The 141,227-nt window shown below is 43.5% G+C and overlaps 6 protein-coding genes and 1 long non-coding RNA gene across 36 annotated transcripts; all 7 read right to left on the reverse strand.

The window, feature by feature from the left end:
• Positions 1-1,319: 1,319 nt before the first annotated feature.
• On the reverse strand, positions 1,320-3,062 carry LOC130595961 (uncharacterized). Of its 2 annotated transcripts, none has more exons than XR_008971435.1 (3): positions 2,892-3,062; positions 2,672-2,751; positions 1,320-1,413 (listed from the first exon to the last, which is right to left on the reverse strand). It is a non-coding gene; the product is annotated as an uncharacterized LOC130595961 (long non-coding RNA). The 2 variants fall into 2 exon arrangements; XR_008971434.1 differs by having other exon boundaries at positions 2,672-2,759.
• A 1,856-nt stretch (positions 3,063-4,918) lies between these two features.
• GCNA (germ cell nuclear acidic peptidase) lies at positions 4,919-20,073 on the reverse strand. 4 transcript variants are annotated; one of them, XM_057403129.1, is made up of 7 exons: positions 18,888-20,073; positions 17,882-18,053; positions 16,936-17,162; positions 15,524-15,668; positions 13,571-13,709; positions 7,569-7,773; positions 4,919-5,199 (listed from the first exon to the last, which is right to left on the reverse strand). In XM_057403129.1, exons 3-7 carry the CDS (start codon positions 17,031-17,033, stop codon positions 4,947-4,949), a joined length of 840 nt encoding a protein of 279 aa, XP_057259112.1. In that variant the 5' UTR covers positions 17,034-17,162; positions 17,882-18,053; positions 18,888-20,073; the 3' UTR covers positions 4,919-4,946. The 4 variants fall into 4 exon arrangements, with proteins under 4 accessions (XP_057259112.1, XP_057259110.1, XP_057259109.1 ...); XM_057403127.1 differs by lacking the exon at positions 16,936-17,162 and adding an exon at positions 18,486-18,594 and having other exon boundaries at positions 18,888-19,516; XM_057403126.1 differs by lacking the exon at positions 16,936-17,162 and having other exon boundaries at positions 18,888-19,503.
• Positions 20,074-26,142: 6,069 nt separating this feature from the next.
• OGT (O-linked N-acetylglucosamine (GlcNAc) transferase) lies at positions 26,143-53,571 on the reverse strand. Of its 3 annotated transcripts, none has more exons than XM_057403144.1 (22): positions 53,413-53,571; positions 49,423-49,573; positions 48,124-48,367; positions 45,455-45,523; positions 42,337-42,453; positions 40,886-40,965; positions 39,788-39,983; positions 39,417-39,557; positions 39,113-39,213; positions 38,767-38,920; positions 38,563-38,664; positions 38,115-38,294; positions 36,731-36,889; positions 34,519-34,608; positions 32,576-32,701; positions 31,675-31,845; positions 31,436-31,552; positions 31,189-31,356; positions 29,872-30,024; positions 28,653-28,905; positions 27,718-27,841; positions 26,143-27,161 (listed from the first exon to the last, which is right to left on the reverse strand). In XM_057403144.1, exons 1-22 carry the CDS (start codon positions 53,447-53,449, stop codon positions 26,987-26,989), a joined length of 3,108 nt encoding a protein of 1,035 aa, XP_057259127.1. In that variant the 5' UTR covers positions 53,450-53,571; the 3' UTR covers positions 26,143-26,986. The 3 variants fall into 3 exon arrangements, with proteins under 3 accessions (XP_057259127.1, XP_057259126.1, XP_057259128.1); XM_057403143.1 differs by having other exon boundaries at positions 49,423-49,603; positions 53,413-53,570; XM_057403145.1 differs by lacking the exons at positions 48,124-48,367; positions 49,423-49,573; positions 53,413-53,571 and adding an exon at positions 43,689-43,833.
• A 909-nt stretch (positions 53,572-54,480) lies between these two features.
• On the reverse strand, positions 54,481-93,081 carry TAF1 (TATA-box binding protein associated factor 1). Of its 10 annotated transcripts, none has more exons than XM_057403138.1 (39): positions 92,925-93,081; positions 92,601-92,718; positions 91,909-92,025; positions 90,321-90,440; positions 89,628-89,701; positions 87,363-87,581; positions 86,710-86,931; positions 86,342-86,543; positions 84,843-84,959; positions 84,256-84,423; positions 82,497-82,624; positions 82,289-82,396; positions 81,273-81,446; positions 80,994-81,167; positions 80,805-80,909; positions 78,015-78,215; positions 77,001-77,142; positions 75,715-75,845; positions 75,056-75,136; positions 74,508-74,657; positions 74,233-74,352; positions 73,882-74,057; positions 72,982-73,223; positions 71,515-71,722; positions 71,085-71,250; positions 70,724-70,935; positions 70,391-70,499; positions 70,105-70,203; positions 69,223-69,400; positions 67,481-67,548; positions 67,004-67,126; positions 65,866-65,958; positions 65,706-65,790; positions 63,312-63,379; positions 63,109-63,225; positions 57,261-57,359; positions 56,859-57,006; positions 55,890-56,067; positions 54,481-54,845 (listed from the first exon to the last, which is right to left on the reverse strand). In XM_057403138.1, the coding sequence occupies exons 1-39, from the start codon at positions 93,048-93,050 to the stop codon at positions 54,629-54,631; spliced, it is 5,583 nt and encodes a 1,860-aa protein (XP_057259121.1). In that variant the 5' UTR covers positions 93,051-93,081; the 3' UTR covers positions 54,481-54,628. The 10 variants fall into 10 exon arrangements, with proteins under 10 accessions (XP_057259121.1, XP_057259120.1, XP_057259117.1 ...); XM_057403137.1 differs by having other exon boundaries at positions 71,515-71,728; XM_057403134.1 differs by having other exon boundaries at positions 89,628-89,869.
• Positions 93,082-94,665: 1,584 nt separating this feature from the next.
• LOC130595974 (rho-related GTP-binding protein RhoG-like) lies at positions 94,666-107,533 on the reverse strand. 12 transcript variants are annotated; one of them, XM_057403165.1, is made up of 4 exons: positions 107,432-107,533; positions 104,067-104,224; positions 97,686-97,880; positions 94,666-97,593 (listed from the first exon to the last, which is right to left on the reverse strand). In XM_057403165.1, exon 4 carries the CDS (start codon positions 97,570-97,572, stop codon positions 96,997-96,999), a length of 576 nt encoding a protein of 191 aa, XP_057259148.1. In that variant the 5' UTR covers positions 97,573-97,593; positions 97,686-97,880; positions 104,067-104,224; positions 107,432-107,533; the 3' UTR covers positions 94,666-96,996. The 12 variants fall into 12 exon arrangements, with proteins under 12 accessions (XP_057259148.1, XP_057259147.1, XP_057259153.1 ...); XM_057403164.1 differs by lacking the exon at positions 97,686-97,880 and adding an exon at positions 99,420-99,490; XM_057403170.1 differs by having other exon boundaries at positions 104,168-104,224; positions 107,432-107,517.
• A 451-nt stretch (positions 107,534-107,984) lies between these two features.
• ITGB1BP2 (integrin subunit beta 1 binding protein 2) lies at positions 107,985-114,143 on the reverse strand. The gene is made up of 11 exons (XM_057403174.1): positions 114,001-114,143; positions 113,736-113,785; positions 113,588-113,644; positions 112,866-113,014; positions 112,584-112,702; positions 112,279-112,337; positions 111,172-111,242; positions 110,849-110,951; positions 109,507-109,626; positions 108,978-109,040; positions 107,985-108,394 (listed from the first exon to the last, which is right to left on the reverse strand). Exons 1-11 carry the CDS (start codon positions 114,062-114,064, stop codon positions 108,146-108,148), a joined length of 1,104 nt encoding a protein of 367 aa, XP_057259157.1. The 5' UTR covers positions 114,065-114,143; the 3' UTR covers positions 107,985-108,145.
• Positions 114,144-118,276: 4,133 nt separating this feature from the next.
• On the reverse strand, positions 118,277-135,134 carry NONO (non-POU domain containing octamer binding). Of its 4 annotated transcripts, none has more exons than XM_057403156.1 (11): positions 134,986-135,134; positions 134,649-134,772; positions 131,870-132,063; positions 130,522-130,823; positions 128,201-128,296; positions 126,672-126,868; positions 126,315-126,399; positions 123,674-123,776; positions 122,281-122,323; positions 121,538-121,647; positions 118,277-119,328 (listed from the first exon to the last, which is right to left on the reverse strand). In XM_057403156.1, exons 1-11 carry the CDS (start codon positions 135,109-135,111, stop codon positions 119,191-119,193), a joined length of 1,518 nt encoding a protein of 505 aa, XP_057259139.1. In that variant the 5' UTR covers positions 135,112-135,134; the 3' UTR covers positions 118,277-119,190. The 4 variants fall into 4 exon arrangements, with proteins under 4 accessions (XP_057259139.1, XP_057259138.1, XP_057259137.1 ...); XM_057403155.1 differs by having other exon boundaries at positions 131,870-132,090; XM_057403154.1 differs by having other exon boundaries at positions 134,604-134,772.
• Between the last annotated feature and the right edge of the window lie 6,093 nt (positions 135,135-141,227).

The raw sequence follows: 141,227 nt of genomic DNA on the forward strand, positions 1-141,227 counted from the left end.
GGGAAGAGAGGGAAACCGATGTGTTTGACTGCTGGAAAAGCTTTGGGGTGTGAGAAACATCCTGCAGACAGAAAAAAAAATCATCAAGTAGTTTTGGGAAGGCCTGGCAAACTGCTGTACCTCGAGAAGAGCTTCACAGAAACTGCACTTTGCTGTTACTGTCAGTCATTTGGGCTATACAGGCTGATATACCCGGAACACTGCAGTTACTGCAGATAAAGACTGTGAAGGTAGTATTTTATCCTGGCTGCTCTCCTCAGCCAAAACCAGTGCAGCAAGCTGGGTTAATGCGTGGATTCACATGCCGGCAGCCAGCAGTCACCACGTGGCTCAGGCACTTCCGGGAACAGCACTGGGACAAAGGGAGCGTTGCGGCTCGTGCGCGGAGCCCCGGCTGCGGTACCGAATTCTGGACACAGGATGGCAGCAGCGAGCGGCGCCACACAGCGCCCGCCCCCACCTGCTGTGCCGAGTTTTGGGGGGGGTATCCCTTCCCAGCATCCCTCCTCCGCCCCGAGCCTTGCAGACCCAGAATCAAGGGGTTTGGAGTATTTTGGGGCCACCACAGCGGTTCCGGCTCCACAAGCACAGCCCGTCATGAAAAGGTCTTTCTGAGGAAATCAGACAGATGAGGACAGTGGCACAGGACACGCAGACAGAAAAAGGAGAGAGAGAGAAGAGGACAAAGGGACCAAGAAATAAAGAAAGGGTTAGATCTGTAAGAAGTGACCAAGAAGTAAAAAAGCTAAAACCAGAAATGGGCCAGAGGACAGAGAGGAGGAAAAGGGGCCAGGGAGCAGGGCAGAGGAGAGAAAGGGGAAAAAGGGAGAGGCGCCTGGACAAGGAAGCACAGCGAGGAATGAGGGGACAGGCAGCAGGCACAGAAAGAGAGACAGAAGTAATGGGGACACAGGAAGCAGTGAAGAGGTGGAAAGCATCATCGGGAAAGAAGGACAAAAAAGACAGAGACAAGAAACAGGACAAGGTGGTACAGAGAGATCAAAAAACAGGGAGGCAAGACAAAGTGAAAGACAGGAAGCGGGACAGAAAGGGTATATAACCTGTCACAGGCATCAGGAGAGAAAGGTGGAAAAGGATGGGCTGCAGTACAGTAACTTCACCAGTTACTGCTCAAGCTGCTCATTCACAGCTGCAAGAACATGGTGTTTTATTCTGTGCAAAATGCACTGGGGAAGCAAGAGACTTGCAAAAACCAGATTAGAAAGGATCGAGGTGGATTGATCCTCAGTCAGCCTGTGTGGTTATTCCATGGTAGCGACAGTGCCTGGTATCCTGAATACATGCAGCAGTACCCTCCTCCATCCAAACAGAAGCCTCGCTAAGCTTTTTGGAAATGTCTTCTCTCTGCTCCCCTGATGAGAAAAACAGATGCTCCTCTTCGTAAAGCTTCTCCTGCAAAGAACAAAGGAAGCGCTCCCATCAAATACCACTGAGTGCAGAAGCATAAAACCACCCAGTCACCCCCTTGTAACAGGGCCGGAGAGTGGACTCCTGGGGCGCTGACTGCACTGGCCAGGAGATTATCACTCAACCCTCCCAAATCTGAGTTCCTGCTCCCAGTATTACCAGAAGCATGGTGGTAACACAGCAAGTGTATAGACACGTGCACATCAGGTACATGATGGTAAAGCTGCAACCACCGGAACTTCACATGCACTTAACCACACAGCAATGGTTCTTGAGGAGCTGTAGCTTCTTTACAGCCCAAGTGTTCCAAAACTCCTGGCTAGGTGCACAGAACAGATACTAGGAACCTAAAGCCTAATGTGTTAGACACACTTGGGGCAAGTCTTGCATTTCTATCAAGTCCCCATGTGCTTGGCAAGCCTAAAGGTAGTGGAAAAATGACTGAAAGACAAAAGGTGGGCTCTTCAAATCATCTCCCCTCAGACAATGGGGGGCACAAAATTCCAAAATGGAATAAACCTTTAGAAACAGTTTTAAGCAATGTTAAGTTTGATGGCTTTTTAACAGTAGCAATGGAAAATTACTGAGCTGCATGATACACAGAAAAAAAAAGTAGAGTACACCTAGAGAACATACTAAGAATTCTTGTACAAGATAAATTATAGCTGAAGTAATTTTAAGAAAAACAGTCTAGAAGAACAGGACACAGGGATAAGGAGTATCTGGGAATAGCAGGTGTCCAGGATGGGCTACAGTTAAACCAACTAATAAGTAGGAGGACAGGAGGATTATTACATTGCTGGTGCTAACAAACCAATTAAGCTGATACAACCATCTACTGCACATGCTTCAAAGGCTGCCAGAAGTGGTGAAGATTGTTGGAAGAAGTAAATGACCCTCAGAGACCACCACCACAATTCTGTATGCATGCAGGGAACTTTCTAGAAAATAATGTAATCCATATGTAGCCTCATGAATATGTATGTATGCCCAGGGACTATATAAGGGCGGCTTGTGTAGCAACACGGGGACACACATTAGGAGGAGCTGTCCCCAGTGTCTCCTGGCGCCGCAATAAATACCTGCTTGAAACTTGAAAACTTTGTTGGCAAGTTTGTTCCCGGAGTTTTCTCCAAATCACCCCCCAGCCCAGACAACTTCACTGCATTCAGATCAGCCAAGCTGCACAAGACACTTCTACCTGCTCTCCAGGTATTCTCATTTCTTTATATCCCTCTCTTACCTGGGTCTCAAGGATGAATGACTCCAAGCTGCTGGCCAATTTCTCTCTTTCCTGTTTCTCTAGATCTCTGATGGTCAAGTCTGGGAATCTAGCACACAAAGAGAACAGAAATCAAAGGTAGCAAGCGCCTTTAGCTGAGCAGTACATCATATGCATCAGCTTCTGTGACGGCAGCACTACATGAGCCACTACCAATTCCGAAGCAATTAACTCCCTTTACCTGGAGCTTTAACCCGGCAGAGCCATTCTAAACATCCTTTTTCATTGAGCTCTTCAGTTCGTCCTCCAACAGGTCAGGCACATCATTTACACTCAGTTCCATGGGGATCTCATGGACAAGCTTTGGCTGCTTGGGTGCTTTGTTCTTCTTCCCTTCCTCCGTTTCAGTAACGGTGCTCTCACCAGAACTTTTGGATGTTTCTTCCACTTTTCACAGTTTATTTCCTTTGAGATCCCATAACAGAAAAGTACATTCCCAGGCAAGGGAACAGATTTGCGGGTGTCGTGGTTTAAATCCAGCCTGTAACAGAACCATGCAGCTGCTCATTTGCTCCCCACTTCTTCCTTTCCCCACTCCCGGAGGGATGGGGAGGAGAACCAAAAGAATGTAACTCTCATGGGTTGAGAGAAGAGCAGTCCAGTAACTAAGGTATAACACAAACCACTACTGCTACCACCAGTAATAATAATGGTAAGGGAAATAACAAGGGAAGAGAGTACAATTGCTCAGCACGTGCCGACTGATACCCAGCCTGACCCAAGCAGTGATCTGGGCCATCCAGGTGACTGCCCCCAGTTTATATACTGGGCATGACGTGCTGTGGTATGGAATACCCCTTTGGTTAGTTTGGGTGAGGTGTCCTGTCTCTGCTTCCTGCTGGCTTCTTGTGCCCCTCCTCACTGGCAGAGCTATGAGACTGAAAAGTCCTTGACTGGACTGAGCCACAACTAAAACATTGGTGTGTTACAGCATTGTTCTCAGACTAAAGACAAACCATAGCACTGCACCTGCTACTAAGAAGGAGGAAAAAAAAAAACCAACCTGTTACAACTGCACCAGGACAGTATCCACCTCTTATTCCATATTTCTTATATATATATATATATATATACACACACACACACACACGCACACAGATAGATACCATTCCTTAGTCCATGGACCATTCCCATAAATTTGCTGTATTCATTCAGTCCATGACGTCAGGCTTCATCTGTTGTTAACAGCCTTTCAGGGCAGGAGAGACAGTGTGTAGTGTTGGATTCTTGCCTGCTGACAACACTGCAGAACTCATCTGGTCACTGCTGAGCTCATCTGGTTTCATCGAAGTTCACTCCTTGTTGAGGTGATGACCGGAGGGAAGTCTGGGTCAGTCAATGGTGACCTGAGGACAGTTCTGGGAGACTCCTGCTGCTGCTGCTGGCTTTCCCCATAACTTCACTCTCTGCTGATGATCATGACAGCACATATCTTCTTTTCAAAGCCCAGAGTGGTGGAGATGGGCGTCTACCTGATGAGCCATAGAAGTGTCATATAGCAGGCAACAGCATATAGTTGTGTTCACTGGCTTCTATGAAATCTCAGTGATAAAGGCAAATTAAAACTGAATCAAGAGCTTGATCTCACTATGGGCCAGAGAGCTTTGCAGAAACTCACACTTTCTCCAACACATTTGAGGCATCACTTACCTACCACTTTTAACAAAAACAGCCAAGAACCACTCAAACTCTTTGGAAGAATGCCTGAACCCATATTGAGGCCTTCCTCAGGCCTGGCACTGGAAGTCATCAAGACATACCATAGGATTTTGGCTTTTGGGCCTGGATTCATCTTGCATCTAAGCAAGAATGGACAGATGAACACCTAGCAGTTCTTCAGCACAGAGTCTACAGCATATCAGCTATCCAGATGAAAGAGTAAATCCATTGCTCACTGGAGACACTGCAGGCATGCTATGAAGCACTACATGTAATTACCATTCAGAAAATTCCAAACATAACAAGTCAGTCCCATGAAGGGCCTTGAACTGCATTTTCCCAGGCACAGTTGATGTTTCTCTGAAGTCTAAAACTGACTTGTGTATTGCCATGGACTTTCTATCATCATTACACTTCTTGTTCACTCCTGCCAATTTTAGAACAATCTATAAGGTTTCCTTTATTAGAAGTATTTAATGCCAAAATATTATCTGGAATATTCCAAAACACATTCTTAATGTTATATACTACTACACACAAAATTTAAACAGCATCAAAAAAGGAGTGTATTGAGATATTACGAGGAATCTTGAAGCCTAGTTTTTAAAGCAAAATCAGCACTGAGTTCCTGCATGACTTTTGCAGGACTCAGGCCAGGCTGCTCTCTCTTAGTAAGTCCGTAGTTTTCTTCCACATGCTTTGCAAAGGGCATTAGACGTGTCCTAGCAAGAGTACCACCCTTCCAAGTGGGCCGACTCAGGACCAGCTGCCCCCCACAGAATGCACACACAAAGCGCTCTGTGTCCACAGACTTGGAATGACGTCCAGTCCTGAAATGGAAAAATAAGCACTTTGATTTCACAATTGCAGTAGACAGTACTTGTAGGAAAGGGCTCCTTTCTCTTCTGCCAGGCTACTTAGGTCAGATTTCTAAACTAGCATTTTAGAACAAGGAACAAACTACATACTTCACACAGTGGAACAATCAAATCTGTATTACACATTTGTCTACCCTAGAACTTTTTCCACTGCTTTTTCAGCTTGGGTCCTTCCTGTGTCTCTTTTACTCTCAGTCTAGTAGTATAAAGTGCTGCAACAATTCAAAACACCTCCACAACCCACGTATCAACTACCCCTCCTTCAAGTTTCTCTCCAAAGCCATCACCATCAAATCTTATCACAGAATCATAGAATGGTTTGTGTTGGAAAGAACTTTAAAGCTCATTTAGTTCCAACCCCTGCCAGGTTGCTCCAAGCACCGTCCAACCTGGCTTCCTCACTCTCTTAGAAAATAATTTCTTCCTAATGTCTTATCTCCCCTCTGGCAGGTAAAAGCCATTCTCCCTTGGCCCATCCCTGTAGGCCCTTGTGAGAAGTCCCTCTCCAAACTTCTTGTCAGCTCCCTTTAGGTATTCAAATCTAAATGCTCTGTCGCATCTAAGTAACTAATGCATTGCATAACCATATTAACTACTTCAGGAAGATTCTTTTATATGTGAAATACTCTTTCCCTCTGGTGCTTCTGGAAGCAGCATGCATGACCCTGATGGAAAAAAAAAAAAAAAAAATTCCATGCATGCTTTGTAAGGATGCACTTAGCCCTTAAAGGGGACGGGGGGAAGGGGGAGATAATTTATTCTTTTTTAATATTAAAACCCCACACACCATTGTCAACCATTTTCCCAGGCTATGCAGAACTGAATTCACAAAACTTCATGCTCTCCCACTGAGACCAAGGTCACTGCATACAGAAGCCTGGGGTCAGCTATGATCTTCCAGAAAAAGTGACACTTTCCACACCCATGAAAGGTAAAAAACCTGGGAAATTACTATAGCAACTATTACTTATGCTTGATCTCAGCAACACATATAGTTCTCATTTAACAAATACAGTAAGCAAGACAGAAGTCTGATGACCAGTGTTGCAATCTATCAGCAGGTATGTCTCCAACTTCAGTTCTTCACATTACAGTGCTGCTGACACCTGTGTGGCTGCAGATATCTATTTTCCTTTAATAGATACACAAGCTGAAAGAGTCCATGAGGTAAAAGATCAGCTAGAAAACTGACTACCAGTTTTATAGTTTTAAACCAGTAGAAATCGTTATATTGTTTGTTTCTACATTTTACTTAATACTACTGTAACAAGATTAGGAAAAATGTTTAGTCTTAATTCAAGTCAAAGATACAAACCCCAGAAAGTTTCTTCTGGTGCTTTATTCTAGTATCTAAATACTGTGACACATTTTGTGCCTAGTTTTTATGGGGATTTGCTCTGCTTTTGAATTCCAGTTACTACTGACTGACTTCAGCATCAGATGGTCCTCAGTATCTTTACAAGGATAAGCATATAAAAAGCAATTCAATTGACCATGCCATGTCTAGCATTCCCTGTGGACTGCTTTTCCTTAGATCAAACCTAGACTGTTGTCATGGCACATTCAAAGTAACAGTCAAAGATGTTACTTTCTAAGATGTAAAATGTGAACAGATGTCAAACTTGGAATGGCTCATTTCTGCAACAAATGCTAGTACTTTACTTACATGCATTCTACAGCTTTGTGCCAGATCCATTCATTGTTCTATCAGTGTAGGCCTACAAGTATTACTCGATATTGTTTAGAGGTGGACCTGGTAGCCCTGGGGTAACAGTTAGAGTTGATCTTAAAGGTCATTTCCAACCTAGCTGATTCTCTGATGTAGTACTTAGATAAGAGTGGAAATACTCCTCCTACCAAAAAGCCTATAATGGGATCAATCGATCATGACATCAGAGTTAAGTGGTCAAAAGCTTTCACAAGTTCACTCAATATTAACTACAGTAGAAGGTGAATCCAAATTTACATCATTTGAGCAATGTTTGAAAGGTGAGAGCAGCCACGTGAGGTGACCTTTTCCTGCCATGTCATTAAAAGCCAAGGCACATATTCTTATCTCTTACTGCTTCCAAAAGACCTTCCATCATCACCAATGGTTCTCGGAAGACACTTCAGCCTGTCCTGACCTCTGAAATGGAACTGAGACTACCTGAAAACAAACATGTGGAATGGCATAACGAGGATCTGATGGCTTAGGAAGCGCGAAGTGACAACTCAAGAGTACCCCAGTTTAAGAGACCCATCATTTCTAGATATAGGAGACTGCCAAATTTGAGACAAAGTTAATACACAGTCATATGTAAGACCAAAACATTACTCACGTAGCTTTGCACAGAACACACTCATAGATGAATTTGTAATTAATCTCATAGCTGTGGCAACGTGCTACTACCGGTAGTTCTGGATGAATCACAGCTGATTTATTGGCATAGTATCTCCAGAATCGTCCATGTCCATCGCGAACACCATTGATCAGCCAGGTGGCCGCATGGCAAGCTTCATGAACTAGCGTGTCTCGAAGACGATCTTGGGGTAAAGCAAACAAAAGATATTGAGATCAGTCAGGTACGGGGAAGTACAGACTTTCATCCTTGGCCAATGCTTTAACACTTAGTATAGAGATGCAAGGCTTCATCAGGGTTTTGAGTGACAGGACAAGATGCAATGGGTTCAAACTTAAACAGGGCTAGTTCAGGTTAGATCTAACAAAGACATTCTTTACTGTGAGGGTGGTGAGGTGCTGGAACAAGTTGCCCAAAGAAGTGGAAAATGCTCTATCCCTGGCAGTGTTCAAAGCCAGTTTGGACAGTCTTGGGTGACATGGTCTAGCGTGAGGCACCCCTGCCCATGACAGGGGTTGAAACTAGATAATCTTAAGGTCCTTTCCAACCCAAACCATTCTACAATTCTATGACTTATTTTGGAGGTTGGAATTACCAATGTTTTGATCAGATAAAATGTCCAAAACCAAGATTTCACTCAGTGGATTTCCAGTTTTGTGATTAGCCTTAATTCTGCATCCTAGTTACTTGCCTACACACCTAATCTGTTTGGTTTTTTTCTGCTTGGTTGGTTTGGTTTTGGGGGCTTTTCTTTCCTGTTTGTTCTGTTGTTTTGTTTTCTGTTGGGTTTTTGCTTGTTTCTTTTTTTTTTATTTAGATGAGACCCTAAACACCTTTATATAGACCAAGATTCATTGATTTTTTTTTTTTTTGTAACATTGACATTTTTCCTCCAGAAACAACTAGAACAGAGCACGAAATTTTCTCCACAATTAGAATGGAATATTTCAGCTGGACAGGATGTGCAGTGATCACTTAGTCCAACTGCTTGACCAAAAGTTACAGCATGGTATTATGTGTGGATGGATTTTTTAGCAAAGAATGGCCATGTTCCCAAGTCAGCAAGTGCCTACATGGAGCTCGACATGAACAGAGGATGAAGGAGGACATGGGTAAAGAAGCAAAAGTAGCAGTAGCAAAAGTATCAGTGCAAGCAAGATAAGAAGAAACTGGACTGTGCTAAGATACAAAATAGTGGACTGTTAGCAAATTTTAAAGGTTAAGTTCTCGTACGCTTATTGTTACTAGTTGCTGTGTGCTGCAGGAATATGTACCAAAGCATAGTATACTGAGCTATTGTATATGCATTCAATCATCATACAAGCTATTGAACATGTATCTAATTATGCTACAGCGAGCTATTGATGATGTATCCAAATATGATACAGTGAGCTATTGTAAATGTAACTGCAGTTGTGGTGTATTACAAGAAAATGTATCCAATTATAATACAGAAAGCTATTGTAAGCCGAGGCAGAGAAACAGTATAAAAAGGATTGATACTCTATAATAAATGGCTTTGGTCTGATCATATTGATCTCTGACTGAGTCCATATATTTTCTGTGGCAATTAAGGGTACTGTCCAAATGCCTCTTAAAACACTGACAGGCATGGGGTGCATTGACCACCTCTCTAGAAAGCCTGTTCCAGTGTTTAATCACCCTCATGGTAAAGAAATGCTTCCTGATGTTCAGTCTAAAGGTCTCCTGGCACAGCTCTGAACCATTCCCATATGTCCTATCTCTGGATACCAGAGAGAGGAGCTCAGCAATTCCCCTCTTCAGGAAGCTGTACAGAGCAGTGAGGTCACCCCTCAGCCTCCTTTTCTCCAAACAAGACAAACCCAAAGCCCTTTGTCACTCCTCATATGCCATTTCTTCCAGACCTTTCACCAGCTTTGTTGCCCTCCTCTGGATGCATTTAAGTACCTTCACGTCCTTAATACATTATGGGGCCCAGAACCACACATAACACTTAAGATGAGGCCATACCAAAGCTGAATACAGCAGGATAGTGACTTCTTTTCACAAGCTAATTATACTGTGGTTGATGCACCCCAGGATGCAGTTTGCCCTCTTGGTTGCCAGGGCACACTGTTGGCTCCTACTGAGCCTGCTGTCAACCAGCACCCCAGATCCATTTCTGCAGAGCTGCTCTGCAGCCATTCCTCTCACAGTTTATCCTTGTGCCCAGCATTATTTCATCCCAGGTACAGAATCCAGCATTTGGACTTGCTAAATTTCATCCCATTAATCATCACCCAATGCTCCAATCTAGCTAGATCCGTCTGCAAGGCCACCTTCCCTCAAGAGTTAACAACATCTCCCAGTTTGGTATTATCAGCAAACTTGCTAAAGGTGCATTCAACTTCTGCATCCATATAATTGATAAATATATTGAAAAGGACTGGCCCTATAATGAAACCCTGAGGAACACCACCAGTGAGCCGCTGCCAGCCAGATGTAGCCCCACGCACTGCAACCCTTTGAGATCTGCCCTTCAGCCAGTTCTTCACTCAGAACACCATGAACCTATTCATCCCACAGTTGGACAATTTCTCCAGAGGGATGCTGCGAGGGACAGTATCAAAAGCCTTACTAAATACCAAAAAAAAAAATACATCCACTGCCTTCCTTCATCCACTAAGTGGGTGACCTTATCATAGCAGGATATCAAATCAGTTAAACAGGCCTTTCCCTTTGTGAACCCATGCTGTGTCTTATGTTGCATTATTCTTTAATTGTTGTTCAATAGTACTCAAAGCAATCATCTCCATAATTTTTGCAGAAAGTGAGGTTAGACTAACAGGTCTCTAGTTTTCTGCATATTCCCCCATGTCCTTCTTGCAAACCAGAATAACACTGGCTGTCTTCTAATCAGCAGGGACCTCCCCAGGCTCCCAAGACCTTTCATAGATGATCAAGAGGTGTCCTGCTATAACTCTGGCTAACTCTTTCAGTACTGTGCGGTGAATCCCATTAGGCCCCATGGACTTGTGACATGTATGTGGACATACAGCTGGTTTTTGACAACTTCAGTGTCCACACTTGTAGTCCTCCGACTCGGGAGACTGAGCAGCCCAAGGTCTGACAGTAAAGACTCAGGTAAAAAGTAGCATTGAATACCTCTTCTTTTTCATTCATCCCTATTTAGTCTGCTGATCATAAACATCAGTCCAATGTTTTCTTTAGACCTCCTCTTGCTAAACGTACTTAAAAAAAGCGTTCCTTGCTATCTGACAACACTGGCAAGTTTCAACTCCAAATGAGCTCTGGCCTTTCACGTCTTCACCCTGCATATAAAAACCATAGCTCTGTAATATTCCTGCAAAGCCAGACCTTACTTCCAGAGATCGTACAATTTCTTTTTCCCCTTGACCTCCACAAGGAGTTCCCTGTTCAGCCAAGCTAGTCTCCTGCCCTGCCTGCTTGACTTACGACACAGGATTGTTTGCTCCCCTGCTTCTAAAAGGTACTTCTTAAAAACTGATGAGCACTTGTGGACTACTAAGCCCTCAAAAGCAGATTCCCAGGGAACTCTGTTCTAATTCCAGAGCAGTTGTATGCTTGTTCTGGAGCACCTCTCCTGCGGCGACAGGCTGAGAGAGTTAGCCTTGTTCAGCCTGAAGAAGGGAAGGCTCCAAGGACACCTTATAAATCATCCAATAAATAAAAAGGCTGACAGGAAAGCTGGAGAGGGGCTTTGGACAAAGGCCTGTAGGGACACGACAAGGGGAATGGTTTTCACCTGCCCCAGAGGGGAGACTGAGGTGAGACATTAGGAAGAAGATCTTCCCTGTGAGGGTGATGAGGTGCTGGCACAGGGTGCTCAGAGAAGCTGTGGCTGCCTCATCCCTAGCAGTGTTCAAGGCAAGGCTAGACAGGGCTTAGAGCAATCTGCTCTAGTGGAAGGTGTCCCTGCCCGTGGCAACGGGTTGGAAATGGATAATCTTTAAGGTTCCTTCCAATCCAAACCAGTCTGGGATTCTATGATACTATGATCTCTCATGATCTGATCTATGATAAGATTTATTAAGCTTATTTAAAAATATTCTATCATTTCTAGAACTGGTTCTTCTATGGTAAGTGAAACATTAAGTTCCCCAAATTGAGAGGGGATGAGGGAGAAGTAACAGTTACAGTACCCACCACACAACAGAACTTAATTTGACACTGACCTATCTTTATTCCAGATTCAAATATGACCAATAAGGTGGCTAGTTATGATGGATGAGTCAGATTTTAGATTGTCATTATAGTACATATGAGTAACCTACAGTTCTTCAAATCAGTAATATAAGCGAAATATTGCAGTTAGCATTAATATATCTGTTCTCACATTTCTGTAAATTTGTCTAGCCTCTCAGAAGGGTTGTGAAGACAAGTACTACAATTAATGGAATTATTTATTCAAGATAATATGAAATATCAAAGCAGGGTCCTGTTCCATATCAATTAAGCCTCACATTCATGTTTTTATCTCTAGAACTTGCTATCTCACAGAAGAATCAACATATTTTGGGAAACGGGAGAGGTGCCTGAGGACTGGAGGAAAGCAAATGTCACTCCAGTCTTCAAAAAGGGCAAGAAGGAGGACCCAGGTAACTACAGACCGGTCAGCCTCACCTCCATCCCTGGGAAAGTGATGGAACACCTTATCCTTGGTGCCATCTTAAGGCATATCAAGGATAAGAGGGTTATGAGGGGCAGCCAACATGGCTTCACCAAGGGGAAATCATGCTTGACCAATCTCTTAGCCTTTTACGAGGAAATAACACAGTGGGTGGATGATGGCAGAGCGGTTGATGTGGTCTACTTTGACTTCAGCAAAGCATTTGACAGTCTCCCACAGCATCCTCACAGCTAAATTGAGGAAGTGTGGTCTGGATGATCAGGTAGTGAGGTGGACTGCGAACTGGCTGAAGGAGAGAAGCCAGAGAGTTGTAGTCTATGGGGCGGAGTCTAGTTGGAGGACTGTAACTAGTGGAGTGCCTCAAGGGTCAGTACTGGGACCAGCATTATTTAATATATTCACCAACCATTTAGATGAGGGAATCGAGTGTACTATCAGCAAGTTTGCCGATGACACTAAGCTGGGAGGAGTGGCTGACATGCCAGAAGGCTGTGCTGCCATCCAGCGAGACCTGGACAGGCTGGAGAGTTGGGCAGGGAATAACTTGATGAAATATAACAAGGGGAAGTGTAGAGTCCTGCATCTGGGCAGGAACAACCCCAGCTTCCAGTATAGGTTGGGGAACGACCCGTTAGAGAGCAGTGTAGGGGAGAGGGACCTGGGGGTCCTAGTGGATGACAGGATGACCATGAGCCAACACTGTGCCCTTGTGGCCAAGAAGGCCAATGGCATCCTGGGGTGTATTAGAAGGGGCGTGGTTAGTAGGTCGAGAGAGGTCCTCCTTCCCCTCTACTCTGCCCTGGTGAGACCGCATCTGGAATATTGTGTCCAGTTCTGGGCCCCTCAGTTCAAGAAGGACAGGGACCTGCTGGAGAGAGTCCAGCGCAGGGCAACTAAGATGATTAAGGGAGTGGAGCATCTCCCTTATGAGGAAAGACTGAGGGAGCTGGGTCTCTATAGTTTAGAGGAGAGGAGACTGATGGGTGACCTTATTAGTGTATATAAATATATAAAGGGGGAGTGTCATGAGGATGGAGCCAGGCTCTACTCAGTGGCAAACAATGATAGGACAAGGGGTAATGGGTACAAACTGGAACACAAGAGGTTCCACTTAAACTTGAGAAGAAACTTCTTCTCAGGGTGACGGAACACTGGAACAGGCTGCCCAGGGAGGTTGTGGAGTCTCCTTCCCTGGAGACATTCAAAACTCGCCTGGACATATTCCTGTGTAACATTATCTAGGTGTTCCAGCTCCAGCAGGGGGATTGGACTTGATGATCTTTTGAGGTCCCTTCCAATCTCTAGCATACTGTGTGTGTACTGTGTGTGTATTTTTTCTTTTACCTACCTGCAGAGTCACAGACTTTCTCAGAAAGTTCTATGCGAGCGTAACGCTTTGCTTCAGGACCTTCTGTCTGCCCAGTTACACAATATCCTGCTGTTTTTCTCATTTTCTTATTCCAGATTATTTCCATTTTGTCTGGTAACTGCAAAACAAAACAGTATGTGTAATCTGCCCTCTCCTACATCTCTCCTTTTGGACCTCTGGCTTCCCCTTATATTTACTGCAAAGCCAGCAAAGGAGGTGCCTGTTAGTGCCCTTAACACTGTTGTCATTCAAGATGCAAACCCACCCTCCTCCTTGTCATTCCTATCCTCAGTTTTTCTGTAACCAACACTGGGAGTTTCACAATGCAGGATGAGACAAAAAGTCCTTTGGCTCCTCTATTCTGCCTCGAACAGTGGCTAACACATGCTGCTTAAGAGGAAATACAAGGTCAGCAATGAAACAGAAAAATTTCCTCTTCAAAAAAGAGGACTCCTATTTTTGCTAGTCACTTTGCAAGACACCACCTCACTGAGCCACAGGTGGTTCCTCTTTATTAAACAGCCCTTAGAAGTGTTTTCTGGTGTTTTGGGGAGTACATGTATGTACGTTCTTAAACGCGTGCATGGTTAGCACACAGACCACAATTATAGTCTCCTATCAGAAGCTCTACTGCTTAATAATTTAGAAGTCAAGTACCACTTGCTTTGGTTGTTCTGAACCTGCAACTTGCCATTTTAATTTGATGCACCTTCACACTGTGAGAGGGAGAAAAATCATCCCTTGCTTATTCTCTGTGTTGCTTCTGATTTGATAACCCCTCATAATATCTCAGTTAACTCTGTTCTTTTACTATCAGTTTTTTGTCATCCAAATTAGTTAATAAGCTTAAATAAATGGTCCAGCAGTAGTTAAGTAGTTAAGTGCTAGTACAGGTACACAGCTGAAGCACTGGTGAGCAAAATATTTTGCTTTCAGCAGTAGTGAGCCTGATCAGCTCAGCTCCCATGACCTCAATGTGTCCTTGCTCAGCTCCACAACGTATTCTCAGCTGCACAGACACCTTTTGCCTCCTGAAGGAAATGCTATTGGAATTACTGAGAGCAGCATCCTTCCTTTCACAGATGTTTCTCACCAGAGGAGAGTCTCCAGTATCCCAGAAGATTTAAAGGTCAAGACAGCAGTTCTCTGAAACTGAACCTTCAATTTGAACACAACTTACAGCTTTAGGTTCACCCAGAACTGTTAGTCAAAGAATAAACAGCTCTTTTGTCCGTTCCAGAATGACAAACATGAACATGCAATAGGAACGAACTAAAACTGCATGTACCATGACAGGCCCTAACAACAAAGGGAAGAGCTTTTACTCATTAGCTAGCTCCCTTATCCCCAACATATGCTCCCACCACTTGCCTTTTGTCAGCTGGAGGCTAGAAAGTTGTGTTACAATTAGCTGTTAGGCTATGATAATGCTGAAGAGTTCACTAGTACATGTTACTTCTGTAAAAGCTTAATGAGCAACAGTGATATGCAACCTTCTTTCAGCAGCAAAGCCATAGCCGCCTTTGCTGGGGTCCACTACCACAGAGGAAGCAACAAAAACATTCTCAGGCTGCTTAGCTGATAACCATGCAGGTACTATAAAACCCATGAAGATAAGTATCGTTCAAAGATGAAACTGATCAAAGGCCCCTCATGTAGCAGTTTCTCTCATCAAGGACTCTTGGACAACATCCAGACTGCTCGCTTACAGATGGTACACCGCTACAGCTGGGAAAGCAAGCCAAGCTGTAAACCGCTGCACCACAGTGGTAATAAAACCCTTTCACAGAAATTGCTTGAACTAGTTCAAACATAAGCCATTGCTGTAAAGCTTAACTTCTACTAACTGAAGAGGATAAAGAGCAATCACATCAAAAGGCAAGGAGCCACATTTTAACATTTTAAAATTGTAGGTTTTGTTTTGAAGCCAACCTTCTGGTCAAAGATGGTGCTATTATACAGACAGTAGAGTTTCCATGCCAGCTCCTCTTTATTTTTCTTAAAATACCTCACATAGTGGGAACCTGGATTTGAGAGATCTTGCAAGAAACAGCCAGGCACTGAGCACACCCTGAGCCTGCAAGAAAAAACAAAGCAGTTTACTGAAGTAAATTGAAAAATAATAGCCATTTCATAGCCAATAAAGATCTCTGGGATGCTGCCACTGACATAAAGCTCTCCTGACTTTTCTCTGGCTTGCCCTCAAGAGGCAGTGGGAAACACCGGCTTATAGCATCTTCTTGCCCCTTCAGGGGCATGAAGGGGCAGAGCTGTTGCAACAGAATCATAGAATCATAGAACAGTTAGGGTTGGAAAGGACCTTAAGATCATCCAGTTCCAACCCCCCTGCCATGGCCAGGAACACCTCACACTAAACCATGTCACCCAAGACTCTATCCAAGCTGGCCTTGAACACTGCCAGGGATGGAGCATTCACAATTTCATTGGGCAACCCATTCCAGTGACTCACCACCCTCATAGTAAAGAACTTCTTCTTTATATCTAACCTAAACTTCCCCTGTTTAAGTTCTAATCCATTACCCTTTGTCTTACCACTTCAGTCCCTGATGAAGAGTCCCTCCCCAGCATCCTTGTAGTCCCCTTCAGATACTGGAAGGCTGCTCTGATGTCTCCACACAGCCTTCTCTTCTTCAGCCTGAACAGCCCCAACTTTCTCAGCCTGTCTTCACACAGGAGGTGCTCCAACCCCCTTACCATCCTCATGGCCCTCCTCTGGACTTGCTCCAACAGCTCCATATCCTTTTTATGTTGAAGACACCAGAACTGTACACAATATTCCAAGTGAGGTCTCATGAGAGCAGAGGACAGGGGCAGGATCACCTCCTTCGATCAACAGTTCTGAAATTACTTTATTAATTCACAAAACTAGATTATGAGGATTCCTAAATAGGAAAAGAGGGTAGCTCAGATCTTTGTGACACAGTGAGCCATTATTATACCAAAACTTGATCCATATCTGAACAGCCCTAACATGATCGCCCACAATAAAGAGTATTTTTAGAAACACAGAAATCATCAAACCAACCAGCTTGGGAAAGACCATCAAGATCATCAAGTTCAACTGCTCCTCAGCACTGCCAAGGCCACCACTAGCCCATGGCACTGAGGGCCTTGTCTACACAGTGTGTGAACACTTGCAGGGATGGTGACTCCACCGCTGCCCTGGGCAGCCTGTTCCAATGCCTGAGCACCTTCTGGGGAAGAAACAGTTCCTAATCTCCAGTCTAAACCTCCCCTGGCACAGTTTAAGGCTGTTTCCTCTTGTCCTGTCACTTGTTCCTTGGGAGAAGAGACCAGCCATCTCCTCGCTCCATCCTCCTCACCTTTTGGGAATCCTCAGGAATTCAGTCAGGGGAAGCAGGTATTTTACTAACTCCAATACTGCAACATTCTGACAAAGTATCAGCTTTGAAGACACCATTTAAAGATTTTGTATTGGTATACACAATCATAAAATGACTAAAGGAAACATCCCAGGGCTAAAAGGCAGAACAAAGGCAGCTACCACCATAAATGAAAAGGATGTTCTCCTGAAAAGCTTAAATTGCATCTGTAGAAAAAGAAAGATGAATGCTGCAAGTTCTGAGAATACTAGTCAAAAATATCAAAGCAAGCTTGTTAAAAAGACATGTATTATTAATAGCATCAGTCTGGATGGATAAATAGAGTCTATAATCTGGTGTGAGGGTCAGTCATTTTACCAATCTGTCCAGATGTGGAATGGGGATATAGGTAGCTATCTGATCAGAACTTGATTGTGAAACAAATAATGTGACTTATAGTACATGACAGAAGGTTAAAGTCATTTTTTAATTCAAATGGTGTCTCTGCATTACTGCTCTCAGTGTGCTGGTGGTGTATTTTGAATTGGTGAAGTGTCACAGAAATGTCTAAGTGACCTAAGTGAGGTCACAAATAGCAGATGGATAAATAGAATGCATGTGGCCAGCCATGTCAGAAGTACGCTGTGTCAAGACAAAGAATAGCAAGAGAGCTACCATTTACAAAAAAGATTTGGTATTTGCCACATTTTTTAGTCATTAATTCCTCTAAGAAGAGATTAGTTTATATTCTCCCCGTCACACCCGTGACTGAAAGCTTTGATTTACAGCTACTTAACAACTGCTGATTTGGTAGCAGAAGTTTCTAGGTACCAGAAAAATCAGAATGTCATCCTAAGCAAAATGCTTAGCATCTATCTGTCCATCTATATTTGGTCAAAGAACATAGTAGGGAAAAAAAATAACCTACAAAAAAAACCAAATTTACCTTTTCTCTGTCTTTGCTGACTGCGAGCAACCGACCAATTTGTTCCTAGGAGTTCCTGCAGAAGCCATTATCCTGGAAGGTGTTTCTTGAAGTGAAATAGAATTTGGTCTTGGTGTCTTGACTCCCTTCCCTTTCAAAGGCTGGCCATCTTCACAGGGTGACTTGTTATTTTCTAGTTCAACAGAAAGAGTCACAGGATTACAAAGAATCTGGAACACAGACATCAGCAACCAAGTAACAGACAAAGATGAAAAAGTTAAATACTCCACCTCAGCACACACACTCCTACTGTGCATACTTGAATACAAAGGCTTATACAACTGAGGGAAAGGTAATTTGCTGTTATATAGTACAAAAATTAACATTCAATGAAAGAGTGGCAGACTTCAAGCTTTCAAACATTCAGCTAGGAGGAACTAGAGGGAAAAACATTTATGACCTCACTTAGGTATTTCTGCAACACTTCACAATTCAAAATACACCACCAGCACACTGGGAGCAGTAATGCAGAGACATCATTGAAGAAAAAAGTTACTTTAACCTTCTGTCATGTACCATAAGTCACATTATTTGTTTCACAATCAAGTTGTGATCAGACAGCTACCTATATCCCCATTCCACATTTGGACAGACTAGTAAAATGAGTGACCCTCACACCAGAAATCAAGGACCACTTCAAGGTCTGTGGTTTCAGTAGGCCTTCTCTCTGTTGGCTGGGGAACATCATTCAAAACCACCCATTAGATTTTTTTTAAGAACAATTTTTAAAATGCCTACAGTTACAGGAATTATAAAAACAAGCAATGCTGGAAAACTTAAACTTTGATACCACAAGACTAATAGAATCATAATACTCAGAGGAATAATTTCTGATTGCATCAAATTCAAGTGCAAGATGCTGGGTTGCACTTCTAAAACATATGCCACACAAATTAAAATAATTAGGCAATCAGCACTACACCACTGCTGTCAGTAGCTTGCAAGTCAGGCAAGAACAATTGCTCACCTCTTGTACTTGGTTGGTGGACAGTTTTATTTGTGCTTAAGATAGGGTTTTGAGGTATACTTCCTTTCCTTATCTGTTCTATTAATGATTCAAATTCACCATCCGAGCTATCTGATTCTATCTCTGTACTTTGTTGTAATGCCACAGTTGGTACTTTATTTTCTGTACTTTTTTCACAGCTCCTTTCTCTCCTTCTGGGTTGCAAGTCCGGACTGCCTCTGGAGATTGACTTTCTCAGATTTTGTGGAGGTGGGAGTTTTAGGCACTTCTGACTCTCTTTCAGGTCTTTTACTCCCCCTTTTTGGTAGTCAGATTCTACAAAGACAGAATCATCAGTGTCACTTGAAGCCTCTGGATACTGCAGTTCTTGACAGCAACTGTTTTTCTTTCCAGAAGGCATCCACTTCTTGGTGGTCTGAGGATCCTTCTGTCCTGCAATTCAAAAGAAACAGCTTAAAGTTTTGATAATTTCTTTTAGGAAATTTACCTCTGTCTTAACAGAAAAAAAAAGGTCCTTGAAAAAGATAAGAAAATACAAAGAACAGAAACATATCTTCCCATTTGCTTTATTATACCTTGCACATTTATTGTCATACTAAATGGAAAGTCACCGAATGATGTATTTTTTTAATACTTTTTTTTTTTTTAAGTTACCTTTAACAACATGTATGTACACATAAGCCATCAAGCCTAACAATCCTGAACAGTAACTAATGCTGGCATAACTTTCATTCCCAGCAACGAAAGCTATGTGCATGTAGAAGCTGAACATTTCATACTAAAGCTTTACACAACCACCAAGTGAAGATCAGACCATAGCCTACAGCACAAAGTGCACATCTATCAATAAACAAGGCTTCTAACATCTCAAATTTGACCTATCAGGAACAAGGGATCATGTCAGACCTCTTGGTGACTGATTTTTTCTTTTAATGATGCTTCTGGTCCACTGTGCTTCCCCCATTTCCCCTCCAGAAACCATTCCAATAGCTTTTTACAGCCTGCAGTTGGTATACATGTTTCAAGGTTGACATTCTCACCAGCTGCAAATGATCCCATCCTTCTTGATCAGGGGTCAGAGCTTTCCCAGGTTCCCATGAGATCACTGTTATCATCCCTCATCTACCAAAATTCTATCATCTGATCACTGGCCTACTGGCTGTGTAAAGAATTCCAGAGCCCTGTTCACCCAATTCTACTGATGTCCAGCTTGCACTTATCAATTGGAAGTGCACAAGACAGGTGTAGTCAGGCTCTGAATGTTAGTAAACCAAGGCACTTTCCATCCTTGGGGGGAAAACAGAGATCCTCTGCTCAGACAAGCACTGAACCCCCACAAGTAATAGTTTGCTTGAGCATCTTGTAGCCAGTGTTAACAGGATTATGCACAGGACCTTGGCTAAAGAAGCTCCAAATTAAAGCATTATCTGTGGCTCTGCAACACCTTGGCCAAAACGTGCATTGAATTAAAGGTATCTAACTAAAGGTATCTATCTTTACTCAGTGTCTTTTGACCACAGAATGAGCTACTACAGCCACTGGAACACTAATTTGCATATCCTACGTTCTCTCTTCATAGTGATCATCCCACATTTGCTCAGTCTAATCAGCCATGAGTTGTACTCTTTTCATAGACCCAAATGCTAGCAGGTAGTCCACAGTCTGTATCTACAGATCTACAGCAATGCTTCAAAATATATACTTGTCAGAACAGTAAGAGCATACTTTCTTCTTTTACACCCATGGGAAACAGAAAAGCCTCAAGCAAGAGACAAAGTGAACTTATAATTAACAAGCTCTCCCAGAAATTTATGAGCTCAGAAATGAATGCTAACTTTCCACCCATTAAAATGCCTGCTCTGTATTTGCTGTTGACTTGCCATGCTTTGTTGGGCTTTTTCTCACTTTCAAGTCCAAGCAGAAACCATCCAAATCATCGACTGAGTCCTTCAAACTGCAAAATGAACAAATAACATGAAAAAGGGGAGGCATAAACAGGAAAATAGAAGAGTAAGTATGCCTTAGCAAAAAAAAGCAAACAAAAAAAAAAGCCACAAAATATAACATCATCAGTTGATCACAGCAAATGTTACCAACCACGTTCATTAATAGGAATAGCAACAGAGCATGTACACCTCCAAACATACCATTTTACATTTGACCTGAACATACAGACTGAACACCAACTTGTCTGTGCTCACTCCTATTACCATATCTGCCTATGAACCACTAAAACTTTTACTAATTTTTCTGTATTCTGAATAGCAGATGTGATACAGAAACCTACTATATAAAAAGCCATTAATTACAGCACCCACCTCACGTATGCCTTTTTTGAAACAGATTTTGGAGTTTTCATTCTAGCTAAAACTGAAAAAAGAAAAAATCATTAAGACCAAGGTTCCATTTCTTTTGTTATGCTTTTCTTTCTTAAGGAGAAAATTTTAGTAAAAATTTGGTCTAAAGTCTTAAAAACAAAACAAAAAACAAACACCACCCCCCCCCAAACTAAAACAGCTACCAAACATAAGAATCCTTTATATATAATTCCAACTGTCAATTCCCTAAAGCTGACAGCAGCTTTCCAGCATTTCCTTCATAATCAATCCTTGCCCAGCACAAAGCCAGAGAAGTGCTGTTATGTATCTTGCAGTATCCAGTAGAGCCTTCTCATATACGTGGACCACTGGGGATGGAATTGAATGGGTTTATCAATATTTTCTCCAAGCATTTCAGTACCTGCAGGTAATAGCTTTTCTGCTGCAAAGAGCTGTCCATACGGTTATTCCAGTAAGAGACTCGAAAACAACAACAAAAAAACCAACAAATAAACACACCACCACCCCCCAAAAAAAACCAACACCCTCCCCCCCGCCAACAGTCAAACAAAATGGTAACAGTACCCCACTACATTTTAATCACTCCAGGAATGCTGTGGTGACTGTTAACAAAAACACCATTCAAGCAGTGGTACTGCACATGCTTGAAGCAGTGAGTCTTAAAGAAATGCCATCAAAATTTCATACACAATTATTATGAGAGATTCAAGAAAGCTGAAGGGGAACAAACTTCATTAAAGCATAAATCAGGCTAGGGAGAAAGGAAACCATTGTCCCTTCATCAAAACGCAACTAGCCGCAAGAGTACTTAAGGAGTGTTTGCTCTCCCAGTCCAAAGCTGCATGCATGACTTCAATGGGATTATAAACTTTCGCACTGTGCCATAAGCAGAGCATGGGACTGAGTGGTATCATCTTTGAAGAAGAGCACAAGGGGAAGGCTAAAAAAGAATTCAAGAACTTGAAGCTCAAAAAGTGTTTGGAGTAGTGAGTTATCTTCAACTTTAGCACCTGGCAGTCTTCACCACTACCTTCATCACAAAAGAAGTAAACATGGCATCTGCTGCCTTCCAATTCAATTCATCAAGGTGGCTCACTGAAGAACAAATGCCAGCAGACAAAGGCTTACAGACAAATACAACTTGCTACTTAATAAATCAATTCCCTTTAGTTTCTCATCTCTTGGCACATATTTTTCCTTCACCCTTTCCTACAATTTTCAGTATAGTGACAGCATGGCAACAGAACAGCTTTTCAAATATTCTGCTCTAAGACCCAATTAGTCACTCTCAGCTACCTTCCATACTAGAGCTGACACCTGACTTCAGCCTCAAGAGCTTCCTGGATGGAGGCAAAAAAAAAGAGTAGAAAAAACAGACTATCAAATAACTTTAAAAATTACAGGGAGGAGCTAATAACTTAATGAATGGACAGTACTGAAATATTTATCGGATCTGAAAGCCCGATAGTAGTGCAGTGAACTATATACATCATGTTCTAATTCAACTGGATGCAAGCAGTAAGGCTTGACAATGCTTAAGATCATTCACATGGCACTGAAATGGAGCACAGTAGAAACTCTAAAGTAATGAGAAACCTGCTTTAAAAGCAGCTGGACTAACAGAAGAACGATAGGCAGAAGGCAAAATAAACAGATATGACTTCTTGTCTTACCATTTCTACTACCATCTCTGTTCAAATCTTGAATACCTAATGAGGAACATATTGCAAACATAAACCTTTAAACTACTTACCAGCTTGAAACCCACTTGAGGTGTGGTAGAGCCACGATTAGTTCATCTAAGGAACAAGCTAAATAGAACTCTTGCAACAGGGAAAAAGAAAAACCAAACCACTGTGTACTCAATTACTCTAGCACAAAACAATAGTCATTAATGGCTATTAACAAAAAGTGCAAACATCAGGTTTTGTATGTATAGGCTATATATGCGCAGCAGAAGACACCATGTAAAATTCACAGTTCCACCGTACCAAGACCTTTAGCCACTATGAAAACCGCAAAACATCCTAAGTGGTTAAGAGTCATGAAGGAAAAGAATGCAAGAGGGAATTCTGAGTAGGTTAGGCATGTTTGGAACAGCAACTGCTTAGAGAAAATGATTATTCAAAGATGCTCTATAGTCTAAGAAGAAAGCAAGTTATAGGTAACAGACAAAACTGAGGCAACAAGAAAAATAACGCAAGGCATAAGATTCAAGAACACTCACTGTGGCATACAGCTACCAACACTGCACTGCAAGGAGAAAATGTACTTTGCAGCAGGAGCAAGGAAAGAAAATAATGCATAAAAACTACTTCACTCTAGTTAGACATGTCACTTTCATACTCCTTCAGAGAAAAAAACCTAATGTGCTATTACTCACACATTTCAAATTCATCATCACTGCCGGAAGAGACATACAGGGCATGGCTGCAAAAAATTAAATGCAGAATAGTATCAAGAACATTAGGTCAACAGCAAGTACATCTGCATCTCCCCTGAAGTACCTGTGACCACCAAGAAGCAAATACACACTGAAATAATCACTGAATGTCTCAAATAGACTGAACTGTTTAATTTTAAATAGAAATATTAGAACCAGCATATTAAATTTATAACAACTATATACATTCAATATTCAAGTAGCAATCATTCACTGCCAAAATCTGAACAACTGAACCACCTGGAGACACAAGCTTCGACCATTACATTGGCTTCAATTCAAATTTAAGTATTTATCAGTATTCAGAAGGGACTGAGAGCTTGTTTCTCATCTTACACATGGTATGTGATCAGGCAGATCTGTGGTGTATGAAGTCTGAAACCCCAAAATATACAAGGAAAACAAGCTACTTTTTTATAAAGTGCATTTTAACACAACTGCTATGAATATTTAACAAACAACAGCTTTCCTAAAGGTCTTTTAAGATACAGATAGCTGTGTTGGCACTTCCACTGGAATTCTCATGCGCATGTAGAGGCAAGATGAAATACTCCTACCAAATTGTTTAATTCCTATTCTGACAAAATGCAAACATTAACAAGTTAAAAAATGCATTATGCAATTGTTTAAAAATGTGAACACAGCTTCTTTTAACTACATCAAAGTTGCTCAAATTTATCACAGAATAGTTTGGATTGGAAGGGACCTTCAAAGCTCATCTTAGTCCACTACTCGACCCCTCCATGACCAGGGACATGTTCAACCAGACCTGGTTGCTCAGAACTACATCCAGCCTGACTTTAAATGTTTCCAGGGATGGGGCATCCACCACCTCTCTGGACAACCTGTGCCAGGATTTCACCACCCTCACTCTAAAAAGTTTCTTCCCCTTGTCCAGCCTCAATCTCCCTCTTTTAAACCCATCACCCCTCATCCTGCTGCAGCGGGCCCTGCTGAAAAGTCTCTTCCCATCTTTCTTATAGGCCCCCTCTAAGCACTGAAAGGCCGCAATAAGATCTCCCCAGAGTCTTCTCTTCTCCAGCTGAACAGCACCAACTCTCTCAGCCTTACCTTACAGGAGAGGTGCTCCAGCCCCTGACGGTTTTTGTGGTCCTTCTCTGGACCCTCTCCAACAGGCTCATGTCTTTCCTGTCCTGAGGACTCCAGAGCTGGATGCAGGACTGCAGGGGCATCTCACCAGAGCAGAGTAGAGGGGCAGAATAACCTCCCTTGACCTGCTGGTCATGCTCCTCTGGATGCAGCCCAAGACACAATTGGCCTTCTAGGCTGTGAGCACACACTGCCAGGTCATGTCCAACCTTTCATCCAGCAGTACCCCAAAGTATCTCAAAGACTATAATTTTGATACATGCTAATACCAACCAACTATTGTAAAACATCTGAAGCCCTAACCTGAAGCTGCGTTTCAATACAGTCAGGGAAGCATACTGCAGGAGAGGGGGCCGGGGCTGCGCCCAGCCGACCGCCTCCTCACCTCTCTATCCCCGCGCTGCTGCCGCCCGAAGCCAAACCACAGCAGGAGCCGCCATCGCAGGAGCTGGAGAAGCCGCCGCCGGAGCTAGGCCCGGCTCCGCACTGACCGTGCGCGGGTGTGGCAGCGGCCGGGGGCTCCCCGCGGCCCTCACCGCCCCAGCAGGCCTGCAGGCGACTCTGCTGCGGTGGAGCCCCGTCCCGCGCCGCCTCGGGCTGCAAAGGAAAGAGACCGTGAGCAGAGGCCCGCGCAGCGCCGGGCCTGGCCGGGGAAAGGCGAAAGCACTCCACGCACCGCCGCCTTCTCCATCCGCTTTAAACCGCGCGCGCTCCCCCGCAGCGCTTCCGGGGCACCGGGCTGGGCCGCCTGCGCGCGGTCCCGCGCCTGCGCACGGAGCTGGGAGAAACCTCGGCTGCAAGCGCGTCCCAAGCCATGAGGACGAGCGAGGCGGCCCTAGCGCCCGCGGCGCCAGAGAGCGGGGAGCAGCCGCGGCTCCCCGACATGAATGGGAGGCCAAGCCAACCGCAACCAGGAGACAAAACTCAATGGCACGATGAGCGAGGTTGACACTCGTTTGTATTGACCCACCGGAGAGCGGGGAGCTGGGGAATGTTGGTGTTGCTTATTCAAAACAAAACCAGTAATTTACACACAGTCCTTGAACAGCAAGATAGTACAGTGTGCGAGATAACAGCATCGGGAAGGGCAGAAGAAACAAGCTGGTGTGAGCCCCCAATAACACTTGTGAATTAAGCAGGCACACACACCAGAGCCTTTCATGGTTGGATGGGTTTAGTCTAACAGAAACATCTATGTGCAAGACCTGCGCTTACTGGAGATTGTTTCTGCTTTTTAAATAAATACATACAAATTTAAATAGCACTATTTAAAACAAAATTACAGAAAGAAAGATGCAAGGCCAGCCGTTCGGAATACTTCTCTAGCAACAGCACAAGGGCAGCAGCAAACGTGAAACACTGGTCAAACTGGCAAACCAAAGCTTTATTTTCTGTTTAAAGTCTTTGCTACAGTACCTAGGACTGAGCCTCTATGCATAATTAACAATCATTCCTGAAAGAACTGTATTTGGCACCAGTTTGTGTTTATCTCAAACACCTGTGGGGAGAATTAATTTCAAATCAAATTTGGTTTTATAAACAGCTGCCTTAATGAAGCCAATCAGCTGAGTTACTTGAGAAGCTTAAAAGCTAAACAAAAAAAGCCCGAAGTCTTTATCTAAACCAACGCATTACAGAGCTCCAAAATAAGAGGTCAAATATTAGAAGGCTGATACAGGCTCAAGTGGTTTATAAAACCTATTAAAAAAAAAAAAAAAGACTCCACCAGCAAATTTGCCCTGTCAATCCACACAGTTTAGCATTTAATGCAGGGAGCCACATTAATTAACCACACATACACCAGCAGGACTACCCAAAATCCAATGTTAAAATGCTCCAATTCCCAATCCACATAAAAGGAGAGAGATTTGTAGGAAGATTAAATCCGTCCATGAAGTCATAATATTTGGTTGGGCAGTTCAAACTTCCCCCAGCAACCAGTATGTCATTCATACACACAAGCTCACATGTACACAGCTCAATCCCATTCAAACTCCTCATGGAATAAAAGGATCTGAGGCTCTTAATGAGTCTTTCCCTATCATGCAAGAAAGAAGTCTGGCTGTGCTTTAATCACTGTCATGTATTACTTCAGCCACAGAGTACCAGGCAGTTTAAGTAGAAATGCACAGTTTCAGCTTATCATCTCGACAGAAGTGTTTAAGAGGCTCAGTTCCTGGAGAATTCCAGGTGGGCAAGCTGTCTCTTCATGCAGACTCACTGGCCTCTACTGGCTTAATCATGTGGTCTGGTTTGTTGCCAGCAGCATAGTGATCCCACATCTGAAGATAAAGCCGCTCCAGGTCCATTGTGTACTGTTTCGTGTTAAACAAAGGACTGGATATTCTCTGCTTCCAGACTTTGCCGCGAATTTTTTTCAGGCTACCAAAAAAACAAAACAACAAAAAAAAAAAAAAAACAAACCGCAAGTTAAAGAGGTCACAAGGTTCCAAGCGCTTTTCAGCTAACCCAAAACTGCCAGTACAACTGTTTCAAAAATATCTGCTCCCCCACTTCCACCAAATTCATACTGTTTCATCCCCTTATAATTTCTGATACAGACCAACATGATCACCTCAATTCAGAAGAGCTGCAGCATTAATGCACTAACTCGCTGCGTTACTACAGGGACTTCACAGGATTATTTTAGCTTGCAGTAAGTGAGAAACTGCTTAATTTTCAATTAAAAAGAAAGAAAACACCAATGAAAAGGTAAACTGACTGCAAATGAGCAATTTCTTCAGAACAGGCAGCACTGTTAAGTTTACTGTAAAAGCAGAAGCTGAGTTAACTGCAAGACAAGAAAGCTCTAGATGGAAGACTCCCTAGCTCCTTTAAATGTTAAAAAGATCTGCAAGATTAAAAGTACTGGTCTCAGCACTGTGCCAGCACTTTCCTTTCTTATTGTTAACACATTATACAGTACAAGTTTGCTTACTATTCCAGATCAGTTCCCAGTTTCACAGCAATATCTTCATATTCCTGTCTACTTTTTGCAATGAGCTCAAGACAACCCAGGCAAGTAAGCTGGGAGGCAGCAACACGTGATGCAAGAGTCTCACCTGTAAACAGACAAACAAAATTGATACAGGAGTAAACTTACCAAGTAACATACTGCAGTGCATGACATACTTCTGCATCTACAAGAGGCAGCAACATTTGCTGGGCTTGCTGTTTATTGTTTTAAAATTAACAATATTCAAATCCATGACCTGGCAGCATGCGCTCACAGCCCAGAAGGCCAGCAGTGTCTAGGGCTGCATCCAGAGGAGCATGACCAGCAGGTCAAGGGAGGTTATTCTGCCCCTCTACTCTGCTCTGGTGAGATGCCCCTGCAGTCCTGCATCCAGCTCTGGAGTCCTCAGGACAGGAAAGACATGAACCTGTTGGAGAGGGTCCAGAGAAGGACCACAAAAACAGTCAGGGGCTGGAGCACCTCTCCTGTAAGGTAAGGCTGAGAGAGTTGGTGCTGTTCAGCTGGAGAAGAGAAGACTCTGGGGAGATCTTATTGCGGCCTTTCAGTGCTTAGAAGGGGCCTATAAGAAAGATGGGAAGAGACTTTTCAGCAGGGCCCGCTGCAGCAGGATGAGGGGTGATGTGTTTAAAAGAGGGAGATTGAGGCTGGACAAGGGGAAGAAACTTTTTAGAGTGAGGGTGGTGAAATCCTGGCACAGGTTGTCCAGAGAGGTGGTGGATGCCCCATCCCTGGAAACATTTAAAGTCAGGCTGGATGTGGTTCTGAGCAACCTGGTCTGGTTGAACATGTCCCTGGTCATGGAGGGGTCGAGTAGTGGACTAAGATGAGCTTTGAAGGTCCCTTCCAATCCAAACTATTCTGTGATCTGTTCTATGCAGTTACCCCCATTGCATTACCTGGCATAGTGACCATTGGAGTCCCAGCCCAGAGTACATCCATCCCAGTTGTGTGCCCATTGCAAAGTGGAGTGTCTAGACAAACATCAGCCAGCTGTCCTCTCCTCACATGTTCTTCTTTGGGGGCAACAGGAGAAAAGATTATTCTGTTTTGGGAAAGACCCAAGTTTTGTGCGTATTGCTGAATATTGGGTTCTCCTACAGCTGGGAAGCGCAGCAGCCACAGCACGCTGTTTGGAACTCTTTTTAAGATCTGTAACAAGAATTAAGAAGCAAATACATAAAGTTCAGTCATAAAAAATCTCCTTTTTTGAACAACGAATTACCACATACCAAATGAAGCAAAAAGTGTAGTACTTTAGTCTTCTGAGGTATAAAGCAGGGAAAAAAAACCCAAAAAGACAACAGATCACCATTTCAAGCAGAATAACTAGGATTACCTTTCTACCTAATCCCACTGAGAGAAACTGCAACTCTGAGCAGTACTTGGCAGAGCACAACTTGAAAAGCAAATACTGATATTTATGAACTCCTTTATTTATAGGCCTATATTATGGAATCTAAAAAATTACCCCTCAAGTAACTTTCAGCAGTACACTATAAAGTGAACCATGATACATGCTCACTGCGCAGATCTATAAATCCATCGAGTGCCAAGGCCAGTAAATAACTGAGGCTATTCAGCCTGAAGAATAAAAGGCTGCATGGAGTCCTCACAGCAGCCTTCCAGTACCTGGAAGGAGCTTACAAGGATGCTGGAGAGGGACTGTTCATCAGGGACTGTAGTGATAGGACAAGGGGGAATAGGTTTAAACTTAAACAGGGAAGACTTAGGTTAGATATAAGGAGGAAGCTCTTTACTGTGAGAGTGGTGATATACTGGCACCAGCTGCCCAGAGAAGCCTTGACTGCCGCATTCCTGGCAGCATTCAAGGCCAGGCTGGACAGAGGTTGGAGCAACCTGATCTGCTGGAAGGTGTCCCTGTTCATGGCAGGGGATTGGAACTGGATGATCATAAGGTCCTTTCCAACCCAAACCATCCTATAGTTCCATGACTTAACTGTGCAAACTAAGGAAGACCAAACTTGTTTCACAATGTAATACCAGTATACTTGAACATTTTCAGTCTTAACTTGCATGAAATTTTTGCTAACTTGGACAGAACAGCTACGTTCCAGAACTCTGACCTTAAATTTCGTATTAGATACAGATACTCACATTAGCCCACATCTGTAAAGTGGAAGGATCAATCTTATACAACTGATTAAAGTTACAGTATACAACAGCATCCTCTGGTAAGCCATACTGAGAACGGGTAGTAACAATTATAGTGCGTGGAACTTCTTCACCAGTGGCTGCTTTGTTGTTAATCTAAAGAAAAATATAAAAAAAAAAAAAACAACAAAAAAACCCCAAACAAACATTACTGCAACACTGAAAGTGCAAGAACAAGACTTGAAGACAGAGAAACACTGCACCACTCCTTAGCACTACCCATTACTGGAACTGTACCTTTGGCTTTTATTACACCAAATGATAATTATCTACCTTCCCACAAGAAGAATTTAACTGCTATGCATGCATACCTGTGGATACCTCAACACTGCAACCACCAAGGCACACAACACTGAGCATCTTCATGCCCTTGCTGTAGCTCCCTGAAATTCTAATTAACTAGCTGAAAGGATGAATCATATGAAAAGGTGTTACACACAGACTCCTCCGCTTTTTTTGCGGGTGGGGTTTTTTTTTTTTTTTTTTTTGTTTTGTTGGTGGTGGTGGTGTGTTGTTTGTTTTTTTTTTGAAGATAAGCACAGAACAGATAGTCAAGACTGAAGAGACAGACTAATATATAACTGACAAGACTGTAAGGAACTAGCCAAAAAGCAAATAACAGGAGGTGCTGAAAATGAGACTAGAAGAGTTATATATGAACTTTTCCAGAAGAACCTATCTTACAGCCTTCACAAAGAATAGGTAGAGGCTAATAAAAAAACAGCAGAGGACGAAGTTGGGATAATCAGAATACCACACAAGAGTCTTGAGGATTAGTAAAATGAAGTATGATTGTCAATTTTTATTATTTTTTTTAAATAATGACAGCCAACAGTGGGATAAAAGATAAACCCTATAGTACAGACAGAACACAGATACAGAGTCTTATTCGGTTGTTTTTTTCTTTCCTCTCCATACATATTTAACATTTAGCTCAGTGGCAGGGCAGCCAGCCAGAATAAGCGTACTGTTTACTAATTTGACATGAATGACAATATCTCAGTCACTGATTCTATTAGAAGATGCAGAGATAATTTAGTTCAGTAAGTTAGTAACAGTGCTCCTTTACAGATCACTAAGGAGACCTCAAAAACAGAATGCAGAGTTTTCACTGACCTATGCCCAAAAGGCTTATAACATATTTGTGAGTTTCCTGAAGTATGAGAACTAAACAAGGTGGAAACAGACAGCATGGAGGACATTCTTCCTTGCTATGTTAACACACACACATATAAACCCCAAGAAAATGAAATGCCTCACCTGAGTAGTTGCTAGTCCATTACTGATGTTGAATCCATTGATAGTTATCTGAATTTGCCCACGATTAATCATCTCAATCACAGCTTCTGCAATTGTGTTCATAGGAATGACTGGCATACTGAGAGCAGCATTGCTGTCTGCATTGTCACAACTGTCAGGACACTTCATCTAAGATAAATCACATAAGCATCAGCGGAAGTACTAGCTTCAGTCCCTAAGACTGAATACACAAAGGAATAGCTCTCACCTTAACAATCTTGACATCAGGGAGGCTGTCAAGGAAAGCCTTCAAGTCAATGCCATTCAAAACAATTCTGTTATCATAAATATGACCATTGGATTTAAAATCAATGACTGCTTTTTTCTGTTAAAAAAAAAAGTTTTAAAATAAGTTAAAAGAGCTCTTACCAAGTAATATACTAAATGCCATTTTATAAACACAACTACGGACAACACCAACTTTTCTTGCCTTATCTTCCCACATACCTTCAGATGGGGGAACATGTTGGCATGGTCTCCAATAAAGAAAGTGTTTGGCATGTATGCCAATTTCTCTGAATACTGCTCAGCCACCTCAACTGGAGAAGTTTCTTTATCTGTGATGATATAATCCATGAACAATGCCCCACTGGTTCCAGGATAGCCTAGCCACATTGCCTAAAAAACAGGAAAGCAAGGCTCCAGTCCCAGGTGCATTGCAAAAATAATGGAAGTTAAAAATCAACGCATTTTAAGTTGAATTTTCAACCTATAGATTCAAGTTCCTTCTTGTGTTTTATCAACTGAAGAGTAATCACTAATCCCAAACTTTCACAACCAAGACAGTGAACAGTTCAAGGATGTTCTAAAATGGATTTAGCTCAAGCAAAACGCCAAATTATCCAACTACATGCAGCTATAGCCAGAGTACTAACTAATCAGTGATTACAGCTTCTCTTAGTTGAGACAACTTCCATAACCTACAGTGACTTCAATTCAGGCGTCTCCTATTCTCTTTCCATACGCGTTTTAGAAAATCCTTTCACATTGATTCTGACTAACTAGAATTTCTGTAAGGCTAAAGAAATTTTAATACACAACAACTTATTTCCACAACTGCTTCAAACACCTTTTCTTTGTTCTCACTAGTGCAAGAAAGACAGTGGTGTACAGAATTACAGTTTTCTTTCAGGACATAGTCAACTGCCCATAAAGCACATAAAAACCCCAAACTACTCTGCTTCAACAGAATGATCCTACTTGCCTCACACATATCAAGCCCTAAAAAGTCTCTCTCACACATCAACATGAGCCTTCAACATTTCTTCCACTCTGCCAAAAGAAAAAGAGAAACTCTTCCTATTCACGAGGGTTTTTCTGGAGGTACAGAGGCCTCTAGCTTAGTTACCTGAATAGGTGCTGGTCTCAGAGCAAATAATTCATTTCGGGCTCCTTTGGTGTAACCATTCATATTAATGAGAATGTGTATCCCATCCTGATGGATGCGGTCTGCTGCTTTTCCATTGCACGGTATCTGAAGAAAGAAAGAAAACAAAAAAAACAAAAAAAAACAAAACATAAGTTATTTTTGTTTTCAGGCTTTCAGCAATAAATGTGATTAGTCATCAGCATACCAATGGATAAATGCCAACTGCATAGTGTAATTTAGGTGAGACTTAAATCCCATACCTCTATAAAACCAGGAGTAAAAAGTCCTCAACTCAAAAAAACTCCTTGTTGAAGCCAAAATGTGAAGCAGTTGATGACAAAAATTTTAACTGTGGTACATGAAGATCGCGTCTTCAATAATTAAGTGTTGCCAAGCTCAGCAAGTCATGCAGAAAAATGTCACAAATGGACCACAGAAAAAGCTTCAAGCAACACTGAAACTGCTTCAGTTCTTGGCTAAATCAAAAGCAAAGAAGAGCAGGAACTTCACACAAGGTATTACAAATGACTTGCAAGAACAGAAGTTAAGCCTTGGAAATTACAGTTTTAAATTCCCCCAACTACTAACTATATAATAAGTCATTATCTACAAGCAGATAAAAAAAAAATATTTGAGACGTCTAGTTCAGCAGCAGTAAAATAAAAACCTCAGGCTAGAAACTGAAGCTATTTAAACTAGAACAGCTCCACTATCACCACTCCTGCAAGGCTTAATTAATGATCAAAGCTTGTGTAGGCAGTACAAAACTCAACTGGTAGATTCCCAAGCTAAGGTAATGCACAGAAATTGCTTCAAACTGAGGATCAAGAGTAAGCCAATTAACTACTCTGCAACTACTGCAAATGCTGACTCACTCTAAAATTAGCATGCACCATGAAAGTACTTCACTTTTGTAAAAAGGGAAAGCTACTTCACATCTTAGAGCAGGGTAAATGCATGCACACGGGCAGCTACATCCCCATGTAGACAACAATCAGAGTTGCCGTATTCTAACTTTCGTTGAGTTATACTGCTAATGCAATAGACCATTATAATGCAATAGATTATTATAATGCAATAGCAAATGATTTCTACCTGTTTGAACCTTCTGTACAAATCTCTACATGTTGCACAGTAGCCTAAAAATACAAGTTTGATGCCTCAAGAAAACTCAGTACATCATTCTGGGCAAAGGAAATAGTTTTTCCTAGAGAGCTGTTAGGTACAACAACAAACATGAAATTGCTGCTCTCTTCACTATAATCCAGGGCTTTCAACATCCACAGCTGCAAATGCAGGAGGATATGGATGGCTTTCCACAAGCATAACTGGCACTCTAAAAAAAACATTTAAAAAAATCAACTTTACAAAAATCCATCTGAAAGAGCAATTCTGCTAACATCAATTTAGCATTTTTACTTATGAGAGCAGGTTCTGAACAACTTGAGTTTAAAAACTACATACAGATGTCATCTGTCAACTAATGTGGGACTGTCCTGGTGCCAATACAGTTCCATTATTAATGTACACCGATTATCCCATGCTGCTTTAGGGTTCTGTCAGTTATCTTAAAATAGTGTAACAATTCCTTGAGTTCTGTACATAATGAAATCCCCATCAGTTTTCACATGGAACTTAAAAAGAAAAACTTAAAACCACCTGTAAATGTTACCAAACATTTTGGTTTACCAAATGTTACCAAACATTAGCCTTTTGGTTGGTATTTTAATAATCACAGAGATCACACAGTAACCACTGCATCCCAGGTAAGTCATAACACCAATATAACTACAAACTCCCAAATTGCCAAAACTAACATCCACAGAATTCCAAGAAATTATTTCAACTAAACATCTCAAAATTACAGGTTGATATTTTCTTCTTTTAGGCTTGCTAAAAGGTCAATGCATAAAAAAGCTCACCTGAGATAAGTCAATGAAATTATTTGCTTCAGCCATCACTTTTACACGGAAGTTTGTACCATCATCAGGGCTCAGGGCGTAACAGAATACCTACAATACAAGGCACCAAAAATTGTCTTATCTGCAACAACTTCCCAACAAATCACTTTGCTCTAAAACATGTGGTATTGCAATTTTAAATTACACTAGCAAAATTACATCTAGTTTCATACTAATTCATAAATCATAGAATCACAGAGAAGTTAGGGTTGGAAGGGACCTTAAGATCATCTAGTTCCAACTGCCCTGCCATGGGCAGGGACACCTCACACTAAACCATGTCACCCAAGGCTCTGTCCAGCATGGCCTTGAGGACCACCAGGGATGGAGCACTCACATCCCTAAATTTTATAATTTATAAAATTTTAACATAATTTAGTTTAATTTATAATTCAATTTAAAATTTAATAATTTAATAATAATAACTAAATTATTTGTTTCATCTATAATTTAATCTAAGTTTTATTTAATTTACACTTTAAATAGTTTTAAATTATAATTTATAAATTTTATCATTTACAAATATATATAATTTACAAATAAATAAACTGCATTATATTTATTTGTGTGGCATTTACCAGCTGAGAAAGAAGTCAGAAGGGGAGGAGAGGAGACATTAGGCATTTTGACACATTTGCATCAGGCCCCAGTTTTACCTAGTGCTGGTGCTCGAGTACGACACTGCATCTTACATAGACATATATATACACAATATTCTCATCAGTGCAAGGTAAAGCAATTTTAACAAGTGTATTTGCATAAGCATTAAATTTTCCAAGAACACCTTTTACAAGACACCTTTGAATTTGTAATTAATGAGAATCACGATGATGACTAAGGTTGAACAGACAAGCTAAGCCTTGGGGACGCTTTTTAACAGATTCTTTAAATGGTGACTAGTTCTCCCCAGTTAAGAAACCGCAAATGTATCTGAGAAATTCAAGGTTCAGAAGTTATGCAAACAGGCATCTTTCACTAACCTAGCACATACAAATATAGAAGAAACTGCACCAACAAAATTTATTGTCTTGCAAGGCAAAAGCATGGTTTTAGTAAAATAATAGAGAACTTCCATTTACCATTTAAATTAAGCTCTATAGTTTTACAAATCCAGAACAAGAGAGACTGCCCTTTGTCTTAAACTGGTTGAAGGCTAAATAATATATTCTCCCCACACCCCACGTACTGAGACCACCGATTTGTTTAATGAAAAATTCTGCTTCATAATCACACTTCTGGTAATTCAAGCATGCAGCTTCACCATAAGCATTTCATACGACAAAGACTAGACAACAAGGAAAAAGCAAGGGGGGGGGGGGGGAACCCCACAAAACACACAAAAATCAAGAAAGATCAAAAAACAAAACAAAACACACCACAGTTATGCAAGAAGGAAAGACTTACAGTCCCTTACAGAGATAAGCAAATTCTCAGGTCATGGAAAACAGGAGCTCAAAACCAAGGCAATTTAAACAGTCATGGGGCAAACAGCATAACTGGGAATTAGATCTATTTACAGACTAAATCCCTTAACAAGACATACAAGCAATTATAGACATAACTGTCCTTAGCATTGCTAAATATTGAAGTCTCCTTTTGGAGTAAGTGTGATATATCATTTCCTTTTGAAAAAGCAATAGGCAGACCAAACTGAAGTTTGCATATGCAATTCAGGTAGCCCAAATTAAAATGCCTGTAAAACAACAGCAGCAGCAGAGAGTGAACAAAAAAAAAAACAAAAAACAAAAACAAAAAAAAAACAGATGCCTGTCTGTAAACCTGAAGTAACCAGACAGTAGTAGCTTGATACTAGAACACATCTACACAAAGAACAGCTGCAGAAACTTAAAGGTTTCCCAGGACCATAAATTCTACTGTGATTCTAAGGACAAGTATCTAATTTGCCTACTTTCTAAGTAACACTTCATATTGGTTAAAGAGCTCAGGCTGGAGAACTCTTCAAACCATAGGATAAAAAGCCCACTAAGAGGAGGAAAAAAAACAAAACCAACCCACCCCCCCCAACCCCCCAAAAAAGAAAACAAACTAACAAAACCGAAAAACTCAGCCTAGAAACAAAATTTGCCCTTTCCTAGTTTACCTGTCTGCACCCAGAAAAAGATGCCACTTACAGCCATACTTAATGCTTTAAGTGTGCCATTTATATTTTTACCTCAAATTTGTCTGGGTTATGCATGCCTGGGATTGACTGCATTAAGTGTGAGGTTGGATGGTTTCCAAAATCAGAGCTCACATAGCCAATGCGAAGTCGACCTTCACTGGCCTTCAAGTCCTTGGGATGCTCATATGATGGCTTATGAAGAACATTAATCTGTCAAGAAAACACACAACTGTTCATAAACTCAAAAACCAAAACCAAATGCTAAACAGAGGGATAAAAAACCCCAACACATGGGTTTGCAGAACTAGCCTTATCCCACATTCAAGCAAGTGGTCTGTGGGCATCAGTTGTTTCAAACTGACATTGTATAGACTCCACTGGAGCAGAGTGTCACATCCACAAATTGTGATACAATGCGTCATGTACCTACACTCAGCCAAAGACAGACATAACTACTCCAAGCTGACCTTACTGCTTTTCTACCAGTTTATTTTTCAGGTATTCCATTCCTGATTATTAAATATACCGATACCACACCGCTATGACCAGGAAGTTCTCAAACTACAAGCCACTTGTGACCAGAACACTATTTCTGTGAAGCACCACAGCATGTTTTCTGTTCTTATACTCACCATCTTCCCCAGGCATCAGCCTGTATTATCAGGCTACTAAGATAAGCCAGTTTGAAAGCTAAGTGTTACCTTCTGAAGTTTAAGATTTTTATATTAGCTAACCAGACCCTTCCACTGGCTGACAGCGCATTTTCAATTACAATTGGCAACCTGCACAAGTAAACAATCTCAGAATTCAAAAGTGCCCACAGCTATGGCCTTCTGGTTGAAAAGAAAAAGAAGTTGCATCAAATTTTAGTTAAAGAATTTGCCATTGACCGAAACTGCACTCTTAGCAGCTTGAGGTGCTGTGCAGACTTCTGGAAACAGCTCACAAGTTAAGTAATTCGGCAAAAGAATATGTGGTTTTGGAAGAATCTAGTCTACTGTACACAAAGCACTTCAGAACAGAGTAACCACAAATACTTCCTAATGTGATGCATTGCCCCTATAACACTGCTGCCATAACCACTATAGCAAGTGCATTTTGAAAGCTAACTGAACACAAAACTCATGTTCCAGCAAGGATTCACAAGAGGCAAGGTCAGGTTCCAAGCACTACAGATGCTAGAAAGGACCACATTTTGAGAGATACTATCACGCAACTGCCTGGATTTATCTTACTGTCAGGAAATAATTTACTCACTCTGCTTTTCCAAAACACACCTCATACGTACTTTTCAAAACTAGATGAGTAACAGTATGCATCATTTCCCTACAGGACAGTGACTCAGAAACCTTACAAAGGCTAATACTAACTACACGAGTATTAGAGTTTCAGTAGGAACAGGGAAAACCAAAGCACTTGAATTGCAACTTCCTACCTTGTCCAAACACAGATTTCCATGTCTCTCGGCAATAGCCTTCCTAAAACTGTGAGAAAGGGGATACAGCATGCTATGATGTGGGTGGACAGAAGGCAGTCTATTTTTCTCCAGCTGATCAGCTACAATGCTAACCAGCTTCTTCATTCTTTCATCGTAGTCTGTCCAATCACAGACAATCTAGAAAAAGGGGAGAAATTAAAAGATTATTAGGACAACAGCTTCCCTTGATCTACACCACGTATTTCACAAGTTGAGACTTATGTTTCTTTCACAAGTGGAAGTGAAAACTTCAGTACTAACTGTTGGTTACTATATAGTCTTGTCTTCTGATTTAAGTCTTAAGTCCACTCTGTACATTTGATTTAGCGATTTGTTGAGGTGACCATACTTAATATTTTCTGCAGACAAATCTTAAGAATTACAATCAAAACTTCATCTTCCTCACCTGCAAACAGTGGGCCAAGTTGCAGTAGGCATCTGGGAAATCAGGTTTCAGTTTGAGAGCAGTGCGGTAAGAGGCAATGGCTTCTGGTATATTCCCTGAATCCTGTAAGGACACAGAAATGAGTCAGCAGATGAAAATATACTTAGGGTAAGTACTCACAATTCCCCACCATACCCTTAGGAGTGAATCATTTGCATATGTTACCTTGTGAATAGAGGCCAGGTTGCTGTGGGCATCAGCAAAAGCTGGGTTTATCTGAATGGCACGGGTGTAGCACTGTAGAGCTCCTTGAACATCCTGCATCTCCTTCAAAGTATTTCCCATATTAGAGTAAGCATCTGCAAATGTGGGGCTGATTCTGAGAAATAAAGATAACATATATTATCATGAACAATAAAAGCTCCTCCTCCAAAGAGAAAGTATACTAATTTTTGTGTTTGCAAAGCAACTATCTGAGTTAAAATACACTACTATAAGACACTTTCTGTAAAGAGCTATGGTACTTTCCTGTTAAGAAAGACTGGGACTATTACAGATAGTATCCATTTACCTAATAGCCTCTTTGTAATGCATCAGAGCTTCCTGTAACTTTCCTTGCTGTTGCAGAACACTTGCTAAATTTGAATGCGCAGCAGCAAACTCTGGAAACACCTGGAAGAAAAAGTAGAATCTTTCAAATTTCTCAAGTACATGATATCAAAAAAATATTTGTGTATTTCTTAATCTTCTTTTTATGACTTGGGTCTCTGAACAGATGTTCCTTCACTTATGACCAAAAAGGGAAAAAAAAAATTGTCTTATTACACATTCCCAGCTTGAAATCCACAGCTCTCCCTCCCCACATTCAAATGTACCTCAAGAGCCTTCCGATAAAGACGGACAGCTTCCTCAATATTCCCCTGTTCCCGTTTGATGTTTGCTAGATTGTTGAGAGAATCTGCATGAGTGGGACAAAGTCGCAGAGCTGTATTGTAGCATTCTTCTGCTTCTGCCACCTTCAAAAAAATGGATACTGTTAATATGGTAATTTTTGTTGTAACAGCACTGCTTATGGGAAATCATTATACCATCACTTTTAACAAGTTCAAGGTGGAGATTTCCAGAATTATTCTTCCTCATGACTGAGGGTAACATCTCATCATGATACAGCTGGTGACACTTGGTGTCTAAAATAAGCATTCATGTACTTTAAAAAAAAATTTAAAAGAAAAAAAGTACTCCTTACACTGCCTTTTTCCTTCAAGGCATTGGCCAAGTTACAATAGGCATCAGGGAAGTGGGGTTGCAGTTCAATAGCCCTCCTGTAGGTGTCTATTGCTAGATCTATTAGTCCTTGCTCATAATACACACAGGCAAGGTTGCCATGCACAACTGCATGATTTGGACTCAAACTCAAGGCTCGTAGATAAGCTGCTACAGCTCTGTAACAAGAAAAACAAGGTAAACAACTCTCCACAGAACAGCAATTTTATTTACCTTGGTCATAAAAAATGACTTACATAAAAAAAAAAAAAAAAACAAACTTCAAGGAATATGTATTAACAGACATACAAATCTGTCCTGTAAGATGTTACTGAAAACACAGAAGAGTACTGCCTGAATTAAAAGGACAATCAAAGGATTATGATGAATGCTGTTTTAAAGCTATGCTGAATTTTGTAATGACTAGCAGACTAGAAGAAATATTTCATAAAACAGGAATGTCTTCCTCCCACCTGATGCTGTACAGTGATAAATGTAAGTCTTTGGAAAAAAAGCTTTCATCTACTTTTTTTAAGCACTCTTCATTACTACGATAAGCATGAGACTTTTTCCACTTTTTTCGAGTTCATTATTCAACTGCAACAATATAAACAGTATATGTTTATTGTCTTTATTGTCTCCACTAACCTATGTATCATGCTTTACTTACAGTTCAAACTTCACTTTATTCAAAAGTGAGATTTTAAATTATATGCTCCTATAGCACTACCAAAATGACAGATGTATTCATATCCTATTTCTAAACAAATCACAACAATATACATAGTAAATAAATTCTCAAAAAGGTGATGTAAATTCCAAAATGCTGAGGAAACATGCCCCTGTTTGGTCCATTAATTCACCATTAAAGAGAAATCACTGTATCATTTACAGAGTGCAATGCAGCTAGTTAGAATAATTAACCTGTTCCCTGCAAGCTTGTGTTAAATTTGAAACCACAAACTACAGCTTCCAGAGATTATAATCCAATTGCTGTCCAAAATGATTTTATATCAGGAAGCTAATTTTTATCTCGATACATCTGACAAGGCACAGAGAGCAACAATACTTATCTGCTTACCTGTCAAATATCCTTGCCTCCTTCAGGACATTTCCCAGATTGATGTAAGCATCCAAAAAATTTGGGTCAAGTGTTACAGCCTGAAAATATTTTTGAAGTAACAGTTTTGAGCATCAACACAAAAACATTTCCTATGAAACCTAGCTGGTTGTTTCTTGTGGTTGTTTTTTGTTTGTGGTTGGTTTGCTTTTGATCTGACAAACCCAATCTGTAAGCATCTAAGACTTTACCATTTACCTAGTAAGGAAGGAAAAAGTTATATAAATCATAGAGCATCAGTCATTCACCTGTAGAAATGACAACATACACTATATTCAAACTTACTTGTTTGCTTACCCCGTCAGTTGCAACTACTGCAGAATTAAGTGTTAAGCATTCATTTCATGCTAGGCTGATCATACTTAACACTCCTGCTTACCCATGCTACGCTGCCTTTAATTTGGCTTTAGGCAAGAAAACGCTAAAAAACCTGATCCACATCCTTGATCTACCGCAAAATAAGACAGCATTTTAAAACTTTAGTAGCATAGGAAAATAGAGACAGGTTCACAAGAGCAAGAAAGGAGCAAATTCATTGCATATGCAGGGAAAATTCAGTAGCCGTTAAACTAAAACACTCCCTTCCAAACTACTAAAGGACAAAAAAAAGTTTAGACCTGACGAAGTTACAGACGATGCAGTAATAAGCTATATCTGAGTATCCGTCAGGCCATGCTTACAACCTTTCCTACAGGAACTGTTATTTCCAAATTAAAATACTTCATAATCTACCACTAACTAGGCAGAAATTAAAAAAGAAAAAAAATCCCAAGCAGTTAAAATTTTTGTAGATCTTAAGTCATGACTCCCAGAAAGAAAATGTCACCGCTTCTTAAATGTGGTCTTAAGTCACTTCAGAAACTTAAGAGACATGCAAACTGAATTAAGATGCAACTTAGATACTTAGTGAAAGGTATAAGAAAATTAGTTAATGACATCAATATAGAGAAATCTGAACAACAGTGGTGAAAAACAATTCTGGAGAAGAGGAATTAGTGTGACACTTAAAGTTGTTCTCCTCTGTTACTGAAAAGACAATAATACCTGAAACAAAATCACAATGAAAAATCCGTTCAAGCAGAAAGTTGTTCCTTCCTCTCACCTACCAAACATGCAGAATTCCCATCAGATTAGGCTTTGAAAAATTTATTCCAGAAAAGAACCATGAAACAACTTAATGAATTTTCTTATATTTGACATCTGTGTGAAGTCCTTAAGGCAATTTTAAATATATCTCTCTAGTGGCATACAGGCAGCCTGAAACATTGATCAACACAGGATGGTACCTAAAGGGATGTTAACTAACAGGATCATAAGAAGTTCTCTGCTGATCAAATTTCTATCACCTACAAGCGAACAACTGCATGTACAATAAAAACTAGCAGCAAAGCTGACTGGCTTTAGATAGTTACCTTTTCAAAGTGATGAATTGCAAGCCATATTTCTCCTTGAGCATTGAAAACACAGCCAAGATTACTCCAGGCCACTGCAAAGTTTGGTTGAGTCTCAATTGCTTTTAAGTAACAGGCCTTGAAACAGTTAAAGAAAGATACAAGGGAAAGGGGATATTCGTAAAAAAAAAAAAAAAAAAAAAAAAAAAAAAAAGGAGAAAAAAACAATTGTTAGTATGCCTTCTCTAAACAGCAAAAAGTGACCCTGCAGTATAGGCTAGCTTGCGCCAAAACTAATGCGCTGCAAACTGCTGTTGATCCTGCGCCAGCGCCAACCAAAACCCAAGTGCAAGCCCACCATTTCTCAGTTATGCTGCTAACAAATTACCATACCTTTAGACACCAGGTCACCACAGGAATCAGAAACAATTCAAGTAACTCAGCACAAGTATCTGCCACCTTTAAGTGCATAAAAACAAAATCCCTACTCTGTAAAAACAACTTTGATGTGAAATAAATTGTGAAATTGTGAAATATTCTAAACCAGCTAGAAAGTACTTAAAAAAATAAAAAACTACGGAAAAAGATTCTTCAGTTTTAACGGTCCCTGTCAAGTGAGCTGATACACCCAATGGCTATCTTGTTTCACAGCTTCTTCACATACATTCCATCATCTGCAGCTTCCAAACCTCAAATGACAGGATTGCATGAAGGTTTAGGTCCCTGTAATGCAAGCGCAAGAAATCGCTGCGCATCCTAAACAGCACGGCGCCACGCTATCGCTGCGAACTGCTTTGCTAGATTGATTGCCCCTAGGTCCAGTGAACGGCCAATCAGAATCATTAATCTACCAGGCAGGCCCATACAGAAACTCGCATGTTAAATTTGATGTCTGGACTCAAAAATGCATTACAACCCAATTTTATCCAAAAGGCTACAGCCTGGAGCTTGGGCAGTCACCCAATCAGAGATTAATCATCTAGTCAACCGTTCACGAGGGCTTAATCGCACGCAATGCGCGTTACCGCTGCGCAGCCTTTGCGCTACTGCAGGATCACAGCGCATCATCAGAAGAGCAGAACGCTGCAATCCAAACAAAGAAGAAAAAAAGGAAAAAAATGAACAACCAGAAGAGTTAGAAGCTTTTACTATTAACTATCTCCAATTATTTCTTAAATAAATAAATAAATAAATAAATAAAATTAAAATTTACTTTTACTTTATTTCTTTGAAAGAATTTGTGGCTACTAGTATAAAATATTCTTATATTACTTGCTTGTAATTAAATATTTTAAGCTGTTTCTGAAGCCACAAGACAGAAGATTCAGGCATGGAGGCAAATGGTTTTGCTGTGGCAGTTACAAACCCGTTACCATATTTCTCATCATGTGACTTTTCGGTGCGTTCCTTGCTGGAAGAGGAGGAGGAGGTGTGTGTCTGCCCTAGATCCAGGCCTCGAGCTCCCTTCAGCGAGGCACCTTACGCATGGAATAGGAGGTTTCACCCACCTGAAACCTTCTAAATACAATATCAGTGGTGAAAAACCAAAAACAAGAGAGAAAATAAAACAAGATCATTAGTAAGAGTTCAACAAAGCAATTGCATTTTTTTTTTGGACATGTCTTAACACATGGGAATGAGGACAATCTGTGTAACAAGGGAGACATGCAGACAGGAGAGGGTTAATCAGGGCAATTGCATACAGCGGGGACTTTTTTTTTTTTTGGAAGAAAGGCTCTGAAATATCTACAAAGAGATTAATTTTAGTTCAAACCGTAAGGAATCTGCTGGCTTGATCTTTCAAATGGACTGATAACCAAAGAAACACATTGCAATTTACTCAATATGTTTTTCCTCATTTATTAAATTCTCACAAAACAGAATAACACTTTCAAACTAGGTGTCTCCAGAGCTCTGAAACAAAGAGGTCAGCAACCTAAGGCAGGCGCAGTGTCTTGGCCTATACCAGTCACACTAAAGCTGCAGTGAAGTGCAATTCATGTTAGCTGTCCGCTTGGTGGGCGGACCAAGTGTCAGCAAGACTGTTCAAACCCTAAATGCTACTACAAAATATTTTCAACCTGGATCCGACCAAATCAATCAGGCTGCCCTAGGACAGTACACACATCCAAGTTGTGATGAGAAATCAAAAAAAATAGTGAACTTTGAACCTGCACTCCCATTACCCCATAAAGATCACAACCCTCCCCAAATGGTGCTGCAGCCAAACAGACAGCTACGCTGTTCATACACTCCACTTTTTAGCATGCGCGTGGGGCTTGGAGTGACAGACATGGAGTCCAGAGTGTTTCTGATTTCTCCACACTCCTCACCCCTGCAGCGCGGACGCGTAAGGTGGCTTGTAACAAGACAATTTCTTTGTGCAATCCAAGTTTTAATATGCCAAGAATTTTAAACTCATCTTGGTGTTCAAATTCACAGTTTAGGAAACACAAGACTGCTAGAAGCCACCTTTCCACTACAGCAAGTTTTCTTTCGATCAGTTCATTTCCCAAACAAACCAGCTTTGTCCTTCTGATTTCCTTATTTTGGGGGAGGGGGAAAACGTGAAGATACTGGGGGGAGGGGGGGGGGGTGTGTCACATACTGCAGCTATTGATCATTTATTAGCCTTTCTTCCGCTATAAAGGGAAGGGAAAAGTTAAAAGAATAAAAATCTTTAAAAGCCAATATTACAAGGAAACATTTGGATAAGTTTCTTCTCCACTTACAAGCCACAAAGGACTTCAGAAGAGCAGCGTTTTCAGTAGCACCTGCATTGTACAGGGATCTCAAGCTAAACACATGCTCTCTGCTTGGCACGATCAGGCAAGCCTCAGATTTGAAGGACTGTTACTTATTTCCAGGTAAGAGCATGATGGAGCCCCTGCCCAATACTTCAGAATGGTATCAGATAGTCTAGTTCAGCAGAAAAGCTGGGTAATGTTCCATTTCTTGACTTAAACCAACTTTTAAACATGGACATGCCATATCTTGCCCTACAACTACTCTGGGGTGTTTCAGTGCCTTCAGTTTCCAGCAGTTTCTCAGACTGTAGATCAACGCAGATCTGAAGACTTGGTGCAAAGTTCAACTTTTCAAAACACTGATGTTTACATGTATTCTACGCAACACCTACCTTGGCTTCTTCCAAGCGACCCAGGGCTTTCAGCAGGTTCCCCAGGTCACTACGAACACAGTACAAGTCCTGAAACATCAAAGTCACACTATCAGCTTCATGACTTCAGACATCCCAAAGGTCTTCACAGAGAACATTCAAAGGAAAACCCCAGTCCTCTATAGGTTATTTTAAAGAAATAAATACATCACAAATTTTAATTGTTTTTTTGGCCTAATATTTACAGCCAACAGACCATCTTACTGATTTTAGTACTGTAACAATAGAACCATAAGAAAGTAGAGAGAAGTAAAAAAGCAGTATTTCATAGAATTCCTCTTCATACAGAAATATAAAACAAAAAACAAATGCCCTCTGCCACAAGCAGCTTAAGTTCTTTTGCCATACATAAGTATGTATCATAACATACATACAGGATACATATATAAGTATGAATCATAAAAGTCCCAGATTGGTTTGTGTTGGAAGGGATCTTAAATCTCACCCAGTTCCAAGCCCTGCCATGGGCAGGGACACCTTCCACTAGAGCAGCTTGCTCCAAGCCCCTGTCTCCAACCTGGCCTTGAACACTGCCAGGGATGGGGCAGTCACAGTGCCAGCGCCTCAGCACCCTCACAGGGAAGAGCTTCCGCCTAAGAGCTCATCTCAAGTCTGCCCTCTGGTAGGTTAAAGCCATTTCTCCTTGTCCTACATGCCCTTGCAAAAAGCCATTTTCGAAGCTCCACACCCACATTCCCCTCCCTGGCGAGTTCTTTTTATTTTTGGGGGAGGAGTAGGGGGGTGGGGGGGTGGTTTTGGGTTTGTTTTTTTTAAAGCACAACTGAAAATCTGTATTCTTTTAAATAGGTTTTAATAATTTTGCTTCCTGTATCCCCAAAGCAGTTTTTCTCCCTTTTTTTTTTCCCCACATCCATTTTCAACAGTCTTGCAATGCGTTCTTATTCTTTCATATTTCACCACAGCACAGGCACTATCTAGCAGTAAAGACCATAGAAAATGGGGACATTTCTGTCAATGCTAACAAAAGAAGTTTCCAACCTAAACAAACCTCCTTAAGAAAACACCATATTACAGTACTTCTAACCAATGCATAAGCTCTACTACACTTAGCATAATGAATCTGAGAAGTTCACCCAGCCTGAAGAACATAAGACTCTGGGCTCTTGCTGGACTAGGTTTGCATTTGCTTTTCCAAAGCAGAAAGAATATATGCACACCAGACAAATGCCGTGTTTTAAGTTTTGGTTTGGGGTTTTTTCTTTTACAAAATATACAACCAAATAGCAAGCAGATACCATCATCATACTGAGTAGTACTATACAAATTATTTCAGTTTGATTCAAAATGAACAGCTACAGGTTGGGCAGAGAAGAGATTCAGGGCAGCCCTGAGGAGAAGGACTTGGGGGTGTTGGCTGATGAGAAAATGAACATGAGCTGGCAGTGTGCGCTTGCAGTCCAGAAAGCCAACCGTATCCTGGGCTGCATCAAAAGGAGCATGACCAGCAGGTCGAAGGAGGTGATCCTGCCCCTCTACTCTGCTCTTGTGAGACCTCACTTGGAGTACTGTGTGCAGTTCTAGTGTCCTCAACATAAAAAGGACATGGAGCTGTTGGAACAAGTCCAGAGAAGGGCCACGAGGATGATCAGGGGACTGGAGCACCTCCCGTATGAAGACAGGCTAAGGAAGTTGGGGCTGTTCAGCCTGGAGAAGAGAAGGCTGTGTGGAGACCTCATAGCAGCCTTCCAGTATCTGAAGGGGGCCTATAGGGATGCTGGGGAGGGACTCTTCATTAGGGACTGTAGTGACAGGACAAGGGGTAACAGGTTAAAACTTAAACAGGGGAAGTTTAGGTTGGATATAAGAAGGAAATTCTTTCCTGTTAGGGTGGTGAGGCACTGGAATAGGTTGCCCAGGGAGGTTGTGAATGCTCCACCCCTGGCATTGTTCAAGACCAGGCTGGACGAGGCCTTGGGTGATATGATTTAGCGTAAGGTGTCCCTGCCCACGGCAGGGGGATTGGAACTAGATGATCTTCAGGTCCTTTCCAACCCTAACGATTCTATGATTCTAAGATAGCAGTCTGATACAGTTTACTAAAAATGTCAATTCCAAACAGTTACAATCAAAAATCCAAATACCAGATCTATTTTATACAAGTTTCTTTTCGACAAACTCTGCTTCAGCCTATGAAACATAAAAATGATGCTTCTCTAAACCAGCCCCCAGTGGAAATCTAAGGAAGGCCACTCTCACCACCATGAAATTTCTGACTCTGTGATAAGGTAATACCTCATGATTTTTTAAGAACTCGCATTCAAGATTGAGCAGTGATTCTCTCACTGTAATATTAACATCCTAAAGCACACAAAGCTAAAGTATGAGGTCATTCACCAAAACATCTGACTTCAGCTTATAGGGAGAATTCTTGCTTTTTTGTTATTTCAACAATACAGGTAAGTACACAATCAGCATCCCTTACTGTACTGCAATATAAAACTTCTTGTAACACAAGTCTTTCAAAGATCCTTAGGAGAAGTATTAAGTAGATTATCAAGTTTATGGTGTACAGATTAGAGAGAAGGTTTATCACTTGCTTGAAACCTTCTATATGTGAGTCGTGCAACAAGGAGTATGGAGCTCTTCTATAAAAACAAAGCATTACTTACAGGGTTGTACTGAAGGGCAGACACATATGCCTGTACTGCTCCTTCCATATCACCTGCAGCTACTAGCGCAGCAGCCAAATTAATATATCCATCAATGAAATCTGGCTTGAGACGTAGTGCGTGTCTATAATGTTCAATTGCTTCTTGTAGCTGTCCACGTTCCTTGTACACATTGCCTAGATTCGAGTAGGCTTCAGCCAACAGTGGATTCTGTTTAATAGCCAAAGTGCTGAAGTGAGCAGACCTGGAAGAAAATTCAACAAATTGGCAAAAAAAAAAACCAAACAAACAAAAAACCCAGACACCACCTACTTTCAGTGTTTGCCTGTTTACCTAGTTTATTAATGAACATTCATGCTTAACTGAGCCAAACATATAGCCAACAAATCTGGATTTACAGAGCTGTGTTATCTTTAAGGTCCTAGCTTAAATTATCACCTTCCCTGCTCCTATTTGAGATTCTGCTGAGGAAAGATAACTCTCATTTACAGCAAATAGGGCTCAAGTCACCTCACCAAACCTGAACTTGATGCACTTGGAGAAAACACTACAGAAATCCTGTGAAGCCTCTTCAACATTTGTACGCTTTAAGCAATGTCCCACTCAATATTCTTCTCAAGAAGCAAGACACAGCTGACAGATGTAGATGTAAAATTACGTTGAATCTTCCCCCATTTTATTTTCCCTGTATCTGAACTGTTATCACAACTTCATTCAGAAGCCTATATAAAACAAATTTCAGTCCACAGGTCATTAGCACAAGCAAATTTACAGCTAGATCAAGAGAAGTTAAAAATGCTCGAAGCACAGAAAGAAGTACCAGGAACAGGCAAGCAGAAAGAATATAGACGCAACTTTCAGATGACAAAATTCCATAACTAAGCACGCCATTTCACAGCAAATAATCAGTCTTGAAACTTAAAAAAACAAAACCATAAACCCCCACACTGCAGGTGGCATAAATAAGTCTTTATTTACACATGTAAATACCCCCAAGTACACACAAGTATGGCTGAGTTAATGTGGGCAATATTAAAATAACATGGGAATAATGGCAAGATCTGTTGTTTGTTGTAAAGCTAGCGATTCTAATTTGTATTTATCTTACCCTAACAAAATTCGAGAAGAAAGACCATTGTTTTTGACCAGTCCTTACTGCTGCCATGAAGTTAGTCAGTATTTGCATTCAGTGATAGAAAAGGAAATCAGTGTTAGAATACAACTTTTATCAGCTATGCTCAGTACTATTAGAGGAGCAAACTACAAAGAAAGCTTAACATAGCTCCTTAAGTCTCCTACCTGTCCAATCTGCGACACTGGAAGTGAATGGACGACAGTAACAAAAGCACACCAGTGTTATCAGGCTCTTGTCTCCAAAGCTGCATGCAGTGTCTCTCTGCTGCTTCAAAGTCTCCTGCCTGATACTCACGATGAGCCAACTCCGCTAACCCTTGGAAGGAAAGCATACGTTTCGTTGGTTCTGGAGAATCACCAAAACATTTAAGGGGGGAAAACAAAAAGTTAGATAATGGGAACAAAACAAAACCAAACACACACACATACACACAAAAAAACAAAACCACACAACACCCCCCAAAAAAAACAATATAAAAGCACATACATAACTGAAGGATGAAAATGTTTGAGATGACATAAAACACTACAGCACATCGAATTTTGAACTCTCAGATGTTCAAACCCCAGCCTATTACTGCTAGTTTTAACATTACCTGTACAAGTCCATGACTTCATCAGCTAATAATAAGAAACATGTAGACTGTAATGGCTGTGAGTATTTGCAAACGTTTTGCATTGACCTCAAGTATTTTTAAAGATATTCCTGACATTCAGGTTAGATATAAGGAAGAAATTCTTTACTGTTAGGGTGGTGAAGCATCGGAACAAGTTGCCCAAAGAACTGGTAAATGCTCCATCCCTAGCAGTGTTCAACGCCAGGCTGGACAGAGCCTTGCATGACATGGCCTAGTAGTGAGGTGCCCCTACCCATGGAAGGGGGTTGGAACTAGATAATCTTAGGGTCCTTTCCAACACAAGCCATTCTATGACTCTATGACATGATATTGTACTTTGGTTCGTAACAGTAGTAGTGCTAACAGAGCAATGACTCTCCTTCACTCTCCCACAAAACTTTACATCTTATGATTTTTAATATTAAAAACAAGTTCTAAAAGCTTAATAGGGAAATGAAGGATAGCAGACAAAGACTTCAAAGGTTTCAGCGAAAGAAAGTTTTTGCTGCACCAAAAGCAAAAAACCTTAAAGAAAAAAAAAGAAAAAAAAAGTCATTCCTTGAATACTCTATTATAATTCCCTCACACAACAAAAACTGGTGCTGGTGAGCACCAATGTGATGAGAGACAATCACACACTTTCAAGATTATGCAACCGGCCTACAGAAAGAATCATTAAACAGGGTGCAGGAAATGAGTTACTGCTTCTGGAGGCTTGGCTGGAATGGGAGTCACAAAGTGGTTGTAGTATTTAAGATCCAATTGTGGAGAGCAAAATACTGAAATAAAACACCACCTTAAGTGTGAAAAGGAAATAAAATTTCTTACAATGCACAGTTCTTTATTAATATACACACAAGTGCAGCTTGGAAAAAAACCCACAACTGTTCATCCCAGGAAGAAGTGCTGGCCTTTCAATTCTGTCTTTATATTAATGACTCATACTACCAATAGGTTCGATTAATGCAAGCCTCTCTTCTCTGAAGTCACTTAATTCATTAAACACTTCCCACCTGGATGTAGTTTTAAAATTTTGAATTTAAATGAAACAGATAAATCCTTCCTAATATAAGGAAGCACCTCAACACTTGCATACATGTATTTTTGCAATTATATTGTAACTATAAAAAGCCTCTTCTTTAGTGAGAACTTTAAAGACAATAAAATAATCACAAAGAGATTAGGTACAAAGTTACTATGTAGTGTTTGTTTTATAAAATTGGGGTTTACGCAAATCACTTTCAAAATCACTTTTTCAGCACTAGCAGTTTTGCAGATAAGACTACAACCACTAAATTAAACAGTGTAACTGAAGCTGTTTTTCCAGATAACACTGTCAGTGCTAAAAACATGAACATGATTCGCAGTAGGTTTAAACTAGTAAAGCTACTCTCAGATACCTAACAAATTAATAGTCACGTATCTTCAGCCAGATTAGATTTCTGTTTTCTATGAACCTAGCTTAATAGGTTTCCAAACATGACTAAGAGAAAAGTGGACTTCAGTATCTGGTTAAATTCACTACTAATAAACATGAACTGAACATGAGAATGAAGCACCATTTATAAACGTTCAAAGTGTGACAGTAATAACAGTACTAGAGTACCAACACACTGTTCCTCACTCCCTCCCTCCTCCTGTTAACAGCCACACAGGTTTAAGATCTCTGGCAGTCTTGTGTATTTTCAAGTTCTGTCGATGGCATAAAGCAAACATAGTGAATCCAGACAGAGGAAAAGAAAAACAAAAACCGAAAGGAAAAAAAAAAAACAAACACCAAGAAAACCCCAAAAAGTTTATACTTAAATTCTCATCACCATTTGGAAAGACACTCCCAAACATTATCTAAATGCTACATTTTGTCTACTGAAGCAGAAAGCGAAACTTAAGTTGCACCTCCCAAGGCAAGAAATAAGGTGCTGCAGAATTACTGTAATTAATGTGTGGGAGTAAGAATTGCTAACAAAAGCAACAAAATAAGTGAAACACTTTTTTTTTCTTTTACCAAGTCCCAGCACAAAACAAAGCCTGGCAGAGGATATTAGCAAACCTTTAAAATTCAGTTTAAAACAGCCAGTCCATCTACTTCCAAACAAGTATTTTAGCAATGATCCTTGAAAAACCCACTGGAAAGTACTAAGTGGGTGGTCACCTTTATCACAGTTCAACATGAGCTGAACTTTCAACAGAAAGCTGGCTGAAGAAAAGTTCCACAACCCAAAGAATACATAACACAGCCATCAACGGTTGCTCACTGAATCAATTTCCAAAGCAAACAGCTGCAGTGAATAATCACAGAGAGATCAATCTCTTACCTACTTTTGCATACTTAGGCTAACTTGTGCTACATGCTTTGACTATGACCTTGGAAAAGGCTAGCACATGCTACGACAATGACTTTTCCTAAAACATCTACAGAATAAAAGCAAAATAAAATCCAGAGAGATCACAAATGTACTCAAGTCTATTTTTTTTTCCCCCAGAAGTAACATCCTAAACACTTACCATACACTCATGATCAACCTTACATTTAGGTAAAACCTAAGGCCCAGACAGGAGCAGTTACCAAGGGAGGTGGTGATGGATGAGGAGCACAGGTCTCTCCCCAAGCATACACATGTTCACCTCCACAGATCAAGGCCGCAAAAGGATGCTGTGGCCTCGCTGACTAGACACAGTCCTAGCTGAGGGGCAACAAAATATCGTATTGCAGCACTTTGCTTCTCCATCTCCACTTCTGTATCTCTGTACTGCTAAGCCACCTCTTTCTCCAGAGGATCTACTCCCCCCACACACACACACACTTCTCCCAGACTTTTCAGCTTTTAATACCCTTCCTTGCAGAGCCTCCCCCTCAAAAATTTGAGAGATAAGACTGTTTTGCCCTTTCAACCTTTCAATAAGGAGAACACTTCTTTTCCTTGCTCTACAGTCAAAATGCGATTTCTCCTTTATTCTCCCCCATACCCCAACTTATGGATCTGTAAACTATAGGTAGAATAGAATCTTTCTTAGCTAGAGCACTCTATCTTACTGCCCAGAGAAGCACTGTACTGCTCGGCTATACCACAGAACTGCTCCTTAAGTGTAGCGAGAGTTTCCGGACGAGCCAACGTACATTTTGGGTCAGGTTTTTATCCTACGTCGTCCTCTAAAGCAGTCACCTGACAGTTGGATAAATATAACAAACAGTAAGAGAGCGCCGAACTAAGAAGTAATCGCGCCGTGCTCCTCCAAGAGCAGCACCGACAGGAACTCGCTGAGGGACAAGTCCGGCCCGCCGGCAGGCCGCGACAGCCAGCCGGCGCCCCAAGACGGTGAGAGGGACGAGCACAAAGGCGGCGGCAGCCACCACCTCGCTCAGGCCGTGGCTTCTGTTAAACTCCACCAGGAGAGGGCCCGATGAGAGCCCCGCTCGGGGCGGCCTCAGGGAAGGAGGCCGCTGGGCAGTCCCCGGCAAAGGCAGGGCCCGGCCTACGCAGGGCTGCGGCGCCGCTAGTCTCCGGCGCGCCCGTCCCCGCTCGGCAGGCCACAGTACCTGTGCTGTCAGCCACATTCCCCACGGAGGTCGCCATCAGGAAAGGGTGGCGGCGGAGCTCTGCTGGAAGCGGCAGAAGGGCCACAGGTGCGGAGAGAGTAAATCGGCTGAGACGGGCAGCGCAAGACCGAGATACCCACAACCCCGGCGTGCTGAGGCAGCAGCCTCCGAAATGGCGGTGGCGGAAGGCAGCAAAGTTCCGAATGGCTGCGGCCGGAACTACTTTCTGCAAAGCAAGTAGTCCGGGAGGAGCCAGCCACCGAGCTTGCGGAGAGGCCCGGCGAGGCGGAGGGACTTCGACAAGCACTGCTTTCGTCTCCTTCCGAGAAGTCCGTTCTCCGACAACCGGCCTCTCCATTCGGAGCAGCTCTATCAGTTCAGGTATCCTTCCGCACAGTCGTTGCAACAAACGCAACGGAGTTGCGCGTGCGCAACTGCCCCCACCTCCCATGGTGCGGTGCCCCCGCAGTGGCGCCCGTGGTGCAGTCGGGGGCTGCCGGCGCGGGGACTGCCGGGAAGGCGAGGCCAGGCCGCAGCAACAGGACCCAGTCCCCAAATTTCTTCACAGTGACCCCCAACAGCAAAATTCCACCCACAGCCTCGGGTCTGCGTGTGCCCCCCCAGTGACCAAAACTGAGGGTGCCCCGTCAACAATGAACCTTCCTGAAGACTCAAAGGCCCAAATTCTGATTTCTCAGACTAACTGCAACTTCAAAACAACAAAAAAAAAAAAAACAACAGGGCAGCTGTTCACTGCAGTATTTAAAACAAGCAACTGGGGTAAGGCTCTGGCTGTGGCCTTCATGCTGTGGTCCCAGAGAGAAACCTTTCTTTGTATTATGAAATGGTGATTTCCTAGGTCATCAACTGCAGCTATTTTAATCCAAGTAGTCTTTTTTTTTTTTTTTCCTGACAGAAGTGCACATATCCAATAGGCCAGTATTGATGAGATATTATTTGAGGTCTATACTGACCTAAAACTGAAGAACAAATCATACAAATCTTCATCCTGGAGCTTACACAGGCTACAGCAGCCAAAAAACCCAGCAGGGCGCGCATGTCCAAGGCTTACTTTTCACCATTTACTCAATCACATCACACATTTTTATCAGCAATTAAAATACTACATTAAAAAAGTCTACTTCTTGCTAATAGAGTCCATACTATACTGTCCCTTATACCAAACTGAGATGACCATCAACTCAGGAAGGGGAGTTCATTCGTCTGAATCCAGATCAGTGTCTCCTGCCATGGAATGGAAGTCCTCGCTGTCTTCCTCATCCTCAGACAGATGGACCTGACTCAATACGCTTGGGCCACAGCGTTGCTGTTCTTCCTCTTCCTCCTCTTCCGAGATCTCATACCCTCCAATACTGCTGAAACTTGTGTCTCGTGTGTTGGATTTTGGGTCTGGTTCTTCATAGCTGCCATAACTGGAAGAAAGAAGATATTTGTATTATACCACTGTTTCATATCAACTGCTGATACTGACATTTCTGTATTTAATTCCTGTAAAAGTTCCCTGGCTTGAAGTCCTTGTGGAACACTCAGAACCTCTGTACACTTCAATTCTGCCAGTGGCCAGATTTAAAAAAAAAAAACAAAAAACACAGTTCTGCTGATGAACAATTGTCTCTCAGCATCCTCATCCTACTCTAATGCACCCAGAGGAGGAAAAACATCACTCAACACCTTCCATCTATCACCTTTACTGTGGACAGGCAGGTAGACAATCCATTCTCATCTCCTCTAACATTTTCTGCTAACTATTGCCAAGGTACTGGGCTGGACTGACCATTTGCCTGACCTGACATAGCTACCTCTATGGTAATTTATTGGGCATATGTCATAATAATATCATTAAAGTAATGCTATTAGTAACATTAAAGGACTAAATTTCACAAGTAGGAAAACACGCAAACCCTGGAGAATATATTGCTAATACTCTACGGAATGGCCAGAGAAGAAAGAGTAGATTCTCTCCAGTCAGTGCTGTACTTATCATTTTCTAATAATGGACCTCCTTCCAAAATATAGACTATGCATACTCCTATTCATATGGACTGCAACCAAGCATCTTCTTTTCAAGTAAGGAAATGCTTGTTCTTAGACAAAAAAAAACAAAACCAAACCCCGTGAAGTTAATTGACTAAGTTATCTTTGAATTTCAAAGGCATCTTGCAGTTTCCAAAACAACTTATAAAAGCCTTTAATAGTCTTCAAAAACCACTGTGTACAGGAAATCATCTGACAAAAACCACTTTTTTTTCCTTTTTCAAATTTAGCTTATGCTTTTATTAGTGAATATCTAACAGCAGAATCAAATTTCTGTCAATAAGTAGTAAATTGCAATTATGGTAATAATGGCTGCAACATTAAAAACAGTGACAAAAATTAAAAGAAATCAGATAATCTCTAGATTCTTATGATAAACAGTTCAGAAATCTTGAAGAGAAGGGATTTTCAGCTCCTATTACCTGATATTACTGTCCTCCATAACATGAGTTGTCTCCCCACCATCCCCTTCATAAGACATCATGCTTTCTTCATTGTCCATGCCCATTCGTGTGTTTTCTTGAAGAACATGAGGTTGTTTAGGTCTGACTGCATTGGGCTCTATATCAGAGTCACTGCCACTCTCACTCAGTTGGATAGCTGTGTAATAAAGCAATGTTTAGTCACAAATCCAATGGTTTTGTTCTGTCAGTTACATACCCACTCTATTTGTTTAAAGGCTACAACATGGACTGTAAGGCATGTATATGAAGTAGGGTCTCCACAAGGTAGCAGAAAGGGCATCTGTAAGGTGATACCACTTACTGAGCGCCCAATTCTGATGTTATTCAAAAGCAATCTCACAACCACCATTACTCAAAGAGACCTTATTTGCTTGTCTACTCTAAATAATTTCCCCGTCCTTGCCCCTAATAATTTTCAGAAACCACCACTAACTGCCACTATAAACGTTTCTGCATAGCAAGCTTTTTTAGTAAAACAGGGAAATAATCTGAAGAACCTCCAGACACCTCTTCCAGTTCTTGATACACTGACCACACTCTCTCATATTAAACTGAATGCTGTGCTTTTACTAAACTGCCCATTCATGGCTCTGCACACCAAATCATAGTCTCAGTCTTTCCAGAACCATGTGCAGTTTCACTTTATGAAATGCAGTTGACCAAATCTTGTCTTAAGTCTGCTTTCTTTTGTCTCTGTACTCAGAGCACTCCTACTCCTCTTTGTTTTCAGTTCCATTTATGGTCAGCCAGTTTTCTCATCTTGCTCTTTGGTCTGTCTTCCTTCTTGATGGCTAGACCATGTGGCCTACGTAATCCCAGGTATGCTCTGATCTCTCTAATGCATGTTTTTGTGATGAGAGTATGAGATTAGCTGGGTTTGCAAACAACCAGTTCCTATTCAACCTTTCATAAAAAAAGGACACCTACATGAGAAAGGATTATCTCCCTCTTCATCACTGCCCTCATCATCATCCTCTCCATCAGACATGAGCAAATCTTCATAGAGGACACTGGCCTGGGGCTGCTGTGCTGATCCTTCTTCATCAGCAAGGTCACCATCTGCATCTTCAACTTCCTAGGTCATACAGGGATAGTGAAGGTCAAACAACATATAAACTACTGCTGCCATTTCCATGACATGCCTATGATTTATTACACTACTCAATCTGAAGTATTCATTCATTTCATAATACTAGTATTTTCAAACTACATTTAAAAGTCTAGCTACTGCTATCAATACTGCTGTCTTTTGGGGTGGCAGACACAGAAGACAGCCCTTATACTACGAAGACTTCTGCCACAAGTATGCAAGTCTGTAAATATACTCACTGGGGCTGGAGTCTTAGGTTTCCCATCATCATCCTCATCAAACCCTTCAATATCTACGTCAGAGTCTTCCTCGCCCAGCCTACCTCGCCCCTGGCGCATCTGAATGGGAAACACAAATAGCAATACCACTGAGGGAGGCACTAGTGGACATAAAACAAAGATTGAGATCTGGACCCCAATGATGGGTGTAGGAGTAAAGGGGGTAAAGACGAAAAGAAAAATACATGTATAGCACTCCCAGAGCAAGGATTGCTTCTCTCTTTGTTCCAACATCAGAGAGCAAACAGTCTCCACACACTTTTACCCTCACATGCTCATAGTTGAAAAGGGAATCTCCAGCCTTACAGCACCGTAATTTTTTGTTTACCAAGCTACTTCTGGAAAATACCACCAGGTCTTAAGAAGTGCTTATTTTCACAAATTATTTTAAAAGCAGACAACAGTTTCAATAAATCTTCCCCTGGTCTTCTCTCTCCTGTTCTCCCCTCAGTCACCACAAGTCCAAGGTAAAGAGGACATGCAGATTCTGTCCCAAAATCTATAAATTGAAAGTCTATAGAAAGCTGAAGGCTTGCAAATCTAGAAGACATCCTCAAATCTAGAGACAGACCCAATACTAGATGGAAGTATTTATATTGGCTGGATGGCTGCATGCAAAGAGTTGTGGTCAATGGCTCAATGTCCAGCTGGAGAAGTAACGAGTGGTGTCCCTCAGGGATCGGTGTTGGGACCGGTCTTGTTCAATGTATTTGTCACTGACAGGGACAGTGAGATTGAGTGTGCCCTCAGCAAGTTTGCCGATGACACCAAGCTGTGTGGTTCGGTTGATACCCTGGAGGGAAGGAATGCCATCCAGAGGAACCTTGACACGCCTGTGAGGTGGGCTGATGCCAACCTTGTGAAGTTTAACCATGCCAAGTGTAAGGTCCTACACCTGGGTGGGAGCAATCCAAGGCACAGCTACAGGTTGGGCAGAGAAGAGATTCAGAGCAGCCCTGAGGAGGACTTGGGGGTGTTGGCTGATGAGTAAATGAACATGAGGCAGCTTCAGTGTGCACTCACAGCACAGAAAGCCAATCGTATCCTGGGCTGCATCAAAAGGAGCATGACCAGCAGGTCGAAGGAGGTGATCCTGCCCCTCTACTCTGCTCTCATGAGACCTCACTTGGAGTACTGTGTGCAATTCTGGTGTCCTCAACATAAAAAGGACATGGAGCTGTTGGAACAAGTGCAGAGGAGGCCATGAGGATGATCAGGAGACTGGAGCATCTCCTGTATGAAGACAGGCTGAGAAAGTTGGGGCTTTTCAGCCTGGAGAAGAGAAGGCTGTGTGGAGACCTCATAGCAGCCTTCCAGTATCTGAAGGGGGCCTATAGGGATGCTGGGGAGGGACTCTTCATTAGGGACTGTAGTGACAGGACAAGGGGTAACAGGCTAAAACTTAAACAGGGGAAGTTTAGATTGGACATAAGGAAGAAATTCTTTACTGTAAGGGTGATGAAGCACTGGAATGGGTTGTCCAAGGAAGCTGTGAATGCTCCATCCCTGGCCGTGTTCAAGGCCAGGTTGGACAGAGGCTTGGATGGCATGGCTTAGTGTGAGGTGTCCCTGCCCATGACAGGACAGTTGGAACTAGATGATCTTATGGTCCTTTCCAACCCTAACGATTCTATGATTCTATATTCAGTCTCTCTTTGGATTGCTCAGAATAGCTCTCACTATTCTGGTACCACCTGCAGTCTCATGGCCTTCCTCACCTTCTTCCTCCTCCTGATAATTTATTTTCATGGCCATATTACTGCATTTCCTTCTGCTATTTCCTCCAACAATTTTTTGTTTAATATAGAATAAAGACTAAGAAAAAATATTCTGTGTTTACTGTAGCAAGTTCATTTATAATGGTTTAACACCTTTACCTTGTTTGGTTTGTTTTTTTTTTTTCCTTTTACTACTCTAAAGTATCTACAGTGGCAACCATCTCTTCCCAGGTGTTTCTACAGCTTCTAATCACTGGATGCAACCATAATAATCTAATTACTATGTTCCACATCTGTAGAATATACTTCGCTATTTCTATATTCAGAATCCACAAGGGATTGCATATTAGCCCTTTGTAGAAACCAGGTTTCTACTCCAAGAAGCAGTGAAGCAAACACATATGTGGCTTTAGACAGATTCTTTTGCAGTTTTTAATGCTCTGTTCTTTGTTTTGTACTGTCTCAATTCCCAGTGCTCTTTCAATTTTTCCTTTGAGCAGTCAAAATGAAGGAAATTGTATACCTTTTGAAATGGATTCTCTTCTCTGCTTGGGAAACCTGCAGATCTTTGTCACCTGTTTCCTACAAAGTAATTGCCTCCTTTCAGTTATTTGCTTATCTATCCCAGCTCTCCAACCACATGAAAAAATGGAGGATTCTGACCTGAGTTCCTTGCTTCTCTGGGGCAGTGATAGGGGTTGTCCACAGCAAAAAAACTGCTCTCATGTGACATACTGAGGGAAGTGTTGGTATCATACAAATCAGGTGGCTAAAGTATATGTGGGAACAGGAGACATAACACTCTCAGGCACTGAACTGAGAACAGAACAGTATCTTGAGAGTTAAGACTGGGATTTCAGGACTTAATGAAAAATCCATTTCTTGGCACAGTGTTTGTATTAAACACTGTTTAATCAAATAAGATATTTATTCTTAAAAACCAAACATGGTAAAATAAAATAGCTCATAACCTCAGGCTTGAAGTTTGCCAAACAGCAGATTTTAAAATAGAAGTTAGTGCTTCTATGCAGTGCAATCCTACAGAGGCCAAAATCCTAAACGGACTCCAAAAGGATTAGACAGATTTATAGAGAATAGCCCTTTCCTCAGCTCATAAATACAATGGCCCAGACACAACACCAGTTTAAGGTGCCTGAACAGCCAATTGCCAGAAGCAAAGAGGTTTCACTCTAAGAAGAATTACTCTGTTTGCATCTGCTTAGTTCTGGTCCCTGCCAGAGACAGAATACTTGATTACATCAACCTTTGGGTTGACTCAGCATGCCCCTTTTAATTTCCCTTCCCACAATGGAAATGATGTTCCAATCACAAATGCTGCTATCAGAACTGGAAAAGGTCTACCACATATGAAATAGCAACGACTCAACTTTCAGTCAGTTCTGTGTAAGTTACTGTCTCAAGAGTCCCTAAAGTAATGAAACAAAACAAAAAAAAGGGGGGCAGGGAGGAGTTTGGATAAAGTGTTTGCACGCCCTTTGACCTCTGAAGAATTCCTGAGAAATTACATATTAGGACTTTGATAAAATACCCTTATAATACACAGTGTTTAAGTGTTTATATCAGGATAATCCTGAAATTGTTAGAAGCAGCAGCAGTAATGCTTAAATTAGGTAAAACAGGCTTCCTAAGAATTTAAACAGACATGTAATCACAGACAGCTCTCTACTTGCTATATTTGCTTTTTATAGCCTGACTCCAACTCTTGAAGAACACACAGAGGTAAGTACCGGTCATCACAACTGCAACTGAAATAAATGGAACTAAAGCCAAGCGACCATCACCAGACCTGCCATCTGTGATAAATCTGGGAGTGTGGAAAATGAGAGTGTGTCTCCAGCCAAGAAGCAGAGGGAAAGAGTGGCCTTCAGATGACAAGTGAGAGCTCAGGAAGGTCTCTCCTTTAGCAAGCACAGAGAAGGAATAGACAACTAATAGGCAGTTCATTGCTCCGGCCTCTTTTCCTCTCCCCTGATAACAAACCTAGAAAAAAATCATAACAGGTAATACTGGTCTTGGGAAGGAAACCATCAGATAGAAAGGAGAGTGACATTTTTGTCCCCCATTCTCTGAGGTATTGTGATCATCCCTGATTTCATGAAATTTTCCTCGAAATGTGTCAACAGATAGTTTCAACAGCTAATCTCCAAAGACTCCCATGCAGCCTGACACTTCCCATTGCCAGGAAGGTCTTTATCCATGACACTCAGTTTCAGTATTCTCATCCCATTAAATTCAATCATTATTCCTACCAAGTCCATTCTAACATCCTAAGATGCTACATTCTGGGGTTTGTTTTGTTTTATTTTTTGTGGGGAGAGATGGATGGTGTTAAATATTGCCCAGAAATTGCATTCTACTATTTGAAGGATGGACACCTGACAGATAAAGAATTGGCTGGATGGCCGTGTGCAGGGAGTTGTGGTAAACAGCTTAATGTCCAACTGGAGATGGGTAATGAGTGGTGTCCCTCAGGGGTCAGTGTTGGGACCGATCCTGTTCAAAATCTTTGTCAATGACATGGACAGTGAGATTGATGCACCCTCAGCAAGTTTGCCGAAGACACACCAAGCTGTGCGATTCGATTGATACAATGGAGGGAAGGGATTAGCTCTAGTGGGACCTTGACATGCTTGTGAGGTGACCAATGCCAACCTCATAAAGTTCAACAAAGCCAAGTGCAAGGTCCTACACCTGGGTTGGAGCAATCCCAGGCACAGCTACAGGTTGGGCAAAGAAGAGATTCAGAGCAGCCCTGCAGAGCATGACTTGGGGGTGCTGGTCATTGAGAAACTGAAATGAGCCAGCTTCAGTGTACTTGCAGCCCAGAAACCAGCCTGAAGAAGAGAAGCTGTGGAGACTTCATGGCAGCCTTCCAGTATCTGAAGGGGCCCTACAAGGATGCTGGAGAGGAACTCTTCATTAGGGACTGTAGCAACAGGACAAGGAGCGACGGGCTAAAACTTAAAGAGTGGAAGTTTAGTTTAGATATAAGGCACAAGTTCCTTACTGTGCAGGTGGTGAGCCACTGGTACAGGTTGCCCAAAGAACTGGTAAATGCTCCATCCCTGGCAGTGTTCAAGGCCAGGTTGGATGGGGGTTGGAGCAACCTGCTCTAGTGGAAGGTGTCCCTGCCTGTGGCAGGGGTTGGAACTGGATAAGCTTTAAGGTCCCTTCCAACACAAACCATCTGGTGATGCTATGATTCGTTCTATATCTCAGACACTAGGATGACATTCCCTGAATCATTATTTACTGGGCAAATTCCAAAGGATATTTTATTTTTCAGGAATGAACTTGTCATTCATGTAAGGTTTTTTACCAATGTTTTTAAAAACAACCTGAGTCAAGATAACAAAAATAAAGAAATCTAAATAGCTTATAAAATCTTGTCAAAATGTAAATGCTGAAAAAGCAGTCTGTCATACAATCTCTAGTATAAAAATAATGCTTCCAACTTGGTCTAGAATATATACAAAATAACTAATACACACAAGTGTCTGCTATATTATAATAAGGAGTAAAAAAAAAGTTATTTCCATTAGAACCAAAACAAAGAAATTTAAAGAATCACACCAAAGAATGCAGAAAAGTCAGACTGCACTAACCATATTAAGCACTTTCTTTGCTCATTGCAATAAGCCTCTTAAAACATACCCCCATGAAACAGCTCTTTGGCTTCTTCTCGGAACTACAGCATTGATTTTTCTTCACGTTCTCCTTACCTTTCCACTTCTTGTCTTCTGAAGGTTTCAAACTGCTACACGTGCACATTCTTTGAGCTTCCAATCAATGCTCAGTTGTGCCTGACTGTACACAGCTCATCCTTGATCAGTTTTGCAAGTTGTTCAGGAAATTTCCTTTTTTCTCTTAGATATCTCACCCTCTGAGGCATCATAACCACTCCTCATATTTATCCTTAAAAAATAGCTGCTAACACACTATTCAAAAAGACACCCCAGTAAAAAGAAAACTGCAGACAGGTGGAGAACAGTAAACAAAGAGGCAATTCTGGATCAAACATGCAAGAGACTGAAACTAAAAGGAAGTGAAAACTTTGCATGGTCACTTGCCTGTGGAGTGTAGGGACCAGGGGTCATAGGATCAAGACTTTCCAGATCTGCCTCCTCTAGTGCTGCTTCCTTAGCAGTAGAGATGTCTCTCTCTAGTTGAGTCAGGTGCTCATCATACTGAAAAGAAAGAAGCTTGCTAAAGTTGCAGAATAAAAATATTCAGACATACAAAAATTTTGCAGTAGAGTGAGCAGTCCACATACCTCAGCTAAAGTCTGATAACAGATGTTTACAATCTCCTGCGCTGTTTTTGTGTACTGACTGTCTGGGCCTGTAGTAAGAAACAAATCTCTTTACGTATTCTCACATTTGCTCAGTTCTAGCTGCTGAAACAGAACAACTGCTTTTGGTTACACAACTTTCACTACACAGGTCCCTAAATCTCAGCGCCTTTGATCTAAAGAGAAATAGTCAAACCAGCCATCGTCAGGGTATTCAGTCCTGAGCTAGATGATGGAGATGGAGAGCTGACCAAAGTCCCCATAATCCAGGAAGAAATGGTTAGTGACCCTCTGCTCCACCCAGACATACACAAGTCAAAGAGTGCTGAAGGAACTGGCAGAGAAACTTGCTAAGCCACTCACCATCACTTATCAGCAGACTAGTGGGCAGGTCTTCATCGACTACCTGGACTTGTGCAAAGCATCTGACATTGTCCCACATGACATCCTTGTCTCTAAACTGGAGAGACATGAATTTGATGGCTGGACCACTCACTGGATGAATTGGCTGGATTGCCACATGCAGAGAGTTGTAAATGCACCATCCCTGGCAGTGTTCAAGGCCAGGCTGGACGAGGCTTGGAGCAAGCTACTCTAGTGGAAGGGATGCTGGGGAGGGACACTTCATTAGGGACTGTAGTGACAGGACAAGGGGTAACAGGCTAAAACTTAAACAGGGGAAGTTTAGATTGGACATAAGGAGGAAATTCTTTCCTGTTAAGGTGGTGAGGCACTGGAATGGGTTGCCCAGAGAGGTTGCGAATGCTCCATCCCTGGCATTGTTCAAGGCCAGGTTGGACAGAGGCTTGGGTGAGATGGTTTAGTGTGAGGTGTCCCTGCCCATGGCAGGACAGTTGGAACTAGATGATCTTATGGTCCTTTCCAACCCTAACGATTCTATGATTCTATGATTCTGTCTCCCACAGCATTCTCCTGGAGAAACTGGATGCTTATGGCCTAGATGAATGGATTCTTTGCTTGGAAACTGGATGGATGGCAGAGCCCAGAAAGTGGTGGTATTTGGTGTCACATGTAGCTGATGACCAGTCACTAGTGGTGTCGCTCAGGGCTTGGTTGTTTAATATTTTTATTGACAATCTGCATGAGAGAATTGAGGGCACCCTCAGTAAATTTGTGGACAACACAAAGTTGGGTGGGAGTGTTGATCTGGTGGAGGATAACAGGCTCTGCACAAGGATCTGGGCAGACTGGATCAAGGGGCTGTGGTCAATGGTATGAGGTTCCACAAGACAAAGCGCTGGGTCCTGCACTTGGGCCACAACAACCCCTTGCAATGCCCCAGGCTTGGGGAAGAGCGGCTGGAAACTACTCATGGGAAAGGAGCTGGGGGCGCTGATTGATGGAGCTGAACATGAGCAGCTTGTGCCCAGGCAGCCAGGAAGCCCCCAGTATCCTGGCCTGGATCAGCACCAGTGCAGCAGCAGGGCTGGGGCAGTGGTTGTGCCCCTGCACTGGGCACTGGTGAGGCCACACCTCAAATCCTGCTTTGAGCTCTGGGCCCCTCACTACAAGAGAGACCTTGAGGTGCTGGAGCAGGGCCAGAGGAGGGCAACGGAGCTGGTACAGGGCCTGGAGCACAGGGGTAATGGGGAAGGGCTGAAGGACCTCGGGGGTTTAGTGTGGAGAAGAGGAGGCTCAGGGGGGTCCTGATGGCTCCCTACAAGTGCCCCAAAGGAGGATGGAGCCAGGAGGGGCTGGGCTCTACTCCCAAGGAACAAGGGATGGGACAAGAGGAAATGGCCTCAAGCTGCACCAGGGCAGGTTTAGATGGAGCTGAGGAACAATTCCTTCCCCACAGGGTGCTCAGACATTGGAACAGGCTGCCCAGGGCAGGGCTGCAGTCATCATCCCTGCAAGTGTTCACGCAGTGTGGAGACGAGGCCTCAGTGCCATGGGTTAGTGGTGGCCTTTTCAGTCCTGGAGGGATGGTTGGACTGAAGGAGCTTAAAGGTCTTTTCCAACCTGGTTGATTCTAAGATTCTATAAAGCAAAGTTCACATTCAGCTGACAAAGAGCAACCAGTTTGTGGCAGCATTAAAATTATTATTTAGGAGATAGGACAGTTGAACCCTGTCACAGTCTCAAGGGAACAAATCCCTGAAGCAGAGATGTGTACTGAACAAGTAGAAAATCCTCCCCAAAGGTTAACTGCCCCATTTTGCACAAGATGACAAATAAAGCACCATGTGATAGTGAAAATATCACTGTTTAAGCATCCACTTTCTCTGCAGGAAAGGCAAGCTACAATCAAGGTCAGGATTCATAGCTTCAGGCTTTAACAGCACTATAGAACAGGTGCCCAGAGGTATTCAGTTAAGTACAGAAGGAAGCTGTAACCTTGTTTTCACCACCTACCATTGTACTTAATGCTGTTGGTAAGGATGAGGTTAACATCATCAAGGAAAGTCTCTCTGCTCTGGTATTTGTGTTTGGAGATATTCTGGAAGAGATCATCACCCAGTAAGTAATCAAGTCTCAATATCTCTCAAGAGGCTACTCAGTTCAAGCTACATACCTTGCGGATAGTCTCCAAATCCATTGGATTAACAATCACCTTGTAATAATCAGGAACAAACTTTTTGTTAACTGGATGATGAAATGGCCAAGACTGAAGGAAAGAAAACAGACAAGTTTAGAAACCATCTGCACAGAACTTCTTAGTTTGAGCTACAAATTTCATAAAGCCAGTCTCCAGAACTGATTAACACTCAAAATGTGTGGGAAGTATTCATCAGAAGGTGTCTTGAACCCTATCATTTAGCTTCAGGAGGGACACATTAAAAAGATCTACCAGTTGGACTTTTAACTAAGCCTGTTGCAAGCTGTTTGACCTTAGGAATATGTAATACAAAATACTAATAAGCATATGAAGGACTTTTCTACTTTGCATCACTGTTTTCTCCACCACGAAACTAGTGTCCAGCAAGAACACTCACTGCTTGTACAATAAACAAACATGAACCTAGGTCTGATCCTACAATGGGGGCTATATATACCAATTTATCTGTTCATCATGGTGAGACGGCACAGAAAAACTCCAAAATCCTTTCTAAACATCAGAAATGACCACATGGTGACGACAGAGAATAGAACCAACAAATTAAAGAGGACAGACATTAAGCCCTGTCAGTCTAACCTCTGCAGACTCTTGTTCCTTACTCCATCCAGACACAATGCACACTATAGAATGACACTGAAGTCTTGATATGTGCAGTTTTTGATAAGCTTAAAGGCTTTTGGTTTTTTTTAATACTAACAAACTAGTACAATACTGGGTAAACCTGATCAATTAGAAATCAGCTTATATTTCGTGTGCATCTGAAAACTTTGCAGAGTGCTACCAAGGCAAGTGCTATAAGCAGCAGGAGAGTATGTTTTATAATTACCATGCTTAATGAAAATCAGTGATTTCATATTAATGGGAGATTGACACAAGAACAATTCAGGAGTGAGAGCAGAAGGAAAAAAACCTGGAACCCATGCTTCACTGGCCTTTTGCTCTAGTGAAGGGGGTGAGTACAGGTGTGCCTGTGCCTTTCAGAAAATCACAAGCCAGCTCCCTGGCAGAGTACTCTTTCAATCACAAGGTAAATATGTAGCCACGGGACTACACATTTTGCACATAACACACACATTCTACTTAAGCTACATACATCTGGAACTGCCATCATCTTTTGAGTGACAATGTTATCCAAAATGAAGGAAAAGGCCACTTGATCATCATCATCCAGGAGGGGATTAATTGCTTTTTCTAATCGAGCCAGTTTATCTTCCTTCTGCAATAGAAGTAAGGAACATCAGTGGTTGACCCTAGATAAATAACTGTTAATGTCAGGATACTCTGTCCCAAGAGATTCCCATTCACCTTTTCATGAAGACACTTGTAAGGGGGGTCAATAGCCTTCATACAAGATAAAGTAACTAGAGTAATAAATGAGCACCTGTTTTTTTGAGAAAGACTCTAATGTGAACTGTTTACAATTGTAAAAATTCAAATACATCTTAGGGTAGGGGGGAGTTCCCTTATTATTCTACCATTCTCCTTAAAGCCCTGTGTTTTGCCTTCACAAGTCCTCGTCTGAACATCCCTCCCCTCTCCGCTCTGACCACAATTCATTCACAAGACTTGCCTCTTTCAGCTTTTCATCACACAGGTCCAGCATGGACTGAGATATTTGTGTCAGTGAGTGCTTTGGCCCTGCAAACACATAGCAAGTACAGTGAGATACTCCAGCCTGATTAAAAAGGCAATTATGTCACTTAATATGACTTAATCTTTACTCCTAAAGCACCACTGATTATATTTCTAGCAAGTATATTCTCAATACACACAATTACTAAAGTATAGCATGGATTTCATATGAGAAAAGATTATTTGTAGCAAATATTCACACTTCTGGTATACGTTCTGTTAAGCTTTGGAAATCCTACAGGAAAGCAGCTGTCCCCATGGAAGACTGACTTCTAAGCCCTCCACCTTTAGCTAGTCTTCAGAGTATAAGCCATGAAATTTCTGTTTTCTTCACTAAATCAGTCATTGAAGCAGAACTGCTAAGGAAGGCAAGATGGACATTAAGGAATCATGAAAACTGCAGCTTTAAATTATTTCATGATTCCTCACACATGAAAACAAATATTTGCAAGAGAAGTATGAAAAAAAAAACTGATTTATTAGGATAAAACAGGGATTTAGCTGACAAAATAATAAAGGAAACAGTAAAGATAAAATCAGTGCTGTCAACGTTACCCTGGATGCTACACAGCCCAGAGAGACAAAACAGCTAGGAAGGGTTTTTATCTGTCAAATAAATACTTTCTGGACAAATACCTTTCTATGAGTGGTCACAATACAGCTGACCTATAGTTGCTCAATGAATCAGCACTTTTCCTTAGTAAATGCATGCTCTATTGCAGAATCTACTCTTTGTTTTCTTTAAACTAGCTTTCTGACTTTCCCAAATGGGAAAAAAATATTGCAAGTAGTAAAATATACAAAATCATTACAGTAAACTCAAAGCTGCATGCCATTCCAAGGGAATGGCTTCAACAGGTGTGAATTATTCCTATTTGTATTGAAAGACTCATTCACTAGAGCATGATATTAAAAAAATCAGTTCACAAGTATCTCGGCACCAATCCATGTCTGAAAGCAAAAAGGAAGCACAGTCATAATGTATTTTACTGAAAACAGTGTTTTGCTCAGCTTCACCCTGTATGAAGGGCATATGCAGGGCTTTGCTTCAGTGCAGTTTGACTTAATACCATTCTATGATTCTATGAATACACGCACCAGTGTCTTCAGTCACACAGGTCTGTAACTGAACTTCAGTTACTACACAAAATCATAGAATCCCAGACTGGTTTGGGTTGGAAGGGACCCTAAAGATCATTCAGCTCCAAACCCCTGCCATGAGCATGAACACCTTCCACTAGAGCAGGCTGCTCCAAGCCCAATCCAACCTGGCCTTGAACACTGCCAAGGATGGGGCAGCCACAGCTCCTCTGGGCACCCTGTGCCAGCACCTCACCACCCTCAGAGGGAAGAACTTCTGCCTAACTTCTAATCTGCATCTTCCCCCTGTCAGTTTAAAACCATCCCCCCTTGTCCCATCACTAAATGCTCTTGTAGAAAGTTCCTCTCCAGCATTCACAGTTATCGTTTAGTTATTGTTAAATGCTAGAGTCCACTTCTTCCTTATTTATGAATTACTCATTAACATTAATGTAGGCTTTCTAGTACATCTGGTAAAAACATTTATTGTTGCCATCTCTCAGTGAATTTATTCTGCTTTTCTATTGCTTTCATTATTTCTAAAAGATTCACACTTCATGCATTAGCAGAAACAGTTTCCCTATGTTGTTAATAGCCTACCATTGTATGTTGCACTGTTCTTAACAATCAGTTCCAGATGTTCTCGGAACTCTTCTCGGGATGGGTACTGGCGCTTACGAACGTTTTCACGCAGGGTCTGTAAATCCATGGGCCGAGTAATGATCTTATAATAATCTTTGACAACTTTTGGATTTACAGGAGTATGAAAGGGGTATGTCTGAGGATGAAAAGAATGAATGGTCATTACACACAATACTAGCACAGCTAATCTAAATTTAACTATCCTCAGTTCAATAAGTACTAACATATACATGATCCCCTTTACATGATCAGCTCCTTAAATGCACCAGGGAATATATGATAAGCTCAGCCCCATGGCAGCTATCACTTTCTTCTACAATATATTCTTTAATACCATTATAAGAAGAAGACTCTTGCAAACATTTTCAAATGCTATTTTTGGTTATGCGGCACAATATGCGGCACAAAAGTCAAGAAACTGAACCTGAAAATCTCAAATCTTCTATTTAATCTTTTTATTTCGCATGTTTCTGATAAAATTCTGGTCAGAAACAGTGAAGTAAAGAAGCATAGTGCCACATATATTGAAGTATTCCATGTTGCTACATCAAGCATTATTTATCCTTTTCTGCTTTTACAGAAAAAAAAAAAAAACAACAAAAAAAACAACAAAAAAACACCCTAAGTCCCAGGCTTTGAATATATCTCAATACAGAAAAGATTCTGAGCTGAAATAACTTTAGAAATAATGCACACTAACTGTGTGCAGAACAGGGGGAAAAAGGAGTAGCCTACACTCACCTGAGAAAAGCCTACCCTGATTTTGCTGTCTACAACACATAATCTACTTCAACCCTACTGCTTAATACACAGTTTTTTGGTCTCATCGCTTAAACTTACATTAGGCAGATCCCTTATGTCATTGATGATGCCCTCCAATATGGAAGACAGCGTCACCATGGGATCTGTTCGCCGTCGGTGGATAGACTTATGAGGACGCTGAAGAAATCAGAGACAGAAAAGTTAAGGCAGTTCCAAGATGCAAAATATTTACCTACAGAAATGCTAGGCAATTTATTAATTTATTGGTCCATCTAGAGGACACACAGGAGTAGTAAAGAAACTGGCCAGCAGGTACAAACAGAAATAGAGATGCTGCCATCAGCTCAGTGACACCTTCACTCACATTCAAGTAATCACAGTGAACAGTTGTCCCTACTCGCCGCTTCTTCTTTGGAGGAAGCTGCTGTTTGGGAAACTTCAGGACCAGTGATTTCCTGCGAACTTCATCCGCACTAGACAAAACAAAAACACAGACTGCTTTCTCCAGCCCTTCTGTCAATTGAGACCATTTGTCCCCATCAGCCATTATACCAAATACACAATCAAAATACTATAGTAATAGTCTATGCAAAGTCCTACCACTTTTTCTTGTGATTAATACACTAACGTGTATTCTTCACTAAGCTGTAAATTGTTTTTTCTTACTATCCATCAGTATCTCTGCTTCTTCCCTTACCTCTCAATCAGTTGTTTTCCCAAGACAATTTTTGTTCCTTCTACTTTGATGAGTTCTTCATTATCATTATGAATTACTGTTTTTTCCAGCTCTTCCTCCTGCTCCTCTGTCATTGCAACAGGATTAGAAGGTGGGGCATTTGTTTGGTAGTAGAGAGGGCAGAACTTATTAGTCCTCATGTGGCCAATTGCACCACAGGCTCCGCATTTTAGCTACAGAAGTATAAGAAAGATGACAGACCAGAATCAGGCTCCTAGTTTAGAGGCAAAGTATCATTAAAATCCTCTAGTACATCACTAGAACAGAAAACTTCTCCAGTCCCCAAGACCTGTTAATATGCTTTATGAATGGATGTGCTTACTTTCAAGTCTGGACGCTCTTTCATTTTCTTGGGCTTCTTTTCTGGAGGGCCCTTAAGTTTCTCTTTTTCTTGGTTCCGTTTTAACCGCCGTAATTGTTCCTGGATCCTGCGCCGCTCCTTACGCATTTCCTCACGGTGCTGTTCATCAAATAGAGCAAACTTCCGTCTGGGTGGGGGGGACACCAAAACACAACACAAAAGGTTTTTCATTTGAGTTGATGATTTACCAGGTGCTCTTCTGTCATGTTAATCACTGCACAAAATTCATACTGCCCTCCAAATGGACAGCCATTAAATTTATTTCTCTACATAATTACGTAAGTGCCAGGTGTTTACACTAAAGTCTACATTTCTACATACTGCCAATAAAATGAAGTAGTCTACAGGCAAAACTGGAAAAAAAAAAAAGAAAAAAATACATAGGCCTTACATAAACTCTTCATCCTTTGTAGTCCGTATTCGGCAGTAGGCATCGATAACTGCAGGCTTCCGAACTGTCTCACACCTCACGTACTCTTTCCCATCCTCGTCTCTAAACGTGCGATAAATTTTGAGGCGACGGCCAGTGGCAGAAGAATTAAGGCTGGTTACAGAGGCAGTGTCGTCATCTTTGTGAGAGTTTGCTGAGGCTCCTGAAGCTGATGCTACAAGAAAGTGTTTAATTTACTTTTAATTTCTTTCACACTGTAGAAGCATCATTGTTTAAATCAGCAGATAGTTTTGGCTTAAAAGCTTCCAAGACACACTTCAGGAAAACCTAAGCAATAGAAGTCTTTCCCTTGCTTGTTCATGTTCTTTATCATGACATATATTAATCTGAAACAAAGTTAACTACTGAATTATCCACACAAATTATAAAGACAGAAGGAACAACTTGTCAACAAGGACCTGCCTTGCACAGGCAGGTGCCTAAGCACAACCTATAAGGCAACTGCAATTAAGGCCCTGCAGATTGCTTATAGTCACATTGGTTTTCATAATAGGTGTGGAGATCTGGCAGAAACTGAAGGTCAACAGTTACCCAGTTTTCCATCACGTGTTACAACCAGTGAGCTATAGCCTTGTCTCATGTGACCACAGAGATTTTGTTCAAAATAACAGATAGAATTTCATAAGGCAATGATCATCAGCAAGTCTTCCACATATCCCTTACTAAATTATTACAGTAATTATTTAATTAGTGATATATTCCTGATCTGGGTTTACAACAGCAACAACTCTGACCCAGACACAGCAGAGTTCAACTTTGCTTATACACATGCAGCAAGAAAGAGTGATCATGAGCTCCATCATACAGATAGAAGTTCATTCACAGGTCAGATATTTCTACCTGCTAGTTTAGGTACATGTCAAGTTCTCCTGAATGCACTTAAAAGAGAGCCATCTCCAGTTGCCCAATTGCTTCCCAAACACACTGCTACAGAACAGAGTGTAACAGACACTATCAACCTACATATTGTGCCTAGCTGTTTAACACACATAGCTGTGTTTACAAACAAGATCCAATTGGAATACCATGAGCTGATTGCAGGAACTGCTTGTGAATACATCTTCAGAATATCACTATTCAAATACCACTCCACCCTCGCACTACCCCCCCCCCAAAAAAATAAAAAGGGAAATTCAAGCAGCAAGCAGCAGTGAATATCTAAAGAAATACCAGATTAAGTTTATAGTTCAAAATAAGCAAAGCTAGCTATGGGGCAAAGAAAACACTTTAAGTGCATTTTCAGCCAGTGACTTCTCAGAAGAAGAAAAAGCACCAGATAAGCATGTCTGTACATTCTCCTTGTAAGAAATCCACATTCTCCTCTGAGAGGCCAGATCAGCACATTTTGCAACCTGACACAGTTCTGCATACCTTCCCAGGCACATTCTGGTGGCTGAAGTTACTTACACAGCCCCTTTTTGTCTCTCCTGTCCTTTCTGCCCCTCTCTCTGTCATTACCACTGTCTTCTCCCAGAAGCATCCTTTGCAATTCCTTTCGTTCCTGCTCTTCTCTTTCCCGAGAGAGCTGAGAACTAGTTTTCTTGTTCTGTAACATATTCTCAATGTTCTTTCCCATTTCTTCAAAGTCACTGTCTTCAGCTGAGCTGCTGTCTGTGTCTGTTGACAGGATCTCAGTGGATTCCAAAACCCTGAAACAGGAGGCACCTTGAAAGTCAGTTACTGTTGCCCCTCCACATCTCTCCCCCAACCCCCAGAATAATCAGCCTGTTACCTTCCCAGAAAATCAATGGTAAATATGACACAAAGGTTTGAAAATTAATGTTGCAAGTCACTACAAGAATAGGCATAACATATTCCCTTCTCAGTCCTCCTGTAATCCCCATGTCCAAGAGATCAATTGTTCCTAGCCAAATTGCTCCTTCTCCAACAAGTTGTTCTCTTCATCATCAACAGTACTGCATACCCTCCCCACTATCAGGTTTTGGCCTAACAAATAATGCATTAATTCTTCTGGCAGTTCTAAATAATAGGACATAGAATTGGTAGTTGCTATCCAAGAGAGAGATGGTAAACTGCTGTTAAAAAAACAAATGAACAAAAAAAAGACAGTACAGGCAGAAGGGCAGGTGGGTGGGCACACAGAGAGAAAGAAAATAAGGGGGCTAACCCGTAAGTTGCTATTAACAGCCAAAGTCCTCTTTCTCAGTGCTATATTTTGTGGGCCCAACCAGCCAAATGAACATCTATACCACTACATATCAGTAAGCCCCAGGCATACACAGTGCTGGACTTTCAAGATGGGGACAGGGTGGGGTTCAAGGCTGTAAACATCAGATAAGTACTTACTTATTTTGTAAATCAAAGATGCGCTGACACTCCTCTTTGTACCTCTCCTGATGTTCTGCTACAGAAAACCGAGAACCCCGTGCAAATTTGCTCATAGGACCTTCCCCTGAACGAGCCTGCTCTGTAGACATTGTACGTACCACATCAATCACTTCCCACCGGGACAGCTTCTTTATCTGCAAAGAGGAAGACACACTAGAAATGACTTTAGAGACAACTGAGGGAACTGACTGTAGATTTCAACCCCTTTCCACCCAAGGTCAGAGCAGAAATGGACACATCCTTTTCACTACCACTTGCTGAATCTGTTAGTGAAGAGAACTCAGTAACCTGCTCCAGGTCCATGCTTACCTCCTCTTCAGGCACTCCAAATTTACGCAAAAGCTGTTTGGCATTTTTGAGGGAAAGTCGGCGCAGATCAGCATCTGTCCCAGTCACTGTCTTTTTCACTGGCTGAGGTTCTTTATCATCCTGTTCAGAGAAAGATGCAGCCTATTAATGTTATCAATTAAGTCTTTCCTAGGCTCATCTGATATTTTCTGTTCCCAGCGCCCCATATTTACTCCATTTCTCCCACATGACTTTCCAGTTATTGCTTCATGTCCAACCCAACCGTGGGGCTATACCTTCTGCTGAGTTGGCTTGTTTGGAATCTTCACATAAGAAAATCCTTCACCACAACCAGTAGGATCTGCTACACCAGTCACTTCAAGTAGGCACTTGCCCTTCATAGCAGCAATGAAGGCTCGTGTGGTGTTCCATGGAGCTGTGCGCACCTGCCAGCAAGAAACATGTCCTCACAGTTCTACTACCATCCATGAATTCCAAGCATTTTATTTACATTCTTCCAATCATACTGAGAACTATTCAACTGACATAATGAGGGTAAATTCCACTTCCTGACCCTTTGGCTGCCCTAATAAAACCTCTATGAACAACCAAGTGCTAGATACCTCACAAAAGGCATTTAAGGCAAAAAGCCTCGTCCTGAAAGGACCTGGCAAGAAAGATTCCCATACACAGGTATAAGCTTGGCAGCAAATTTCTCAAAAAAGTCACAAGAACATTTGATCTACTAAGTCCAACTTCAAGTGTGTCCTTTAAAGGCCTCATTTCTTTCCTGCCATGTAGATTTATATATTGACATGCAGCTCATGCATCACTCTGACAGTACCTCATCATCAATCTTCATTTGGAAATCTTCTTCATTCTCCTCTTCTGGTGCAAAGAAGGATTTCTCCCCGTAACCTGCATCCTGAAGAGAAATATTAGGGAAAAGATGCAAACCAAAAGTCTCAGAAAGGTTACTGGAGAGAGAACTGAGGTATATTATGAATCTCCTGTGGAGGCTTGTCATGCTGAACAAACACAATTCCACTGACAGTTGTTCACAGGATTCACTGCAACCCACAGTATCACAGATGATACTGTGCAAACTGCCCAGTATTTTGACAAGCTTCATAACTAAATACTGCACCCACCATCAAAAAAAAGAAAAAAAAAACAAAAACAATTGTCTTTCACAGCCACATACTGGTTACTTTCTGGTATAGAGCTCCATGTAGGACTAGAAGCCCTTTCTCATATCTTCCTTTTGCAATCCTTTAGCACAGCTAATTCAGTATCTAAATAATAGGTGGTAAGAATGTCTCTCTCTTTAAGACCTTAACTTCCTTTTTACACAGCAGAAAACCTAGCAAGATGTGCAGTACTCAGGGGCCTAATGTCCCTACTTTATAGCAAAATTAGTTTTAGGCAGAAGGTATTACCTAGTCTCAGCCTTCCAGACCTACTTGGCAGTAACTTCTCTTACAGCCTATAAGGAGCATTTACCTTCAGTCGCTGCTCAGCTGCAATCATGCTGTAATAAGCACAGCACTGTTCTGGGGATACCATTGCTCTGATCTCTTCTTCTGTTGGCAATCTGAAATCTGGCTTTAAAACCCACCAATTTGAGTCCATCCCTGAAAAAGGCACAAATCAAACACCAAGTAGTTTCCCACAAATGTTGGATGCCATCATAATTCTAACTGTATTTCAAGATTTGGTATCCTGCTACAATGCTGGAAGAGGAGCAAGTGTGACAAATCCATGACATTCAGACCACTAAAACCGATAGATGTTTTTGTTCTGCATTTGTCCAATCAATACCCCTAACTCTGTCCCTATTTTATCAACAAAATGCCATATATTCATGCATATTCAGTGTAGAAACTGCATTCCAAAAGCATTTAATCTACCTTTCACTTCCTCAAACTACTTTTCCCCATGAACACGCTTTGTATTACCACCGGTTTATTATTATGTATATACAAAAAGCTCATACAATCACAGAATGGCTTGAGTTGGGAGGGACCTGAAAGCTCATCCAGTTCTAACCCCCTGCCACAGGCAGGGACACCTTCCACTAGAGCAGCTTGCTCCAAGCCCCTGTGTCCAACCTGGCCTTGAACACTGCCAGGGATGGGGCAGCCACAGCTTTTCTGGGCACCCTGTGCCAGCATCTCAGCACCCTCACAGGAAAGAGCTTCTGCCTAAGAGCTCATCTCAATATCCCCTCTGACACGTTAAAGCCATTCCCCCCCTCTTCCTGTCCCTTGTGAAAATTCCCTCCCCAGATTTCTTGTAGGGCCCCTTTAGGTATTGGAAGAAAAGTCAGAACTCAGGCTCTTAGAGCACTGTTAGACCCTAGAAGACGGGAAAAGCTTCTAGTGGCACTTCTTGCTTGCAAACACAAGAAAGCCATGCACAGAGGGAAGGAAACGTGTTTGTGTTGGTGTTGTCCATTGTTATTTCAGGAGTAAATCATTGCCCAAATGGGAAAAAAAAAGGTCTAGACTGTAGTCATGTTTCACCATCAAGCACACCTGTGCCAAAAAGAAGTACACATTTATAAAAATGGGAACAAAAAAAACAAAACCAAAACCAAAACCCTATCAGATTACTTAAATTCTTCAAATAGATGTTTTCAGAAATTGTTTATCAGGAGGAGGTTTTCACAGAATGGTTTGGGTTGGAAGAGACTTCAGAAGTCATCTAGTCCAAACCCCCTGCAATGAGCAGGGACAACAAACTCCAAAAGCAGCAAAGAATGGCTAACCACCACATGAGATCTTTACCCGTGCGTTTGAAATCAGCACAAAGCTTTAGCCGCTTTCGGATGCTGCTCTCCGAGTGTGAGGGAAAGGCCTTCTTGATATCTTCCATGCGAATTCTTCGAGGACGGTCTCTGCTTTTCCAGAAGAGGCGATAAATGAACACCTACAAAACAAGACCCATTTGTGATGTCTGAAGAAAGAATGCAACAAACTGGCAGACAGCACAGACAATGCTGTTTATAATGACTACTTCAGACTTCCTACTTGAGACCCCTTTTATCTTGTGAATTTACTTACTGAAGTTTTCCAAGCCACATATCTTCTTCAGCTTCAGCTATTTGTGAGTATCACATGAGGAAAAAAAAGTTGTTTTGAATTTCTGTGTTACCACATTAGAAATATTCATGCTTCGGTACAGAAACTTGAATTTTGAGTACAGCAGGGATTTTACCACTCTGCAAGTACCTCGAGTTATAATTCTGAATTAAGCTGACAATAAGTTACTTGAAGTGTTTTCAAAAATCTAAATTTGTGGATATTTATTTGAATGGTCACTGACAGTCCCAAAGCTTACCTACCTCACGATCTAGGAAATCAACAAAAACCTATGAAGCAACTCTAATTATGTGGAAAAAGAGAAAAAAACCTGCAAAAAAATCCCTTATTGCCTCTTAGTAAAATCCAAGTAACTGTCATTTTATCTAGCATAACCACTTCAAAGTTCATTCTAATTTCTTCAGTTTCCTAGACTTTATATAATTGTATAACATTTTATTTTAGCCTCTACCAAATACTTATCAGATAGGATGCAAATAAACAGAGAAAGCATGCTGTATATCATTGCTTATATGACAATCAAAATGATCTGTATGGTTAACCTCCAATTCCTGTCGTGCTGTCACCTCACAGCAACAAAGAGATCCACAGCAGGGCAATGAACATCTCAGGGCAAACCTGTCGACACGAAACCCATTCCTATGTCACGGGCTTTCTCCAAAGACCCCTCAGATCTCCAAACTGCCTCTTTTCACGTACCTGCAGAAAATCTCTGATGTGGGTGTTAGCTCGTTTAGAGTTGGGACCAGGTACTTCATAAAGTGGGCACTCCTGACCAACTACAAAAATATCCACTAATTCTCGAACGTAATAGCCTTGTCGTGTCCGGATAATCAGGAAATCCGTTTCAGGCATCTTATGTAGATAGATAGGCGCCCGGAAAAGGTTGTTTTCAAATGCCTAATCAGAGAAACAAATCAAAGTTTGAAAGTCAGGTATTGATAAAATTTTCTGTAACTCAACAAAAAAGATCTTCACAACAAACAACAGTCATTTCAGTGGTACAGCCTCATTCATACCACAAGGTACATAGGTGCACAGTCATAACATTCCTTCGTTATGCAGAGAATAACCAAGGAAGCACAAAAGCATAACAAAACCTAGAACAAATGCAGAAAGAGTCTGAAGGACTCTTTGGACTAACCTTTAAGGAAGCAGTTTAAAAGGGACAGAAAAAACACACAAAGAGCTCCAGCCACACTGCCCAAATCACAGAAGGCAAGGGCTGGGAGAATGAAGAACTGCCTGCTGTAGAAGATCAGGTTCAAGATCATCTAAGGAACCTGAAGGTGCTAAAGACCATGGGACCTGACAAGATGCATCTGTGCATCCCAGGGGAACTGGGAAATGTAGATGTCAAATCATTATCCATCATATTTTAGAAGCCATGGCAGTCTGGTGAAACTCCTGCTGACTGGAAAAGGGAAAATACAACTGCCACATTCAAGAGGGAAACAAGGAAGACCCAGGGAACTACAGACCAGTCAGTCTCGCCTTGGTGCCTGGCAAGATCATGGAGCACATCCTCCTGGAAACCATACTAAGGCACATGGACAGCTAACATGACTTCACTAAGGGCAGATTGTGCCTGATGAATTTGGATAAGGGAAGAGCAACTGACATCGTCTACCTGGACTTGTGCAAGGCATTTGACACTGTCCCACACAACATCCTTGTCTCTAAACTGTAGAGACATGGATTTGATGGATGAACCACTCAGTGGATAAGGAATTAGCTGGATGGTTGCACTCACAGAGTTTCGCTCAACAGCTCAATGTCCAAATAGAGACGAGTAATGAGTGGTGGGGTCAATATGCTGGAGGGAAGGGATGGGATCCAGAGAGAACAAGACAGGCTGTAGAGGTGGAACTATGAGAACCAGATGATGTTCAGTAAGGCCAAGTGCATGGTCCTGCCCCTGGGTTGGGCCAACCCCCAGCACAAACACAGGCTGGAGGGGACTGGATGGAGCAGCCTGAGGAGAAGGTGCTGGATAAGGAGAAGCTCCCCATGACACAGCTTCAGTGTGTGCTTGCGCCCAGAACCCTCCCATGTGCTAGGCTGCACCCCCAGAGCGTGAGCAGCAGCTCAAGGAGGGGATTTTGCCCCTCTGCTGTGCTCTGGGGAGAGCCCCCCTGCAGTCCTGATGCAGCTCTGGGGCAGCAGCACAAGAGGGACGTGGAGCTGTTGGAGTGAGTCCGGAGGAGGCCACAGAGCTGCTGCGAGGGCTGGAGCAGCTCTGCTCTGGAGCCAGGCTGAGAGAGCTGGGCTGGGTCAGCCTGGAGAAGAGAAGGCTCCTTAAAGGGAGACCTTAGAGCAGCTCCAGTGCCTGAAGGGGCTCCAGGAAACCTGGAGAGGTGCTTTGGACAAGGGCCTGTAGGGACAGGCCAAGGGGAATGGCTTTAACCTGCCAGAGGGGAGACTGAGATGAGCTCTTAGGCAGAAGCTCTTCCCTGTGAGGGTGCTGAGGCACTGGCACAGGGTGCCCAAAGAAGCTGGGGCTGCCCCATCCCTGGCAGCGTTCAAGGCCAGGTTGGACACGGGGGCTTGGAGCAACCTTCCAACCAAAATCATTCTATGATTCTACAATGATTCTATGATATGCAGAAGAACACTATAACCACAGAAACCAGCCCAGGGGACACACACAGAGCTGGGAATGGGAGAAGGCAACAGAAGCTAGGACTGAAGACTTTGCTCAGGAATGGAGGTTGCAAGAACCTAACCAGAAAAGCAGAGAGCAGCAAAGTTCAGCATTTAAAGGTAAGAAAGTTTAAACTAGCACCAAGGAGGCACGAGACTGAGTTTAACTGGAAAGACCATCCTCTTTTATAAGGGGTTTTCTCTAACTGTAGGGCTTCCACTAGCCTTACCCACTTCTACTCTCCCACACAATCTTCACCCACATTGCAAAACTTTCCTGAGATGGCCCTTGTCCTCACTTCAAGCTTTCCAGAAGTCCTGTTTTATCCAAATGAAGTCTTCTCAGGCTTGAACCACTAGTATTGCCAGTTCTGTGATGAATCTCTAATATCAACCTTCACCTTACTTTTTTTCCTGCATGGACAGAATTATTGCTGCAGCAAGAGCAGGTAGCATTACATGACATTTTTACATTTATCATGAATTTTGTAAGCAGGTGGTCTTTACAGTATTCTTAATTCCTCTCCTAATCTCAGCTGTATGTATTTCAACAACAGAGGAATGCTCATAAAAGCAGAAGTCTATAAACCTGACTAGTAACTGGCATCCAGCAGACAACTAGTAGTGCAATTCTCAGAAAGTACACATAAGATTTTGCTCATTCAACCTGGACCATGACAAATCTGTGCTTTTATACCCTCCAACACCTAGGTTTTCTATACCTTCGCAACATTCAAGCAGCTTTGACCTTCCACTGGGTCCTCTCGTAACAGTATTTATAATACCATTCCAAAGCAATGCAGCAAAGATTCACATCCTGCAATTCCTTATGCTTGCTTTTCTTACCTGCAGTAACTGGCCTGGATGCAGAGAACCCAGGAATGGAGAAGTATGACAATAAACAGTCTCTCCATATTTGCAATCTGGAGCTCCAGGATCTTTGCCAGGTTTCTGCAACGTGCAACGAAGGTGCAGTGAGCACTCAGCAAGAAGCAGAACAAAATCACTGTCCAACAGTAAAACCTGCATACTCACCCTTTTGTAGTAATTTTTAATCTTTGTTGCCATGCCAACCTGCATCATTAAAGGGGCATTTTCCTCACTGTATTCAGCGAGGATGAGATCTCCATCCTTGCCAGTTAGGTCCTGTGGTGTGCGCATGAAGAACATTTCACCCCCACCAGAAGCCTGACGCTCCTGCTCTCTCATCTGTGCTAGTGAAAAACCCCAATGTTAAGAAAACAGCACATCAAACAGATCTGCTGTGCAAATAGAGCCACAGCAGACTTCAGACACAGAGGAAAATAACTGTACCTTGGCTTTCTTTTTTATGTGCTTCAGTAGAGGTTGCACAGCATGGGGCCCTGGCTGCGATAAGGCACCAAAAGAGTATTTCTTCAGGGGAGGCCGATGAAACTGTCGGAGCTTCATAGGACCCATATGGGTGGGAAAGAATGGCTGGCGAAGTTCCACTGCTGGGATAGAGTGCTAACACAGGAACAAAATGTGCAGTAAGAATGAGATCTACCATCTCAAAACCAAGATCATCCTACTAACCCTTATATGACAGAACCTGGTAATATTTTTAGGTCTGCTAGCAGTGACATTAGTGCATTGAGATTCACTTATCATCATGTCACCTTTTGACAGAAAGTGATTAGTCCATACATAAATCTTTCCTTTCCATACAGAGACAACAGTATTTTTACTACTTCAAATGATACCCAAAGAGAAGATTTTTTTAATTAACTAGAAGCATGCAAAGGCATTATCCCTACCAGTAGGAAAGAAGTGCATTTAGAATTACATAAACATTTCCTATTAAGGAAGAGGCTGGAATCAGATGAGGTTTTAGAAGGGCTCACTTAATACCACATTGAAGAAGGAAAAAAACACTACATTTTCAGCCAAGGCTAGTGAGCAGTGCTTCAAACTCATTATCTAAATTATTTTTATAATACCTAGATTAAAACACCACTAGTAGCAGACGTACAGCCCCACCTCTTGAATATTTGCACCACATTCCGCCCTCCTACTACTGCTTTAGAAAGAAGAGCACTCCAGAAAGACAGACCATACAAATGCATGGCAAGTGTGACACAGCAAGACTTAACATCTAAACCTCAGTCTGATGGGGCAATCAAGAAAAGTTAGTTCAAACTCCTTAATCTTTTAGTTAAACAATATTAAAAATCTCATGAACACTTAACTGACCTGCTGTAATCTAAATTCTGGTTTTCTACAAATCCTAAATCATACTCTCAGCTAGAAACTTCCTACCAAGACATTCTATCTATTTCTCACTCTATAGCGAATACTACTATGACTACCTGAATGATGTTGCCTCCGAAAGTTCCTCGAAGGCCCTGCTGCTTGGGGTAGTAAAACTCATCGTTGGACAGGTTCCAGGGATCTTTCACCTCTGGCTGAGACATGTTCTAATTCAATTTTGAAACATAGAGGGAGACATGTCAGAAAGAAAAAAATTGCCCCTTCCACATCATTCCCAACCTGCAAAGTGCTAAAGTTTATGCTGACCTGCTGTGGCTCTTCCTTAATGACACCTGTTTTTCCCAACAGGATTCGACTCTTCTTTAGAGAAGATTCTTTCTTGTTCTCCTTGCATGGAGAGCTCGAAGTCATTTCTTCCTTTTCATCAGGAATTTCTAAAAACACAAGCAATCACACTGCAGGGTACTTGCCCTGGGGCATAGAAAACATGGATTTGTTATTTCTCGCAACCTCCTCCTGAGCTGCAGCTTGATCCAGACATTTTTGCCTTTATGTTCAGTTTCCAAGCTGACTGCCCTCCTGCACTCCTCCTGCTTTTCCTCCATGCTAGTTAATATGAAACATGTTCAACAGAGAAAAGCTCCATGCTTAAATCTCTACCTTACCTTCTTCAGCAGTGAGTAGATTTGAGTGGGAAGAGAATACTGTGGGGATTGATTGGGCTATCCTCTGCTCAACAAAAAATTTACCAATAAACTAATCATTAAAAGTACAAGAAATAGCCAACAGTTCTGCCAAAGTTATTCTAGAGTTGAGAGTCAAGGCAACAGGAGTGCCAGTGCTGCTTCCCAACTACATGTACTAGTAATCCTTTGCTTCCCCACATATATAAAACACAAAAGTGAGTCTGAATCCAAAGATAATATGGAGTTGAATCCAAAAGGGATTTCTGAAAAATTCCAAGAAAGTAGCATGAATTTTAAGTTACCAATTTGTGAAGCATGGACTTTCCAAGTACAGTTTTCACCCAAGATTCAGGGCCTAGTGACATGGGCTTGGTAAACACTAATATATATATATATATATATATATATATATATATATATATATATATATATATATATATATATATATATATACATATACACATATATATGCTAAGTGCTTCAGTCATCTTCAGTCAGTTCACCTTTTCCCTTCCTTCACATTTTCTTAAATTTCAATCTTGCAAACGAGTATGAGTCTGTCTTTAACAAGCTCAAGTTGAGAGTGATTTTCAAGGTTTCTGGCTAATGCCAAAACACTCCAATCAATAAATACAGAAATTCTTAGACCTGACCCACTTTCCTGAGGAAGGAAATGCAACCCAGGCCATACAAAAGTATAGCAAAATATGCTTAACCTTAAATTACATAAGGCTGCTTGAAGACTGATAATCTAAAGAGATATCAAAGAGAAGTGGTGATTTTATTGTCCAAAGAAGAGAAAAATCTCTCCAGCTTGCATCAATACAAGCAGGGAATACATTCAAATCAAACTCCAGGAATACTGACTAAGTTCGTAGCAGCAACAAAAATGCTAACAGATATTATGCAAAATCATTGCTCCCATGTGCCATTACCTTAGCCTGAAAGAGGCTTAAGGAATCTGTTTCTTCAGGCTTCGAATACAAGCCATGTTTGAGAATAGCATGGGCTACTTTGTGGTTTACTTCTCCACCTTCCCTCTTCAAACCAACAAGCATGCAAGTAAAATTAACTCAAGGGCTTCTAAAACACACCAAGGGTCAGACTAATTGTGTTAAAATTAAGTTTCAGGGCATTAAAAGTTCTACTCTGTTGTTACTCCTTTTAACTTGGGAGCTGAAAGTATATATGATACCAGTTACTAGCATCGTCTTCTGCTGTGGCCTTTGATTACTTGCAAAACATCTTCAAAAGCTAGAACAAAGAAAGACCGTAAGTATTGCCCCAATCCATTTATTTCCATTACACTGTGACTATAAATCCTTTCTTCCATTTGTCTTTTCCCATTTGAGCCAAATTAATGGATGCCATAAACATACCTAGAATTATGTTTTCATCATTTGGATCAAGTGTTAAGACAGGGGGATCCAAGTAGGTTTCCATTGCCTGATCATCCCAGATGATATTGTCTTCCCAACGGCCATATACTAACTCTTCATTATCAATTGGAAAAATAGAGTACCAGGTCTTGTCTTCATCCACAGAAACTGAAACAATCATAAAGTAGAATCCTTAAGAGTTTTATACACTACCTCAGCAGAAAACCCATTTCAAAACTCATCTCCACATCTTATTCCCTCATCCTTCCCCATCTTTCAGGGCTTCCTGAGCCAGGATCTCTAAAAGGTAAAAGAAAACTCTTGGAAGCAAAAAGGAAGCAGAGCTCCAAGTCTCAAATGTACCAGCCCTTTGAGATTTTGCTCCACTAAAACACAGAGAATCTCCAAAAATTAAATATGGCCTCTAACTGGTTATAAAGCAAACAACTATCCCTTTTATCTATACCTTGTTGCCAAAAAATGACCCTGGTATTGCACAGAACACAAGTCTGTATAATACAAGTCTGTATAGAGAAACACATGCCACATGCACCTATTCATAGGCCAAAGATTGACATCCTTATTACCTTGCTGTTCAGGGGTTTGCTTTTCTTTGCCCTTTGCTATACCTAGGACTCCTGCTACATTTGGTTTCTGTACTAGTGGAATTGGCGGATTGAGCAAAGAGCCACTGCGGTTCAAACCTAGAGAGAAGAAAAACAAAAGTAAAGTGAGCTTGAGTGGGAGGGTTAGGGGGAATTGCACTGTCTTAAATCAGAACATGGGGGTTGCATGAAGAGTGATGTTTAGCCTGAAACAGGATGGGCCTACTGTTCATATCACAGAGTGCCAATGTGTCATTAGTATGGGTAAGACTTCATAGAATCACAGAACAGTATGATTTGGAAGGGACCTTAAAGATCATCTAGCTCCAGCCCTGCCATGGGCAGGGACACTGACTTACAAAACACATTCACCCACACCATACTGAAGTCTGCAGCCTCTTCGAAGTTAGGTTTGGCTTGCTTTGCATATGCAGCATGACAATAGATAACATGCATTTCTACATGGTCCCTATAAAAGTGAAAGGCCTTAAGCAGACAGTTGCTATTGACAGAACTGTTGTTCTGGCCTCCAGCAGAGAAGTCTTATGTCACCGTCAAAGAAAAAAGGATGATCAAGCAGACCTCAAGGAACCATTCTGTGGAAGCAGCTCCTCCCAGGGCACACCAACTCACCTACGCTCACATGTGGCTTATGTCACTTAATACTTCTAGAAAGCATGAGATGTAACACATGTGAAGAGACCAACCATGTTTAACATGTTACTGTAGCTTTTGATGGGACTCAAGCACAGCAAGCCCAGGCCTGAATAGCAAAGGCACAACTGTGCTGAAACAAAAATTGCTACAAAAAGGTATCTCCAATTCACCTACCCAACTCAGTGTCTTGTATTCATAGCTTAACAGTAAAGGATTGATACTAGTACCCAACAAAGATCTGACATTCCCATCAGTTTTTCCTTGTGGAAGCAGGGTGAGATGTAACTGATGATAAGCAGGGTGAGATGTAACTGATGATAAGCATTCATTCTACACAAGCAATTTAAATTTCAAATCCTCCTCTATCTAAGAGAAGTCTAAGGCTTGTAGGAACTGTTACTTCCTATCTAAAAAAAAAAAAAAAAAACAGAGTATCATTATTAATTGAGAGTAAACTTCAGAAGATTTTTTACAAAATTCTTCCAGCTAAAAAAAAAAAAAAAAAAGGCAAGTATATGAAGAAAATTCCATTGTCCTATAAACAGCAGACATCCTAAGTGTGGCACTATTTGATACCAGTGTAGGTGGATCTAGCATCTGGTATTCCCCATGGTGAGAAGAAAGCCATAGCTGATATTCTCTTTAACAGAAAGAACCAACTCTGTTCTTCGAAAGAGAGCAAGAGTCTCAAAATTCTTAGCAGAGCTGTGATTTTTCAAAAAAAAAACATTCCCTGACAGGAAGAATTATGTTCTTTGAGATGAAATCATGCAATGGGTCAGCTCAACTACAGCAAGTACAGTTCGTATCAGACCACCAGTTACCTTGTTGGGCATTGTATGCAGTAGCATTTCTAGTCATGCTGGATGGCAACCAGCCTGCCAAACTTGCTCGCTGTGTCTTAGTCCCTTTGTGCTTGACATCTTCTCCATTCCAGATAACATCATCCTCCCATTGGAGCTGTGTCACCATAAGGAAGTGCTCATCAGCTAGCAGATCATCCTTCTCATCCATCAACCTTGCATCCTGGAAGGAAAGAATAATTGTTTGAAGACCTGCACCGACTACTTTCAAACTAAAGGAGAAAGATTAAAAGTTCTAATTTTGCACAGTGCACAACCATCCACTGACCCATCACCAATCTCCTATGCCACAAAAATCTCCACACCTTCCCCTACAGTTCCCCTCTCACCTCCTCATCTGCGTGGCCTTTAGTTTCCTCCTCCTCCTTCTTCTCTTTCAGCTTGAAACCATAATCAAATCCACTGCCATCTTCAGGGATCCCCAGCATGTCATACCAGAGCTGTGCTGGCCCATAGCGCCATTCTGCCACTTTCGGCTTGGTGTCTGTTACTTTGTCTGTATCACCAGCTGACTGGGAAAATTTTGATTCCACGGGTGCCATCATGGTAATCTGAAGCACACCAAAGGAGGGAGTGGTTACACTACTGGTCTAAGTGTCAGTAAGAGGTTTCTTCCTTCCAAGTTTCCAAGTTTATTCTCGGGAGAGAAAAGTATTCCTAAGAATTGCTTTTCCATACTTACTAGCTGCCTTAAGAATGTTCTGCAATTAGACTTCCAAGAACACAGAGATTTCTTCTTGATACAAAGAGGATAAACTCTCCTACTGATCCTGTATCACAGATGCAGCCTTCTCAGTAAGAAGCAACCATCTGAAGTCACTGACTAGTATCTGTAGAAGAGTTTCTGCAAAGCTGGAATACAAGCCAACCCTGCCCTCCAGTTTTACTTTGGAGGAAAAGCTCTTTATTCTAAAAGTTGCTGTCCAATCCACTGTTACCCCAGAGCCAGCTGGCGACCCTCTCTAAGTCTCAGATATCCCACCTCATCATCTGAAAGGCACTGCTCAGGAGGGGGAGGAGCAGCAAACTCATATTCCCAAGGAGATTTTCCTTCCATTCCACTCTCAACTACAACTTCACCCTCCTGTATTTGCATTTCTTGTGCCAACTCCCGATGTTTCTTCTTGCGTTTCCTTCGGGCACTACGCCAAACGGATGGAACATTCTTTCCAGGGCCGAAGAGACGCAGGAAACGCAGTACCTAGATTAGGAAAAAAACAAGAGTCAGAGAAGAAAAGAAAACACTGTGGAATGCTTGTCTGTCTTTTCCTCACCTGAAAAACAGTAATGAAAAAGAGCACTCTAAAATTCAGAAGCTTGGCCTGTACCACAACCCCCGATGCAATCAACAATCTTTTGGTTATACTTAAAAAAAGTTTCTGATCTGTTCGATGGACCCTTCCTTTTCAAAAAGATTTATTCTTAATTTCAGACACAAATTCAACAGATGGAAGAAAGTCTGCCTTTACATAGTGAGCATGTGGTAAGATGCCACATGGAAATAATTATTTTCATTTTGAGCAATCCATAACCTTGAAAAAGACACATGGAGATTCAAGAAGAGTTGATAAAATTATTAGCAAAAGAGACAAAGCCAGAAGACAGTTATAGAAGCAGAGATTTCTTAAGCAGCCAGGTAACAACAAATACCATGGTCCAGAAAGAGTACACTCATTTTTATTTCCATCATAACACAGGTCCCCTACATGCATACTTCATACCTCCAGCACCCACACTAATAACAATTACAAACTTTCTCTTTTGTTTCTAGTGCAATTAAGGTTGCAGGTTTTCAAGCACTGACAACTGTCTCTTCAGAGCAGTCTCATGAAGACTGAAAGCATTACTCACAAACTAACTGAAAAAAAACAAAGATTTGCAAGAAGACATCCTATTAATGTTCCCTGTTAACCTGTTACGATGATTCCCAAAGGGAATAATACAGCCACTCCATCCATCTCTGCCCACATCCTTCTTCCCGAAACTCCCCCCAAATTACTTCTGAACCCTCTGGCTAAGACAAAGGGCAAAGATCTCAGACATAGGCAAGCTGCTAACAGTTTAAATCAAGCACAGAAGTCTGCTTCTCCACCTGCTATTTTAAGTGGTTTCATCAAGAATAACTGCTACGTTAACATACACATTCTCAGACATCAGCCAATCCTCACAGCAAAATAGAGAGGATTTCAGGCTTTGCCAGCTCCAGTGCTCATGACTTAATTACGAAAAGTGCTCAGCATTAACAGCTCGCATTGGTTTCTACACCCATTGGGCATGTTCAACACCAAGCCAGTCCCTGATGTAATGTAATACGTGGAGCAGCAAAGAAACGAACACACCAACTGATACAAAATACACTAACACAGGAAACACCAAATTTGCAAAAGCCAAGGGAGTACTCAGAAGGCTAACTTCTGTGCTAGAGCCTCACCTAGATTTCTAATAGCCAGAGGTTAGCTTAATCATTAAAACATGCCATTTAATTATGCAAACTACTCAGCTGCTTAAACAAAGCCTGTGATGGAGGCACCCAATGAAACCAAGTTATCCTGGCTCCCAACCATCTGTTTGGCAACTATAAGCACATCTTTATTCTCCTTCCCCTCCTACCTTTCCTCTCGACAGCTTTAAACATTTCAAAATAATTACTGAAATACATCCACTACATTTGGTATTTGCTACTATTTAGGTAAGTATCATAATGAATTTGCTTTGTGCGAGAAATGATCATTCTTTCAGCCAGTTTGTTATTGTGGTAATTTCTGATCCATAATCTGAGCAGTTACAAGGGAGGATTAAATAAAGGATACAGATCACAAATGTGCTCTTTTAGAAAGAGCACACCAGGTTCAGGACAGTATGAAAGGAGAAGCAAGTATTTGCCAGAAAAAAAAAGCAAGCAGACAGATTAGCATTATGGTTTTTAATCATCTGGCAAAAGTATTCTCTACTAACTCAAAAAAACAATTTTCAAGATAAAGATACCTGTGCTATGGTCTTACAGAACTGCAAAATACTATTTCACACCCTGATTTATATGATGCTTTTTAAGAGGCACCTGCAAATGGCAGGAAAAGCATTGCATATTAAGCAATCTGGAAACAGCAGAACACAGAAAGTAAAGACGGCACTGAGGTGAGCAAGAACATCTACACGATTACTTACTACAGAGCCTTAATACTGTATGATGCATATTTAGAGGGCTTACGTGATACAGTTTCTGTCACTTTCACATCTCTTACAATACCTTGCCTGGTCGAAATTCCGGGAAGAGCTCTGTAACACTTGGCAACTGTTTGGTAGCATCTCGCTGCATGATTCCTGCAAGAGGAAGTGTGAGTTTGCCTTCCTTGGATTCTGCCTGCCTGGCTTCTTGAGGTCCCATCTCTGACTCAGAATCAGAGCTGCTGCTGAAATCCACCTTGTCGGAGGCAGCAGAGGAAGGAGCAATGATGGAGGGCAAAATGATACCGTCTCCATCTTCAGATACTACAATAGAACAAGCACCTTATAAACAAACAGGTTTCCTCCCTGTCCCCTAATACAACCCCATAATGCCACAACTCCTGTTTTTATACCAAGGTATGCAAAAATTAAGCCTCTGCAGGTGTTACGAGTACCATTCTGGTTTAACCTTGCATTTTATCCTAAGCGTTCCAGGGGAATTTCCCAGCCACAACTGAGAGGATGAGATAAAAAAAAAAGCAGTTTCATTGTCAATATCAGTATTTTATCAATCACTGGAAATAAAATATTTCACCTTACATTTCAGGTAATCCTTTACCATTGCATATCAGGATGAAAACCCACCTTTAGATGCAGTCTGCGGACTGAATTTTGATGACACGTGGTTCTTGCTGCAGAATGAACTGCTGCACATCAGTGTTTGCTTCCTTCAGATATTCACATTGCCAGAGAGAGGAAGAAAGTTCCCACTCACCAGCTGCAGCTGTGTCCTTTTCATCTTCTTTCTTTCCAGGGACTGGAGGTGGTGGTGGTGGTGGCATCAACTTGGAATCAATATCTTCACAGTCAGCATCATAATCATCCTCATCTTCATCTAACCAGTCAGGAGACAAGACTGCATATTAAACAGACAATAAAGAGGAACCAGGCACCCTTCCCATTGATACTATCTTATACCTGTCTCAACCTGATGAGAAGAGCATGTCTTCCCTTACTGAGGAGACCATCCTCGTTTTGTAACAAGATGCAGAACTCTCACAAGTTCAGCTTTCTGCACGTACTCATTTGCAAGATTGAAATGTAAGAAAGAATGCAAAGGAAGGGAAAAGGCGAACTGACAGAAAGATGATTGAAGCACTTAGCATATACATATATATTATGCTATCACTTCCTTTATTCACGCTTTGCAAAGCAAATAAAGTTGTAAAGAATCAAAAAAAATGTAGTAAAAATGTGGTTAAAAAGTCCTAATCACCTTTACATCCCGCTAACAACAATCTGTCAACAGCAAGGTTAAATGGAAGGCAGCTTCAAGGAACATGCAAAGATTTAGCATTTACACTAGCAGCTACTGAAAGGGAAAAGCTTCATGGTTTTGAAAATCTTTTCCAGACCAGACAGAGATCCCTGGGACCAACAAAAGAACCAAACTGCTTTCTGCAGAAAGCCATTTCAGAAAAAAAAAAAAAAAAAAAAATCGGGGTAAAACAGGAGAGAAATATTAAGATGTTAATATTAAGATATTAATATTAAGGGGACTGGAGCACCTCCCACATGAAGATAGGCTGAGAAAGTTGGGCTGTTCAGCCTGGGGAAGAAAAGGCTGTGTGGAGACCTCATAGCAGCCTTCCAGTATCTGAAGGGGGCCTATAGGGATGCTGGGGAGGGACTCTTCATTAGGGACTGTAGTGATAGGACAAGGGGTAACGGGTTAAAACTTAAACAGGGGAAGTTTAGATTGGATCCAAGGAGGAAATTCTTTCCTGTTAGGGTGGTGAGGCACTGGAATGGGTTGCCCAGGGAGGTTGTGAATGCTCCATCCCTGGCATTGTTCAAGACCAGGTTGGACGAGGCCTTGGGTGATATGATTTAGCGTAAGGTGTCCCTGCCCATGGCAGAGGGGTCGGAGGTAGATGATCTTAAGGTCCTTTCCAACCCTAACTATTCTGTGTTTCTAAGATTGAAGTGACTCTCTAAAGAATCAGGACCTTATCTCTACCTCTGAGTATCTCCAAGAGGCAGCAGATCTGCTGCATAATCCTCTTCTTAAGAACACTGATTAACAAAACATGAGCAGGTATTGGGAATTCTCTGCAGGGGTTCCCAGAGGAAAAGGAGGGTCCTAGTTTCTTTTCTGAGTATAGTTTAAGTCTAATGAGGAACTAATTCACTAAAGCAGGAAGATACCAACCAGTGGCTTCATCCAGTGAACACAGTTCTACAAAAGCTTGTATTAGGCTCTTGAAGCAAGGAGTGAAAAGGTACATTGTAACCCATACAGAAACTGTCAAGGCCCACTGCCCCAAAATACCTTCTACAGCTATAACACTAATCCCATTTACCTGGTCTTCGAACTGGCTGCAGGCTGCCCATTGCCTGCTTATACCTACGGCTCTCATCTTCTGCCACTTCATTAATATCTGAATAATCAACAGCATCTTCTGTGCTTTTAACCCAGCCTAGGAAGAAAAGAAATCTAGTCACACAGAACTTTATCCTAATATGAATAACCAATGTCAGACTTTGATGTGTCCACATGAATCCGTTCTTATGTTTTCTTTTTTTAGAGGAACAAATACATCTGATTAACATCACTCCAACCAACAGCTCCAAGAGCTCTGAATTCCCCACCCAGACTGGTAAGTAACCAACTTTAGCAGAAGGAGCACCTTTCACTTACTCAGTAAAACTGTTCAACAAGCAGTTTAAATAAAAAAAAGGGACATGATAATATTGTGCACTAAATAGGTTTGTTTAACACAGGGGAAACACAGAATAAACTTATTTATGAGGGAGAAACAACAAGTAAAAAAACCCCACTTATATAAAAATTAAAGAGAACAAGTGTAAAAGTGACCAGGACATAATGTGGAGTCATTCTGGCAAGAAGGAAAAGCCTTTTCCTAGAGGACCTCTGATCAGATAAATCACAATATTCCCTTCATGATTATCTGGGTGCTTTTCTTCCTCTCCAGTAAGAGTTCTGATCCTGCAGCCCCTCTGCGGTTTAACTGCAGGCACCCCAGTGCCTAACCTTCCTCATCCAGGTGGGCTCCATCGGATTCCGCGCTGTCCTCCTCGCTCGCTGTGATCTCGGTGATCAGGTTGCCCAGTCCCAGCACACCCAACCCAGCCAGGTGCTTCTTCGATTCCTGGGGAGACCAGAGCCACGTCCCAGCGCGGAGGCTCCGCCAGGAGGGCCGGGCCCCTTGTCAGGCTCGATCCCTCCCGGCAGCCTGCGCCAGAGCCCGGCCAACCGACCCGCCGCAGACCCGCGCCACTGGACACTGGGCTCCTTTCCCGTCCCTCAGCCCGCGCCGCGCCGCAGCTGCACCTCGCCGGAGCGACACAGCCCTACCTTGTCGAGGACGCTCTCCCCCTCCAGCTGCCCCGCCTCATTGATGTTGCCGAAGAGGAACCCGGCCAGGGAGAAGGGCTCAGCACGGCCACCTTCCACCTCCTCCTCGCTCTCCGAGTCCGACATCACTACGCTGCCGACCCGGAAGCGGAAGCGGGACGCGGCAGCGACCTGCGGGCCCTGACAACGGAGCCCCCGCGCGGCCACACCCCGCCCCAAGGAAGCGCGAAGGCTCCGGCATTCACCGGGGGGCGGTTTTATTGCATCTCAGAAACGGGGCCTGGCTGTCCACAGGAAGGAGCTACGTTTAGAACGGGTGCGTTACAAACAGCCGGGGGAAGTTAACACGAGAGCCAGAAAGAGGAGAAAATGTTTATTGCAACATAATTCTGCATAATTTAAACCAAAAACAACAAAAAAATCCTTTAAAACTGTTAGCTGTAATACAGGTTTATAGTATAAAATCAAGTCGCCAGTGTATGTATCAGTACCACACTTGGAGTCCTGAGCTCCCGACGCCGATGGGCGCTCCTCGGTCCATTGGCTCCTCGCGGTCTGCCCAGGCAGCACCACGAGCAAGGTTCGGCACTGGGAGACAGCACGGCGAGGCCCTTCCCCCTTAGGTTCCATAGAAATAGCTCCGCCGTAAACTGGAGAAAGCACTTGTACACATCTGAGCACACCCTGCATCATCCTCTGGTCACACGGTTCCTGTACTGCTCAGTTCCTTGTGCATGGCTTCAGCTATATTTCAAAAAACCACTTATTTCAGAAATCATTCATGCACTGAAAAACTGAAATCAGCCTCTTCATAGAGAGTCTCTTCTGTGAATGAAGACATACACACTGCATTCCTACCAGTAACAAACTGAGGAATCTTGAACAGTAGAGAAAACCCACACAGCTTAACTCGTGTTTTCTGATCTCCCAAAATGTTCTTGATTAAAACAAAACCAAAAATTTGATAAAATCCAGCTGTGGCATTGTGTGAACTCTGTATTTGCTTCCCGTCCACTGGAGAAAAACCAAAACAACATGTGGAAGGCACAGAACAGACTGTAGACCAAAGCACTGGACTACTTACAATAAAATGCATCAAGAATTGTAGGCAGCGAGGGAAAGGAAAATCACAAACTCAGAATGCCCATTGAATGGAAAAGCTCATTGTATCTGTGTGCTCCTGAAGCTCTTCCTCACGAGGAGCAGAGGCTGGAGAAAACCAGCTGAGCTGTCAGCCAAGCAGGGCTTCTGCTCCTGGCAGAAATCAACAGAAACACATGACACCTAAGCAACTGTTAATGAGGTACACCAAATCCCCTAAAGTTTCTGAGAGTGTTCAAAGTTCACCTTCTGCTCATTTTCATCACTATCATGTTGTTCTCCTCCGTACTGTTGTGTGATCCATTTAGTAAGGAATCTAAATGGGGATAAAGTGTTCTAGGATAATGTAATCAATTCAAATAAATTGATTAAGTAGATGAATTTTATCTCAATACACTCTCTTCCAGTTAACACCAGGTTGGCTGCTCTGTGAGTCTACAGGAACAGGAGGGGTGTGTAGTAATACTTGCTCACAAGATTTCTTCTCCACAGAGTTACTGTCATCCAGTTCAGAATAACCACAAAATATGCAGACCTAAAATATTTCAGTATGTAAAAAAGTAAAAACTTTTTAAAACAGTAGTAGTTTCAGTACAAAATTGCAAATATATGTAGCAGAGAAGGGGGGGGGTGGAAGAGGTGCCTGTTGTTGAAATTAAGTCTATTTAAGAGCAGTTCAAACGTCACAAACGCTTTGAAGTACATCTCTGAATGAAGCAAAGGGGCTTGCACTGGGGTGACTAGACAGTTGATTTATGCCTGACTAGCATTAAAAACGCCCATGTGCACTGGCTTACATAAATACATTGTAAACACGATAAAGCCTTTTTATGCAGTTACTGAAATTTACCTACAGAAAATAATCTTGAATTACAAGGCACAGTTAATTACTACCTCCAAGTCAATCCCACAGTAAAGGCCTACTACTAAAGTAAAGGCAGAACATGGTGAGTAGAGGTTACCTAACTAAAACACTACAGCTTCACAAGCCTGCAGGGCACTGCAATGGGAGCCACATCTGGAACAGCATTTCCATGAGTGCAAGAGGTGCAATGGCACTTGGTGAAGAAAAATACGCAGAGTCCCTAGGCTTCTGCAAACATACATAACAGGTGTTTTGGTGTTGCTTGCAATAAGGCAACATTTGGACCTCTGCATTGGTTCACTAGACACATATATCAGCATTTGGATTAACTGCAGCTTATAAATTATGGGTTGCAGTTTGCTAAGGCAACACCAATACAAGCGTATCTCAGATACACAAAAATTGGAGCATCAGTTACACCGGCTGAAGAAGGGCACATCCTCCTGAAAGGGAATTAGAGCACAAATATGAATGTTTCTATCCACCTGGTATTTTTGCATGTATCAGATAAAGCAAGGTCAAATTAACACAATATCCCTAAACCCTTCTTGATGTACTCTCTGTTCTCATGCTAAAATGAGGCTTTTTTTCTGTCCAGGATATACACCAGTGCACTTTTGCATGTGTGGGAATCACAAGAAAGCAAGTCCTGAATTACCCATTGAGGCTGCACCCAGACAAAGACAGCACTGTCAACCTCAGACAACAAAGCTCAGTCCAGCACCACTGGTTTCACACAAAGTAGCTTTGAAGCATGCTGCTTTCATACCACCAAGCTGTAAGGTTAAGTCTAAGGAAGGTTTCATGCACTCACTCCTCAGCTGGTCCCAGAATGACACATCAAGAACAGTGCACCCTGAAAGTAAAAGCCAGCTGCCACTCACTAGAGACGCTCAGCAAAGTTAAAAAGGATGTAAATAGAACTTCAGTTAAAACAGTTTATATTAAGTGATCACCCACTAGAAAGAAAAAAACTGCCCAAGTAAATCTATTCAGTGACTGACTAACCATTATAAATTTAACTGAAACCACGAGTGAGTTGCCAGGAAGAAACAAGCGTTCCTGGTTCCTGTAAACAGAACCCCCAAATTTTCTGTCAGTGTTCTCCCAGAAAAGAGACAAAGCAATATGCCATAAAAATCTCAGGTGGTGGCCCAAGAACAGTAAGAAGTAAAGCAATGAATTCCTCAAGAGCAAATGGCAAAATGCTATCAAGTCTCTGGGATTCATGAAAGGTATCACACCGAAAATCTCATTTTGAGAAGTGTCATTGCAACTACCTCAGGCAGTCTGAGAAGGTAACTGAACTTTATTCTCAAGGTGCAAAATCTCTTTGGAGAGTGAAATCAAAACTCAATTTAGGTTATTATGAAAGACTTGCATCTAAACTACTCTTTCACCTCTCCAATTCAAAAGTATGAAAACTGCTCATTTCAGTGATTCGTCATTATCCTAAATTCTGTACATTAGGAGAAATCAGTTCCTACTTCTATTAATAAAATCACTGCAGGTGTTCCCTGGGTCTTGCTCATTACATTAAACACACCGTATGCTAACTCTTCATATAAATGATCACAGTTCACTCTAAGGTGAATCTCAGAAATATTTCAGGCATTTTTGCATGTAAACAAGTTGTTTTCAAGACTTAAATTGACAAATCAAAAGAACTGCATAGTCGGACTTCTGTTTGTAAAACAGATCAGTAAAATAAGGGATGGAAAAAGCAGCAGCTATACTTAGAGCAAAGTTATCATAATCTGTGCTTTTCAACAAATCTAGTAACTGATGTCTAATCTAGTAAAGAAGTCCGGCTTCAAAGAAGTACCTTCTTTTATTTTCCTCACAGAATAAGGACAAAAGCCAAGTGATCCCTGGAGAAGCTAGAGACTGGAACTTTAGAAATAAAGTAGATATTTGACCTCTCAGCTAGAAAAAAAACCTCTGTTTCAGTTTCCCTGAAGCAATAAGACTGCAAGAATATTCGTTGCATAAAGCATTTCTGCTTAGAGCTGTTAGTGCAAGATGAGAATCTTCAATTTAACTCATTAAAGAGCCCTCCAAGATTCTAGTCAGTATTCAACTTTGACACTCCATCACTCCAGGTAACTACAATAAGACACATTTTCTTGTGTTTTTCTTTGTCACAGGATACAGAACCGCACGCACAGCTTCAGCAAACACCTCACGAACACCCTCCTGATTCAATGCTGAGCACTCCAAATATTTGACTGCTCCAATTTGTTTAGCCAGTGAAGTTCCCTGCTGTGGGGTAGTGGGAGCCAAGCTTTGCTCTTTCAACTTTTTGACTGTTTCCAGGTCATTTCTTAAGTCTCTCTTCGTGCCCACTAAAAGAACGGGAACATTTGGACAGTGGTGAGAAACTTCAGGATGCCATTTGTGCCTCACATTTGCATAGGAAGAGGGGCTACCAATGGAGAAACAGATGATGAATACATTGGTTTGAGGATATGAGAGAGTGCGCAGGCGGTCATATTCCTCCTGGCCTGCAGTGTCCCAGAGATTCAGGCTAACAGTTCGGCCATCAACAGTCATTTGGGCACTGTAGTTGTCAAACACAGTAGGGATGTACTCTTCTGGGAAGGCATTGGTGGTGTAGCTGATGAGAAGACAAGTTTTTCCCACAGCACCATCTCCAACAACTACACACTTTATAGTCTGCATTCTTTACCCAGAAACAGAGTCCTGCACAAAGCAAGAAAACAGTTAGAAAAAGCACAGTCAATTACAGTAATTTTAAAGATAAGCTAACAATTTCTTATCACAGCTAGACATACTCAGTGTCTCAGAAGCCATTGTGAAGCGCTCACAGGCTAGAAAGGCAATAGTGACACGGAGATGAAAGGAGTTGAGAGCTCAGTGACAACTGGCTGCACTCCAACCACGTAAATACAAATTAGCCAAATTCCCACAGTCTTGCCTTACTGCCAGGCAGTTTCCCCACAGCCAAAGGGACAAGTCCTTAGGGGTACCTGCAAGTGGAAAGGGATCATGACCTCAGACCTAGTAACAAGATATTCTGTCATTTATAGGTTCACACATACCTCCATACACACACCCCCTCCAAGATTCACACCTCTTGCTACATAGTTTACTGCCTAAGCAAAGAAACATTCAAAAAAAATCTATAATAAACCAAACTGGCTGCACTGCTACAGTTTACTATAATAATTCACTGTAGCAATCATACCTCAAGAAACTGCATTATTTAGAGGATACCAAATAAAAGGTTCAGAAAGTAGCATTTACAAGAAAATGTTATTCTTTGAAATATAACTAGCCATAGTACCCAGCTTAGAATACAGAAGTATTTTTCCTGAAGGAGCCAAGAACAGATTATTCTCACTAATCAGCAGCAGAAAAAGCACAACGTAATAGGCTTGAGATACAATACAGATAATATACTGAGTATTAGAAAAATACATGCTGTGAAGGATCAGCAACCAGTCTTCCGAGACAGACTGTGAAATTGTTACAGGACGTATGTGATACTTACAGGCTTTCCTATCCTTTTCCCAATACATGATATGTAGGCTTGATAATCAAAGGATATAGCCTAAAACGAAATTCATTCTAAACTTTCATCACATGAACATCAGGAATTTTGAATATAGCATGGAACAACTACAAGGACTCATTTGTTGTACATCTGTTATAGTCTGGAGCTTCCACTGCTAGCCTGAACTTGCACGTGCCTTTTCACCCAAATGCCTTTGAGGTACTATCAAGTAATCCTCAACTTGCAAGCAACAGCAAATACACTGCTTCAAACAGAAGAAACAAATAGTGGGAGGAACTAGACTGCCTATTCTAGAAAGATCACAGCTCCAACACCTTCAAAATAGCAAAGGGAACATATTAAAATGAGCAATAGTGAAGTACTTCACCTATAGAAGTCGTGGAACCCCCTCCCTCCAACTTCCTCAAGGCCATCCAAACAAATCAACAACTCAGTACCATTTAAGTCTCAGCTTTGTCCTTTTGATTAAGTCTGTATCTGTATCCACATACTGCCCACTGAAAGCATACATGGTTCCTCTGTACTAAGTGAAAATAGACTTAAACTTTAGCACAAAGCTGCAACAGGCAACTCGAGAGGTATCAACTGTGGTCATTACAACATACAATGCTTAAGGAAGTGTCAATGTATGTACACATGCACTACTGAAAACCAGTCAGTGGTGGGAAGCAGTGCAGAAACCTTGTTCCAGAAAGCTCCAGCAGGACACAGGATGGGAAAAATTTGGAGGAAAACAAGCAGGAAGAAGTGACAGAAGCTGCATATCCTTTTTGAAAATGGCAGGAATGACATTTCTAAAACAACATGAATCACCTGAAATGAAATCTGGCACGTACTTTTGTGTTTTGGTAGAAAAGCATACAGGTGATTTTCACCATACATCAAAAACAAATACAGTCATCCCATTTCAAGGCTCCAGTCACATAAAGAGAGAGATGTATATGCAAGTGCATATTGTAAAAGTAATCAGTAAATGAAGAACAGCACTGACCAGCAAAAGCTGACAGCCGGACTGCATCTATTATTCCAGAACACTTGCACCAAGATTTTCATTTAATAAGGCTAGGGGAAAAAAAAAAAAAAAAATAGAAAAAAAGGTAAGCTCTTTCAAAGTAGAGGCTTAGAAATATTTCTTGCATTTTGCAAACCCCAAAGTTGAAGTCCCTTTTAATACAAAATCAGTTAAAACAATACAAATTAAACATTTTTAGCATTATATTATTAATAGAAATGGAACACTGTTACCGGCAACATACAACACAGGGTATTTCTGAACACAAAGGTTCTAAGTGCTATGAGCAGTGATAAAGACAGCATGTATTTTAATACCATAACACTGTTCTGCCTAAAGATGCAATCGTAACTCCCCAACCTTGTCTCTACTGCTGCTCTCCCTGTAGGACAGATCAGTACCTACTCTGAGACGCTGGCACACTCTCACCAGCAGCAAGGCTTTCTTCAGAAGTTTCCAAACCCTGTTTCCCCTTCCCACCCATGTAGCATGCCACCTCCTCAGCTGTGATCACACACTGAAAAATGGTGATGACTTGTTTCATCCAGTTCATCACGTAGTACCACAATCAACAGTGTTGCTACAACCAAGCCAGTGGCAGCATATGGTGGGAATGAATCATGGGGGAGGAACACCATACGCTGCTGTTGCTGCCAAAATACCACCACACCACATCACGAAGAGCAGGTTTTAAAGTCTATTCCTGCATTTACTTAAAAAAACTATAGTACTTACTAGAAGATGCTGTGCTGAAAAAAACTGACCAAGAATTCCAGAGCAAAAATTTCTTCCCAAATGAACTACCTGTGCAGCAAACCACTCTTTTGATCAGTTCATAACAAGTGACATCACAGAGGTGACAGAGATAAGTCAGCTGGATACACTCAATAAAAACTCAACTATAGCAACAAAAGTCTTGTGGAAAACAAGATACGCAAAACCCTTTATGCGCCCAGTTCCTAGCTTCTGAAACAAACAAATTGCAAAGACTGGGAAGCAGATCTCTCACACACACCATGTGCTCCTCCAAGGGCTTATAGCTCTACGCATTTCTGTCCAGACCTTTTCACAGAAAGAAAAGGTATCCCAGAATTGCACCCCTACCTGCACATACCGGGCACTGACATGTGACTACTAATATTCTAAGACAATAGAGGCAGTTTCATGTATATGTAAAATGAAAAGCCACATTATCCCATACCATCAGAAGCTAAAGTAGCTGGACTCAACCTGATATAACATTTATAATCAAAGTGCTATCCAAAGCGTATTTTCTTGGGCCTTTATTTGAGAGGTCATTAGAGCTTTCAATTCAGAGAACAGTAGTAGGGTAACAAAAAAGCCTGGAACACAAATGCTCTTTCACAGCATTAGTATATTCATTTACCTCACCAAGGCTTGGATTTTAGAAGAGCAACATTTGCAGTAACAAGTAACTCCATGCAAACATGCCAAAGCATCAGCCTAAGTATGAACTACACAAATCAATTTGATAGGTGGACCACTCGATGGATAAAGAACTGGCTGGATGGCCGCACACAAAGAGTTGTGGTCAATGGCTCAATGTCCAGCTGGAGACCAGTAACGAGTGGTGTCCCTCAGGGATCGGTGTTGGGACCGGTCTTGTTCAATGTCTTTGTCACTGACAGGGACAGTGGGATTGAGTGAGCCCTCAGCAAATTTGCCGATGACACCAAGCTGTGTGGTTCAGTTGATACCCTGGAGGGAAGGAATGCCATCCAGAGGGACCTTGACACGCTTGTGAGGTGGGCTGATGCCAGCCTCGTGGATTTTTAACCATGCCAAGTGCAAGGTCCTACACCTTGGTGGGAGCAATCCTAGGCACAGCTACAGGTTGGGCAGAGAACAGATTCAGAGCAGCCCTGAGGAGAAGGACTTGGGGGTGTTGGCTGATGAGAAAATGAACATGAGGCAGCTTCAGTGTGTGCTCGCAGCACAGAAAGCCAATCGTACCCTGGGCTGCATCCAAAGGACCAGCAGGTCGAAGGAGGTGATCCTGCCCCTCTACTCTGCTCTCATGAGACCTCACTTGGAGTACTGTGTACAATTCTGGTGTCCTCAACATAAAAAGGACATGGAGCTGTTGGAACAAGTGCAGAGGAGGCCATGAGGATGATCAGGGGACTGGAGCTGAGAAAGTTGGGGCTGTTCAGCCTGGAGAAGAGAAGGCTGCGTGGAGACCTCATAGCAGCCTTCCAGTATCTGAAGGGGACCTATAGGGATGCTGGAGAGGGACTCTTCATTAGGGACTGTAGTGACAGGACAAGGGGTAACGGGTTAAAACTTAAACAGGGGAAGTTTAGATTGGATACAAGGAAGAAATTCTTTACTGTAAGGGTAGTGAAGCACTGGAATGGGTTGTCCAAGGAAGCTGTGAATGCTCCATCCCTGGTGGTGTTCAAGGCCAGGTTGGACAGAGGCTTGGGTGGCATGGTCTAGTGTGAGGTGTCCCTGCCCATGACAAGACGGTTGGAACTAGATGATCTTAAGGTCCTTTCCAACCCTAACTATTCTATGATTCTATAAATACAATTAAAGAGCTTGTAGGCTTTTAAGTATGTTTCTCTGTGCAGGATTCCTTTAAATTAGGTTGTCTTAAACAAAAACAAAACAAACCAAAAAATTAAGGTAAATTATAACCAGAAAAGAGTAGAAAGAAGTTCCTACACCCCAGAAACTTCATGTTGTGAGCTGGTGTCTTGTGGTTAAAGATTTACATGTGGAAGACAAAGCTTTTTTTCATTTAAGCCACAACCAAGCAAACAATATTACCCCCATCAGACCTGTTCTAGTAAATCCACGTATCACTTTGTTCAAAATGTGTGAAGTCTCTATTCTTTTGTTGTAAACAATTTCCCTAGCAATCAAACTCTCATAAGTTAGCAAGTAGCTGGGGTTAAAATCTGCATGGAAAATTCTTTTTATTTCTCCAGCACCTCTAAACTTGGCACTGCATGCTATTTGAATATAAATGTATGCTGGGGAAAAAAAAAACATGCTCCAAAAACAAAATTACCAACAAACATTACCGAGAGCAGAAAAAATAGTTTAGGGTTTGTTTGAGGCTTTTTTGGTGAGCTTCAAAAGAATTTTGGGGAAAAACTTTAGGGAGAAAAACTCTTTCTAAAGAAGAGGTAAAGGAAAAAGAGAAAAATACAGATTAACATGTCAACCACCAAAACCAAGGTTTAGAATTTAGAAACAGAAAAGCTGGGCACAAGCTTCAAAGCCAATTTTAGTTTAAAAGTTGTTCAGCAAGAGAATGGAGCGAGTCAAGAGTAGCAAGAGGTAATTCAGGTTGCTTAATCCTGCCAAAGAACTTTCATTACAACTGAAGTGGAAGATCATCAGAACATGAAGAGTTACAGAAGAATGGGAATCATTTGCATAGAAAAATAAAATAAAATAAAATAAAATAAAATAAAATAAAATAAAATAAAATCCACCCAAAACCAAACAACCCACAAAGTGGTGTCTTGCAAAAATATGTAGATGAGAGTTACTTCTATCTTGTCCACCACTGCCTTTGAATTAGAATACTGGCATTCCTGACTGGGTCAGTTTCCTTCTCAGAAGATGCTGCAAAGTCTGCAGCTGCCTGCACACCTGGCACTTCCTTTGGAATGTAAGATTTCAGTCGACATGTCAAGACATCATCTGGAGAGCTGCTCCCATTCTGACCTAATTACCTATCCTACTGGTAGCATTAATATGGACAGCTTGCTCTCCTGTAACCCAGCTGGACATCTGCTAGGGAAATTAACTGCTTGGATTCCACTCCCTGTTCTCACAAAGTGAAATCACAGAATAACTTCATGTTGCATCAAATTTTTTTTGTGGGAGAGAAAAAACTTCCATATCTTCCCTTTAGTATCTCTACTCAGAGAAGGGAGAAAACAGAGACAGAAAACAGAGAGGAAACATGAACCTGCATTCTTCTGGGGTTTTCTAGATTTATGGGTTTTATAGTACCTGCATGTCAAAAAATTTCTGGCAGAGGAACTACTTCTTAACATGATAGGCCTCTGCTGTTACTACATTAACACCACATGCCTCTCTGTTAGGCAGGTTTTAGCTTTAATATTGCTCTTTAGCTTTAATACTGCTCATTTTCACAGTTTGTCAAGTCTTCCATATCTGTTTCCAGTTTGGGTAGGCCTTATTTTGGCAAAAAAAAGAGCAGAAAACGCAGTAGGAGTTCAGCTGAAATCACCTAAACTGAGCTGTGTTATTCTGTTCAACCACAACCTTTCATCAATCCCTCCCTGTTCTGCAGGCTCAGAAGACTGACGCTGCTTTATCAGAAGCAAGTAGAAGCAGAAGTTAAGAATGATGAATGACTTAATTGCTCATCTTCCAGTAACAAAAACTGGATCAGAGATGATTCACTCTATCTGCCCGATAGGTGAAGTTGGGCAGAAACATTCAACAATGCATTGGGTGGATAAAGCAGCTCAAAGTATATGCTACCATCCTCAGTCATGCAAAGGAATGAAGAATTTTCATGCGTGCAGCTTAGCCACCAGACCTGACAGGAAAGAGAAAGGGCCCTCTGCAATTTAATTAAGACTGTGTTACTATTCCACAACAGCTCAGCTTACTCACCATTGTTTTAGTGCCAGACTTTTAGAACGCATGCCAAGAAACAGTAAAAAAGTTAAACAGGAGACTTCATTCCTATTACCCTTCAGCAATGAATGACCTACTTGGACTTCTCAGTGCCTTTCAGTTTTCCACACTGTTTTCTGTCCTGCCAGAGAAACCTGCAAGAGAAACAAAACAGATGGCAACACCCTGAGTGGCAGCAAAGAGGGGGGAATCAGCAAGCCAAGCCAGATTTCAGTAGCACAAGAACCATGGAGCCCAAGACCCCATGTGAACATCTGAATCAAGCAAGCTTGCTTTCTGCAGAGCTCTGCCTGCAGGTTTAGCACCCATGCACATACTACTTGTGCCTAACAAGAGTGGAGCTCTCTCTGGTTGTTTTCTCAGCGCTAATGCTAGAAAGGCCTTGGCCCTTTTGGCACAAAAAGTTTTTTCAAAGAAATAAGAGAAACCATCCAAAATCTCTCATACAGTGCTTTTTAAATCTCTTTCCTTGTCAAATTAGGCTGAAACTGGTTTACCAATTTACAGATTTTTTTTTTTTTTTTCCCAGGGATGAATTGAACATAAGCTTTACCATGTAAGCGGTATTCTCTGAGGAACCACAGTGAAAACTAAATTGTCTGCAAGAGGTATTTGGGCACCTCAACAAGACAAACCTCACTGCATCAACAGTCTTACTCCAGATTTTATAGGAGAGCAATTATATTAGTAGCCAAGTACCAGTGACCTTAAATTCTATGATCCCAAGATTGTTTACTGAATAATAAATATTTGCAAAGAGCATTAGAAACAAGCTGGTAAAATAACACTACATCAAGGTGTTGCTGCACAATCGTACAGGAGCTAAAAACCAGGACTTCAGTAGATATTTAAATTACCAATGTAAGAATATGGCAGGTATCCTGCCATAATCAAAAGCTGCATAGTATTAAACTTGATTTTCCCATTGAAACCACATGCAGAAGAATGGATTCATGCAAGACATGCAGAGGTCTGTTTATCACAGTCAGTTCATAAAGAGCAAATAACATGCCTGTCCTACCTTTTATAGACTGTGGCAATGCCTTATCCATTATTGCTGGATAAAAGAAGACAAGACAATTACCTCAGACATGAGGTTCTGTAAAAAGGCACATTAAGCACATTGCAGGATGAATGATAAATCCAGCTAAAGCATCCCTGATTCCTATTGGGGGGGAAGCCAATTTCTACTCTTTATCTTCCCATCATCTTTTAGCACCTGGCATTCACTGGCACTTCAAACACTGTGTTTTAAGAAAAGTTATAACAAAGCCACTGTTGTATTTGAAGGACAATGTGTATACCAGGAAAATCTCAGTCTCCCCTCTGGCAGGTTAAAGCCATTCCCCTTGGCCTGTCCCTACAGGCCCTTGTCCAAAGCACCTCTCCAGGTTTCCTGGAGCCTCTTTAGGCACTGGAGCTGCTCTCAGGTCTCCCCTTCAGGAGCCTTCTCTTCTCCAGGCTGACCCAGCCCAGCTCTCTCAGCCTGGCTCCAGAGCAGAGCTGCTCCAGCCCTCGCAGCATCTCCGTGGCCTCCTCTGGCCTCGCTCCAACAGCTCCATGTCCCTCTTGTGCTGCTGCCCCAGAGCTGGATCAGGGCTGCAGGGGGGTCTCCCCAGAGCGCAGCAGAGGAGCAGGATCCCTTCCCTGAGCTGCTGCTCATGCTCTGGGGGTGCAGCCCAGCACACGGAGGGGGGGAGGGGTTGGGCTCAAGCACACACTGAAGCCGTGTCATGGGAAGCTTCTCCTCACCCAACACCTAAAGTCCTTCTTCTCAGGGCTGTTCCATCCACTGTTTCCCAGCCTGTGTTTGTGCTGGAGACTGCCCCGACCCAGGGGCAGGACCTTGCTCTTGGCCTGGCTGAACATCCTTTTTTTTTTGTTGGGCTTTTTTTTTTTAATGGAAGTGGTAATCTAAAATACCAAACATGTCTCAAAGTTCCCTACAGAAAAACTTGTGTGTAGTTAACACTGGAAAATTCGCCAAACAGAGCCTTCAATTTATACATTTTACATCTGACAAAGAGGAGACCCATAACCTTTTATAATCAAAAACTAAGCTTGGGAGAAAGAGCACATGGCTGATGATGGTGGAATAAGGACCACTGCACCCCAGCACAGGACACATGTTGCAACAATAGAGACACAAAAAAAAAAAAATTTAATGTTTTTGATGGGGTTTTGGGTTCTTTTTACAACTCAAGAGTAAATACAATTAGAATTACAAGTGCTTATAAAAAGTACATTGACACTGACTATTCATTGGGTCTTAAACAAAAAACCCCAAAACCAAACACTGAAGGGACATTAAATCGGAAAGAGGGAGGTGCAGAACAAATCAAAGGTAGCATTGCTTCTCAGGGTTTGTGGTTAAGCTAGGAATTCCTCAGTACAGGATTACACAAATCCTGAGAGTTTGTAAAACTCAAGAAGCGCACTGTTAAGCTTATGAAAGCAAGCTTAAGACAATACCTGAAACTCCTGTGGAAACCCCTCAGCACTCAAAATATCTTAAGTCACTATCTTGCTCTACTCTTCCTGAGACAATAACTTGGCAGTTTTTAGAGAGCTGATCAAATATGACTACTCTTACATATCCCTATAAAGGAAAATCCACCCTTAGCACTGAAACAAGAGACCTTCAGAAAATAGTAACTCATCGCCATATGCCAACTTTTTATTAAATCTGCTGGGAGCAAAGGTCACCTTAAATTTGTCACTGCATTCCTGATACAGATTAGCATCAGCCTGACTTTAGAACAGCCCAACCTTCGAACAGAAGAAGGAAGTGCAGGACCTGTCCACGGAGCCATTCCCACTCCCTGCACACCTCTGGGAGAGAAATGGAGTCAGAAAAACCTTGTTCCGCCTCATTCCGCTTCCCTTACGCCTCCAGCATCTCCAGGCCCCTTGATGAGCACATTCACCTCCCCAAAGCCCTCCTGCAGAAGCCAGGACCCGCACCGCATCTCCGCACCCTCCGGGAACGAAGAACGCAGCTCGCCCCGCAGCTTGGGGTGCTTGGCTCGCTTCCCTCCTCCGGAGCCGGCCGCGGGCCACCGCCCCGCTGACAGCGAGAGTGGCGGCGGCCGGACGCCGAGGATCTTCCCCCCCACACCCTTCAGCGCGCCGCCTGTGCCGGCCTCCGCCCGGCAGCAACGCTGAAGAGCAACACCCGCGGGGTGCCCGCGGCCCACAGGGGCCCGCTCCGCCGCCGGGCCGCAGCCACCGCACCTCCGTTCAGCTTGGTTCACCTCACGGCCCGGCAGGGCCCGCCGAGCCGCCGCACGCGGGAAGCCCGGGGACGCCACTCGGCACCGCGCCGCCCGCACCGCGCTCACCTTCCGCGCCGCCAGCGGCCGCAGCTCCCGGGGCGGCGGCGGGACCCTCGACCCGGCCGCACCCCGGCGCCCGCCCCTGCCGCACCGCGCGCACGCGCCCTCTCGCGCCACGGCGCCCGGAGGGCCCGCCAGGGGGCGCCGCTGCAGGGGGGCGGGGCGGGGCAGCCGCAGGCTCTGCCCGCTGCCCGGCAGCTTCGCGCGGGGCGCGGCGCTCCGCCGGCGCCGCTGTTGGAACGCGGCGACGGGGCCTCGGCGCCCGCCCCTCCGCGGCCTTCCCGTGGCGCCGTAGAGGCCTTTGCCGAGGGAGCGTTCGGTCCCCGCCGGCACCGCGGAAGCGGGATCGTTCCGCTCGTGCCCGCGGCTGCCATCTCCTTCTTGACACCTCCTGGGCTCGGCGCCCCTGGGAGGTAGAGACAGCGGGGTCCGGCAGGACCCGAGGGGCAGACACTGGAGCTCCTGCCGTTGTCCTGCCCGGCTGGTCACTGGAGTGGGAGAGGATGGCGGTGCTCAGCTCGCTGGTGTTCCTTAAGCACTTGTCAGGGATTTCAGAATGTAACCTTTGCACTGGGTTTTTATTACTTGCCGCTTGACCAGGGGAGAGGGTGTGCTGCAGCCTGCACATTGCTCTGGGCTGGGTCTGCTCCTCTGGAGGGGGTGCCAAGGTTCCCAGCAGCTGAGGAGCCAGCACTGCTCAGCCACTGAAGCGCTTGACTGTCAGTTGCTCGGTGTTCCCATTTCCAGCTCCTCCTCATCGTCCTCTGACCAGCTCAAGTTGTCATCTGAATCCTCCTCTTGTACGGCCCTAGGCTCCTTCGTGCAGGCAGCCTTCTCCTGCTCACCACAGGAGTGTGACCTGCTTTGGGGGAGCTCCAGCCTGGCCCAGGAGCCACAGCTGGTTTTGCAAAGTATGATCTCCACCTTGGTAGGCACCATGCTCACGAAGCTCTTCTCTATTTCGATGACCTAGAGAGAGGGAAAAGTGCAGTGAGCTGGGCAGAGAAGGGCAGGCAGCACATGCTCATCCCTTCCCTTCTGGCAGAGCCCTGCCACAGAAGAGAGGACAAATTTCTTCTCCTCATCTCCCAGGAGATAGAGCAGGATGAAACCTAGGCTGCAGCTGAGCTTTACGGTGTCCAGCTTCATCTAAGCAGCAGTGCAGTGCTGGTACAGAGCTCAGGGGAGCTCAGCTAGCCACAGCCGCATGCAAGGCTGCAGCACAGCCCTCTCCCCACAGCAGTAAAAGCTGCTGAAACACAGGCATACCCACAGCCAGCAGCACACACCAGAAAGAAAGGTGAGAAATGCACACAGAAATTCCTGAGTCCCACTGCTCCTCCCGAGCCAGCAAGCAGTGGAGAAATCAAAGAGCCTCTGAAACAGTCCTTGGCATAACCCCAAAGGTATTTCCAAAGAGAGAGCGCTATAAATGTCAGTACATGGGTGACCTGGCCCAGGAACGAGAGCAAGCACAGGCTGGCTTGAAGCTTTGCAGCCCAGCCCCATGCAGACTACTGGAAGAGGGAAATCAGAGTAAACAGAACCTTACCCCCCAAAGATTCATTTCAGCCTGGAAAATCTTATTCCCTTCAAAGATGATGTGAACCTCAAGCTGAAAGATCAACAGAAAATTACCTGAGTGGGTGGCACATCACTGCCAGAACTCTTCCCCAGACAGTGCATCTGCCCCAAAGCACCATAACGCATCCCATGTCCTGGCTCTGGTATAATGGGCTGGTGGTACCCTTGGGATCATTTCACCCCCTAGAAGCATTTCACCCCCATTCAGAGCATGCCAGGTTTACCTGTGCCACCAGTTGAGGGATTCAAGATCAGCAAAGCCACCTACTGAGGCTGAAAGCTGCTGAGCCAGAGTGACTGGGCAGATGCTCGTGCAGCAGTGAAGCCAAGGCGCTCTCAGCTTTGTGACAGCAGGTTGGCAGTGCCAACCCCAGCTGCAGCAATAGACCAAACAGGCCACCAAAGAGCGCCAGGCATGCAGCCGGCTCCTGGCCATTGATCAAAATCAGGTGCCATGAAAGCGCGCCCCCCAGCCCAGCTCTGCCAGCCCCACTCACCACAGTGCGGTTGGCTTTCACACTGCTGAGGGCAGGCAGCGGGTTCTTGGCATAGACAGTCACCACCACCTGGCTGCTGGTTTGATGCCAGTCCTGCCGGCATGACACTGCCTTCTTGTCCTGCCATGGAGAGGAACCCATCATGGCACAGTGTCTAGTCCAAACACTTCAAACAGAGGGGATGTCTGTACCAGAGGATGCTCCTTTGCAGAGCACTGGCTGAGGCTGGTATCAGCCAAACAAGATCAAGCCCTGCCTTTTCTGCTTTTCTTTTGAGGGGAGGCAGTTAAGGACATGTTAAGACCAGAGATATCCCCTTCTTGTTCCAGAGTCACTTGGCTGTGCCCAAGCTCATACATGCTGTGCAGAGTCAAAAAACTCAGTCTGGAGGGCAGTGTAGGGACTGTTGCTGGATCACAGCACCATGCTAAATTTTGGAGGCAGATGAGACCCAACTGGCCATGTTTCACTTTTCTTCCACAGGACCCACACCTCCTCTGTGCCACAGGCAGCTTTGACTGTGCCAGGCATTTTTGGAGTACCTCCAGGAGACAAGCCCCCAGCAGTCCTCATCATTGCCAGCTAAAGAAATGCCCCAGGATGAGCCCCAGCCCCAAACTCAGGTGACAATTAGCACAAAGCATATGCATCACAACATCGCAGTTCATTCCCTGCAGCTTCCTTTACATCCACTACATGTTTTCTGCTCCAGGACAAAGAACAGTCTGGTGTCAGAAGAGGCTGCTCAGAGAACACGGTGCACTTTCAGCGATACCCTGGGCCACTATGGTGTGGCTTTCCTAGCTCAAGCCTGTTTACAGCCTAGAGTTTTCCTGGGAAGCTTACACATACACACACAACACTGGGAATTCAGATATTCTCCCTATTGCCCTGCCACAACACCCTGTTGCTATACAGGTGAGACCCCTCCTGATAAGCAGTTGCAGAGGGAAAGCTTCATTAAAACCAGATTAAGTCATCTGACAACACTTTTGAGGGGTTTTGGAGGGATTTTCCCATGCTCAGCAGCCTGCCCCTGTGCAGCAGCCGTCAGCGCTGCCTGCGCTGTGCCTGGGGGCACCTCCTGCCTTGTACAGCTTCCTGTTGCACGTTCCTGTTGGCTGTGAGAGCTGACACGTTTTGTGAATGCAGGAGCAGCATTTTAAATAGCAGATGGGTGAAGATGAGGCCTTCAACCCTGCACAGTCACCTGCGGCAATTAGGACAATTAAGAGAATTGAGCGCAGAACCCTGTGTGAATGCAGAGCAAGGGAACGAGCACCCCCGGGTGCCGGCAACCGGACTGTGCTCACAGCGCTCCCCCCGCCAAGCGCCCTCTTACCGCCCTCCCTGCCCAGCAGTGCCGCCCACGGCTGCAGCCCGGCTGCTCCAGGAAGGCGCTGAAGTCCGTGGTTCTGACGCCGCAGCAGCTCCAGGACTTCACCCTGGGGAGAGCGGGGGGACCTGAGCGGGGAGCGCCCGCAGAAGCAGGCTTTGGGGGCGGTAGGGGAGAGTGGCTTGGAGCCAGCAGCTCCCCTTAGCTCCCCTCGGGGGTGTTACCCACAGCTGCACCGGCCACATTGCTGAGGCCACACAGCCTTGCAATGTGGCACTTACAGCCCTCAGCAGGGTCGGTTTGCTTCCTGGTGAAGAGTTGTTTCTTACCCCTCATGGAAGACAGGAACACCAGGATGGAAAGTACAAACCTCTGTGTTGCTTTCTGGCCCTCGGTAGATCTGTGGAGCCAGAAGCAGAGGAAATCTTTGGCTGTGCGTCAGGCATGATGCAGCATGACACAGCTGTTCATCTGCCCGTTGGTGCCCATCCCTCCTTAGTGCACAGCATGATGCCCAACATCACCCTTTCACTAGGTCCAGGATCTGTGAGGACTTACTCTGGCACTCTGCCTCCCTGGCACCCTGGCCCTGCTGCCTGCTCCCTGCTTGTGACATCAGGGCAGCCACCCTGAGCTCACCAGCACCCCAGATCCATCCCTGACACCCTGACAGCAGCCTTTTTGTATCCCATATCCCAAACACAGCCTGATCCCAGCCTGGGACTAGGCAACATCGGGTCAGTGGGCAAGTTTGTACACCACAGAAACTTGCTGCAAGGTGCAAGGGGCTGTTTGTCCATCCTGTCCTTTCCCATCCTTCCCGGAGCATGTTGGCCTCATGTCCTTATCCACCTGCTGTCTTTTGCTCCCTGTTTGCTTCCCTCTCTGCTGCTTTCCAAGCTTGCCTGCCTTCCCACAGCTGGGTCCCTCCAGCACACACAATCCCAGGATTCTTAGGACTGAAAGGGACCTCTGGAGATCATCCAGTCCAACCCCCCTGCCAAAGCAGGGCCACCTAGATCAGGTTACACAGGAACACATCCACGTCCAGGTGGACTCCTCGAGGCAGGCTACCCAAGGTGGCCTTGGGGTGAGATACAAACTGGGCTCTGCTGCATTAATTAAATGTAGACGGGAATTATTCCACATGCATTTTATCTGTATGCCCATATCCTGAATTATGTGCTACGTTTCATTGCAAGCAATTAGCAGCAGTGAAATGCAAATGTACCTCCAATCAGGAATCTAGAAGCCTCTGTCAGGAATGTGGCTGGGAAGTGACAGAGTCAGCTGCTCTAGGGTTGGGATGAGCAGGAGCATACAGAGCTGATGGGCACTCCCACCAGCACAGCACCCTGTGGAACTGGAAGACGAGCCCCTAGGCTGGACCTGCAATACTGCTGGGCAAGTGAAGATGGGACCTGCTGGGTACTCACCACCTTGCAGGCTGCATTCTTGCAGGTGGTGCCAACTCTCACCTGGGCAGTCGTCTCCCCTGCGAGAGCAGCACAGCTTCACCCTGGAGCACGCACTCCCAAACCCTCCCTGTAGCCCCACCACCAGCTCCCCAGCTTCTCATGGATGGCCCCTGAGCACAGCTCACTGCAATGTGCCTCAAGGTACAGCGCTGGGGGTTGGCTGGTGCTAAGCATGCAGCACCTGCCAGCCTGTGCTGAACCTGCCCTGCAAAACCCCATGCTGAACTTGCCATCTGCAATCCCAGCGCCGTCCATCAGCTTGCCACTATTTGCGCAACTGCCCTCAAGTGCCTCGTCTTTGGAGGACAGGTTCAGTTTCTCCAGTGCCTGTTCCAGAGACCTGGATACTTTAATGGGCAGCAGCTGTCTTGGCTCATCAGAGCTGGGAAACAGCAGCAGCGAAGGCTGAGTTAGGGTTTGGGGTTTTTTGCAGTGTGTCTCTGCCTCTCTAGAGGAAGCAGCAGCACTTCCTCAGGAACGCATGCAGAATGCATGCAGAAGGAGTGGGACTGCAAGGCCAGCACTGTTAGCTGAGGCCACCTCACCTTGGTCTTTCCTGTTGCATCTTCTCAGCTGATTTTGGTCCTTGGATGATGAGCTCCTCCACTGGTTTGGCCTTCTGATTGTCTGAGGTCTCCCCTTGGCTGAAAGGCTCAGGAGGCTTCTCTTTGCTGTGAAATCCCTTTGTGCACCCCTGAGCAGCAGAGGCAAGCCCTGTGCCTGCTTTGTCCACCCTGCTCTGGCACCTGCTCCCAAACCCTGCAAGTTTCTGTGCTTTTCTGGTTCTGTGTCCTGCAGGGATGGGCTCTGATACTGCACCAGGGCAGGGGTTGAGGCTGCAGGGATTCCCAGGGCCAAGACAGTGTGGCCATGGCAGACAGGTCTCAGCTCTGCTGCACCCCAGCCTGGTAGCTGAAGGGCAGCAAGAGTCTCCCCCAAATCCTTGGTCCTCTGCTGCCTCCTGCCCCCCCAACCCCAGCACCACTCAGACTTTCACAGCTGTGCTTGTGCTTGGAGCATTTGTGTTCACCCTTGCAGGATTCTGGTAGGGGGCTATAGCTCCTTTGGACACCCTTCTCCAGGACTGCCTGCCCCACACTTTGAGATTAGCACCCTTGCAGGCTCCTTGGAAGCAGATAGGAAATCCCTGGCTGATGGGCAAAGTGGGGAGCCTTGGCACAGGATGGGACAGAACAGCACAGAGCAGGGGCAAGGAGGAGAGGACAGAGGAACAGTGTGGGTGCATTTGGGCTTGTGGGTCGCTCACCTTGATGGAGAGGAACTCTGAGAAGTCTGTTGTGCGTTTCTTGCAACAAGACCAGCCCTAGGCACCAGGAGATGACAGAGTGGTCAGGTGTAGGCGATCCCAGCAGGCACAAGGCTGCAGCTGCAGCCCTGGCTCCTGCCCCACTCACCTTCAGGGCATCGTGGAAGATGGGGACACCCGGGTGATACAGGCAGGAATCTGAAAAGGGAAAATCAGGGGATTTCAGGAGGAGCAATCCTGCCCATGAGCCACCCATGACACCCAGCAGCTCTGAGCCAGCTCCTGCCATCCTGGGCTCAGCTCAGCCCTGTTTGGCAGCACAGGCCATGGCGTGGCAGCCAAGGCTGGTTCTGAGACCAGGAAAACTGCACACATTCCACTCACCCCAGTACAAAGCAGACAAGCCCACTTACTGTTGGTGTTGTGCTCAGGATCAAACCTCTGCCCACAGCCCTTGTTGTAGCACAGTGATGCCATAGCTCAGGTGTACTTGTGGCTTTTCCTTCTCTCCTTCCACAAAAATCTGTTGGTCTCATCCCTACCTGTGATCCTCCCCCTCTGCTTTCCCCCAGTTTCCAGCCCAGGCACCGGGAGGTGGCTCTGCCTATCTTTGGAGGCAGCCAGAGGACGTGTCTGGTAACCGGAGAGCAGGCTAAAGATGGACACGGCAGCTCAGCAGCTGACAGGACCCAGCGCCCACGTTATCTCAAGAAGCATTTCTGTCCTGCCCTGCACCCAGCAGAGGGGATGGGCACTGCAGGCTGGGCAGAGGACCTCCAGCACCCACCGTCCTGCCAGAATATGGCATGGAGGCGCCGGCAGCACCCCAATGCTCACAGTCAGCTCAGGGTAACCTGTGATTTCTCGTGACAAAATGCTCTCAGTTTCTTCAGCAGTTATAGAAGCAGCTAATTTTTTTCCTGAAAAAGAAGGGAAATAACTTCACAAAGTCACAGGGCAAAACCTCTGCTGACCCGCCCCACCCCAAACCACCACTGTCTGCCTGACAGAGGCTCTAGCCGACCAAAGCAGAGCACAGGGCCAAGACACCCTTCGATGCAGGGTCTTGTGCAACCCAGGGATGAAGATTATTGTCACCATAGAAGAAGAGCACAAAATGTTACACGGGTCCCCTGTACCCAGGAGGCTCCCTGCACCCATTCTGGGACCCAAGGGTTTTCCTTTACAAAACTCTACAGATCAAAGGTTTTATTTAATTCCCGCAAGCATCTGCAACAAATACTCTTTTCTTCTTGTTCCTGTTTGCAGGGACAGCTGGACCCCTCAGTTTCCTGGGCACTGCCCTGACCTCCCAGAGCACACAGCACCAGGAGAGCATTTCTGCTCAGGAATTTGGTTTGACATAAGCCCTTGGCACTACCAGACAGGGCAAAGGACAAGTCCTGGAGGTAGAAGCTGCCCAGGGAGTCTGCTTTGGAGGGGAACCCACAGGGCACACTGTGGCTGATGTAACCCCATTCCCATCCCATGATGTTGGTTTAGCCCAGTTAATCCCCCTACAACAGCCTGCAAGATGCGAGGGGATCTCCAAAGTCCAGAGTCAGGATGAACCTTTGCCAAAGTTCTGGAGATCACCAGGGAGATGACTCCAGACTCATTTTGCACTGCACTGCTGCTCACCTCCAGCTCAGCTCTGCCATCCTCACCTTGTGAAGCCATCACCAGCAGTAACGTCAGGGCTTTTCTGTGTCACCTTGTTAGCAGGGAAGACAGCCCCGCAGGAGGGAAGGACATGTACCACCGTCACCGCCAGGCCTCCTCAGACCGGGGTAGCTTGTGTATAAACCCACATCCACCCAAAAGCTAGGAGGGAAACATGAGGGCACTGGGGAACTCTCATACTAGCACGAACGACATGGTTTCAAGCTGATACCTCCCTTGAAGGTCTGCAGTGCCTCAAGACACAACAAATCACACAGCAGTCTCAAAGATGGGTAAAAAAATTGCTGTTGGCATCCAGAGCCTCTGTTCAGGCGGGAAGGATCACTTGGGACCCACGAAGCTCAGAGAATTTGCAGTCCTGGGGGCTGGACAGAGCGATAGGGTTTCAGATCTCCTTGTCCTTTCCACAGGCTGGCAGCAGGGCTGCAGCTGTCACCATCCCAGTGCCAGCGAGAACTGGGAGCTCGCATTGTCACGCATGCTGGGAGCAAACACCATGAGGATGCTGTGGCTGCCTCACACAGCAAGGCTTGCCCTTGCAGAGGGACCAGCAGACACATGGGGGGCCGCAGCTGAGCAGAACCCCCTCAGCACCAGAGGAGCAGCAGCCTGCAGCCCATAGCAGCACTGCTCTGCCCTCGCTCCTCCACTGCTTCACTGCAAAGGTCTGCAGGTAATGAGGCTTGGAAGACAGAACCTGCCAGGAGCACAGCCTGTCAGTGACAAAGGGTAGATTGGGGTGTCCACAGCTCTCAGCACAGGGAAGGCTCCCCAGGGAGGACAAGGTGAAATACAGATTAGAGATGCGCTCCAGGGGAAACCTGCGGGTACCCTGTGCCAGTGCCTCAGCACTCCTACAGGGAAGAGCTTGTGCCTAAGAGCTCATCTCAGTCTCTCCTCTGGCAGGTTAAAGCCAGCAAGGAATGGGGCAGCAGAGAATTAAGAATAGAGCCTATTTGGTTTATGTGCACTTAATTGAATGTGTAACAGAACAAAAAGGTAGAAAAAATGACCAAATGATTCTTAAACCCAACTTAATGTGTTTACCCCTGAATGATCGGGGTCAGTTTAAAACAGTCCCCCAGAGTCCTGGGGACGAACATGCTGGATGCCTCTGTGGAAGGAAACTCCTGCTCAACCCTGGGTCCTCAGGATACCCTGTGGAATCCAAGGCAGTGTAAAGGGAGTTGAGTGCTAAAGCATGGAGTAGTTCCTCCATACAAAAGGCTGGTTAGAGAAAGGAAAATCCCTGACATAAATACTACAGCTACATATGCTAGTAGTCAGAATTCATGTTGTAGTTACCTGGGAGATAAAATATTCCCCGTAAGAATATTTGTGAGCAATTCTCCAGCAGAATTTCTGCCCAACTGCTCTTATTCTGTAAGCACTGCTCAGTACCAGCAGTTGTCCAAGAGGTCTGTACTGATTGTACTCAACAGCTGAGAGAACAGCTTGGAAAAAGACCATAAAAATCGTCAGAAATGGGCATGTGGGCAATCTTCATCTCTCCATTCAAGAACACTGCCCTTCTGCAGCTTGAGTTATTACAGAGCTATTGCCCCAACACTCTGGTCTCATTGAACAATTACAACTTTAAATTGGAATCAGCTGCCCAGTTGATGAGAATTTTCTCCCTGTAGCTCAGGCACTGCCTTGCTCCCAGAGAGAATTTCATCTCTTCAGAGCTGAGCTACTAAAGGAGCCTGTTTGCTCTGAAAACACATCAAAAAGCACACTTCAGTCATCAACAGGAACCAGCCCAAAATGAAGAGCTCAGTCTACTCTGAAGACACAGTTTTCTCATTATTAGCTGGCATCTGTAATAAAAAACTGTTGCCTGGATCAGCCTGAACTGGTGGGAAGTGTGGGGGTTTACAGGTTTTGGAAGGCCCTGTGACCTTAAAACATGGTCATTATTAGCGCAGTTAGAGCAGAATGATGGGCAGGGAAAGTGTCCTAATGGGAGCCTGGCTGAGCTCCCTGCTCTCTTCCTCTCTTTTGGGCTGCCTGTGGCACAGAGGTGACTCGCCACATAGACAGTCAGGTACCAGAACTACAACCAAGACAGCAGCGGGAAAGATGGCTCCTTTCAGCAAGGCCACAGGAAATCACATTTTCCTTCTTTCAGCTTCCAAAGGTAGCTCACCGGTGTGGTAAGTTCAGCGTATTACACCGCTTGTATCCTTCTGCAGTAACGGGGAGGTTCTGGTGACACATGGTGTGCCAAAAAAAAAAAAAAAAAAAAAAAAAAAAGGGAAAAGGGTTGTCTGCTGCTTTGGTGTCACAAAATTACCCGTGTACGAGGTCGATTTTTCAGATTTCTCTTTGAGTCTTGCAAATGCAGCCACTGTTTAGGGGAAGCTGCATAAAGAACAAGTTGTAACTTAAGTCCAAAAAAGATGGGAGTTTAAAGTTAAGAGCAAAATTCAAAAACTCAGACTGCTCATCAGCCCTTAATCTGGTACGAACTGATTCTGCATAAATGCATTTTAAAAAAACTGACTGGATATGACAGCAAAGAGCAAGGATTTCCACGCCATGATAGTCAAAATACCTCATCAGCCCGCAACTCCGTTAACAGCCAGCGATCTGGAACAGCGTGGAGAGGGGAGTGCTCCCTTCTGTGCAGAGGCTGAAGCTCAGTTCTTCCCCGTGAGGGCGCTGAGGCGCTGGCACAGGGTGCCCAGAGAAGCCGTGGCTGCCCCATCCCTGGCAGTGCTCAAGGCCAGGTTGGACACAGGGGCTTGGAGCAAGCTGCTCCAGTGGAAGGGGTCCCTGCCCGTGGCAGGGGTTGGAGCTGGAGGAGCTTTAAGGTCCCTTCAACCCAAACCAGGCTGGGATTCTGTGAATCTCCTCAGAGGTTAAACACCCTGTTTTCAGAGCTATGCGATAACAACTTTTGCACCATAACCTGAAGCATGGTTTATTCCAATCCATATGGATACATTTTTATTAAAAACAAACAAACAAGCCAACCAAGCACTCGTAAGAGAAGACACCTGATAAAAAAGGCTTAAAATCCACTTTAATAATGCATTCCTGTAACATTCCTCAGACTCGGACTTCTTAGTGGAACAATTACAACTTGTGTTCAAACAGTTTACACTAAATGAAAAATCTTGTAGTACTTCTACACAAAAGACAGGCAAGGTTAAGACTATACAAACATTTGTTTTAGTTAAATCTTCAGCAAGAGATACAGTATCTTTGTCCAATAGATTGTACTTTACTACCAGTAAAAATGAACAGCAATACAACACGTTATCAAAAAAAATCCATCCAAACAAGAGCCTCCCACAGCCATTCTGGCTGCACACGACAGTCAACTACTTTAAAGAAACAGATGGTCCAGATAAAGGAGTAACTACAAGTTAGAAGAAAAAGAAACAGAACAAAACCAAAATAACCCCGAACATAAAATCTTCCCCAATTAACTACATGATGAATCATTTAGAGCTATATCAATTTACAGAATCATGGGAGCTGCAAAGTACCCAGATGCTGCCCTATTCTCCAGAAACTTCCCTGTGCTCTTCAGCAAGGTACACTACACTAAAAAAATGCCAAGACACTGCAATTTTTATCTAGTTTAGTCTCAGGACCCCAGCTGCAAACAGCAACCTGGACTGGTCAAGGCATGAGGGTCCTTGCTGGATTTTACCGGCTTAACAACCATGGCATCCTCCCAGAATCCATTTTTCACATTGAAATTATAGGAATGCACCACATGAATTCTTCTAAAACCTTTACCAGTCAGACTGCACCCCCCTTGGCCTAGAGTGGCTTTACCAAAACAGGCCCTAATTAACTATTTTTAATATCATCCCCCCCCCCCCCCCCCCCTTGAGTTGAGCCCTGCGTGGCCTGCCAAGATTCCTTTCCTTTTTGGGGTGTGCGCAGGGAGTAGCTTAATCCTGTTAGTATCTGCGACGCTTGTTAGACCCAAAATCAGCCCCTGGATTTCCTCTGTTGAAGGCAGGTGGGTTCCCTCCCATTGCTCCAAGGCCCTCCATCGCACCGCTCTGGCCAAAGCGGTCTGCAGGTGGTGGTGGAGTCTTGTGATGAGGACAAATGCAGAAGAAGCAGAGAAGAAAAACAAGGAACAATGGGCAGTTAAACACCATTTGAGCCGATTCAGATTTTACCAGGATTTCACAATTCCAGCTGACCTTGCTACAAAACTTCAGCTCATAAAAGAGCCCCTATGCCCTAAAACTAGACTGGCAGGACCAAGTCTCTTTCACTGCATAACTTGTAGGCAAGCACACTGGAATACACTGCACTATCTCAAAGACTAGTGGAGTGTGTGAGTAATGCAGCCTGGGCAAGCAAGACTTCACATTCCAATCATACTCCTTCACCCAAATAGAACGCAAAGGGGGCAATATACCAATCCTACAGCACTACCACAACCCAGGTGCACACAACATTCCAATTCCAAAATAAGTCTGTACTCTAATCCTATCCTGCTATTTCCATTCCTTTGGCTTTCCATTTTCCCAGCTGGGTTAGTGCTATTGCACAGCCTCTTGCTTCCAGCAGGGAGGTGATCAAAAGATAATTCAGGTTGGAAGGTACGCCATGAGGTCTCCAGTCCAACCTCCTGCTCAAAAATGAAGTCAGCTGCAAGGTCAGACCAGGTTAGCCACAGCTTTATCCAGTCAGTCTTGTAAACATCCAAGGATGAAGACTGCACAACCTCTCCCTGGGCAACTTGCTCCACTGCTTGAATGTCCTCATGGTGGACACAATACTTCCTTTGGGGAAGGTTCTAGAGGCAACCACTGCCTCTTCCTTCCCCCAGACTGGGGCTAAGTGACTTCACAGGAGAGCTGCTTTACACCAGGCTCCTGGGTTCCATATATTCTTTGTCCACAGATTTACAGCAGTGATACATAAATATGCAGTATTATGTGATGTACATATATGCACATCATAATTAGTATTAATACTGTAGATGACTCCATGGTATTGCCTGACCCAAACTTCAGTGAAACTGTCAATGGGAAGGTCCCTAGGGATTCTCAGTGCTCACTTCACCAGCAGTGCAGGCGAGGCACTAGCAGTAACACAGCACTCCTACCTTTCCCCCCTCCCTACAGATGAAAAATTCTGAAAAATCATGAACTTCTCCTGTAGGATACACCACAGGGAAGGACACTGCAGTCACTCCAAGCAGCTGGAGCAAACATGCAAAGTAACTGCTCCCTACCTGATTAAAAAGCTGGAATTCAATGGCCCAGTAACTCCTAAAAACAAGCACATGGCCCGGATAGTTTCTAAGAAGACTGCACATATTTTTGTCCATTAGAGAAACAGCTTACTGCTTTTCAGAAATACTGTATTATTTCATTACACTGATCTGAACTACCTCCCCTTTAAAATTCCTCTCTTCATCTTCCCCCTTCATTTCCTTGTGTAGTACATGTTTTCTTAACCTCAGCCACTTTAGTGTCCCCACCACTTTGGCACAAAAACTTATATCTAAATAAAGCTGCTCTTAATGGCAAAAAAAAAAAAAAAAAAAAGAAAAATCCCTAATGTAGCATTCATGAGAGGATCAAGAAGTCTAAGAAGGAAGTTTTGCAAAATTGTTTATTAGACCAGTTGATACAAACTGCTAAAGGAAGATTCATTTCTGGACAAACCTGACTGCTGCTGGTACTGCTGCTGTCTGGGAGTGCTGACACTGAGAAAGGATTGATGCTCTGTATTACAAAGAAGAATGAGAGATGCCACAGAAGCCATGGTCTATTGTACAGCTCTGCAGTAAAGCTTAAAACTAAATAAGTAAATTTAAAAAGGAAAATAAATAAGCATAACCTCCACTGATTATTTGCTCTTTACCTCCTAAGCAAATGAGCTGAACTCATTTGAGCATACTCACTATTACCATACTCATTTTAGCCTATCAGCATAGGAGAGAATTGTTTTTAAAACTGGTCCCGACAGCCTGGCTTTATGCCTGCAAGAACCTACTCTCAAAACACACATTCAACAAAGTGCTTTCCATTATGCCTTTTAAACGTTAGCCATATATTATTGCTAAGACTGTAAGTAGTTATTAGACTTGGTTCAATCTTCTGAAAAAACATCAGCCAGGACCTAGGCAAGATTAACTTCTCAAGACTTCAGCAGGAGTTAAGCAACAGGTCTAGTCAGACAAACAAGCTCAACTTCAGCAGCATAGTTATTTTCATTGCTTCACAATGAAAACAATCTGCATTTAAAAGGTGTGCACAAAAGCAGATGGAGATACATTACCATTCCCATGGCTCCATCAGGTATCATAGCTCCAGGACCAGTCGCAGGAGGTGCAGCAGCTGGGACATTGGTACCACCCATGGCTCCTCTATTGTTCATGCCAATGGTACCTGAAAAAAGACGACTGAAGAATAGTCCTGGCAGATGCAGTGACTGGGGTCTACTCATCACTCCAGAGCCACAAAACACCGTGCAAGCTCTGTGTAAGCTCCATGTAGTGCTATATTCAGGGACAGAGGCCTAGTCCATTAGCTAGCTTTGCAACACCAGGTCAAAACAAAACGGATCTTGCATTCCAGTATTATCTGAAACTACAGCAGGCTTTAACACTCACCACTTTCAGTAACCACTAAGCCTCTTCACTTGCTCTTGTACACATGGCCTGAACCATGTAGTCAAAATATGGAAGTACAGTAATCAAGTTTATTTCCTGGGCCCACAGTCTAGCACTATGCGTCATACCAGCTTCTGCATCACTACAAACTTCTGAAGCACAGTAGGGGTCCAATGGCAATGTCAACAAAGTCTTTTGTTTACTGAACTGAGTCTTTCATGACTTACAGTAGTGCCCCATACCCAGATTTTGTGGTTTGGTGTCATGTGAACACTGCCTGTTACTGAACTGGGAGAAGATCAGTACAACTGAGTTTCTAAATAAAAGCCAACAAAATAAAACTACTCAAAAACTGTACAGATTTTGTAAAGGAGGAAAGGAACATGCATAAAACAGAGAACACTCTTACCTCCCATACTCATCTGTCCCATCCGCATGTCTGGTGGCTCCCTCTGGAAAAAGAGACACTCATTTCAAATGATAAAAATTCAGGCTTAAAAAAAAAAAAAGTAATTACCCAAGTTTAGTGAGTTCTGAGGTTTGCTGCTGAAACTGTAGAAAAGTCATACCCAGGGTTAATTAAGAAAAAGAGGATCTAAGGTACCTTCACACTGTAACTGCTTAACACACAGGTCTTATTTAAAATCATCTCATTCTGAAGGACTGTTTTTCACAATCATGGTAAAACATCCAGCAGCAAAGCTGTGCATGCAGATTTTGCCAAACAGCAGCATTAAGAGATATCTGGTATCTGGATGGGGAGATCTACTGAGCAGCAGTAACACATGAGATAGTTTTGCTACTTTCTCAGCATAGCTAAGAAGCTTTTCCAGTTGAAAGGAATGCAAGCTTACATAAAGACACAGCAGTGGGTCACTTGCATTAAAATACCAGTTAGTGAGTTCAGTTTCTCATTTACTAATAGAGCACAGGACACACAACAGCTCTCCCCCACTGCAAAATTAGGAGCACCTCCTCACTTCAGTGAGGGTACTACTTTTTCCATAGTGGGAACTGAAAAACAGATTTCACTTCACCTGTAGTCTCAGTGCCACTATTTAGCATACGAAGGCACTATTACTTAGAGAAACCAGGAGTTCTGCTACACAGGCTAATATTCACATATCTGGTAAGTTACATGGTTTTGGCTCTCTTGGTTTGACATCAATTGACCCCTGAGGAAAATAGCTAAATATTTCACGAGGATACAAGAACATTGTCACCCAGTTGCCTCCATGCCATTATACCACCTCAACAGCACTTCAGCTGCCTTGACAATAGAAACTTGCTGGGACTGGAAACACATTGTTCTTTATAGAACTAGAGATACTACTATTAAAAGGCAGGTACCACACATTTTACATTACAAGAAAATACAAGCAATTATCATGCCTGCAGCAGTGCCTCAAGCTCAGATCATTTCATCTGAGCATGATTAAGACAGACTGCAGACTACAGGTATAACTGGCCATATGATCATAACAGGGCTCTGCAGCAATCCTTCAAGACAGTACATCTTTGTTACTGTTAGAATAAAATCAGTTAGCATATATTCTTCTGAACAGCAAGACAGCTAATAAGGGCCCTAAATGAACAGCAGTGGATCAGTAACTGGGGTATTTGTATTCCCCAGACTAAGCTGTATTAAGACTGGAGGGAGTCAATAATTCAGAGCAGAACACACTAAAAATGTAGAGTCTAGCAACCAACAAATTAAGCATTCACAGAAAGCCCTGTGCTGTGGAAGCGCAAAACCCTTATGTCAATGTCTGGATGTAACAGGAAGGTAGAAGCACTCATACCGCATCAGCAAAATTCCCTTTAAAGCCTTCCTGCTGGCGTCTCATCATCTCTTCTTGCTGCCTTCTCATTTCCTCCTCACGGCGCCTGCGCTCTTCCTCTTGCCTGTAAAAAAAGGTCCAAGAATACTCGGTACAATACAGAACAACCATTTGCTTCACAGCATTGCAGTGCTGCCCAATTGGTCTTGTTTGGAAATATACAATTTTAAGAACATTATTTTGCTGAGGCTGTAAAATATTAGGTACCTTATAATGAGAACATAGAATCATAGAATAGTTAGGGTTGGAAAGGACCTTAAGATCATCTAGTTCCAACCCCCCTGCCATGGGTAGGGACACCTCACACTAAACCATATCACCCAAGGCTTCGTCCAACCTGGCCTTGAACACTGCCAGGGATGGAGCACTCACAACCTCCCTGGGCAACCCCATTCCAGTGCCTCACCACCCTAACAGGAAAGAATTTCCTCCTTAGATCCAACCTAAACTTCCCCTGTTTCAGTTTTAGCCTGTTACCCCTTGTCCTGTCACTACAGTCCCTAATGAAGAGTCCCTCTCCAGCATCCCTATAGGCCCCCTTCAGATACTGGAAGGCTGCTATGAGGTCTCCAGGCTGAACAGCCCCAACTTTCTCAGCCTATCTTCATACAGGAGATGCTCCAGTCCCCTGATCATCCTCATGGCCTCCTCTGCACTTGTTCCAACAGCTCCATGTCCTTTTTATGTTGAGGACACCAGAATTGTACACAGTACTCCAAGTGAGGTCTCATGAGAGCAGAGTAGAGGGGCAGGATCACCTCCTTCGACCTGCTGGTCCTTTGGATGCAGCCCAGGGTACGATTGGCTTTCTGTGCTGCGAGCACACACTGAAGCTGCCTCATGTTCATTTTCTCATCAGCCAACACCCCCAAGTCCTTCTCCTCAGGGCTGCTCTGAATCTGTTCTCTGCCCAACCTGTAGCTGTGCCTGGGATTGCTCCGACCCAGGTGTAGGACCTTGCACTTGGCATGGTTAAACCTCATGAGGTTGGCATCAGCCCACCTCACAAGCATGTCGAGGTTCCTCTGGATGGCACTCCTTCCCTTCAGGGTATCAACCGACCCACACAGCTCGGTGTCATCGGCAAACTTGCTGAGGGCGCACTCAATCCCACTGTCCATGTCAGTGACAAAGACATTGAACAAGACCGGTTCCAACACCGACCCTGAGGGACACCACTCGTTACTGGTCTCCAGCTGGACATTGAGCCATTGACCACAACTCTTTGTGTGCGGCCATCCAGCCAGTTCTTTATCCACCGAGTGGTCCATCCAGCAAATTGATGTTGCTCCAATTTAGAGACAAGGATGTCGTGCAAGATGGTGTCAAACGCTTTGCACAAGTCCCCGTAGATGACATCAACGGCTCTATCCCTGTCCATCAGTTCTGTAGCCCCATCATAGAAGGCCACCAAATTGGTCAGGCAGGACTTCCCCTTAGTGAAGCCGTGCTGGCTGTCACCAAGTACCTTGTTGTTTTTCACGTGCCTTAGCATGCCTTCCAGGAGAATCTGCTCCAAGATTTTGCCAGGCACAGAGGTGAGACTGACTGCTCTGTAATTCCCTGGGTCACCCATTTTCCCCTTCTTGAAAATGGGGGTTATATTTCCCTTTTTCCATTTATGTGCATGTTTGTGCACATTTCCAACAGTTTTCATCTTCAGGAGTTCATTATAAAAACAATATGAACACACCCAGGAGTATCTCTCACGAGGAATGGCAGAGGGAACTGGAGTGCTTTAGTCTGAAGAAAAGGGGGCTGAGGGGCAACCTTATTGATCTTTACAACAACCTGAAAAGGAGGCTGTAGCGAGGTGAGGGGTGGTCTCTTTTCTCAAGTAGAAAGTGACAGGACAAGAGGTATCAGCCCCAAGTGACACCATGGGAGGTTTAAATTGGGTATTAGGAACAATTTCTTCCCTGAAAGGGCTCTCAAGGACTGGAACAGGCTGCCCAGGGCAGTGGTGGAGTCACCAACCCTGGAGGTATTTAAAAGATGTATAGATGTGGCACTTATGGACATGGTTACTTATGGATATGGCAGAGTTAGGTTTACAGTTGGACTTGATCTTAAAAGTCTTTTCCAACCTAAATGATTCTATGTACACAGCAGCTCCCAAATACATGCCGACAACATGCAACATAATGCATTCAAGCCAAACAGTTCTCAAGACCCTTCTATTGCAGAAGTAGTCTGAAGATCTTCCTGGGGCTTCTCAAAAGGAGCCCGAGATAAGAGAGCTGGAATGGAAAGAGAAATCTCTGGACTAAGTTATCCCTCAAATGAAGAGATAGATGGTAGAACAGGGTTTTCCAACCTGCAGCACTGAATCACTGCACTGATTCCGATTTTTCTATCTGCTCTGTCAAGGAGCTAAACTGAGACACAGAACTGTAAAAAACCTCAAATAATAATCAGTGGAAGAAACCCCTAATTCTTCCATCTTAAAACACCTGTATACTCCCCCTGTGGACAAAAAGGTCCAAAACAACAGTCACATTTTAGGTAATAATTAAATCATTACACTTAACAATTAGGTGCACTGAAGAAGCATTTTATTCCATAATATTATGGGTTCACAGGCCATAACCTGCCCCCTTACCTGAGTTCCAACTGTTTACGTTTTTGTACTTCTTGGTTATGCAATTCCTCCATTCTCCTCAGCTCTTCCTGGCGTCTCATTAAATCTGTAAGAGACGACAGTAAAGAACCCAAACTCATCTCTTATGCCACCTCTTAACAAGCTCCTGAACTAGAACCCTAACACACAAGAGAGTAAGGTAACAGAGCCTCCAGCAACACAGTAACATCTCTCCATTTGTTTGCCACACCATGCTTGGTTACAAGCCAAGCAGCTCAACTTGGCTCAGCTTCAGTGCACTCTAGCCAGTCTACTAAGGTACCACCCCTGGATGTTGCAGGGCCATGTTCTGATACTGTATTTGCCTTGGACTGATACCTTGCCGCATGAGCATAACCTGGTGCTCATGGCGTGCTGCTTCCATTTCCATTTCCAGCTTCTCTCGAGCTTCCTTGATGTTGCGGTCTACTTGCTCTTGCTGCTGTTTCTCCATTTCTATTAGAGCCTTCCAACGCATGGCATATTCATATTCAAAGCTGCCAGGCTGTGCAAACCGAGGAGGCTGCTCACGCTCCCTGTCAAGCAAGGAAGAGCTAGTGAACACTTCAACAGAGCAAGGAGGAACCAAGAAAAACACACTTGTGTGTTAAATGCAATGGCAGATCCTTTTAGTAGCCAGAAAAGCATTTCTTAGCAAAACAAGTAAGGAACCACTTTGTCTTCTATTTTCTCACAAATAGCTATGCTTAAGTGTCTGCTTCTCAGGAATCTGCTTATTGAACAGAGAAGCTTTGGCAGAATCCTCCTGCAGAATTAATTATACATAGAAACTGTCCTGCTCTCCTCCATAATAAGCAATGGCACTCCTTTTGTAAGACACAAAAAATATTTAGAAATACTCTGGAAAGAAACAGCCTTTGCTCCTGCTCTGTATCTTATGGCTAGATCCACCTCTGAAACAAGCACTGCCCAAATGTGTGTATTTCACTAATCTCTGCAGCCCCTGAACCTGAAGCACATGACTATGCTTAATGCAGCCTCTCAGCTTCTGAAGCTCTGTAGTCTTTCTTACTCAAAAAATTCATGACCTCACATTGTTTACTAATTCCCACTGCCTGGATCACATGATACTTACTTATACTGGGAAGCCTCCAAAGACCATGGCCTTATACATAAATAGCTCTCCAATCTCCTAATGCTATTCATATCATTCCTTAAATTTTCACTGTGAGTTCAAATCTGTTTCCTCTGCACTTTCTGTAATACTTAAGAGCACGTAACTTAAGTCTTTTCTTCATAGAATCATAGAATCGTTAGGGTTGGAAAGGACCTTAAGATCATCTAGTTCCAACCCCCCTGCCATGGGCAGGGATACCTCACACTAAACCATATCACCCAAGGCCTCGTCCAACCTGGCCTTGAACACTGCCAGGGATGGAGCATTCACAACCTCCCTAGGCAAGACATTCCAGTGCCTCACCACTCTAACAGGAAAGAATTTCCTCCTTATATCCAATCTAAACTTCCCCTGTTTCAGTTTTAACCCCTTACCCCTTGTCCTGTCACTACAGTCCCTGATAAAGAGTCCCTCCCCAGCATCAGCTTCTCATCTGAGCAAGGGGATCTCATGTTATCTCAAACTGACCCAATTTTTTATTCCAAGAACTGAAACAGACATGTGGAGGCTGCCAGTCTTGTCCAGCAGCATGGATCCAAACCCACTGCTTGCTTTCAGCTGACCATGGCAAGAGAACAGAGTACACAGTTCTCTTCCCAGAGTCAGGTCACATTTACAAAAACAAGGACGACCTTTAGAGCACTGACAAGCCACCCTCTGACGACTGCAACACTATTCAATGCCCTAGTCCACAGGTAATCTCATCTCCTGTCACATGGCAGGCACATACTTGTGATATTGTTGGTTTTTAATGACTAGCTTCTCTGGCAGTCCCTCTTCATCATCATACTGATCCATGGGCTCCACAGTAACAGGGCGAGGGAATCTGTAAAGAAAAGATTATGTGCTTTTAAGAAAATTCAGGGAGCTTGCAGTGTAGGAAAGGTACTGTGTCTGAACTTGTGTAAGAGTGCCTTTAGCACTCCCAAAGAAATTCAGAGCAGTTGGGGATCTCAACCAAACTGAAACCAGAAATCAATTTGAACACTTTTTTCTTTCTTTCTAGAATGGGAGTTGAACTGTTAATCAAAATCCTTGTTGAATCCAAACCAAAACTGTAGTGAAAGAATATTTGCAGTTACTGGTTCAAATTAACAGCGTAACTAAAACCTGACATGCTCCAGTAGGATCTACTCTGTATGAAATCCTGTAGTCCCGAGAACATGCGTTTTTTTTTTCCCCCCTCCCTTTCTTCTCTTGCTACGTGGCCAATGATGGGCTGCAAAAGTCTTTGTGTGCCTTTTTATAGCTGCCTGAATAAAGCAAAGAGTAAATACACTCTCCTCACTGGAGATCATTTGCTGTACCATTCAGACATACTCTCCTGAGAGACGACCACATGCCATTATTGCCAAGCAGCAGTGCCCTTAAGTACCTGTTGGGCCCTGTCTGAATTCCCTTCCCCCCTCCCTAAGAAGTCCACTGGTGCGCTTCACAACACAAACGCTGCACACATGTGCTTCTGTCCTCCTGGTTTCTGCATGAAGAAGAAAGTATTTAATAGAAGTGTTCCCAATCTCTGAATTAACTCCCCACCACAGCACTGACACTGGTCGTTCTCAGCACAGCAGCACTGCAGCTTCTCATTAGCCCCTCAACCCCATTTGTCATAGCTGAGGAAGCTGCAGCGGCCAGACTCCATCAGGAAGGCAGGACAGAGGCTAAAATCTCTCTCCTCATATGAAGATCCACAATGTAGCTTTTCAGTTTGATGTGGCATATTCATATTTCAAAATGAACAGTCTTAATTTTCCAACATGAACCAACTGCCACCAGTTTATCTAGCTGCTACCGTCATGAACTAGGACAAACCTGAACAAATTTAATTAAAACCAAACCATAACTAGAAATAAGCAACATACTGTTTTGCCGTCCCAGATATCAGATGCACTGAGAGCTACAAAAAGACTGAATGTTACCCTCAGGTGCTCTCAGTCATACACTGGTAGTGATTAGTCTTGCATGATCACTTTTAAAAATACATTTTCATGGTTCTTTCAGGATATAAACTTCTGAATCAGCAAAAGCACCCTGATGGCAATCCTGCAGAGCACTATGCACTGTGCACTCTGCTGGTTATCCCCAGAGTCTCAGGGGAAAGCTGTGAGATATTAAAAAAACACAATGCAAACAAAAATACCCAAGCCCCAAAACCAAACCAAACCCCACCACCCCAAAACCAACAAAACCCGACATCTGCTCCTTGAAACAGAATGTGTTGTGCATGGGTGTATGATTCTGCCATATGCAGGCCTCCAAGAATAAGGAGAGAAGTGAGAAGTACAAAGCTTATAAAGTTCTTCTGGAAATGAGGGGTATAGCCCCAATTTCAGGAGGCATTCTCTTCACAAATTCTAGGTGTATTCATACAAAATATACAATAATTTTATTTCCAAGAGTTCGAAAAATCGCTCTTGAGTTAGAGCGACAAGCCATATGCTGTGGAATGCACCTAGAATTAGTCGGTTACTTGAGCAAATTGACGTAATCATGCAAGAACAAGCTTTTTTCCTTGGTCTTGAATCATTAAGCAACAAAGTTTATTATGGTGAAAAATCCAAACAATCTACCCGGCCGCCTCCTCTGACAGATCCCATGCTCACAGTGGCAGATCAGCATTCCACACCAGTAGTGTCTGCTGCTGAGCAGAGTCCCATCCCAAGACTTGCCTTCTGAAGCGACCCAGAGCGCACAATTAACACACTTGAGCTTAATTTCTAACAAATTATATGGATGGTCTCTGAAACAGCTCCTGCTTCTTAAACACTGCTTTACTTACCCTAAGAAGGCTTTATCCAGAAAGCAAGAGCTTGTCGATAAATTTCATGCATTTACCCCACTGGCAGCTTCCCAGGATAAAGTTTTCAGACCTGAGTTTCAGCAGACTCACTCTTGTTGGAACAAAGCTCAGTAAAATTCTCCCTGGGAAAACCACTTCCCACCTGCTCCCTGTCTGTCCTGCTCTGGTGTGAAGAAACATTGCTCACAAGACAATGCCACCCCTCAACCTGCACACATGAAAGCATAACACTTCTCACCCTCCATACTTACGTAGTTAGCAGGAAAGACCCATCGCTACATCTATCCAGGGCTTTCCTAGCAGCAGGCTTCCCTGAGAACTCCACAATGCCTTTCCCAGAGGATCGTCCTCTGTCATCCACAATAACCACAGCCCTTTCCACCTGGCCAAACACTGAGAAGGCTTCCTCCAAGAGCTCATTGGACACAAACTGAGGCAGGTTCCTGACGGTCAGTGATGCACTGTGGCACGCAAAACGCACTCTTAGCTGCTTCCCACGTAGAGGCATGTTGTCTAGTTCCACCTTTGCAATCTCTGCCAGAGTGCGAGTTTCCTGAAGATAAAAAAAGTTACCGTTAAAACTCTCAATGCAGTACAAAATCAGCCAGTGTCAGAACAAGCCTATTTCTCCTGATCAAGTAGTTCACAGAGAGGAACAAATAATCTTCCCACAGTATGGTAAAAAGTGCCCTAACAAACCATAACTGCTGTCTATCATCAGTTACTCTACCTGAATAGAGTATGTGCAGAGTAGGGCAGGGGAATGTATCACCATAAACTTAATACAGCAGCCAGTACAAACTAAGCAAACAGTTAAATGATCATTATGCATCAGCCATAACTACATTAAGTCTACAAAGCAGGATTCTTCTTAAAAGATTAGTGAAAAAAAAAAATAATCCAACGATCCAACTATTAGGCAAGTCTGGTAACTGTAAAAGGAAATGCTGATTGTATGACAATCCACAAAAACCACCCTATGCCAGTTTCATGCACTTCCACTCATTTAAGTCACCATCAGGCAACTACACTACAGCAAAGTGCCCACTTTGGTGTGGGAACCTCATGTTTCATCCACTAACCTTCAGACTTTCAAAAAGGTAGTACATGATCCAATAAAGTCCAAGAACCACTACTCTATGTTGGTAGCTACCTACCTCCTAGCTACACTTCTATGTAATCACCTAGAGATCCCCTACTTCAAGAGCATTCACCACTCCAGTAATACTGCACGACCTCCTATATCCATAGAAGTTCCATGGTCAACCCTTCCAGAATACGGTAGTCACCTTGTCTGTAACAGCATCACACTCATGTCTTCCTTCTGTTTTCTACCAGCTGACTTCAGAATAACTTAATCAGATAAATCCTTAATAAATATACTTAGTAAATCCTGCCACAAACTGCCTGAATCCACATTCCTTTTCATAACAAGATCTAGACAAACCACTTGCAGGAGCTGATCCCATATTCCAGGTTACTAAAATCAAGAGGAGACTTAACTAGCAAGCTATCTGAACATCTGCTACTTTCAATTAGCAACACTCCTCTAGCACGAGTCACTGCCACAAAACACCCCAAAGGTAGCATGTCACTCACCAGCCTGATAAAGCCAAAGCCTTTATCCTTGTGGATGAAGACTTCACCTGCCTTGCCATACTTCTCAAATAACTTTCTCATCTCTTCCTCTGTAATGTCAGGGGGCAGATTCCCCACAAACAGGCGGCTTCTTTGGGTGAAGGTCTTTTCACCAGGTTTCCGGAAGTTCTTCAGGTCAATAGTCAGGCCTTCATCTGAGGGGAATAAGGTACACAGCTGCTCTACAGTTGGGGGGATAAATTCTATTAGGTTTCATCAGAGTGAACACAGAAACATAGGCAACAACACCCATTCACTTCAGTCTCAAACCTCTCCAGCAACAAAGGGATCTGATTTCAGAATAGGTCTATATTCTTTTTAAAGAAAACATGTACTTGGACCTCAATGCTCATTAACAACAGTGAAAGATAACTCAGAACTGGAGAAAAGGACAACACTGCAGCTCAAAATAAAGATAAGGTATTTCACCCAACTTTTGGAGATCTGGTCAAGATGATTGGCCCACAACAAAATCAACTGTAGACACAATACAGGACTTTGCTGTTACAACCTGAGCAATTATAGAAATACCAGTTTGGCCAGCAAACAGATTTTTACTAAAAAAACCAACCAAACAACCCTCCCCCCACCCAAACCAAACCAAAAGCTAAATTAAACAAAGCCCCTAACTCTCCCCCCCACCCCCCAAACTCCAAGCCCAGATGTCTAGACAAATATGCAAAGAGGAAATTTTGCCCACAGATAACATCTGAGACAGCTGTCATTCTGCGAGATGGGATTTGTGTTCTAGAATCCTGGGCTCCCAAAGCTGGAGAGAAGGCTGGAATGGTGAAAATGGTGGGGAGAAAAACCCCATCTCCCAAAACCCAGCCATACAGGTGATTTCTCAGAAAAAAATACAATGTTCATGAATAAAACCTATATCCAGTAAGCGATGTTATAGCCAACACTAATAAACAGGACAGATTGCAGGAACATTCCCAAATCCCCACATGCATATACAAACTTTAACCCTTAATTCAGCAAGAGTCCAGCACAATCCTGGAAGATCTGTTACGTGCCAGATACAGAGGTGGCTTTATTATCACTCTAACTTCCTGTATCCCATTTTTCTGAATGCATATCAAAACTCCTCACACAGACGGCAAGCCACAGAATGCAGTTCCTTTGCTTTGCTGAGGACATCGCACAGTCACACATATGAAATAAAACTATGATCATGAGTGGCTTGATTCAGGCTATAAGGCATGGCACTGATCAGGAAATGCTACTCATGCAAAGACAACTCATGCAAGACAGGCAAGGACAACTCTTTCTAGAGAATAAACACACATCTATGACTAACACACACACAAAATCAATCAAATAATAAATAAAATCAATCTGACAGCACTATCTGTGGAAGAGCAGTGGAAGTTATCTACTTCACACAAGCAGGGTGCATTAAGTGTTTTGTCCTGTGAATGTCACAACATTAGCAGAAGTGCTCGGGGAGCAAGCTTAACTGCAAGGCTTGTGAGCACACTAGGAGGGACTTACAGCAGAATTATACCACTATCACTGTCCTGCCTTGAGCAGATTCACTCAAAGGAATCTGAGATACAGTCCCTCACTATAAGCTGATCCCCGTGAGAATATCACAATACAGCTGCTCTGTTGTACTGTTCCCAACCTGACTGGAAAGGACTGGACTGCCACCCCTGCCTATTATCTTCTATGACCTGATAAGGAACCTGCTTAACAGAGCCATCTAATAAAAATATGCAAGATTTTTTTTACTAGCCCAGGATTTGTGTTTCCCCCCAAAGGAATCATTCAAAAGTGCATGTGAATTCTCTGTTTTGGTTTGAACAGTGAAAGTGTCTGAACTTAAAAAATGAAAAACTAATATAAGTAAAGCACTTCTTCACCGAAAATGCTAATTGCAATACCTTGCTGCCACACTTCTAAACTATGAAGCCAGATCAGTTAAGGCCCCAGAAGCCACTGATGTTGCCTCAGCTCACAAGCACCTCCTCTGTATCCCGACAGCAGGGCACAGCGAGAAAAAAACCTGGAAGCGCACTAGTTCAGTATTAGCCAGTACCTGAATGCTGAAATATTAAGTAAAGCTGGTCCCTCTCACGTAAAAATTTAGTCTTAACATGTGACTGCAAACAGCTATAACAACGGTCTTCCTATAGCTGTACTCTTACAGCAGATTCGTTTTGCTAGCACTTAGAGAAACCTATGTTGAGAAACCACCCGTTACGGTTAGATTACAAAAAGAAACGGAGGCAAGGGAAAGGGGACATCACGTATTTTCAACGTTTACAGAAACACTGTTAGAGGTTCAAAAACATCCTGAACTTCCTTTTTTTAAGCGAGCTTTTCTTGAGAATTTGAGACAAAGGAACCTCTACATCACTGCCCAGTTTCAGGAGCACAAGAAACTTATGAACAAACCCCAGCCAAACAAAAGGCAGCTGCATCCATCTTTGAGCAGATGAAGCAAAACAAGCCCCCAAAATAACCCTGCAGCAATTCAAACCCCCGCCTCCAACGCGTAAGCCCGACTACTGCGAGCGGACAGCGAACGCAAGCGCGGTTTGCTCGAGGGCCTGAGAGCTTATTGTTTTAAAGCGAAAAAGCGAGTTCGTTAGTTTCCGCCAAGATCCGCCGCACTCGTGCGGGCCGGCAGCCGACAGGGACCCGAAGTTACGCTACGGAGCGAGGGCGGTCGCTTAACGCCTACCCAAAGCAAGGCCGGGCGGCCCGGCGCGGCGGGCCCGGGACTCACTCTGGCTGTTGGCCTGCTGCCCGTTGGCGGGGATGGACGGTGGCGGGTGTGGCTGGTGCTGTTTCCGCGGAGCGTGGTTCTGCTTCTCCATGTTGAAGCCCTTGTTGCCCTGCATCTTCCCCACCTAAAAGCAGACACGCCCGGTCGCTCGCGGCCCCCAGGCGGCTTCCACCGACCCCTGCCCCGCCTCGCCAGGGCCTGCCCGCCAGCCACAGCGGCCGCATGCAGCGACGGGGCGGCCCGCGCAGGCCGCAGCAAGGCCCGGTGGCAATGTCCGCTTGTAAGCGCCAGGCCCGCAGCGGAGCCGAGCCAAAGTCCCGCCGCCGTCTGGGCTCACCTGGCGGCGGTCCCCGGCTCCGCGGCAGACGGTGGCCTGCAATCCCCTCAGCGGCGCGGAGGAGAGAGCGCGCGCGCAGGCAGCACTCACGCAACCTAACCAGACGCCCACCACCCGAGCTCCCATTGGCCTTCCATCTCCAGCGCCGCGCCGCCACTGGCCGTGGGGCGTCCCGCGCCAGTGTCCAGGGGGGAAGGCCGAACCCTGCCCCGACCCGCGCTCACCGCGTGCGGGGCTCGTGGTGCCGCACGCGTCGCACGCAGCCTCTCTGCGAGGGGCGCTGGGGAGGTGTCCCCCACCCCGTGCTGGGGCGCGCCGGGCTCGGGGCTTCAGGGGGCTGATGCCAGCTCCTGGAGCGCCTGCCTTAGCGCCCATCCCTGTCCCTGCTGTGCGGCAGTGCCCGCCCGGTGCTCTGCCCCAGCACCTTCCTTGACCGCCTCTCCCTGTGCCTTGGGCAGAGGCTTTGGGCTACGCAGCCTTAATGCTGTTCTCACCACATGGGGTAGTGAAGCCTGTGGAGCTCCAGAAGCATGCAACTGCAGGTCTGTTGACCTGGCCACCTGCTCTGTCCTGCTTCCCCCTGTGTGGAGATGGTGGCTCTGGATCGGGGCAGGGCCTGGAGTGAGTCTGTGGGTTCCTGGGCACCATGTGCTGCCCTCGAGGACCAGGCTCTGTGAGAGAAAGGAGCAGCCCTGCAGAGCTGCTGGTGCCACTGGAAGAGACCAAGCCCCGACCTGTTGAATCATCTCTGACTGGCTGCGTGTAAGCAGCATGGCAGTGGCCAGCGAGGTGCCCTGGGTGAATTAATGTCTCCCATGGGTTTGCAGAGGCAGGACTGGCCCCGAAAGCAGGAGGGTGGGCACTGGTGAGGCTGGGAGCTGGCTGCGGTGGGTGCCTGTCACGAGAAAAAGCCATAGCAGTCACAGATTGCTTGTATGGACAGAGGCAGTGCTGGCCATGGGCTGTGTCAGGTGATGGTGGGGGATAGGAAGCTCAGCTGAATGCTGGAATGGTTTCTGAAGTCTCTTTCTGATGAGGGTGGGAGCTGCTTCATTTGTGCTCTTGCCTTCTCCTCCTGCTGTGCTTCAGCCTCTTGGTTTAGGCTGTAGCTTCTTTCCCTCTCAGGGCTACTACATTCTCCGAGAAAACTTAATCTGCATTTTCTTGTCTAACCCTGCCTATCCTGGGACCAAAGCTGGTGATATGATTGTAGCTCTGTTATTGCCAGTCCAGCTTTACTAAAGGAATAGCCACAGCCTACAGAGCTGCTGCCTGTAATGGCCAAGCTGCAGCTCACAGCCCCAGTGTACATATTTGCTCCATCTCTGTTTCTCTCCGCAGCTGCTTGTATCCCTCTTACTGCAAGTGCCCTTGCTTTAGAGGATGCTTTGTCTGTATGTCATAGCAGATTCCTCCACATCCAGAAGAAGGGGCTGAGGCTGCATCCATGGCCTTTGGGAGCAAAGCCCCTTGTGTAATTTCTTTTAGGGATGTTCTGGGGTCAGTGATGCCGGGATGCGCGACCCTGATGGACACGGGTGTGCTAGCAAAAGCCTCTAGTGCAGAAGGGTTATGGTAAAAGCAATACAAGGGAAGTGTGGAATAGGCTACAGCTGTGACAAGGAATTTGTTAGCTTAGCAAAGGTTGTTCTGGTAAGGTTTCTCTGGAATCGCATTTTAATCTCAGCAGTGTTTTAAGTGTTAACTTCTCTCTCTGCTGGCAGCATAGGTCAGAAAAGGGCAGTGCTTGAGACCATCTTCACCAGTCCTTCTGGCCATGGGCTCCAGGGGTGTTTTCTGGCCACTTCCTGTAAGCCTGTTCTGCTGCTCAGCCCTCAGCAGCATAAAGAGAATGAATAGAGTCAGTCACTAGGCTGGGTGAGACATTGGTCTGTTCAACACAGCCTTACCCAGTGCCAGTTTGTACAGCTGCATGGGAGGTGAAGCATCCCAACACTGGGAACCGTGTTTGGGGACCTGGCAGCAGGCACCTTGCAGAGCATTTTGAGACTTGTCAGCAAGGCCAGGGAGACAGCTTACCTTGAGCTTCCAGTATTTTTGTCTCTGTAAAGCCAAAATGTTAGATGGCTTGCTCTCAAAGATACACCCTTCCTGAGATTCTGCCCTCTTATCTTCTCTCCCTGTGCAGTAATGTTTATTCAAAGAATCACAGACAGATTTAGGTTGGAAGTCACCTCTGGAAGTCTCTAGTCTAACTGACCTGCTCACAGCAAAGCTGACTTGAGACTGTGTCATTCAGGGCTTCGTCCAGTTAAGTTTTGAGGACCTCCAGAGCCAGAGAGTCTGTGGCCTGGTCAGACAACCTCCTGCAGCATTTGGGCAACAGGCAGAAACCCTGAGGCCATCTCTTTCTGGCCACTTCCAGTTCTACTGTCTATTTCTGTCTTTCAATCAGTGTCTTCTTATCATCAGGGCAGTTTCAACAGGTGCTGCTTGAACATGCTGTGCACCTCCATGCTTTTCTGTTGTGCTTCAGCTACTACTCCCAAAGGTTTTTTACCCACCCACCTTCTTCGCCTGTGTATAATGCTGTGTTGGCGGGGCAGATGTTGTTATGTGGCAAGTGGTGAGCCTTGGAAGAAATGTTGCTTATTCATGTTATAGACACAAAGCTGTACGAGTAATAGGAGAGGTTTCTCTCTGACTTGATCTTCAAGTGCAGTTGGTTCTAGAAGCTATTGCTCTCCAGGCATTGCTGCTAAGACTGTTTTAACATGTATAAACAAAACAAGTTGTGTTAGAGTGTACTTAGATATGTTGCTGCTTTCTCTGTTGCAAAGCCCTGATGTTTAGTGCTTGGCAGGGGGTGGGATCCTGGTCTTATGCAAAGACATGAGAGTCTTCAAGCTGCTGCCAGGATGGTGTCCTGGATGGATGAGCATGCTCCTGTGGCTGTCTTAGAGTTTACTACTAATACAGAGATTTTGGGTTAACCGCAACCAGTGCTGACATCCAAGCAATGCTGTCAAGTACCTTTAGAAGTGTTGCAGGAAATCTCCTGGTAAATCTAATTCCAGACAATTCTGCTGTTTTGCAGACAATTGTCTGGAATGTTTTGCAGAATTGTCTGGAATTAGATTTACATCTAGTTTTACATCTGCTCTGTATTGGAGAGTTCAGGCTTCCTTGATTTGAGTGACTGCTGTCGTGGAATCATAGAATGGTTTGGGTTGGAAGGGACCTTTAAAGCTCACCCAGTTCCAGCCCCTAGTTCCTCTAGTTCCATCCTGGAAATAGCTACACAAAATTTGAGACCTGCACCCTAAGCTGGTGCTCCTGTTGCAGAAAAATCTAGTGGTGAACTTGGTACTTTCCGGCTTTGGGGCTGTTAAAAGCCATCACTGGCGTCTTAAGGCTGCTGCTGGTATTCTGGGAAGTTTCTTCTTTACCCTTTCTACCAGTTCCTGTTGCATAGGCAGTTCCAGTCACATGTGACAGTGAAGACTGTCCTGAAGGGGACGTAGTGACAGCTACTGCTAGGTGCACTCTGAGGGAACCAATAACACATTTGTGAGATGAGACAACAGTTCACTTGAGGCTTGCCTGCGGAGCACAAGCTGAAGAAGTTGACCAGTGACATCTGCAGTAGCTATAGCTGACTTGGACGGTCACAGAGTGCTGCTGTAAAATCTCCAGGTCACAGAGGGTTTACATATCCCTGGTCAGTTATCTAAATCCACCAGGTTGGAAAAGACCTTTAAAATCTTGAGCCATTCCCAGTACTGCCAAGGCCACCCCTAACCCATGGCACTGAGGCCTCGTCTCCACGGGGTGTGAACACTTGCAGGGACGGTGACTGCAGCCCTGCCCTGGGCAGCCTGTTCCAATGCATGAGCACCCTCTGGGGCAGGAATTGTTCCTCAGCTCCATCTAAACCTGCCGTGCTGCAGCTTGAGGCCGTTTCCTCTTGTCCCATCCCTTGTTCCCTGGGAGCAGAGCCCAGCCCCTCCTGGCTCCATCCTCCTTTGGGGTAGTTGTAGGGAGTATTAATCTGGAAAGAGGTGTTTCTGAGTTTGTCCAACTTTGGTATCCAGCTGTTTGAGTCCTCGTATTTATTTGTTTGTATCTCCAAAGAGTCCTCTGCTGTTGATCTTACCTTGTGGGTTTTTTTTTGAGATGGGTCATGGCTCCCCATTTCTTTTCAATGAACAAAATAGGCTTATCACTGAAAGGTGTTTCCTGAATCATAGTTGATTCTTAAAGCAGTGGGATTCTTGCATTATTGTTTTTTGTGGTTTTTTTTTTTTTTTTTTTTTTTTTATTATTGTTATTTGAAAACCATGACATAGGGGTTGGAACCAGATGATCTTTAAGGTCCCTTTCAACCAAAACCATTCTATGGTTCTATGAAGCATCTCAGCTCTTTCAGTATATGTCATCAAGTGTAGACACTAGCCAAAAATGAGATGATAATGTTCTGATGGGATGGGAGTTACTGTTTATTCTAAAATTTGGCACAAAAAGTAGGAACTTCCTCCAGAGATGTGCTCAGGTCTTACAGAACTTGTAGGTAGGGGTTCCCTGGGATGTTGATATAAGTGTCCTAATTTTTTTTAGCTATTAACACTTTTCATATTTCAGATGATCTCTAGTAGCAAAAAAAGGTAAATCCCTTCAGCCTTCAAAGGTCTTGAAAATCTGAATCCATATCCATGCCCATACCCATGAACAAAAGTCTAGGATAGGTATCTAAGCAATTGCTGTTCCTTTGCTGGAAGAAAACAGTAACTTCATGGCCATGCTATTTTGTGGGTAGTGAAGCCTTCTGAGGTATTCACTTCATCAAGAGAGATCTGAGATCTTACTGCCTGATTTTAATGAAATGTCTAATGATAGCTCCTCTTTTTTTTGTAGGTAGGCCACATATTCCTGTGCTAATAGTTACCTGAGGACACTGAGATGTGGAAGATCTGCCCAGTTGCAGCACCGCTGATGTCTTTAATAAGCTAGATAAAGTCTCAGGTAGTCACTTGGTGTACTTGGGTGTCCTGGTAGAGATGGCTCGCTCTGAGCTTCCAGGTCTGAGAGGAGATCCATGTTCCCCTCCTTTGGCAGGAAATGCAGGTCAGGTTTGGTAGTAACATGTTGGATCTGGGTGTCAGTATTGCATTCTATGCCAGTCCTGCCCACTCGGGGCAGACCCTCAGCCATCCCATCATTTAGAATCATGGAATCACAGAATCTCAAAGTTGTTTGGGTTGGAAGGGATGGGGAAGCTCCAGTTCCCTTGGGCAGCTTCTTCAGAAACTTGCATGCTACCTGAGAAGCAGTCTGCTTCAGACTTTTGTGCAGGGGACTCCTTGAACTTGATCTTCCCAGGATTATCTGTTGCTGAGTATTCTGGAGAGGATGGTGCTGTGTCCTAAGTAAGGAGTTTCCAAGTGTCCAGCAGAGCAGTCATATCTACTGCGTCCTCTTCGTTTGGCTTGGTCATTTTCCAGTGTGCTCTCCTCACTGCCAGGTATGTGGCTAGAAAAGAGGAAGATTTCAAGCAGAGCTCAGCAGCTGAGCAGTGCATCCAGCTGATTCTGGAATAAAAAGGACAATGACTTGTGGTGGATCATTTCAGCATCGCCAGAAACAATAAGCTATTTTTTTTCCTCTTGGAGCAAATGAGAAGAAACTTTACCAAAGGTAAAGTGGATGTTCGGTTGGAAGCCTAACTCACCTTGAAGCTCAGCAGAGAGCCAATAAGAATGTGAATGAATGCAAACAGAAGTGGCATTTCTTACCCTTCTGCAGCTCTAATTTTCTCAAGTTGAGTTTGACTTCAGAGTGACCCATGGAGCTGGAAAGCATAGTTCTTTCCTGTTCTGAGGGCTGCCCTCTTCATTCTCATCAGGTGGCAGCTGTAAACCACTGTAAAGACTTCATTGAAGGGAAGCAGAATTGCAGTGATGGCCAGGGACATTGCTTGCTTTCCTGCTCAGCCTGCTTGTCAACATCACCTCCTTGGGTCCTGCCTCAACTCAAACTCCGTCAGCTTTTCCAGATTCATAGAATTGTAGAATGGTTTGTGGTGGAAGGGACCTTAAAGCTCATCCAGTTCCAACCCCCTGCCGTGGGCAGGGACACCTTCCACTAGAGCAGCTTGCTGCAAGCCTCTTACAACCTGGCTTAATACATCAAAAGTCAGCACTTACCTGCTCTGTGTTGCCTTCTCACAGAGCTCTGCTGCAGCACACTTCAAATAAACAAAAGGACAATATTTTTAAAACGAA

Source organism: Pezoporus wallicus, unplaced genomic scaffold, assembly GCF_028554395.1.
Source record: "Pezoporus wallicus isolate ANWC-B61680 ecotype Strahan unplaced genomic scaffold, APGP_CSIRO_Pwel_v1 contig_9591, whole genome shotgun sequence".
Classification (NCBI taxonomy): domain Eukaryota; kingdom Metazoa; phylum Chordata; class Aves; order Psittaciformes; family Psittacidae; genus Pezoporus; species Pezoporus wallicus.

Bases quoted from the DNA above. Each gene is read 5' to 3' on its own strand.
- GCNA (XM_057403126.1), bottom strand. From the start codon at position 19,287: ATGCCTTCTGGAAAGAAAAACAGTTGCTGTCAAGAACTGCAGTATCCA. The intron at 15,669-17,881 runs GTAAATTTGGTT...TTTTTCTTGCAG, and splicing joins TCAGCAAAGACAGAGAAAAG to GCTCAGGGTGTGCTCAGTGC. The intron at 7,774-13,570 runs GTAGGTAAAAGA...CTTTACCCCAAG, and splicing joins GAAAGTCTGTGACTCTGCAG to ATCGTCTTCGAGACACGCTA.
- OGT (XM_057403143.1), bottom strand. From the start codon at position 53,449: ATGGCGACCTCCGTGGGGAATGTGGCTGACAGCACAG. The intron at 40,966-42,336 runs GTAACTATCTAA...AAATATTTTCAG, and splicing joins CAATTCATCACTTTGAAAAG to GCTGTAACACTTGACCCAAA. The intron at 39,214-39,416 runs GTACATTTGAAT...TTTTTCTTCCAG, and splicing joins TTTATCGGAAGGCTCTTGAG to GTGTTTCCAGAGTTTGCTGC.
- TAF1 (XM_057403130.1), bottom strand. From the start codon at position 93,050: ATGTCGGACTCGGAGAGCGAGGAGGAGGTGGAAGGTGGCCGTGCTGAG. The intron at 92,719-92,924 runs GTAGGGCTGTGT...TGGTCTCCCCAG, and splicing joins GGGAGAGCGTCCTCGACAAG to GAATCGAAGAAGCACCTGGC. The intron at 75,137-75,714 runs GTAAATGCTCCT...ATTTCTCTTCAG, and splicing joins CAGCTGAGCAGCGACTGAAG to GATGCAGGTTACGGGGAGAA.
- LOC130595974 (XM_057403166.1), bottom strand. From the start codon at position 97,572: ATGCAGACTATAAAGTGTGTAGTTGTTGGAGATGGTGCTGTGGGAAAA.
- ITGB1BP2 (XM_057403174.1), bottom strand. From the start codon at position 114,064: ATGGCATCACTGTGCTACAACAAGGGCTGTGGGCAGAGGTTTGATCCT. The intron at 112,338-112,583 runs GCAAGCTGATGG...CTGCTCTCGCAG, and splicing joins GGGCAGTTGCGCAAATAGTG to GGGAGACGACTGCCCAGGTG. The intron at 109,627-110,848 runs GTAAGAGGGCGC...TCTCCATGGCAG, and splicing joins ACTGCTGGGCAGGGAGGGCG to GACAAGAAGGCAGTGTCATG.
- NONO (XM_057403153.1), bottom strand. From the start codon at position 135,111: ATGGGAGCTCGGGTGGTGGGCGTCTGGTTAGGTTGCGTGAGTGCTGCC. The intron at 130,824-131,869 runs GTGAGTGACATG...TTTTATCTTCAG, and splicing joins GCTTTGGCTTTATCAGGCTG to GAAACTCGCACTCTGGCAGA. The intron at 123,777-126,314 runs GTAAGGGGGCAG...CTTTTTTTACAG, and splicing joins CGTAAACAGTTGGAACTCAG to GCAAGAGGAAGAGCGCAGGC.